Source organism: Zophobas morio, unplaced genomic scaffold (assembly GCF_036711695.1).
Source record: "Zophobas morio isolate AGI-343-1 ecotype UQ-CSIRO unplaced genomic scaffold, CSIRO_AGI_Zmor_V1 ptg000078l, whole genome shotgun sequence".
Lineage (NCBI taxonomy): Eukaryota > Metazoa > Arthropoda > Insecta > Coleoptera > Tenebrionidae > Zophobas > Zophobas morio.
This window is the reverse complement of record NW_026972183.1, coordinates 485,041-629,219: the sequence shown is the minus strand read 5'-3', so window position 1 is coordinate 629,219 and position 144,179 is coordinate 485,041. Positions and strand designations below refer to the sequence as shown.

Here is a 144,179-nt window from a genome sequence, read left to right as displayed (position 1 = left end):
GTGTTTGGTGGCTCAGAACCATCAAAAAACGTTGAAATATAGTTCAAATTCAATAAAAAACGACAAAAATACAGTTTCTAGCTAAAATTTGATGGTTTCGTTGCACTTTCGGAGCCCGTAGGGTATCTGAGTGGCTTAAAAGTACAAGAAAACACTTCAAAAGTGACGTTTCTGAAGAATTTTAACAGTTTTCTTGTATCTACGAACGCCAGAATGCATAAAATTGACCTAAACGTCTCCTTTTCCTATTCTGAGTCGATTCTGCATGCTTTAAGTGTGTTTGGTGGCTCAGAACCATCAAAAAACGTTGAAATATAGTTCAAATTCAATAAAAATCGACAAAAATACAGTTTCTAGCTAAAATTTGATGGTTTCGTTGCACTTTCCGAGCCCGTAGGGTATCTGAGTGGCTCAAAAGTACAAGAAAACACTTCAAAAGTGACGTTTCTGAAGAATTTTAACAGTTTTCTTGTATCTACGAACGCCAGAATGCATAAAATTGACCTAAACGTCTCCTTTTCCTATTCTGAATCGATTCTGCATGCTTTAAGTGTGTTTGGTGGCTCAGAACCATCAAAAAACGTTGAAATATAGTTCAAATTCAATAAAAGCGACAAAAATACAGTTTCTAGCTAAAATTTGATGGTTTCGTTGCACTTTCCGAGCCCGTAGGGTATCTGAGTGGCTTAAAAGTACAAGAAAACACTTCAAAAGTGACGTTTCTGAAGAATTTTAACAGTTTTCTTGTATCTACGAACGCCAGAATGCATAAAATTGACCTAAACGTCTCCTTTTCCTATTCTGAGTCGATTCTGCATGCTTTAAGTGTGTTTGGTGGCTCAGAACCATCAAAAAACGTTGAAATATAGTTCAAATTCAATAAAAATCGACAAAAATACAGTTTCTAGCTCTAATTTGATGGTTTCGTTGCACTTTCCGAGCCCGTAGGGTATCTGAGTGGCTTAAAAGTACAAGAAAACACTTCAAAAGTGACGTTTCTGAAGAATTTTAACAGTTTTCTTGTATCTACGAACGCCAGAATGCATAAAATTGACCTAAACGTCTCCTTTTCCTATTCTGAGTCGATTCTGCATGCTTTAAGTGTGTTTGGTGGCTCAGAACCATCAAAAAACGTTGAAATATAGTTCAAATTCAATAAAAATCGACAAAAATACAGTTTCTAGCTAAAATTTGATGGTTTCGTTGCACTTTCCGAGCCTGTAGGGTATCTGAGTGGCTTAAAAGTACAAGAAAACACTTCAAAAGTGACGTTTCTGAAGAATTTTAACAGTTTTCTTGTATCTACGAACGCCAGAATGCATAAAATTGACCTAAACGTCTCCTTTTCCTATTCTGAGTCGATTCTGCATGCTTTAAGTGTGTTTGGTGGCTCAGAACCATCAAAAAACGTTGAAATATAGTTCAAATTCAATAAAAATCGACAAAAATACAGTTTCTAGCTAAAATTTGATGGTTTCGTTGCACTTTCCGAGCCCGTAGGGTATCTGAGTGGCTCAAAAGTACAAGAAAACACTTCAAAAGTGACGTTTCTGAAGAATTTTAACAGTTTTCTTGTATCTACGAACGCCAGAATGCATAAAATTGACCTAAACGTCTCCTTTTCCTATTCTGAATCGATTCTGCATGCTTTAAGTGTGTTTGGTGGCTCAGAACCATCAAAAAACGTTGAAATATAGTTCAAATTCAATAAAAATCGACAAAAATACAGTTTCTAGCTAAAATTTGATGGTTTCGTTGCACTTTCCGAGCCCGTAGGGTATCTGAGTGGCTTAAAAGTACAAGAAAACACTTCAAAAGTGACGTTTCTGAAGAATTTTAACAGTTTTCTTGTATCTACGAACGCCAGAATGCATAAAATTGACCTAAACGTCTCCTTTTCCTATTCTGAGTCGATTCTGCATGCTTTAAGTGTGTTTGGTGGCTCAGAACCATCAAAAAACGTTGAAATATAGTTCAAATTCAATAAAAATCGACAAAAATACAGTTTCTAGCTAAAATTTGATGGTTTCGTCGCACTTTCCGAGCCCGTAGGGTATCTGAGTGGCTTAAAAGTACAAGAAAACACTTCAAAAGTGACGTTTCTGAAGAATTTTAACAGTTTTCTTGTATCTACGAACGCCAGAATGCATAAAATTGACCTAAACGTCTCCTTTTCCTATTCTGAGTCGATTCTGCATGCTTTAAGTGTGTTTGGTGGCTCAGAACCATCAAAAAACGTTGAAATATAGTTCAAATTCAATAAAAATCGACAAAAATACAGTTTCTAGCTAAAATTTGATGGCTTCGTTGCACTTTCCGAGCCCGTAGGGTATCTGAGTGGCTTAAAAGTACAAGAAAACATTTCAAAAGTGACGTTTCTGAAGAATTTTAACAGTTTTCTTGTATCTACGAACGCCAGAATGCATAAAATTGACCTAAACGTCTCCTTTTCCTATTCTGAGTCGATTCTGCATGCTTTAAGTGTGTTTGGTGGCTCAGAACCATCAAAAAACGTTGAAATATAGTTCAAATTCAATAAAAATCAACAAAAATACAGTTTCTAGCTAAAATTTGATGGTTTCGTTGCACTTACCGAGCCCGTAGGGTATCTGAGTGGCTTAAAAGTACAAGAAAACACTTCAAAAGTGACGTTTCTGAAGAATCTTAACAGTTTTCTTGTATCTACGAACGCCAGAATGCATAAAATTGACCTAAACGTCTCCTTTTCCTATTCTGAGTCGATTCTGCATGCTTTAAGTGTGTTTGGTGGCTCAGAACCATCAAAAAACGTTGAAATATAGTTCAAATTCAATAAAAATCGACAAAAATACAGTTTCTAGCTAAAATTTGATGGTTTCGTTGCACTTTCCGAGCCCGTAGGGTATCTGAGTGGTTTAAAAGTACAAGAAAACACTTCAAAAGTGACGTTTCTGAAGAATTTTAACAGTTTTCTTGTATCTACGAACGCCAGAATGCATAAAATTGACCTAAACGTCTCCTTTTTCTATTCTGAGTCGATTCTGCATGCTTTAAGTGTGTTTGGTGGCTCAGAACCTTCAAAAAACGTTGAAATATAGTTCAAATTCAATAAAAATCGACAAAAATACAGTTTCTAGCTAAAATTTGATGGTTTCGTTGCACTTTCCGAGCCCGTAGGGTATCTGAGTGGCTTAAAAGTACAAGAAAACACTTCAAAAGTGACGTTTCTGAAGAATTTTAACAGTTTTCTTGTATCTACGAACGCCAGAATGCATAAAATTGACCTAAACGTCTCCTTTTCCTATTCTGAGTCGATTCTGCATGCTTTAAGTGTGTTTGGTGGCTCAGAACCATCAAAAAACGTTGAAATATAGTTCAAATTCAATAAAAATCGACAAAAATACAGTTTCTAGCTAAAATTTGATGGTTTCGTTGCACTTTCCGAGCCCGTAGGGTATCTGAGTGGTTTAAAAGTACAAGAAAACACTTCAAAAGTGACGTTTCTGAAGAATTTTAACAGTTTTCTTGTATCTACGAACGCCAGAATGCATAAAATTGACCTAAACGTCTCCTTTTTCTATTCTGAGTCGATTCTGCATGCTTTAAGTGTGTTTGGTGGCTCAGAACCATCAAAAAACGTTGAAATATGGTTCAAATTCAATAAAAATCGACAAAAATACAGTTTCTAGCTAAAATTTGATGGTTTCGTTGCACTTTCCGAGCCCGTAGGGTATCTGAGTGGCTTAAAAGTACAAGAAAACACTTCAAAAGTGACGTTTCTGAAGAATTTTAACAGTTTTCTTGTATCTACGAACGCCAGAATGCATAAAATTGACCTAAACGTCTCCTTTTCCTATTCAGAGTCGATTCTGCATGCTTTAAGTGTGTTTGGTGGCTCAGAACCATCAAAAAACGTTGAAATATAGTTCAAATTCAATAAAAATCGACAAAAATACAGTTTCTAGCTAAAATTTGATGGTTTCGTTGCACTTTCCGAGCCCGTAGGGTATCTGAGTGGCTTAAAAGTACAAGAAAACGCTTCAAAAGTGACGTTTCTGAAGAATTTTAACAGTTTTCTTGTATCTACGAACGCCAGAATGCATAAAATTGACCTAAACGTCTCCTTTTCCTATTCTGAGTCGATTCTGCATGCTTTAAGTGTGTTTGGTGGCTCAGAACCATCAAAAAACGTTGAAATATAGTTCAAATTCAATAAAAATCGACAAAAATACAGTTTCTAGCTAAAATTTGATGGTTTCGTTGCACTTTCCGAGCCCGTAGGGTATCTGAGTGGCTTAAAAGTACAAGAAAACACTTCAAAAGTGACGTTTCTGAAGAATTTTAACAGTTTTCTTGTATCTACGAACGCCAGAATGCATAAAATTGACCTAAACGTCTCCTTTTCCTATTCTGAGTCGATTCTGCATGCTTTAAGTGTGTTTGGTGGCTCAGAACCATCAAAAAACGTTGAAATATAGTTCAAATTCAATAAAAATCGACAAAAATACAGTTTCTAGCTAAAATTTGATGGTTTCGTTGCACTTTCCGAGCCCGTAGGGTATCTGAGTGGCTTAAAAGTACAAGAAAACATTTCAAAAGTGACGTTTCTGAAGAATTTTAACAGTTTTCTTGTATCTACGAAAGCCAGAATGCATAAAATTGACCTAAACGTCTCCTTTTCCTATTCTGAGTCGATTCTGCATGCTTTAAGTGTGTTTGGTGGCTCAGAACCATCAAAAAACGTTGAAATATAGTTCAAATTCAATAAAAATCGACAAAAATACAGTTTCTAGCTAAAATTTGATGGTTTCGTTGCACTTACCGAGCCCGTAGGGTATCTGAGTGGCTTAAAAGTACAAGAAAACACTTCAAAAGTGACGTTTCTGAAGAATTTTAACAGTTTTCTTGTATCTACGAACGCCAGAATGCATAAAATTGACCTAAACGTCTCCTTTTCCTATTCTGAGTCGATTCTGCATGCTTTAAGTGTGTTTGGTGGCTCAGAACCATCAAAAAACGTTGAAATATAGTTCAAATTCAATAAAAATCGACAAAAATACAGTTTCTAGCTAAAATTTGATGGTTTCGTTGCACTTTCCGAGCCCGTAGGGTATCTGAGTGGTTTAAAAGTACAAGAAAACACTTCAAAAGTGACGTTTCTGAAGAATTTTAACAGTTTTCTTGTATCTACGAACGCCAGAATGCATAAAATTGACCTAAACGTCTCCTTTTTCTATTCTGAGTCGATTCTGCATGCTTTAAGTGTGTTTGGTGGCTCAGAACCATCAAAAAACGTTGAAATATAGTTCAAATTCAATAAAAATCGACAAAAATACAGTTTCTAGCTAAAATTTGATGGTTTCGTTGCACTTTCCGAGCCCGTAGGGTATCTGAGTGGCTTAAAAGTACAAGAAAACACTTCAAAAGTGACGTTTCTGAAGAATTTTAACAGTTTTCTTGTATCTACGAACGCCAGAATGCATAAAATTGACCTAAACATCTGCTTTTCCTATTCTGAGTCGATTCTGCATGCTTTAAGTGTGTTTGGTGGCTCAGAACCATCAAAAAACGTTGAAATATAGTTCAAATTCAATAAAAATCGACAAAAATACAGTTTCTAGCTAAAATTTGATGGTTTCGTTGCACTTTCCGAGCCCGTAGGGTATCTGAGTGGTTTAAAAGTACAAGAAAACACTTCAAAAGTGACGTTTCTGAAGAATTTTAACAGTTTTCTTGTATCTACGAACGCCAGAATGCATAAAATTGACCTAAACGTCTCCTTTTTCTATTCTGAGTCGATTCTGCATGCTTTAAGTGTGTTTGGTGGCTCAGAACCATCAAAAAACGTTGAAATATAGTTCAAATTCAATAAAAATCGACAAAAATACAGTTTCTAGCTAAAATTTGATGGTTTCGTTGCACTTTCCGAGCCCGTAGGGTATCTGAGTGGCTTAAAAGTACAAGAAAACACTTCAAAAGTGACGTTTCTGAAGAATTTTAACAGTTTTCTTGTATCTACGAACGCCAGAATGCATAAAATTGACCTAAACGTCTCCTTTTCCTATTCTGAGTCGATTCTGCATGCTTTAAGTGTGTTTGGTGGCTCAGAACCATCAAAAAACGTTGAAATATAGTTCAAATTCAATAAAAATCGACAAAAATACAGTTTCTAGCTAAAATTTGATGGTTTCGTTGCACTTTCCGAGCCCGTAGGGTATCTGAGTGGCTTAAAAGTACAAGAAAACGCTTCAAAAGTGACGTTTCTGAAGAATTTTAACAGTTTTCTTGTATCTACGAACGCCAGAATGCATAAAATTGACCTAAACGTCTCCTTTTCCTATTCTGAGTCGATTCTGCATGCTTTAAGTGTGTTTGGTGGCTCAGAACCATCAAAAAACGTTGAAATATAGTTCAAATTCAATAAAAATCGACAAAAATACAGTTTCTAGCTAAAATTTGATGGTTTCGTTGCACTTTCCGAGCCCGTAGGGTATCTGAGTGGCTTAAAAGTACAAGAAAACACTTCAAAAGTGACGTTTCTGAAGAATTTTAACAGTTTTCTTGTATCTACGAACGCCAGAATGCATAAAATTGACCTAAACGTCTCCTTTTCCTATTCTGAGTCGATTCTGCATGCTTTAAGTGTGTTTGGTGGCTCAGAACCATCAAAAAACGTTGAAATATAGTTCAAATTCAATAAAAATCGACAAAAATACAGTTTCTAGCTAAAATTTGATGGTTTCGTTGCACTTTCCGAGCCCGTAGGGTATCTGAGTGGCTTAAAAGTACAAGAAAACACTTCAAAAGTGACGTTTCTGAAGAATTTTAACAGTTTTCTTGTATCTACGAACGCCAGAATGCATAAAATTGACCTAAACGTCTCCTTTTCCTATTCTGAGTCGATTCTGCATGCTTTAAGTGTGTTTGGTGGCTCAGAACCATCAAAAAACGTTGAAATATAGTTCAAATTCAATAAAAATCGACAAAAATACAGTTTCTAGCTAAAATTTGATGGTTTCGTTGCACTTTCCGAGCCCGTAGGGTATCTGAGTGGCTTAAAAGTACAAGAAAACACTTCAAAAGTGACGTTTCTGAAGAATTTTAACAGTTTTCTTGTATCTACGAACGCCAGAATGCATAAAATTGACCGAAACGTCTCCTTTTCCTATTCTGAGTCGATTCTGCATGCTTTAAGTGTGTTTGGTGGCTCAGAACCATCAAAAAACGTTGAAATATAGTTCAAATTCAATAAAAATGGACAAAAATACAGTTTCTAGCTAAAATTTGATGGTTTCGTTGCACTTTCCGAGCCCGTAGGGTATCTGAGTGGCTTAAAAGTACAAGAAAACACTTCAAAAGTGACGTTTCTGAAGAATTTTAACAGTTTTCTTGTATCTACGAACGCCAGAATGCATAAAATTGACCTAAACGTCTCCTTTTCCTATTCTGAGTCGATTCTGCATGCTTTAAGTGTGTTTGGTGGCTCAGAACCATCAAAAAACGTTGAAATATAGTTCAAATTCAATAAAAATCGACAAAAATACAGTTTCTAGCTAAAATTTGATGGTTTCGTTGCACTTTCCGAGCCCGTAGGGTATCTGAGTGGCTTAAAAGTACAAGAAAACACTTCAAAAGTGACGTTTCTGAAGAATTTTAACAGTTTTCTTGTATCTACGAACGCCAGAATGCATAAAATTGACCTAAACGTCTCCTTTTCCTATTCTGAGTCGATTCTGCATGCTTTAAGTGTGTTTGGTGGCTCAGAACCATCAAAAAACGTTGAAATATGGTTCAAATTCAATAAAAATCGACAAAAATACAGTTTCTAGCTAAAATTTGATGGTTTCGTCGCACTTTCCGAGCCCGTAGGGTATCTGAGTGGCTTAAAAGTACAAGAAAACACTTCAAAAGTGACGTTTCTGAAGAATTTTAACAGTTTTCTTGTATCTACGAACGCCAGAATGCATAAAATTGACCTAAACGTCTCCTTTTCCTATTCTGAGTCGATTCTGCATGCTTTAAGTGTGTTTGGTGGCTCAGAACCATCAAAAAACGTTGAAATATAGTTCAAATTCAATAAAAATCGACAAAAATACAGTTTCTAGCTAAAATTTGATGGTTTCGTTGCACTTTCCGAGCCCGTAGGGTATCTGAGTGGCTTAAAAGTACAAGAAAACACTTCAAAAGTGACGTTTCTGAAGAATTTTAAGAGTTTTCTTGTATCTACGAACGCCAGAATGCATAAAATTGACCTAAACGTCTCCTTTTCCTATTCTGAGTCGATTCTGCATGCTTTAAGTGTGTTTGGTGGCTCAGAACCATCAAAAAACGTTGAAATATAGTTCAAATTCAATAAAAATCGACAAAAATACAGTTTCTAGCTAAAATTTGATGGTTTCGTTGCACTTTCCGAGCCCGTTGGGTATCTGAGTGGCTTAAAAGTACAAGAAAACACTTCAAAAGTGACGTTTCTGAAGAATTTTAACAGTTTTCTTGTATCTGCGAACGCCAGAATGCATAAAATTGACCTAAACGTCTCCTTTTCCTATTCTGAGTCGATTCTGCATGCTTTAAGTGTGTTTGGTGGCTCAGAACCATCAAAAAACGTTGAAATATAGTTCAAATTCAATAAAAATCGACAAAAATACAGTTTCTAGCTAAAATTTGATGGTTTCGTTGCACTTTCCGAGCCCGTAGGGTATCTGAGTGGCTTAAAAGTACAAGAAAACACTTCAAAAGTGACGTTTCTGAAGAATTTTAACAGTTTTCTTGTATCTACGAACGCCAGAATGCATAAAATTGACCTAAACGTCTCCTTTTTCTATTCTGAGTCGATTCTGCATGCTTTAAGTGTGTTTGGTGGTTCAGAACCATCAAAAAACGTTGAAATATAGTTCAAATTCAATAAAAATCGACAAAAATACAGTTTCTAGCTAAAATTTGATGGTTTCGTTGCACTTTCCGAGCCCGTAGGGTATCTGAGTGGCTTAAAAGTACAAGAAAACACTTCAAAAGTGACGTTTCTGAAGAATTTTAACAGTTTTCTTGTATCTACGAACGCCAGAATGCATAAAATTGACCTAAACGTCTCCTTTTCCTATTCTGAGTCGATTCTGCATGCTTTAAGTGTGTTTGGTGGCTCAGAACCATCAAAAAACGTTGAAATATAGTTCAAATTCAATAAAAATCGACAAAAATACAGTTTCTAGCTAAAATTTGATGGTTTCGTTGCACTTTCCGAGCCCGTAGGGTATCTGAGTGGCTTAAAAGTACAAGAAAACACTTCAAAAGTGACGTTTCTGAAGAATTTTAACAGTTTTCTTGTATCTACGAACGCCAGAATGCATAAAATTGACCTAAACGTCTCCTTTTCCTATTCTGAGTCGATTCTGCATGCTTTAAGTGTGTTTGGTGGCTCAGAACCATCAAAAAACGTTGAAATATAGTTCAAATTCAATAAAAATCGACAAAAATACAGTTTCTAGCTAAAATTTGATGGTTTCGTTGCACTTTCCGAGCCCGTAGGGTATCTGAGTGGCTTAAAAGTACAAGAAAACACTTCAAAAGTGACGTTTCTGAAGAATTTTAACAGTTTTCTTGTATCTACGAACGCCAGAATGCATAAAATTGACCTAAACGTCTCCTTTTCCTATTCTGAGTCGATTCTGCATGCTTTAAGTGTGTTTGGTGGCTCAGAACCATCAAAAAACGTTGAAATATACTTCAAATTCAATAAAAATCGACAAAAATACAGTTTCTAGCTAAAATTTGATGGTTTCGTTGCACTTTCCGAGCCCGTAGGGTATCTGAGTGGCTTAAAAGTACAAGAAAACACTTCAAAAGTGACGTTTCTGAAGAATTTTAACAGTTTTCTTGTATCTACGAACGCCAGAATGCATAAAATTGACGTAAACGTCTCCTTTTCCTATTCTGAGTCGATTCTGCATGCTTTAAGTGTGTTTAGTGGCTCAGAACCATCAAAAAACGTTGAAATATAGTTCAAATTCAATAAAAATCGACAAAAATACAGTTTCTAGCTAAAATTTGATGGTTTCGTTGCACTTTCCGAGCCCGTAGGGTATCTGAGTGGCTTAAAAGTACAAGAAAACACTTCAAAAGTGACGTTTCTGAAGAATTTTAACAGTTTTCTTGTATCTACGAACGCCAGAATGCATAAAATTGACCTAAACGTCTCCTTTTCCTATTCTGAGTCGATTCTGCATGCTTTAAGTGTGTTTGGTGGCTCAGAACCATCAAAAAACGTTGAAATATAGTTCAAATTCAATAAAAATCGACAAAAATACAGTTTCTAGCTAAAATTTGATGGTTTCGTTGCACTTTCCGAGCCCGTAGGGTTTCTGAGTGGCTTAAAAGTACAAGAAAACACTTTAAAAGTGACGTTTCTGAAGAATTTTAACAGTTTTCTTGTATCTACGAACGCCAGAATGCATAAAATTTACCTAAACGTCTCCTTTTCCTATTCTGAGTCGATTCTGCATGCTTTAAGTGTGTTTGGTGGCTCAGAACCATCAAAAAACGTTGAAATATAGTTCAAATTCAATAAAAATCGACAAAAATACAGTTTCTAGCTAAAATTTGATGGTTTCGTTGCACTTTCCGAGCCCGTAGGGTATCTGAGTGGCTTAAAAGTACAAGAAAACACTTCAAAAGTGACGTTTCTGAAGAATTTTAACAGTTTTCTTGTATCTACGAACGCCAGAATGCATAAAATTGACCTAAACGTCTCCTTTTCCTATTCTGAGTCGATTCTGCATGCTTTAAGTGTGTTTGGTGGCTCAGAACCATCAAAAAACGTTGACATATAGTTCAAATTCAATAAAAATCGACAAAAACACAGTTTCTAGCTAAAATTTGATGGTTTCGTTGCACTTTCCGAGCCCGTAGGGTATCTGAGTGGCTTAAAAGTACAAGAAAACACTTCAAAAGTGACGTTTCTGAAGAATTTTAACAGTTTTCTTGTATCTACGAACGCCAGAATGCATAAAATTGACCTAAACGTCTCCTTTTCCTATTCTGAGTCGATTCTGCATGCTTTAAGTGTGTTTGGTGGCTCAGAACCATCAAAAAACGTTGAAATATAGTTCAAATTCAATAACAATCGACAAAAATACAGTTTCTAGCTAAAATTTGATGGTTTCGTTGCACTTTCCGAGCCCGTAGGGTATCTGAGTGGCTTAAAATTACAAGAAAACACTTCAAAAGTGACGTTTCTGAAGAATTTTAACAGTTTTCTTGTATCTACGAACGCCAGAATGCATAAAATTGACCTAAACGTCTCCTTTTCCTATTCTGAGTCGATTCTGCATGCTTTAAGTGTGTTTGGTGGCTCAGAACCATCAAAAAACGTTGAAATATGGTTCAAATTCAATAAAAATCGACAAAAATACAGTTTCTAGCAAAAATTTGATGGTTTCGTTGCACTTTCCGAGCCCGTTGGGTATCTGAGTGGCTTAAAAGTACAAGAAAACACTTCAGAAGTGACGTTTCTGAAGAATTTTAACAGTTTTCTTGTATCTACGAACGCCAGAATGCATAAAATTGACCTGAACGTCTTCTTTTCCTATTCTGAGTCGATTCTGCATGCTTTAAGTGTGTTTGGTGGCTCAGAACCATCAAAAAACGTTGAAATATAGTTCAAATTCAATAAAAATCGACAAAAATACAGTTTCTAGCTAAAATTTGATGGTTTCGTTGCACTTTCCGAGCCCGTAGGGTATCTGAGTGGCTTAAAAGTACAAGAAAACGCTTCAAAAGTGACGTTTCTGAAGAATTTTGATAGTTTTCTTGTATCTACGAACGCCAGAATGCATAAAATTGACCTAAACGTCTCCTTTTCCTATTCTGAGTCGATTCTGCATGCTTTAAGTGTGTTTGGTGGCTCAGAACCATCAAAAAACGTTGAAATATAGTTCAAATTCAATAAAAATCGACAAAAATACAGTTTCTAGCTAAAATTTGATGGTTTCGTTGCACTTTCCGAGCCCGTTGGGTATCTGAGTGGCTTAAAAGTACAAGAAAACACTTCAAAAGTGACGTTTCTGAAGAATTTTAATAGTTTTCTTGTATCTACGAACGCCAGAATGCATAAAATTGACCTAAACGTCTCCTTTTCCTATTCTGAGTCGATTCTGCATTCTTTAAGTGTGTTTGGTGGCTCAGAACCATCAAAAAACGTTGAAATATAGTTCAAATTCAATAAAAATCGACAAAAATACAGTTTCTAGCTAAAATTTGATGGTTTCGTTGCACTTTCCGAGCCCGTAGGGTATCTGAGTGGCTTAAAAGTACAAGAAAACACTTCAAAAGTGACGTTTCTGAAGAATTTTAACAGTTTTCTTGTATCTACGAACGCCAGAATGCATAAAATTGACCTAAACGTCTCCTTTTCCTATTCTGAGTCGATTCTGCATGCTTTAAGTGTGTTTGGTGGCGCAGAACCATCAAAAAACGTTGAAATATGGTTCAAATTCAATAAAAATCGACAAAAATACAGTTTCTAGCTAAAATTTTATGGTTTCGTTGCACTTTCCGAGCCCGTCGGGTATCTGAGTGGCTTAAAAGTACAAGAAAACACTTCAAAAGTGACGTTTCTGAAGAATTTTAACAGTTTTCTTGTATCTACGAACGCCAGAATGCATAAAATTGACCTAAACGTCTCCTTTTCCTATTCTGAGTCGATTCTGCATGCTTTAAGTGTGTTTGGTGGCTCAGAACCATCAAAAAACGTTGAAATATAGTTCAAATTCAATAAAAATCGACAAAAATACAGTTTCTAGCTAAAATTTGATGGTTTCGTTGCACTTTCCGAGCCCGTAGGGTATCTGAGTGGCTTAAAAGTACAAGAAAACACTTCAAAAGTGACGTTTCTGAAGAATTTTAACAGTTTTCTTGTATCTACGAACGCCAGAATGCATAAAATTGACCTAAACGTCTCCTTTTCCTATTCTGAGTCGATTCTGCATGCTTTAAGTGTGTTTGGTGGCTCAGAACCATCAAAAAACGTTGAAATATAGTTCAAATTCAATAAAAATCGACAAAAATACAGTTTCTAGCTAAAATTTGATGGTTTCGTTGCACTTTCCGAGCCCGTAGGGTATCTGAGTGGCTTAAAAGTACAAGAAAACACTTCAGAAGTGACGTTTCTGAAGAATTTTAACAGTTTTCTTGTATCTACGAACGCCAGAATGCATAAAATTGACCTGAACGTCTTCTTTTCCTATTCTGAGTCGATTCTGCATGCTTTAAGTGTGTTTGGTGGCTCAGAACCATCAAAAAACGTTGAAATATAGTTCAAATTCAATAAAAATCGATAAAAATACAGTTTCTAGCTAAAATTTGATGGTTTCGTTGCACTTTCCGAGCCCGTAGGGTATCTGAGTGGCTTAAAAGTACAAGAAAACACTTCAAAAGTGACGTTTCTGAAGAATTTTAACAGTTTTCTTGTATCTACGAACGCCAGAATGCATAAAATTGACCTAAACGTCTCCTTTTCCTATTCTGAGTCGATTCTGCATGCTTTAAGTGTGTTTGGTGGCTCAGAACCATCAAAAAACGTTGAAATATAGTTCAAATTCAATAACAATCGACAAAAATACAGTTTCTAGCTAAAATTTGATGGTTTCGTTGCACTTTCCGAGCCCGTTGGGTATCTGAGTGGCCTAAAATTACAAGAAAACACTTCAAAAGTGACGTTTCTGAAGAATTTTAACAGTTTTCTTGTATCTACGAACGCCAGAATGCATAAAATTGACCTAAACGTCTCCTTTTCCTATTCTGAGTCGATTCTGCATGCTTTAAGTGTGTTTGGTGGCTCAGAACCATCAAAAAACGTTGAAATATGGTTCAAATTCAATAAAAATCGACAAAAATACAGTTTCTAGCTAAAATTTGATGGTTTCGTTGCACTTTCCGAGCCCGTTGGGTATCTGAGTGGCTTAAAAGTACAAGAAAACACTTCAAAAGTGACGTTTCTGAAGAATTTTAACAGTTTTCTTGTATCTACGAACGCCAGAATGCATAAAATTGACCTAAACGTCTCCTTTTCCTATTCTGAGTCGATTCTGCATGCTTTAAGTGTGTTTGGTGGCTCAGAACCATCAAAAAACGTTGAAATATAGTTCAAATTCAATAAAAATCGACAAAAATACAGTTTCTAGCTAAAATTTGATGGTTTCGTTGCACTTTCCGAGCCCGTAGGGTATCTGAGTGGCTTAAAAGTACAAGAAAACACTTCAAAAGTGACGTTTCTGAAGAATTTTAACAGTTTTCTTGTATCTACGAACGCCAGGATGCATAAAATTGACCTAAACGTCTCCTTTTCCTATTCTGAGTCGATTCTGCATGCTTTAAGTGTGTTTGGTGGCTCAGAACCATCAAAAAACGTTGAAATATAGTTCAAATTCAATAAAAATCGACAAAAATACAGTTTCTAGCTAAAATTTGATGGTTTCGTTGCACTTTCCGAGCCCGTAGGGTATCTGAGTGGCTTAAAAGTACAAGAAAACGCTTCAAAAGTGACGTTTCTGAAGAATTTTGATAGTTTTCTTGTATCTACGAACGCCAGAATGCATAAAATTGACCTAAACGTCTCCTTTTCCTATTCTGAGTCGATTCTGCATGCTTTAAGTGTGTTTGGTGGCTCAGAACCATCAAAAAACGTTGAAATATAGTTCAAATTCAATAAAAATCGACAAAAATACAGTTTCTGGCTAAAATTTGATGGTTTCGTTGCACTTTCCGAGCCCGTAGGGTATCTGAGTGGCTTAAAAGTACAAGAAAACACTTCAAAAGTGACGTTTCTGAAGAATTTTAATAGTTTTCTTGTATCTACGAACGCCAGAATGCATAAAATTGACCTAAACGTCTCCTTTTCCTATTCTGAGTCGATTCTGCATTCTTTAAGTGTGTTTGGTGGCTCAGAACCATCAAAAAACGTTGAAATATAGTTCAAATTCAATAAAAATCGACAAAAATACAGTTTCTAGCTAAAATTTGATGGTTTCGTTGCACTTTCCGAGCCCGTAGGGTATCTGAGTGGCTTAAAAGTACAAGAAAACACTTCAAAAGTGACGTTTCTGAAGAATTTTAACAGTTTTCTTGTATCTACGAACGCCAGAATGCATAAAATTGACCCAAACGTCTCCTTTTCCTATTCTGAGTCGATTCTGCATGCTTTAAGTGTGTTTGGTGGCGCAGAACCATCAAAAAACGTTGAAATATGGTTCAAATTCAATAAAAATCGACAAAAATACAGTTTCTAGCTAAAATTTGATGGTTTCGTTGCACTTTCCGAGCCCGTAGGGTATCTGAGTGGCTTAAAAGTACAAGAAAACACTTCAAAAGTGACGTTTCTGAAGAATTTTAACAGTTTTCTTGTATCTACGAACGCCAGAATGCATAAAATTGACCTAAACGTCTCCTTTTCCTATTCTGAGTCGATTCTGCATGCTTTAAGTGTGTTTGGTGGCTCAGAACCATCAAAAAACGTTGAAATATAGTTCAAATTCAATAAAAATCGACAAAAATACAGTTTCTAGCTAAAATTTGATGGTTTCGTTGCACTTTCCGAGCCCGTTAGGTATCTGAGTGGCTTAAAAGTACAAGAAAACACTTCAAAAGTGACGTTTCTGAAGAATTTTAACAGTTTTCTTGTATCTACGAACGCCAGAATGCATAAAATTGACCTAAACGTCTCCTTTTCCTATTCTGAGTCGATTCTGCATGCTTTAAGTGTGTTTGGTGGCTCAGAACCATCAAAAAACGTTGAAATATAGTTCAAATTCAATAAAAATCGACAAAAATACAGTTTCTAGCGAAAATTTGATGGTTTCGTTGCACTTTCCGAGCCCGTAGGGTATCTGAGTGGCTTAAAAGTACAAGAAAACACTTCAAAAGTGACGTTTCTGAAGAATTTTAACAGTTTTCTTGTATCTACGAACGCCAGAATGCATAAAATTGACCTAAACGTCTCCTTTTCCTATTCTGAGTCGATTCTGCATGCTTTAAGTGTGTTTGGTGGCTCAGAACCATCAAAAAACGTTGAAATATAGTTCAAATTCAATAAAAATCGACAAAAATACAGTTTCTAGCTAAAATTTGATGGTTTCGTTGCACTTTCCGAGCCCGTAGGTTATCTGAGTGGCTTAAAAGTACAAGAAAACACTTCAAAAGTGACGTTTCTGAAGAATTTTAAACAGTTTTCTTGTATCTACGAACGCCAGAATGCATAAAATTGAGCTAAACGTCTCCTTTTCCTATTCTGAGTCGATTCTGCATGCTTTAAGTGTGTTTGGTGGCTCAGAACCATCAAAAAACGTTGAAATATAGTTCAAATTCAATAAAAATCGACAAAAATACAGTTTCTAGCTAAAATTTGATGGTTTCGTTGCACTTTCCGAGCCCGTAGGGTATCTGAGTGGCTTAAAAGTACAAGAAAACACTTGAAGAGTGACGTTTCTGAAGAATTTTAACAGTTTTCTTGTATCTACGAACGCCAGAATGCATAAAGTTGACCTAAACGTCTCCTTTTCCTATTCTGAGTCGATTCTGCGTGCTTTAAGTGTGTTTGGTGGCTCAGAACCATCAAAAATCGTTGAAATATAGTTCAAATTCAATAAAAATCGACAAAAATACAGTTTCTAGCTAAAATTTGATGGTTTCGTTGCACTTTCCGAGCCCGTAGGCTATCTGAGTGGCTTAAAAGTACAAGAAAACACTTCAAAAGTGACGTTTCTGAAGAACTTTAACAGTTTTCTTGTATCTACGAACGCCAGAATGCATAAAATTGACCTAAACGTCTCCTTTTCCTATTCTGAGTCGATTCTGCATGCTTTAAGTGTGTTTGGTGGCTCAGAACCATCAAAAGTCGTTGAAATATAGTTCAAATTCAATAAAAATCGACAAAAATACAGTTTCTAGCTAAAATTTGATGGTTTCGTTGCACTTTCCGAGCCCGTAGCGTATCTGAGTGGCTTAAAAGTACAAGAAAACACTTCAAAAGTGACGTTTCTGAAGAATTTTAACAGTTTTTTTGTATCTACGAACGCCAGAATGCATAAAATTGACCTAAACGTCTCCTTTTCCTATTCTGAGTCGATTCTGCATGCTTTAAGTGTGTTTGGTGGTTCAGAACCATCAAAAATCGTTGAAATATAGTTCAAATTCAATAAAAATCGACAAAAATACAGTTTCTAGCTAAAATTTGATGGTTTCGTTGCACTTTCCGAGCCCGTAGGGTATCTGAGTGGCTTAAAAGTACAAGAAAACACTTCAAAAGTGACGTTTCTGAAGAATTTTAACAGTTTTCTTGTATCTACGAACACCAGAATGCATAAAATTGACCTAAACGTCTCCTTTTCCTATTCTGAGTCGATTCTGCATGCTTTAAGTGTGTTTGGTGCCTCAGAACCATCAAAAATCGTTGAAATATAGTTCAAATTCAATAAAAATCGACAAAAATACAGTTTCTAGCTAAAATTTGATGGTTTCGTTGCACTTTCCGAGCCCGTAGGGTATCTGAGTGGCTTAAAAGTACAAGAAAACATTTCAAAAGTGACGTTTCTGAAGAATTTTAACAGTTTTCTTGTATCTACGAACGCCAGAATGCATAAAATTGACCTAAACGTCTCCTTTTCCTATTCTGAGTCGATTCTGCATGCTTTAAGTGTGTTTGGTGGCTCAGAACCATCAAAAATCGTTGAAATATAGTTCAAATTCAATAAAAATCGACAAAAAAACAGTTTCTAGCTAAAATTTGATGGTTTCGTTGCACTTTCCGAGCCCGTAGGGTATCTGAGTGGCTTAAAAGTACAAGAAAACACTTCAAAAGTGACGTTTCTCAAGAATTTTAACAGTTTTCTTGTATCTACGAACGCCAGAATGCATAAAATTGACCTAAACGTCTCCTTTTCCTATTCTGAGACGATTCTGCATGCTTTAAGTGTGTTTGGTGGCTCAGAACCATCAAAAATCGTTGAAATATAGTTCAAATTCAATAAAAATCGACAAAAATACAGTTTCTAGCTAAAATTTGATGGTTTCGTTGCACTTTCCGAGCCCGTAGGGTATCTGAGTGGCTTAAAAGTACAAGAAAACACTCCAAAAGTGACGTTTCTGAAGAATTTTAACAGTTTTCTTGTATCTACGAACGCCAGAATCCATAAAATTGACCTAAACGTCTCCTTTTCCTATTCTGAGTCGATTCTGCATGCTTTAAGTGTGTTTGGTGGCTCAGAACCATCAAAAATCGTTGAAATATAGTTCAAATTCAATAAAAATCGACAAAAATACAGTTTCCAGCTAAAATTTGATGGTTTCGTTGCACTTTCCGAGCCCGTTGGGTATCTGAGTGATTTAAAAGTACAAGAAAACACTTCAAAAGTGACGTTTCTGAAGAATTTTAACAGTTTTCTTGTATCTACGAACGATAGAATGCATAAAATTGACCTAAACGTCTCCTTTTCCTATTCTGAGTTGATTCTGCATGCTTTAAGTGTGTTTGGTGGCTCAGAACCATCAAAAATCGTTGAAATATAGTTCAAATTCAATAAAAATCGACAAAAATACAGTTTCTAGCTAAAATTTGATGGTTTCGTTGCACTTTCCGAGCCCGTAGGTTATCTGAGTGGCTTAAAAGTACAAGAAAACACTTCAAAAGTGACGATTTTTGATGGTTCTGAGCCACCAAACACACTTAAAGCATGCAGAATCGACTCAGAATAGGAAAAGGAGACGTTTAGATCAATTTTATGCATTCTGGCGTTCGTAGATACAAGAAAACTGTTAAAATTCTTCATAAACGTCACTTTTGAAGTGTTTTCTTGTACTTTTAAGCCACTCAGATACCCTACGGGCTCGGAAAGTGCAACGAAACCATCAAATTTTAGCTAGAAACTGTATTTTTGTCGATTTTTATTGAATTTGAACTATATTTCAATGATTTTTGATGGTTCTGAGCCACCAAACACACTTAAAGCATGCAGAATCGACTCAGAATAGGAAAAGGAGACGTTTAGGTCAATTTTATGCATTCTGGCGTTCGTAGATACAAGAAAACTGTTAAAATTCTTCAGAAACGTCACTTTTGAAGTGTTTTCTTTTACTTTTAAGCCACTCAGATACCCTACGAACGCCAGAATGCATAAAATTGACCTAAACGTCTCCTTTTCCTATTCTGAGTCGATTCTGCAAGCTTTAAGTGTGTTTGGTGGCTCAGAACCATCAAAAATCGTTGAAATATAGTTCAAATTCAATAAAAATCGACAAAAATACAGTTTCTAGCTAAAATTTGATGGTTTCGTTGCACTTTCCGAGCCCGTAGGGTAACTGAGTGGATTAAAAGTACAAGAAAACACTTCAAAAGTGACGTTTCTGAAGAATTTTAACAGTTTTCTTGTATCTACGAACGCCAGAATGCATAAAATTGACCTAAACGTCTCCTTTTCCTATTCTGAGTCGATTCTGCATGCTTTAAGTGTGTTTGGTGGCTCAGAACCATCAAAAATCGTTGAAATATAGTTCAAATTCAATAAAAATCGACAAAAATACAGTTTCTAGCTAAAATTTGATGGTTTCGTTGCACTTTCCGAGCCCGTAGGGTATCTGAGTGGCTTAAAAGTACAAGAAAACACTTCAAAAGTGACGTTTCTGAAGAATTTTAACAGTTTTCTTGTATCTACGAACGCCAGAATGCATAAAATTGACCTAAACGTCTCCTTTTCCTATTCTGAGTCGATTCTGCATGCTTTAAGTGTGTTTGGTGGCTCAGAACCATCAAAAATCGTTGAAATATAGTTCAAATTCAATAAAGTAGTTATATAGTGGGGGTTCTAGACCAGGTCAAATGAGGTCAAACTGGTCCAGCTCCCCCATTACTTTTCATCGAGCGGTCATTTACCTTTCATTTGTTGTCGAGCTTGTCGGTGCACGTGGCTGACCTTGCCAGCTGGTCCAGCTCCCCCATTACTTTTCATCGGGCGATCATTGACCTAGTCGTTGCTCGACCTTTGTCGTTTATTGCCCTCGTTCATCTCGAGATCTATCCCCTCTTTTCGTTTAGGTCGGGGAGGGATCTCGGACGCAATCTCGCATCCCCACTTCCGTTTTATACTTGTATAAAAGTCGATGGATTCGTCTGTAGGAATTAATTATTTTTTTGAATTCAATTATTTAACACTTTGTAAAGTTGAAATGTCATCTTTCATTTCTACCTTGAATAAAGAGTCTCACTTGCAAGCTTTTGTGAGTGCGAAAACTTTAGAACAAAATAAAAAATTCTTAACAAAAAATTTTAGTAAACTCTCTACAAAGTACGGTGACAAGATATTTGTGGAACTTGAAGAATCTAGAACGATACTTCCACAGAGATTTACCGAAAAATTCACCGACTCAGTGATCAGCGATCTGAACCAGAAGATCGTGAACGGCTTAAAATTGTACTTGGTAAATAGAGGTCCGATCGGTCGAACCATCAATATCGAATTTATCGAAGAATGAAGAAGGCATTGGTTCATGTGGAAAACAAATCAAGTGCAGTTAGACTGCTTCGTCGTAGATTAGAATTACATTTAAAACGAATTAGTTATTTAAAAGAAGCAATTAAAATGTATGAAATAAGAACTAAATTGAATAATCTTAAGCTGTAATAGAAATTATAATAAATATTATTTAATTCGTTCGGTGTATTATTTTCCCCAGTCTCATGTAAAAAATATTTGATTGCAAACTGTCATGAATAACAGACGTGTTTGTTTCGACAAAGTTCCGGTTATTTTCTTAATAAATGATAAAGAATTAATACTTGGTTATACGATGTTAAAAGATTTCAAATGAATGTGGAACGTTTCGAATTGCAAATAAAGCCCTTAATCGAAAAAATGATGGAGAAGAAGCGAAAATTTAGAGAAACAATCGAAAAATTGGATTCAGAATTGATAATTATTCAGCAAAGAAAATCAGTTAAATAACTGTGCACATTGCGGTTAAACCACTGCGTCGTAAATTAGATTTAAATTTAAAACTTATTAGTTTCTTAAAATGTATAAAATACGAACTAGTTTGTATAATCTTAAGCTGTAATTGAAATTATAATAAATATTGTTTATTTCGTTTAGTGTATTATTTTCCCCAGTCTCATATAAAATTATTTAATTGCGAATAACAGCAACGAATAAAAGCCGTGTTTGCTCCGACAAAACTCCTGTTATTTTCTTAATAAATAAATGTTCATCAGCAACTTTCTGCCGATGTAAGCTTATTTGTCCGTAATTATTAGAATAAAATCTCAAATGTCAGAAGGCGAGTGTGTTGTTAAAAATTAAAAAAATTGTTACTTACGACATTGAAAACAGGCAATAAAATTATCCGTTCTCCCTCGAAAACATTCATATACACACACGCACACTTCACAGAAGCCACCATTTAGTTCAACAAAACCACCATTTTCCCAAATCTTTTCACAGTAAAATTCATAAACCGTAACACGCCGCCCGTCATTATTACAACAAAGAATTAAATAACGCGATGCTGTTTCAGCAAATTCTTACGGAACTGGACGCTTTTATCTAAATAGACAGGGACGTATTCGGAAATATTACAAAAAAAAAGAATAATCGCTTGAGGAATAAAAATTGTTTATTTCGTTTGGTGTATTATTTTACGGTTGGTTTTTGATGGTTTTTTGGTGCCTTTTGATGTTTTTTTTTTGGTGTCTTTTGATGTTTTTTTTTTGTTGGTTTTTTATGGCTTTTTGGTGTATTTTGATGGTTTTTGTTGGTTTTCGATGGTTTTTTGGTGTCTTTTGAGGGTTTTTTGTTGGTTTTTGATGGTTTTTTGGTGTCTTTTGATGTTTTTTTGTTGGTTTTTTATGGCTTTTTTGTTCAGCATCGCGAGACGTGTTTGTTTCGGTTATTTTGTTAATAAATGATAAAAAAAGCCGAAATCATACTTGGTTATACGATGTTAAGAGATTTCAAATGAACGTTTCGAAATACAAATAAAGCCCTTAATCGAAAAAATGATGGAGAAGATGCGAAAAGTTTGAGAAGCAATCGAGAAATTAGATTCAGAGAAAATCAACTGTTTCGAAATATGCATTGGGATATTGCGGTTAAACTACTGCGTAGTAAAAAAATATGTGTGTAGTCAACTTTTTTTTTTACTTGATTCTATTTCTTGCAAGTCATCATTTCCGTTCTGAAGAATTGATGACTTGTAAGGATAAGTTTGCTTAGAAGTAGTTATATAGTGGGGGTTCTAGACCAGGTCAAATGAGGTCAAACTGGTCCAGCTCCCCCATTACTTTTCATCGAGCGGTCATTGACCTTTCATTTGTTGTCGAGCTTGTCGGTGCACGTGGCTGACCTTGCCAGCTGGTCCAGCTCCCCCATTACTTTTCATCGGGCGATCATTGACCTAGTCGTTGCTCGACCTTGGTCGTTTATTGCCCTCGTTCATCTCGAGATCTATCCCCTCTTTTCGTTTAGGTCGGGGAGGGATCTCGGACGCAATCTCGCATCCCCACTTCCGTTTTATACTTGTATAAAAGTCGATGGATTCGTGTGTAAGAATTAATTAGTTTTTTGAATTCAATTATTTAACACTTAGAAATGTCATCTTTCATTTCTACCTTGAATAAAGAGTCTCACTTGCAAGCTTTTGTGAGTGCGAAAACTTTAGAAGAAAATAAAAAATTTTTAACAAAAAATTTTAGTAAACTGTCTACAAAGTACGGTGACAAGATATTTGTGCAACTTGAAGAGTCTAGAACGATTCTTCCACAGAGATTTACCGAAAAATTCACCGACTCAGTGATCAGCGATCTGAACCAGAAGATCGTGAACGGCTTGAAATTGTACTTGGTAAATAGAGGTCCGATCGGTCGAACCATCAATATCGAATTTATCGAAGAATGAAGAAGGCATTGGTTCATGTGGAAAACAAATCAAGTGCAGTTAGACTGCTTCGTTGTAGATTAGAATTACATTTAAAACGAATTAGTTATTTAAAAGAAGCAATTAAAATGTATGAAATAAGAACTAAATTGAATAATCTTAAGCTGTAATAGAAATTATAATAAATATTATTTAATTCGTTCGGTGTATTATTTTCCCCAGTCTCATGTAAAAAATATTTGATTGCAAACTGTCATGAATAACAGACGTGTTTGTTTCGACAAAGTTCCGGTTATTTTCTTAATAAATGATAAAGAAAGCCGAATTAATACTTGGTTATACGATGTTAAAAGATTTCAAATGAATGTGGAACGTTTCGAATTGCAAATAAAGCCCTTAATCGAAAAAATGATGGAGAAGAAGCGAAAATTTAGAGAAACAATCGAAAAATTGGATTCAGAATTGAAAATTATTCAGCAAAGAAAATCAGTTAAATAACTGTGCACATTGCGGTTAAACCACTGCGTCGTAAATTAGATTTAAATTTAAAACTTATTAGTTTCTTAAAATGTATAAAATACGAACTAGTTTGTATAATCTTAAGCTGTAATTGAAATTATAATAAATATTGTTTATTTCGTTTGGTGTATTATTTTCCCCAGTCTCATCTAAAATTATTTAATTGGGAATAACAGCAACGAATAAAAGCCGTGTTTGCTCCGACAAAACTCCTGTTATTTTCTTAATAAATAAATGTTCATCAGCAACTTTCTGCCGATTTAAGCTTATTTGTCAGTGATTATTAGAATAAAATCTCAAATGTCAGAAGGCGAGTGTGTTGTTAAAAATTAAAAAAATTGTTACTTACGACATTGAAAACAGGCAATAAAATCATCCGTTCTCCCTCGAAAACATTCAAATACACGCACACTTCACAGAAGCCACCATTTAGTTCAACAAAACCACCTTTTTCCCAAATCTTTTCACGGTAAAATTCATAAACCGAAACACGCCGCCCGTCATTATTACAACACAGAATGAAATAACGCGATGCTGTTTCAGCAAATTCTTACGGAACTGGACGCTCTTATCTTCAATAGACAGGGACGTATTCGGAAATATTAAAAAAAAAGAATTATCGCTTGAGGGTGCCAAAGGGCAGAAAGTTTGTTAAAAAAATAAAAATGCATCCCTATAAACTAATGACACATTTGTGTAAAAATAAATGTGGGTTGGAGGTGCAATAATTGTTTAAATATAAAAAAAAAATGTTTTACTCGAAGACGGTAAGAGATACGAGGTTCGTGCAAAGAACAAAAAAGTTCCTAAAATACGAAACACATGCACCTGTGTCGACGGTTTTTAGTTTGAGTTTAGCATTTCGGAGAAAAGGGCAAAAGTTTGTGGTGACCAAACGGAATTAGTTAAAAATTTGTTTTTTGTGTCAAAATATTTTTGGATGAATAATCAATAGGTCCATGTAATTAAATATGTGAAAATTTGAGTTTGGGGCGCAACAATTTTTGTCAAAAAAGGTTGTCAAAATTCGAAAAAAAGTTTTCCTTGAGCAGTAGGAAAGTAAATTAGAAGTTTTGGTGAAAAAAAAAATTTAAAAAATTCAAAGAATCCAAAGAAAAATTAAAACAAAAAAAATCTCAAAAAAAAAATCCAAATTTTGAAAAGTTTGTTTTTCCACAAAATCAAATGCATATTCATGAAGTACTATCTAATCGTGTGTAAAAATGATTATGACTCATAGGTGTATCTACCGTTTAAATAGAAAAAATTTTTGTTACTCGAAAATGGTAAGAGATAGGAGGTTCGTGTATAGAGCAAAAAAGATTGACAAAAACAAATAATATCGACAGCCGTCGACGGTTTTTCGCTAACTTTTGACATGACTGTGAAAAGGGCAAAAGTTTGTGGCGCCCAAACGGTAAAACTTAAAAAATATATTTTTGTACCAAAATATTTCTGAGTGAACAGTCTATAGGTCCACTTAGCAAAATAAATATTTTTTGCTACCGTTTAGTAGTAATAACGAAAAAACGTCATAGTTCGTAAGCGGTAAGAGGTAGCATGTCGGCTCAGGGGAACGGGGAAATGCTAAAAAAATTAAGGCATATGTTGAACAAAAAAAATTTTGAAAAAAGTTGAAAATAAGGGAGAAAAGGGCAAAAGTTTCTAGTGTCCAAATGGTAAGAAATAGAATATCGGTTGCATACAGCAAAACCTTCTTCTGGAACGAACGCATAAGTTTGTTCAAAAAAATCGATTCTGTCCACGTCAACCTTGATACAGGAGCCATTTTTAGTTTTTTCGAGGTCGCTACGTAAAACTTTTTTCAGGTCGAAAAAAAGACCATCGAAAAAGGATTCGAATAAGCCCAACATGCAACACTTAAAAAAAAAAAAAAAAAAAAAAAAAAAGCGAAATAGGTTATTCTTTATATTTATTGTTATATGACTACTACCATCACAACTAAATATACTAAGACAGTAAAAAAAAAAATTCCAGTTAACCGAAAACCGCTTTTTGTTGAATTTTATATGAAAACAACAAAAGATCATTAAAAAAAAAAAAACGAAAACCTATAAACAGCCATCAAAAATCAATAAAAAAAAGAAAAACATCAAAAACAAATAAAAAACCAAAAAACTATCAAAAACCAACAAAAAACCATCAAAAAGCACTATTAAAAAAAAGATATATATATATATATATATTGATACTTCTACTACTTCTAAATTTGTATATGTTAGCCTATGCTGTGGTGGTGGATCATGATGAGTCATATCGTGCTGCTGGACAAATAATTTAAAACGTATTAAATAACTTGTTGTTGTATTAAATCGTAGTTGCTAAATCTTTCTGAATTAGTGAAACTCTTGCATTTTCGATAAGAGAAAAACAACTGAATCGTCAACTTGAAATAAAAATTAGAGAGGGAAAAAGAGTAAAAGAAGGGATTAATTTCGTATATAAATTCAAGACTATATGAAAGATGTGATTATAACTGATTAACTAGTATCAAGAGAATTAACCAATAGATATCTAGGGACATGGGTAAGGTTATATTTTTATTACAGTATGTAAATTTCATATATTTTTTTTTGTTTTGTTTAGAGGATTTTATAGTTTGCCCATACGATAGGAGCCATCGAATGCTAGAGGGGAGACTCCAGAGGCATATATTTAGGTGTCATAGGGAGGCTTGGGAAAGGGAGCGACAGCTCCGCGAAGCTGCACTTCCCAAAGCATCACCACCGATACCATCTCAACCATCAAAATGGTTCAATTCTGAACCCCCAAAAGTAACATCACTCGAAAATTGGGACGACGACGCCAGTGGGACGTACGTTCCATCGTTGAAGGATGACTTGATGCTCGACAAGACATCAATAAATTTTTATAACGCTGTGTTCGGCAAAAATAAACAAAAATAATTTTTTGTTTTTGTCTGTCTCTACTCGTTAATTTGTACCACCCTACCAGAACTTACCATCTCTACAAGCTACCTCTCTAAATACTAACAGCGATACCATTCCCAAGGAGAACATGGACTTTTGTTTAAGAAATGCTCGTGTATGGTTTGTCACAATATTCCTGATATTATCGATACATCGATCCCACTACAGTATAAACAAGAATTTGTCTTAAGAAACAAAAGCCGCTGCAAGTCACCTAATTACACCATTATTGACGATTATAGTGGTTCCAAAAATTTTAGCGAAAATGCTACAGGATATTGTTTGGCAAAACCATTGATTTGGATATATACTGCCCAACATGCAACACTTAAAAAAAAAAAAAAACAAGCGAAATAAAATACTTATATTATTTATTGATATATAAATATTACTATTACAATACAAGCACCACTATCACTACTAATTCTACTACTAAAACATTTCAACACTTTTAACGCTACTAACACTACTACTGACACTATGAGATTATATACATTTTATTTTTACATATAGTTTCTTTAATTTGTCGGATTTTTGAATACTTTTTTTCATTTCGTTTTCTGCACCCCGCAATTCACTTTGTTCTTCCACTAACTGTCTTTGGAGAGTTGCAATTTGATTTGCTAATTTTTTAATGTTTTTTTTGCACTTTTTTTGTTTTTGCACTAGTTCCCTTTGTCGCGTATTATGTCTGTCCTGCGCTGCCCTACACTTCCACTTAAAATTATACAATAATGTAGATGCATTGTCTTCGTCTTCGAATTCATCACCCGAATCATCAGGTGCAGCAGGATGAGGTGTATCAGGGGCAGGTGTTGGTTGAGACGTCGGTGGTGATGGTGATTTGCGGACCGGTTGTTGCTGCTCCTCCTGCTGCTGTTGCTGCTGCTCCTGCTCCTGCTCCTGCTGCTCTTGCTGCTCTCTCTGCCTCTGTTCGTCTTCCTCCGTAACTCCGTAAACATTACGAAGGAAAGACAAGCTTTTTCCGTGCGCCTCTAACCCCTCAAACAGTGAGGGCGTCATAGAGACGCACGGCTCCTCCAGCCCTGATATATCTAGCTGGGAAGGTGTCTGGGAGTCTTCCACAGCGGAAGTGGAGGCGTCCTCACTTTTTGTTTTTAGTTTTTCAATTTCTTCCTCAGGTAGATCTGCAAGTCTACGCAGTTTGGGCAAAGGCGGCTGAAAATAAAATAAATACTTATAAACATTTCTACATTTTATGAATATAAAAACATTTTTTTTTTTAAATTAATCAAAAATAAAAAACCTACCTGTATCACTACATCCTGGAGGATGTTAATTTTTGGTTTCTTGAGACTCAAGGAATACTTCATTTTTTTTTTTTTTTTTCAACAATTAGCACTTAACACTAACAGACACAGAATTAAGACAAACAATTACGAGTTCCTATGCAAAATATATAGGAAAAATAATGCAGAATATGCAGAAAATAAATGGCGAAGAAGGGTGAAATGTCAAATCAGCAGTTTTACATGTCCATATATGGTCATTTAAAGATTGATTGCAATGAAGTAGGAGGGTGAAATGTCAAATCAGCAGTTTTTTCATGTCCATATATGGTCATTTAATAATTTATTGCAATTCAGCAATTCTTCAAACTATTTCCGTGTGAATTGCAATTCAGCAATTTTTTGATATTTGGTATATAAAAGTAACTTTTGTAAGCATGTGAGTACAGTTCACACATCAGATATGTTCTCATTAAAAAACACAAGTTTCATTTCTCGCAATCTTGATATATCTTCACTGAATGAAGAAAAACGTCGTATCATTCAAACAGTTGAAAGTTTGTTACATCAAAAATTTCGGTCGTCCAGAACTTTCATGGCTGGGGGATGTGCAGCGTTTCTCTTAGGTCGGACGTCTTCTTATACAGACATCGATATTTACGTCGAAGCAGATGAAAATACACAAAAATGGGCTAAGGATAACTGCGCAGACAATCACATGTCTAAATATGACTATCTTTATCAGTCCAAGTGGCCCTGCTGCTATTTGAAGTTTGATGGATTTATATTTAATATTATTTTTGTTGAACCTCGTCTTCAATTTTCGTTGGAAGCCAGAATTCTATGTATCCTTAAATCGTTCGACTTAACCGCGTGCAAAGTGGCAATACACTTTTCAAGTGGAATAAATCCTGTTCTTGTAGAATGGAAATTAACTGACCTGAACTTCGATAATGTCAAGAAAAAGGATCGCATCATTAAGTATAAGAAAAGAATTGAGAAAAATGAAAAGGAACAACGATTCGATCCCAACAGTTTGTCTATGTTGGCCTATACCGTCGTGGTAGATCATGATGACTCATATCGTGCTGCTGGACAAATACTTTGAAAGATATTTATATAACTTAATATTGTTATGCTGAATCATTGTAGTGTTGATTCCGTTAGATAAATATGTAAGAGGATATTAAATAAAACTCACAAACGTAACTAATTGTTTTATTGAACCAATATGTTTATACATTTTCAAACATTTATTGAACTATTGCATTTGCTACAGTGAGTGAAACAAATTAGTACTAAATAAAGAAACACACACACGCACAATTATTTTTGTGTGTCTTGACATGTTTCCGTTTGCCGCCTTCGAAACGATGATATATTTTTTTTAATATTTTCTGAATACGTCTCTGGCAGCGTGCGAGATCCAATGCATCGCAAGCTTTTTCGCTCTCCGTCATCTAACACCTTATTGTAATAATTTCGAAGGAATGCGGACATGTTTACGTTATTGTGGATTAATTCTGGGCGTAATTCAACGATTTCGAAACGAAATTGATATATGGCAACGATTTCATTATTTTGTACATTAATTACTGCATGTTTTTTTTTATATATATATATATATAAAATCTGGTGTGGATACAAAAGTTGAATATCCGAATTTAATTGGGTCGTATTTATTTATGTTAATTTTCAATCCCAAAATTTCATACAACGCCCAACCGGAATCCTTTTCTGCAAATTTCTCTAATTTTTTCATGATTTTATCAATGACGTTTTCTTCGTACCATTCTTTTAAATTTGTGTTTTGATCAATGTGTTATTTTTTGTTGAAAATGTTTTAATGTCTGTTTCACTAGAGTGCGGTTGAATAAAATTTGCCGAAAAAATTACATTTACCTTAAGCATTGAGTTTTTCACTTCTTTTTTAATTCTAAACATAAAGCATTTAAAAGATTGTTGAAAAAAAAACTGAAGAGGATCTTTAACATGGTGGTTACTTATAAATCCTGTACGAATTCGTTGTTGAAAGCAGGATTCGACATCTTGCCATGTTACATTAGTCACCGATTTAAATTTGTTGGTTTTAATATAGCCTTCACCAGTTTTTATAGATAATAATTGTTTTTTCTTATTTAAAAGCTTTAGGTGATAAAATTTCAAATACGTCAAGCTTGTTCCTAAGGAATTTGCGTTTTCCAATATATTTTCTCAGGGGATTTTACATTTGAGTGCTTTTCTAATTATTATTATACTGTTATAACTAAAAAAATGTTTAGTTTCTTTGATTGTTTTGATTTTACTTAAGTATTCATGAATTAGCTTAAGAGAGTTTTTACATATAACCCTCACTGATTCTTGTGATTTCATTTTTTGTCGTGAAACTTGCTCACCACAGCAGAAAAAAAAAAAAAAGAACACTACTATGACCCGTGGAGTATATTGTATTGAATTGTAGCGTTGATGCTCTTAGATTAACATGTTGAAGTAAGTATATTAAATAAAACAATCTAGTAGCTAGTTGTTTTATCGAATCATACATTTGTTGTAGATTAACATGGTGAAGGATATTAAATAAAACAATCAAAAGTAGCTAATTGTTTTATTGAATCATACATTTGTTGGAGTATTTTATTTGCTAAAATAACTGAAACAAATTAATCCTAAATAAAGGAACACACAAAATACGATTACAAAAATAATTGCTCCTATCGAAGTAAATATCCATAGGGGAAGTTCAGCCTCCCAGAGTTTTCGCTCCCTCTCCCAGGCATCCCGATGACAGTTGAAAATATGTTTTCTCAACCTCTTCTCTAACAGCCTGTGGCTAGGATCATAAGGACAAATGATAAATTTTTCTACACAGAAAAAAAAAAAGTTTTTAAAACTTTACATACTACAACAAAAATGTATAAGCTTACCCATTTCTGCTGTTAAGTATTAACTTATGTACTTGCAAGAAACTTATTAATTCGTTCTTGTGTGTGTGTGATCTTTAATTTATACACCATATTAATCCCCACCCTTGCTTTTTTCCTTCCATTTTTGTTAAGGCTTTCTTAAAAAAATCACAGTACATAATTTTTGCATTACAACAGGGAAGAAAAAATCAATTGAAGAAAAACTACAGTCAATATGATCATTGTAATCTGAGAGATGTAAAATTGTACCTTAATGATACCATGTATCCCTACAAAAACATGAATGTTGATTTCACAAATAATCGGTATGCAATTGTCTATGATATGTTTAAAGAATTCCAGACATCGTTCTTATCCAAACAAACCAGCGAACTTCGATAAGGATGAAATGAAAAATACATCCCTGCACAAGATGTCGTCAGAGTGATGTAAATAATTTCATCTGTTATTGTATTATGTTTGGGGGTAAATAAAACTACATATAACCCATTTTTGTGTATTTTATTCATGGTTACCAGAAATTACATGTAAAGTTTTCTTATAATCATCTAACTTAATCGAGGGCCATTTTGTTGAATCCGGTCCCTCTGTCCATCCTAATGGTATTTCAGGATTGGCTTCTCCTTTGACAATGTTCTTTTTGATCCAGTTGAAAATTCTTCGGTGCTCCTGATTTTGAGAAGGTTGAAATGCGAAAGAATCGTAATTTATTATTTCTAAAGACTCATAGAAAGTACTGAGCGCTTTATGGTTTGCCAAATACGCAGCCCGACACATAAATTCATCCACGCACTGGTCGATCCTTCGATAATTTTTCCGGATATTCTCAACAGGATAGAATATATCTCCAAGATTCTGCCAGCGATTATCACTCAATAATTTATAAATAAAACATTTATACGTTAGAGTATTGTCCAAATAGTTGGTGGTCATCAAAAACTCCAAAGCAGCATAATTTAAATTTTCAATTTGGTCTCTTTCGCATACACGTAGAAATGCATCAATGTAACCATCGACACATTGCTTTCTTTGTAGCAGAATACAAATGTCAAGTGTATAAAAGTCACTTTCACTTTCGGCAATCCATTTAAACACTTCGTCCGGTACAATAAAATCTTTTTTATCGATGAGATGAAGGAATAAATTTAATTTCGTTCGATCACTCGCAGCGGCTTTAAGATATGTTTTGTACACGCTTTCGGATGCACAAAATGCTTGTAAATCAACAAATTGTCTCAAGTCAGACATTGTTGTAATCATAAAATAACCAACATCAGTGAAATTTAATTGCTTATATATGACAATTCCCACTTTTTTTAAATTACGTGCGAAATATGATATCCCCAAGGTTTCGTATCCGTTGCGAATCTTATGACAATTCTTTTGTCATCATTGGGGCTGAGAACTACTTTTTCTTGTTTTACTGTGTAAACAGTATGATGTTTGGACTTGATGAGTCTTTGGGATTTTTCGTAACTTCGATTATTAAATAAACAATCTTTGTAATTTTCAAACGTTATTGTTTTAAGTGATGCTTTTGTACTACCTTTGGATTTCTTAACTAATTTTTTATTGAAATCATAACTTGCAGTTCTAGATGCGTACATTTTAGATCTGAGACCCACAAATTCTAGCATAATCTTACCGTTATTTTCATCTTTCTTATTTTTAAGTTCTATATCATAAATATTATATAAATCATAGTCAGAAGTATCAAATCTATGTGAATCATTCATTAATTCACATATAAACAAAAAACTAGTCAACGGGTCATAGTAGTGTTCTTTTTTTTTTTTTCTGCTGTGGTGAGCAAGTTTCACGACAAAAAATGAAATCACAAGAATCAGTGAGGGTTATATGTAAAAACTCTCTTAAGCTAATTCATGAATACTTAAGTAAAATCAAAACAATCAAAGAAACTAAACATTTTTTTAGTTATAACAGTATAATAATAATTAGAAAAGCACTCAAATGTAAAATCCCCTGAGAAAATATATTGGAAAACGCAAATTCCTTAGGAACAAGCTTGACGTATTTGAAATTTTATCACCTAAAGCTTTTAAATAAGAAAAAACAATTATTATCTATAAAAACTGGTGAAGGCTATATTAAAACCAACAAATTTAAATCGGTGACTAATGTAACATGGCAAGATGTCGAATCCTGCTTTCAACAACGAATTCGTACAGGATTTATAAGTAACCACCATGTTAAAGATCCTCTTCAGTTTTTTTTTCAACAATCTTTTAAATGCTTTATGTTTAGAATTAAAAAAGAAGTGAAAAACTCAATGCTTAAGGTAAATGTAATTTTTTCGGCAAATTTTATTCAACCGCACTCTAGTGAAACAGACATTAAAACATTTTCAACAAAAAATAACACATTGATCAAAACACAAATTTAAAAGAATGGTACGAAGAAAACGTCATTGATAAAATCATGAAAAAATTAGAGAAATTTGCAGAAAAGGATTCCGGTTGGGCGTTGTATGAAATTTTGGGATTGAAAATTAACATAAATAAATACGACCCAATTAAATTCGGATATTCAACTTTTGTATCCACACCAGATTTTATATATATATATATAAAAAAAAAACATGCAGTAATTAATGTACAAAATAATGAAATCGTTGCCATATATCAATTTCGTTTCGAAATCGTTGAATTACGCCCAGAATTAATCCACAATAACGTAAACATGTCCGCATTCCTTCGAAATTATTACAATAAGGTGTTAGATGACGGAGAGCGAAAAAGCTTGCGATGCATTGGATCTCGCACGCTGCCAGAGACGTATTCAGAAAATATTAAAAAAAATATATCATCGTTTCGAAGGCGGCAAACGGAAACATGTCAAGACACACAAAAATAATTGTGCGTGTGTGTGTTTCTTTATTTAGTACTAATTTGTTTCACTCACTGTAGCAAATGCAATAGTTCAATAAATGTTTGAAAATGTATAAACATATTGGTTCAATAAAACAATTAGTTACGTTTGTGAGTTTTATTTAATATCCTCTTACATATTTATCTAACGGAATCAACACTACAATGATTCAGCATAACAATATTAAGTTATATAAATATCTTTCAAAGTATTTGTCCAGCAGCACGATATGAGTCATCATGATCTACCACGACGGTATAGGCCAACATAGACAAACTGTTGGGATCGAATCGTTGTTCCTTTTCATTTTTCTCAATTCTTTTCTTATACTTAATGATGCGATCCTTTTTCTTGACATTATCGAAGTTCAGGTCAGTTAATTTCCATTCTACAAGAACAGGATTTATTCCACTTGAAAAGTGTATTGCCACTTTGCACGCGGTTAAGTCGAACGATTTAAGGATACATAGAATTCTGGCTTCCAACGAAAATTGAAGACGAGGTTCAACAAAAATAATATTAAATATAAATCCATCAAACTTCAAATAGCAGCAGGGCCACTTGGACTGATAAAGATAGTCATATTTAGACATGTGATTGTCTGCGCAGTTATCCTTAGCCCATTTTTGTGTATTTTCATCTGCTTCGACGTAAATATCGATGTCTGTATAAGAAGACGTCCGACCTAAGAGAAACGCTGCACATCCCCCAGCCATGAAAGTTCTGGACGACCGAAATTTTTGATGTAACAAACTTTCAACTGTTTGAATGATACGACGTTTTTCTTCATTCAGTGAAGATATATCAAGATTGCGAGAAATGAAACTTGTGTTTTTTAATGAGAACATATCTGATGTGTGAACTGTACTCACATGCTTACAAAAGTTACTTTTATATACCAAATATCAAAAAATTGCTGAATTGCAATTCACACGGAAATAGTTTGAAGAATTGCTGAATTGCAATAAATTATTAAATGACCATATATGGACATGAAAAAACTGCTGATTTGACATTTCACCCTCCTACTTCATTGCAATCAATCTTTAAATGACCATATATGGACATGTAAAACTGCTGATTTGACATTTCACCCTTCTTCGCCATTTATTTTCTGCATATTCTGCATTATTTTTCCTATATATTTTGCATAGGAACTCGTAATTGTTTGTCTTAATTCTGTGTCTGTTAGTGTTAAGTGCTAATTGTTGAAAAAAAAAAAAAAAAATGAAGTATTCCTTGAGTCTCAAGAAACCAAAAATTAACATCCTCCAGGATGTAGTGATACAGGTAGGTTTTTTATTTTTGATTAATTTAAAAAAAAAAATGTTTTTATATTCATAAAATGTAGAAATGTTTATAAGTATTTATTTTATTTTCAGCCGCCTTTGCCCAAACTGCGTAGACTTGCAGATCTACCTGAGGAAGAAATTGAAAAACTAAAAACAAAAAGTGAGGACGCCTCCACTTCCGCTGTGGAAGACTCCCAGACACCTTCCCAGCTAGATATATCAGGGCTGGAGGAGCCGTGCGTCTCTATGACGCCCTCACTGTTTGAGGGGTTAGAGGCGCACGGAAAAAGCTTGTCTTTCCTTCGTAATGTTTACGGAGTTACGGAGGAAGACGAACAGAGGCAGAGAGAGCAGCAAGAGCAGCAGGAGCAGGAGCAGGAGCAGCAGCAACAGCAGCAGGAGGAGCAGCAACAACCGGTCCGCAAATCACCATCACCACCGACGTCTCAACCAACACCTGCCCCTGATACACCTCATCCTGCTGCACCTGATGATTCGGGTGATGAATTCGAAGACGAAGACAATGCATCTACATTATTGTATAATTTTAAGTGGAAGTGTAGGGCAGCGCAGGACAGACATAATACGCGACAAAGGGAACTAGTGCAAAAACAAAAAAAGTGCAAAAAAAACATTAAAAAATTAGCAAATCAAATTGCAACTCTCCAAAGACAGTTAGTGGAAGAACAAAGTGAATTGCGGGGTGCAGAAAACGAAATGAAAAAAAGTATTCAAAAATCCGACAAATTAAAGAAACTATATGTAAAAATAAAATGTATATAATCTCATAGTGTCAGTAGTAGTGTTAGTAGCGTTAAAAGTGTTGAAATGTTTTAGTAGTAGAATTAGTAGTGATAGTGGTGCTTGTATTGTAATAGTAATATTTATATATCAATAAATAATATAAGTATTTTATTTCGCTTGTTTTTTTTTTTTTTTAAGTGTTGCATGTTGGGCAGTATATATCCAAATCAATGGTTTTGCCAAACAATATCCTGTAGCATTTTCGCTAAAATTTTTGGAACCACTATAATCGTCAATAATGGTGTAATTAGGTGACTTGCAGCGGCTTTTGTTTCTTAAGACAAATTCTTGTTTATACTGTAGTGGGATCGATGTATCGATAATATCAGGAATATTGTGACAAACCATACACGAGCATTTCTTAAACAAAAGTCCATGTTCTCCTTGGGAATGGTATCGCTGTTAGTATTTAGAGAGGTAGCTTGTAGAGATGGTAAGTTCTGGTAGGGTGGTACAAATTAACGAGTAGAGACAGACAAAAACAAAAAATTATTTTTGTTTATTTTTGCCGAACACAGCGTTATAAAAATTTATTGATGTCTTGTCGAGCATCAAGTCATCCTTCAACGATGGAACGTACGTCCCACTGGCGTCGTCGTCCCAATTTTCGAGTGATGTTACTTTTGGGGGTTCAGAATTGAACCATTTTGATGGTTGAGATGGTATCGGTGGTGATGCTTTGGGAAGTGCAGCTTCGCGGAGCTGTCGCTCCCTTTCCCAAGCCTCCCTATGACACCTAAATATATGCCTCTGGAGTCTCCCCTCTAGCATTCGATGGCTCCTATCGTATGGGCAAACTATAAAATCCTCTAAACAAAACAAAAAAAAATATATGAAATTTACATACTGTAATAAAAATATAACCTTACCCATGTCCCTAGATATCTATTGGTTAATTCTCTTGATACTAGTTAATCAGTTATAATCACATCTTTCATATAGTCTTGAATTTATATACGAAATTAATCCCTTCTTTTACTCTTTTTCCCTCTCTAATTTTTATTTCAAGTTGACGATTCAGTTGTTTTTCTCTTATCGAAAATGCAAGAGTTTCACTAATTCAGAAAGATTTAGCAACTACGATTTAATACAACAACAAGTTATTTAATACGTTTTAAATTATTTGTCCAGCAGCACGATATGACTCATCATGATCCACCACCACAGCATAGGCTAACATATACAAATTTAGAAGTAGTAGAAGTATCAATATATATATATATATATATCTTTTTTTTAATAGTGCTTTTTGATGGTTTTTTGTTGGTTTTTGATAGTTTTTTGGTTTTTTATTTGTTTTTGATGTTTTTCTTTTTTTTATTGATTTTTGATGGCTGTTTATAGGTTTTCGTTTTTTTTTTTTTAATGATCTTTTGTTGTTTTCATATAAAATTCAACAAAAAGCGGTTTTCGGTTAACTGGAATTTTTTTTTTTACTGTCTTAGTATATTTAGTTGTGATGGTAGTAGTCATATAACAATAAATATAAAGAATAACCTATTTCGCTTTTTTTTTTTTTTTTTTTTTTTTTTTAAGTGTTGCATGTTGGGCTTATTCGAATCCTTTTTCGATGGTCTTTTTTTCGACCTGAAAAAAGTTTTACGTAGCGACCTCGAAAAAACTAAAAATGGCTCCTGTATCAAGGTTGACGTGGACAGAATCGATTTTTTTGAACAAACTTATGCGTTCGTTCCAGAAGAAGGTTTTGCTGTATGCAACCGATATTCTATTTCTTACCATTTGGACACTAGAAACTTTTGCCCTTTTCTCCCTTATTTTCAACTTTTTTCAAAATTTTTTTTGTTCAACATATGCCTTAATTTTTTTAGCATTTCCCCGTTCCCCTGAGCCGACATGCTACCTCTTACCGCTTACGAACTATGACGTTTTTTCGTTATTACTACTAAACGGTAGCAAAAAATATTTATTTTGCTAAGTGGACCTATAGACTGTTCACTCAGAAATATTTTGGTACAAAAATATATTTTTTAAGTTTTACCGTTTGGGCGCCACAAACTTTTGCCCTTTTCACAGTCATGTCAAAAGTTAGCGAAAAACCGTCGACGGCTGTCGATATTATTTGTTTTTGTCAATCTTTTTTGCTCTATACACGAACCTCCTATCTCTTACCATTTTCGAGTAACAAAAATTTTTTCTATTTAAACGGTAGATACACCTATGAGTCATAATCATTTTTACACACGATTAGATAGTACTTCATGAATATGCATTTGATTTTGTGGAAAAACAAACTTTTCAAAATTTGGATTTTTTTTTGAGATTTTTTTTGTTTTAATTTTTCTTTGGATTCTTTGAATTTTTTAAATTTTTTTTTTTCACCAAAACTTCTAATTTACTTTCCTACTGCTCAAGGAAAACTTTTTTTCGAATTTTGACAACCTTTTTTGACAAAAATTGTTGCGCCCCAAACTCAAATTTTCACATATTTAATTACATGGACCTATTGATTATTCATCCAAAAATATTTTGACACAAAAAACAAATTTTTAACTAATTCCGTTTGGTCACCACAAACTTTTGCCCTTTTCTCCGAAATGCTAAACTCAAACTAAAAACCGTCGACACAGGTGCATGTGTTTCGTATTTTAGGAACTTTTTTGTTCTTTGCACGAACCTCGTATCTCTTACCGTCTTCGAGTAAAACATTTTTTTTTTATATTTAAACAATTATTGCACCTCCAACCCACATTTATTTTTACACAAATGTGTCATTAGTTTATAGGGATGCATTTTTATTTTTTTAACAAACTTTCTGCCCTTTGGCACCCTCAAGCGATAATTCTTTTTTTTTAATATTTCCGAATACGTCCCTGTCTATTGAAGATAAGAGCGTCCAGTTCCGTAAGAATTTGCTGAAACAGCATCGCGTTATTTCATTCTGTGTTGTAATAATGACGGGCGGCGTGTTTCGGTTTATGAATTTTACCGTGAAAAGATTTGGGAAAAAGGTGGTTTTGTTGAACTAAATGGTGGCTTCTGTGAAGTGTGCGTGTATTTGAATGTTTTCGAGGGAGAACGGATGATTTTATTGCCTGTTTTCAATGTCGTAAGTAACAATTTTTTTAATTTTTAACAACACACTCGCCTTCTGACATTTGAGATTTTATTCTAATAATCACTGACAAATAAGCTTAAATCGGCAGAAAGTTGCTGATGAACATTTATTTATTAAGAAAATAACAGGAGTTTTGTCGGAGCAAACACGGCTTTTATTCGTTGCTGTTATTCCCAATTAAATAATTTTAGATGAGACTGGGGAAAATAATACACCAAACGAAATAAACAATATTTATTATAATTTCAATTACAGCTTAAGATTATACAAACTAGTTCGTATTTTATACATTTTAAGAAACTAATAAGTTTTAAATTTAAATCTAATTTACGACGCAGTGGTTTAACCGCAATGTGCACAGTTATTTAACTGATTTTCTTTGCTGAATAATTTTCAATTCTGAATCCAATTTTTCGATTGTTTCTCTAAATTTTCGCTTCTTCTCCATCATTTTTTCGATTAAGGGCTTTATTTGCAATTCGAAACGTTCCACATTCATTTGAAATCTTTTAACATCGTATAACCAAGTATTAATTCGGCTTTCTTTATCATTTATTAAGAAAATAACCGGAACTTTGTCGAAACAAACACGTCTGTTATTCATGACAGTTTGCAATCAAATATTTTTTACATGAGACTGGGGAAAATAATACACCGAACGAATTAAATAATATTTATTATAATTTCTATTACAGCTTAAGATTATTCAATTTAGTTCTTATTTCATACATTTTAATTGCTTCTTTTAAATAACTAATTCGTTTTAAATGTAATTCTAATCTACAACGAAGCAGTCTAACTGCACTTGATTTGTTTTCCACATGAACCAATGCCTTCTTCATTCTTCGATAAATTCGATATTGATGGTTCGACCGATCGGACCTCTATTTACCAAGTACAATTTCAAGCCGTTCACGATCTTCTGGTTCAGATCGCTGATCACTGAGTCGGTGAATTTTTCGGTAAATCTCTGTGGAAGAATCGTTCTAGACTCTTCAAGTTGCACAAATATCTTGTCACCGTACTTTGTAGACAGTTTACTAAAATTTTTTGTTAAAAATTTTTTATTTTCTTCTAAAGTTTTCGCACTCACAAAAGCTTGCAAGTGAGACTCTTTATTCAAGGTAGAAATGAAAGATGACATTTCTAAGTGTTAAATAATTGAATTCAAAAAACTAATTAATTCTTACACACGAATCCATCGACTTTTATACAAGTATAAAACGGAAGTGGGGATGCGAGATTGCGTCCGAGATCCCTCCCCGACCTAAACGAAAAGAGGGGATAGATCTCGAGATGAACGAGGGCAATAAACGACCAAGGTCGAGCAACGACTAGGTCAATGATCGCCCGATGAAAAGTAATGGGGGAGCTGGACCAGCTGGCAAGGTCAGCCACGTGCACCGACAAGCTCGACAACAAATGAAAGGTCAATGACCGCTCGATGAAAAGTAATGGGGGAGCTGGACCAGTTTGACCTCATTTGACCTGGTCTAGAACCCCCACTATATAACTACTGCACATGAGTCCGAAAGTTATTCGTCATGTAATTATGAGGCCAAAAGTTTCTATGGATGAAAGCCATTATTTGATTTAAAGTAACTTTTGGCATCACAATCTTTAGATTTTTTTAATAGTTACTTCATAATTAATAACACAATTATGACTTTTTCTTGTAGGTTTATTTCTCTTATTTGTTATTAAAATAACTGCTATTAAGTTAATTTTAGCTTGGGTTGTATGTTTGAAAGTTGTTCTCTACGATTCTGTGAGGCCAAAGTCTACAAAATATGAAAATAATTTTAGGTTAGATAGTTCAACATTCAGCCAATTATTTATTTTTATTTATAATATTTTCGTGTGGTATAGCAAGAATAATGGTCAAAAATCAAGTATTTTAGGATCAAAAAACGGCACATCAATTTCCAGATAATATTAACACTAATAAGTCTAAAAATCTAACCAAATATTGACTTTTTTAAAGTGTTATAAGTTTACTGACGAGGTGGCTGAGAAAGGGGATGAACCCTGAAACTGGTATCACCAAAATAGTATAAATAAAAATAAATAATTGGTTGATTGCAGAACTACCTAACCCAACTTTATACCCGCGCTAATATGGAAACAAACATATCAAAATAATTGGCTCATTAATAGCAACTTTGGACCTGTCGTCCTTTATATTTGGCTAAGTAGCAAGTATTTAAAAAATGTAAATTATCACTTTAACTTTGAATAAAAAATATTTTTATGAATGCGTCTACAGATACTTCTACCATCCACAGTCTAATTTTGTTTTAACTCCATACAAAATGTTTCGTATTATGGAAAAAATCTGAATCTTTACACTTGGGGGTGTGCCTGAATATATAGCACCGAGTATTGATTCACATGAATTTTACTGCCTCAATTTCACCAAATTTTGGGTTTCCGATTTTAGATTTATTCATGTACCTTGTACTTTAATGTATGTTAGCACATGAGTCCGAAAGTTATTCGTCATGTAATTATGAGGCCAAAAGTTTCTATGGATGAAAGCCATTATTTGATTTAAAGTAACTTTTGGCATCACAATCTTTAGATTTTTTTAATAGTTACTTCATAATTAATAACACAATTATGACTTTTTCTTGTAGGTTTATTTCTCTTATTTGTTATTAAAATAACTGCTATTAAGTTAATTTTAGCTTGGGTTGTATGTTTGAAAGTTGTTCTCTACGATTCTGTGAGGCCAAAGTCTACAAAAGATGAAAATAATTTTAGGTTAGATAGTTCAACATTCAGCCAATTATTTATTTTTATTTATAATATTTTCGTGTGGTATAGCAAGAATAATGGTCAAAAATCAATTATTTTAGGATCAAAAAACGGCACATCAATTTCCAGATAATATTAACACTAATAAGTCTAAAAATCTAACCAAATATTGACTTTTTTAAAGTGTTATAAGTTTACTGACGAGGTGGCTGAGAAAGGGGATGAACCCTGAAACTGGTATCACCAAAATAGTATAAATAAAAATAAATAATTGGTTGATTGCAGAACTACCTAACCCAACTTTACACCCGCGCTAATATGGAAACAAACATATCAAAATAATTGGCTCATTAATAGCAACTTTGGACCTGTCGTCCTTTATATTTGGCTAAGTAGCAAGTATTTAAAAAATGTAAATTATCACTTTAACTTTGAATAAAAAATATTTTTATGAATGCGTCTACAGATACTTCTACCATCCACAGTCTAATTTTGTTTTAACTCCATACAAAATGTTTCGTATTATGGAAAAAATCTGAATCTTTACACTTGGGGGTGTGCCTGAATATATAGCACCGAATATTGATTCACATGAATTTTACTGCCTCGATTTGACCAAATTTTGGGTTTCCGATTTTAGATTTATTCATGTACCTTGTACTTTAATGTATGTTAGCACATGAGTCCGAAAGTTATTCGTCATGTAATTATGAGGCCAAAAGTTTCTATGGATGAAAGCCATTATTTGATTTAAAGTAACTTTTGGCATCACAATCTTTAGATTTTTTTAATAGTTACTTCATAATTAATAACACAATTATGACTTTTTCTTGTAGGTTTATTTCTCTTATTTGTTATTAAAATAACTGCTATTAAGTTAATTTTAGCTTGGGTTGTATGTTTGAAAGTTGTTCTCTACGATTCTGTGAGGCCAAAGTCTACAAAAGATGAAAATAATTTTAGGTTAGATAGTTCAACATTCAGCCAATTATTTATTTTTATTTATACTATTTTCGTGTGGTATAGCAAGAATAATGGTCAAAAATCAAGTATTTTAGGATCAAAAAACGGCACATCAATTTCCAGAAAATATTAACACTAATAAGTCTAAAAATCTAACCAAATATTGACTTTTTTAAAGTGTCATAGGTTTACTGACGAGGTGGCTGAGAAAGGGGATGAACCCTGAAACTGGTATCACCAAAATAGTATAAATAAAAATAAATAATTGGTTGATTGCAGTACTACCTAACCCAAATTTATACCCACGCTAATATGGAAACAAACATATCAAAATAATTAGCTCATTTATAGCAACTTTGGACCTATCTTCCTTTATATTTGGCTAAGTAGCAAGTATTTAAAAAATTTAAATTATCACTTTAACTTTGAATAAAAAATATTTTTATGAATGCGTCTACAGATACTTCTACCATCCACAGTCTAATTTTGTTTTAACTTCATACAAAATGTTTCGTATTATGGAAATAATCTGAATCTTTACACTTGGGGGTGTGCCTGAATATATAGCACCGAATATTGATTCACATGAATTTTTCTGCCTCGATTTGACCAAATTTTGGGTTTCCGATTTTAGATTTATTCATGTACCTTATACTTTAATGTATGTTAGCACATGAGTCCGAAAGTCATTCGTCATGTAATTATGAGGCCAAAAGTTTCTATGGATGAAAGCCATTATTTGATTTAAAGTAACTTTTGGCATCACAATCTTTAGATTTTTTTAATAGTCACTTCACAATTAATAATACAATTATGACTTTTTCTTGTAGGTTTATTTCTCTTATTTGTTATTAAAATAACTGCTGTTAAGTTAATTTTAGCTTGGGTTGTAAGTTTGAAAGTTGTTTTCTACGATTCTGTGAGGCCAAAGTCTACAAAAGATGAAAATAATTTTAGGTTAGATAGTTCAACACTCTGCCAATTATTTATTTTTATTTATACTATTTTCGTGTGGTTTAGCAAGAATAATGGTCAACAATCAAGTATTTTAGGCTCAAAAAACGGCAGATCAAATTCCTGATAAAATTAACACTAATAAGTCTAAAAATTTAACCAAATATTGACTTTTTTAAAGTGTCATAGGTTTACTGACGAGGTGGCTGAGGAAGGGGATGAACCCTGAAACTGGTATCACCAAAATAGTATAAATAAAAATAAATAATTGGTTGATTGCAGAACTACCTAACCCAAATTTATACCCACGCTAATATGGAAACAAACATTTCAAAATAATTAGCTCATTTATAGCAACTTTGGACCTGTCGTCCTTTATATTTGGCTAAGTAGCAAGTATTTAAAAAATTTTAATTATCACTTTAACTTTGAATAAAAAATATTTTTATGTATGCGTCTACAGATTCTTCTACCATCCACAGTCTAATTTTGTTTTAACTTCATACAAAATGTTTCGTATTATGGAAAAAATCTGAATCTTTACACTTGGGGGTGTGCCTGAATATATAGCACCGAATATTGATTCACATGAATTTTACTGCCTCGATTTGACCAAATTTTGGGTTTCCGATTTTAGATTTATTCATGTACCTTGTACTTTAATGTATGTTAGCACATGAGTCCGAAAGTTATTCGTCATGTAATTATGAGGCCAAAAGTTTCTGTGGATGAAAGCCATTATTTGATTTAAAGTAACTTTTGGCATCACAATCTTTAGATTTTTTTAATAGTTACTTCATAATTAATAACACAATTATGACTTTTTCTTGTAGGTTTATTTCTCTTATTTGTTATTAAAATAACTGCTATTAAGTTAATTTTAGCTTGGGTTGTAAGTTTGAAAGTTGTTCTCTACGATTCTGTGAGGCCAAAGTCTACAAAAGATGAAAATAATTTTAGGTTAGATAGTTCAACATTCAGCCAATTATTTATTTTTATTTATAATATTTTCGTGTGGTATAGCAAGAATAATGGTCAAAAATCAAGTATTTTAGGATCAAAAGACGGCACATCAATTTCCAGATAATATTAACACTAATAAGTCTAAAAATCTAACCAAATATTGACTTTTTTAAAGTGTTATAAGTTTACTGACGAGGTGGCTGAGAAAGGGGATGAACCCTGAAACTGGTATCACCAAAATAGTATAAATAAAAATAAATAATTGGTTGATTGCAGAACTACCTAACCCAACTTTATACCCGCGCTAATATGGAAACACACATATCAAAATAATTAGCCCATTTATAGCAACTTTCGAACTCTCGTATTTTATATTTGTCTAAGTAGGAAGTACTTAAAAAATTTAAATAATCACTTTAACTTTGAATAAAAAAATATTTTTATGAATGCGTCTACAGATACTTCTACCATCCACAGTCTAATTTGGTTTTAACTTCATACAAAATGTTTCGTATTATGGAAATAATCTGAATCTTTACACTTGGGGGTGTGCCTGAATATATAGCACCGAATATTGATTCACATGAATTTTTCTGCCTCGATTTGACCAAATTTTGGGTTTCCGATTTTAGATTTATTCATGTACCTTATACTTTAATGTATGTTAGCACATGAGTCCGAAAGTCATTCGTCATGTAATTATGAGGCCAAAAGTTTCTATGGATGAAAGCCATTATTTGATTTAAAGTAACTTTTGGCATCACAATCTTTAGATTTTTTTAATAGTCACTTCACAATTAATAATACAATTATGACTTTTTCTTGTAAGTTTATTTCTCTTATTTGTTATTAAAATAACTGCTGTTAAGTTAATTTTAGCTTGGGTTGTAAGTTTGAAAGTTGTTTTCTACGATTCTGTGAGGCCAAAGTCTACAAAAGATGAAAATAATTTTAGGTTAGATAGTTCAACACTCTGCCAATTATTTATTTTTATTTATAATATTTTCGTGTGGTTTAACAAGAATAATGGTCAACAATCAAGTATTTTAGGATCAAAAAACGGCAGATCAAATTCCTGATAATATTAACACTAATAAGTCTAAAAATTTAACCAAATATTGACTTTTTAAAGTGTTATAGGTTTACTGACGAGGTGGCTGAGGAAGGGGATGAACCCTGAAACTGGTATCACCAAAATAGTATAAATAAAAATAAATAATTGGTTGATTGCAGAACTACATAACCCAACTTTATACCCACGCTAATATGGAAACACACATATCAAAATAATTAGCTCATTTATAGCAACTTTCGAACTCTCGTATTTTATATTTGTCTAAGTAGCAAGTACTTAAAAAATGTAAATTATCACTTTAACTTTGAATAAAAAATATTTTTATGAATGCGTCTACAGATACTTCTACCATTCACAGTCTAATTTTGTTTTAACTTCATACAAAATGTTTCGAATAATGGAAAAAATCTGAATCTTTACACTTGGGGGTGTGCCTGAATATATAGCACCGAATATTGATTCACATGAATTTTACTGCCTCGATTTGACCAAATTTTGGGTTTCCGATTTTAGATTTATTCATGTACCTTGTACTTTAATGTATGTTAGCACATGAGTCCGAAAGTTATTCGTCATGTAATTATGAGGCCAAAAGTTTCTATGGATGAAAGCCATTATTTGATTTAAAGTAACTTTTGGCATCACAATCTTTAGATTTTTTTAATAGTTACTTCATAATTAATAACACAATTATGACTTTTTCTTGTAGGTTTATTTCTCTTATTTGTTATTAAAATAACTGCTATTAAGTTAATTTTAGCTTGGGTTGTATGTTTGAAAGTTGTTCTCTACGATTCTGTGAGGCCAAAGTCTACAAAATATGAAAATAATTTTAGGTTAGATAGTTCAACATTCAGCCAATTATTTATTTTTATTTATAATATTTTCGTGTGGTATAGCAAGAATAATGGTCAAAAATCAAGTATTTTAGGATCAAAAAACGGCACATCAATTTCCAGAAAATATTAACACTAATAAGTCTAAAAATCTAACCAAATATTGACTTTTTTAAAGTGTCATAGGTTTACTGACGAGGTGGCTGAGAAAGGGGATGAACCCTGAAACTGGTATCACCAAAATAGTATAAATAAAAATAAATAATTGGTTGATTGCAGTACTACCTAACCCAAATTTATACCCACGCTAATATGGAAACAAACATATCAAAATAATTAGCTCATTTATAGCAACTTTGGACCTATCTTCCTTTATATTTGGCTAAGTAGCAAGTATTTAAAAAATTTAAATTATCACTTTAACTTTGAATAAAAAATATTTTTATGAATGCGTCTACAGATACTTCTACCATCCACAGTCTAATTTTGTTTTAACTTCATAAAAAATGTTTCGTATTATGGAAATAATCTGAATCTTTACACTTGGGGGTGTGCCTGAATATATAGCACCGAATATTGATTCACATGAATTTTTCTGCCTCGATTTGACCAAATTTTGGGTTTCCGATTTTAGATTTATTCATGTACCTTATACTTTAATGTATGTTAGCACATGAGTCCGAAAGTCATTCGTCATGTAATTATGAGGCCAAAAGTTTCTATGGATGAAAGCCATTATTTGATTTAAGGTAACTTTTGGCATCACAATCTTTAGATTTTTTTAATAGTCACTTCACAATTAATAATACAATTATGACTTTTTCTTGTAGGTTTATTTCTCTTATTTGTTATTAAAATAACTGCTGTTAAGTTAATTTTAGCTTGGGTTGTAAGTTTGAAAGTTGTTTTCTACGATTCTGTGAGGCCAAAGTCTACAAAAGATGAAAATAATTTTAGGTTAGATAGTTCAACACTCTGCCAATTATTTATTTTTATTTAAACTATTTTCGTGTGGTTTAGCAAGAATAATGGTCAACAATCAAGTATTTTAGGCTCAAAAAACGGCAGATCAAATTCCTGATAATATTAACACTAATAAGTCTAAAAATTTAACCAAATATTGACTTTTTAAAGTGTTATAGGTTTACTGACGAGGTGGCTGAGGAAGGGGATGAACCCTGAAACTGGTATCACCAAAATAGTATAAATAAAAATAAATAATTGGTTGATTGCAGAACTACATAACCCAACTTTATACCCACGCTAATATGGAAACACAAATATCAAAATAATTAGCTCATTTATAGCAACTTTCGAACTCTCGTATTTTATATTTGTCTAAGTAGCAAGTACTTAAAAAATGTAAATTATCACTTTAACTTTGAATAAAAAATATTTTTATGAATGCGTCTACAGATATTTCTACCATTCACAGTCTAATTTTGTTTTAACTTCATACAAAATGTTTCGTATAATGGAAAAAATCTGAATCTTTACACTTGGGGGTGTGCCTGAATATATAGCACCGAATATTGATTCACATGAATTTTACTGCCTCGATTTGACCAAATTTTGGGTTTCCGATTTTAGATTTATTCATGTACCTTGTACTTTAATGTATGTTAGCACATGAGTCCGAAAGTTATTCGTCATGTAATTATGAGGCCAAAAATTTCTATGGATGAAAGCCATTATTTGATTTAAAGTAACTTTTGGCATCACAATCTTTAGATTTTTTTAATAGTTACTTCATAATTAATAACACAATTATGACTTTTTCTTGTAGGTTTATTTCTCTTATTTGTTATTAAAATAACTGCTATTAAGTTAATTTTAGCTTGGGTTGTATGTTTGAAAGTTGTTCTCTACGATTCTGTGAGGCCAAAGTCTACAAAATATGAAAATAATTTTAGGTTAGATAGTTCAACATTCAGCCAATTATTTATTTTTATTTATAATATTTTCGTGTGGTATAGCAAGAATAATGGTCAAAAATCAAGTATTTTAGGATCAAAAAACGGCACATCAATTTCCAGATAATATTAACACTAATAAGTCCAAAAATCTAACCAAATATTGACTTTTTTAAAGTGTCATAGGTTTACTGACGAGGTGGCTGAGAAAGGGGATGAACCCTGAAACTGGTATCACCAAAATAGTATAAATAAAAATAAATAATTGGTTGGTTGCAGAACTACCTAACCCAAATTTATACCCACGCTAATATGGAAACAAACATATCAAAATAATTAGCTCATTTATAGCAACTTTGGACCTATCTTCCTTTATATTTGGTTAAGTAGCAAGTATTTAAAAAATTTAAATTATCACTTTAACTTTGAATAAAAAATATTTTTATGAATGCGTCTACAGATACTTCTACCATCCACAGTCTAATTTTGTTTTAACTTCATACAAAATGTTTCGTATTATGGAAATAATCTGAATCTTTACACTTGGGGGTGTGCCTGAATATATAGCACCGAATATTGATTCACATGAATTTTTCTGCCTCGATTTGACCAAATTTTGGGTTTCCGATTTTAGATTTATTCATGTACCTTATACTTTAATGTATGTTAGCACATGAGTCCGAAAGTCATTCGTCATGTAATTATGAGGCCAAAAGTTTCTATGGATGAAAGCCATTATTTGATTTAAAGTAACTTTTGGCATCACAATCTTTAGATTTTTTTAATAGTTACTTCATAATTAATAACACAATTATGACTTTTTCTTGTAGGTTTATTTCTCTTATTTGTTATTAAAATAACTGCTGTTAAGTTAATTTTAGCTTGGGTTGTAAGTTTGAAAGTTGTTTTCTACGATTCTGTGAGGCCGAATTGTACAAAAGATGAAAATAATTTTAGGCTAGATAGTTCACCACTCTGCCAATTATTTATTTTTATTTATACTATTTTGGTGTGGTATAGCAATAATAATGGTCAACAATCAAGGATTTTACAATTTACTTCCTTTATCGCATCCCCTTTGCTCCAGCCTTACTCCGCTCTTTTCCACTCCTTTCATCCACCCAGCTTCTCTTCCATCTTCATTCAATATTTCTGTTATACTTTCCTTTTTTCTTTAATTTCGCCCTAGTCTTGTAGCATGTATTCTAAAGTCTCTTGCACTTCTCCACACATCCTATATATTCTTCTGCTTTCGCTTAAGCAAAAGTTATTGTTTCTTTCTTCATGTCCACCCCTCTGTCTAGCAATTACTTTTTCTCCTTCGTTCTTTCTCTCTCTAGGTACCTTGGCGTTGTTTCTGATATTATCTTTAGACGAGTATAACCCCCATTGTACCTAGGTTCCTTTATACTCGCCATTGGACGTATTTGTCCTTGTCGCCACTTTCGAGGAGACCTTTACTTTTCCACATCTCATTCATTATTTCACACAGTCTTTCAATCAAATCATCCGTTCTAAACGTCCATACATCATTTACCAATCCATTCCTCCCTGGTCTTTTCCCTCTTTTCGACCCTCCAACTTGTTTCCATATTTTTTCCACTGTAATGTTCGGCCATTCTTTCTCTCTCAGCATTCTCGGTTTAACTCTTTTGCGCTACAATACTCTCATTTCCACTCATTAGTTTCATGAAATGGTACTTCCATTGTATTATTAGCATTTCTTCACTGATCATGTTTTTGTTTTTCCTTATTTTGGTTCTTGCTCTGATTTTATGGCTTTTATTTTATTTCTTCTTTCGGAATCTCTTCTTTTTTTTCTTCACACCGACCTGTTATTATTTCTTGCTGGACAGTACTCTGCTTTTTTATCTTTCCCTTTTTACACCTTCGTAAACATTTTCTTTCTTATGTTTTTAAATCTCTGCATCTATTAACCCGCCATTTGTTTCTCTTTTCTGATTTCTTCGTTATAAATCCTTTTCTTATTGCTGCTTTTTCAGTTGTTGTTTTTAATTCTTCTATTTTATTTTAGCTTACTTCTTTTGAATTCAATTTCCAACATCTTTTATAATGCTCAGTTCCCTTCTCCTTTTTATCTACTTCCTTACTTCTATCCCTCAATTTTACTTCTTATAGCATGTGGTCGGAATCAATTCTTTCTCCTAATTTAAATGTTTCGGCTTCTTCAATTAATTTCCATAGAAATTTTCTGTCTTTATTTAAAATTTTATCTTTAGATTTTTCTGTGCGTTCTCCGCTATATTCCCTGCTTTTGTTGCCTATTTTGGCGTTAAAACCATCTCCTATCAGAAGAAATTCTTCGTTAGACTCTTCAATTTTTTCTTAAATTTTTTTCTTCAAATTTTTTTTTAATTGCAATGCAATACAATATGCAAATTCTTTTTTTCTTTTATCTTTCTTTCCACTATGCGTTCCACTTCTATTACCCGCTCTTCGATTTGTTTTATATCTTTTGTCACCCCTGTTATGGATCCCCCACTTGCTTCACCCTCAACTTTTCCTTTTTCCTTGTTCAATTTATTCCCCTTACTCTTTAGTATCCATGTTTCTGTTAATCACACAAAATCAAAATTTTATGTACTCATTAAATAAATTCTGTTTATTTTTCTTAATAATGCAATATTTCAAACAAGCAATTTTAAACCCCATTTGTCCTCCCCGCTTTTCTTTTCCATTCCCTCTCTATTTTTTTTTTATAATTATTACCCCTTCTCTTTATGCTTCCTTGCTCAGTTAATTCCAACTCTCTTTGTAAAATTTTTCATCCAAATTTCCCTGTCTTCATTCCATGTCCTCAACTTTCCGTTTCTTACATTCTATAGCTGTTGTGTATCTTTTTTTTTCTTTCTTACTCTCTAACTTCTTTCTGAATTTTTGGCTCTTCTACTGTCCAATTGTTTTCAGTTGCTTTATATTTTCTTTAATTTTAGATAAATTTCCAACATTCTTCTGGAAATTACTACCTTCAAACAACTTCTCGTATTTATATAAAACCTAGTCATAATATTAGCTTTGTTAAGTAAATCATCTATGCAACCAACTTTTATACTTAACAATCTTTTCTCAAACCAAAATTGTTAAAATTACTGTTAAAAGATGTCACTGGATGTGCGTGAGTCCAAATGTTACGTTGAATGTGTGAGTCACTTCGGCCTCAAAAGCTACGGCGAGGCCGAAACTTCCAATTTGAGCCCAAAAGTATATATACGTGAGAGAATTTGAGGTCGAAAGTTATCATTAACATATATAATACTTTATATTTGGGGGCAAAAAACGAAAATAAAAAAAAACATGGAAAAAAAACATTAATACGCAACCAAAATATCACCGTTTAAAAAACGTAGAGGCGAACTTATTCGTTGGTAATATTTCTAGGAGATTCGTAGACCTGGTAGCAGTCTACGACCAGCTTCCTTAGGCATGTTAATCCCCTCGTGGGGGCTGTTACTTCCACGGATTTCAGTTTGCGCGCAAAGGCTGTCCCAAGATCTTCTAGCGCTCTTCGATCGTTTCTTAACAGAGCCATCTCTACTAAATCAAAGGATTCGCTGAATTCTCTGCTATCGCTTTCTTCGTCTTCTTCGGGCCAGTTTTCACTACAAGCTCGGCACGTGCAAGTAAAGTAAAATTGTTCCTGGAGTTCGATTTGACGTCTTCGTTTGGAGGTTGTGCTGAAGGTACATCTAGAACAAATTCTGGAAGGTAATTATCTGAATGAAGTATACGAGTATATAAGATGTATAATGTGCTAGAAAAATCAGGCTGTAATTTAAAAGGGTAGTACTGAATATATTACAATTTCGGTCAGTATGAAAATGCAAATTGTATGTTCAATAACATATTGGGCGATAAAATATGAGTAATAAATAAAACGGGTCCAGGGAGTAACATATCTTGAAATGAGCAGCTTAATAAATAGGTACTTGAATTTGTGAAAAACCAATTGGATAGTAAAAGAATAAAAGAAGTGATGGAGATACAAGTGTAATTAGTCGTCTCATTATCTCTATATTTTATTACTTCCCGAGCGTAAGCAAAGGAAGTATTGTAATCGAGTACGTCGGCCGACTCTGTACTTTTACGTATTCACGATCTTCCATGACCCCTAGAGGACGAAGAAATAGGTCTCCCGTTTCCGTCTGTCTGTCGGTCTGTCCGTCTGCCTGCCGTCCCGGATTTTTATTAGACAGATAATCTCCGAAAGTACTGGACCAAGTGTTGTGAAATTTTGTACTTATATTAGGAATACCATGTAGATGGTAAAACGCTGACAAAAATTTGTCTAATCATCTCCACCACTAATGCGATGACGTCACTTCAAAATTGTACATAGTAAATGGGTTTTAAATTGTATAAAATAACATAGTCCTACACATGTAGTTTATGACTCCGAATTGAGTTTTTACCCGAAACGTCCAGATTTTTGGAAAAAAAATCAAAATTAGGTAACAACATTTTGACATTTAATTTGGAATCGACAAAACCGAGTGCTTTGAAATCTTGCAGATGGTTTATAGTTATGATAAGCATGATAAAATTTTAATCAAAATATATTTACTTATCCCCTCCAAAAAATTGATGACGTCAGCTCAAAAGTTTCCCGAATAAATCCTACCTAAAATGTACAAAATATGATGAGTCTGTACTTGTTATTAATCTTTCAATTCATATTTTTTGGATTAGCATATCCAGGGTGACTCAAAAAAATTAATGAATGCATCAATGTATTTTATTGATTAAATCAGAAACTACAAAACTAAATGCTTTCAAATCTTGGAAATATTTTAAAGTTATCATAAGCATGGTAAATTTTTGATCAAAATGTATTTGCTCATCCCCCCTAAAAAATTGATGACGTCACCCCAAAATTTTGCTGAGTAAATCCTATCTAAAATGTACAAAATTTGATGAGTCTGTACTTGTGATTTATCATTCCATTCATATTTTTTGAATTCACATATACAGGGTGACTCAACAAAATTAATGAATGCGTGAATTTATTTTATTGATTTAATTAGGAACTACAAAACCAAATGCTTTGAAATCTTGGAGATGTTTTAAAGTTATCATAGGCATATTAAATTTTTAGTCAAAATGTAATTGCTCATCCTCCCTAAAAAATTGATGACGTCACCTCAAAATTTTGCCGAATAAATCCTATCTAAAATGTACAAAATATGATGAGTTTGTACTTGTGATTTATCATTCCAATCATATTTTTTGGATTTGCAGATACAGGGTGACTCAAAAACAATAATGAATGCGTGAATGTATTTTATTGATTTAATCAAGAACTACAAAACTGAATGCCTTGAAATCTTGGAGATATTTTAAAGTTATCATAGGCATGGTAAATTTTTAGTCAAAATGTATTTGCTCCTCCCCCCTAAAAAATTGATGATGTCGCCTCAAAATTTTGGTGAATAAATGCTATCTTAAATGTGCAAAATATGATGAGTCTGTAGTTGTGATTTATCATTCCATTCATATTTTTTTGATTTGCATATACAGGTGACTCAAAAACAATAATGAATGCGTAAATTTATTCTATTGATTTAATCAGGAACTAGTAAACCGAATGCATTGAAATCTTGGAAATGTTTTAAATTTATAAGCATGGTAAAATTTTGATCAAAATGTATTTGCTTATCCCCCCTAAAAATTTGATGACGCCGCAACAAAATTTTGCTGAAAAAATGCTATCTTAAATGTGTAAAGAATGATGAGTCTATACTGGTGATTTATCACTGCATTAATATTTTTTAGATGTGCTTATACGGGGTGTCTGAAAAAAGAATTACTTAATCAATTATTTTATTGATTAAATCAAGAATTGCAAAACTGGATACTTTGAAATTTTGCAGACGTATTTGTCTTAAATTACAAGTACTATAACTGTGTGCCTGTTATCTGTTCACGCCTGACAATGTTTGCATAGGCTACATATTATACACTTCGACCAATTTAATAAGCAATCATAGCAATCGCAAAAAAAATTACAAAGATGTCAACGCCAAATAATGACAAAATCGAAAAAATTAATACTCAATTTATTTTAAAATGCCCCACTACAAAAATGTAATGCTAAAAAAAAACAAAATAATCATGCAGTCGTCACGTTTCCGACTAGAGGGAAGTACTGTCTGAACCCTTTAGACCAATTTTTTTAAGTTAAATGGGTAATTTTATTGTACCATTATTGTTAGATTAAATTTGCACGGATATGTTAGCGCCGCTTGTGATGGATGTCGCGACTCAAAGCTGAGCTTGAGTTGAGCATCGTGTGGTTGGAAGCGGGGCGAGGTCAGGAGGCGTGCAAGGAAACTAGCATTGACTGGTGGATGCGTCATTCAATATCTGAGATTGTACGGGATACGTTGTAAAAAAGGAGCGGCGATTTAATAATTTGTTGTGACGCTGTGTTTTAGAGAAACATAAGGTAATATCAGAAGTGGAATAAAGACCTGACAAAAGATTATAAGTTAGTGCTTAGAGAATTTAACCCATGTTGTCATAATATCGAAGAGTGGCTAGACTCTGTCGATGAATTTGCTCACATCAGGTTTCAGAGCAGTTGTGAATGTCAAAAGTAGCTAAAATAGCTATTTCTTAGCGCTAAAAGGTAAAGAAAAGGGACGACTTTTCGTGCAATTTTAATTATTAAATATGTATAAAAATATAATAAAATAAACATTAAACTCTGGAAAGTGAGAACATATTATAAATTATTGTAAATATTAATTCTAATCAAGTTTTCTTCTTTTGTTTAAAAAACTAATTAAATCACTCTTTCTTTTTTTAGATGGACTTTTCTATTTTACAACATTCATTTTTAAGACTTTCCCCTTTTAGACGGTATTCGCTTGTGCTCTGTAAAATCGTTGGTCCTACAGCCGCACTAGTTAGGTCTTTTGCTTTCAAGGCATCAGCCAGTAGTTTATTGTCTTCAGCACACAGTTTTTTGTTTCGCTTTTATTTGATTTTTTTTTGGTTCCAATTCCCTCGGTTCAAACTTCAATTTTTGTTGTTCTTCGTCATCTCTTCTTTTCTTCTCTTCAACTTTTCGGCTTTCTTCTAAATAAGTTATGTATGAACGATATGCATTACATGCCATTGATATAAGTCTTTTATCTATAGGAAACAAATAAGGTTTATTTGAGTAAGCCACCATGCCACTTTTTATATTTAATCGGGCATTTAACATTTTTTCAGACATACGACATTTATCATCTGTTAATACTAATGCTGATTGAGAAAAACCTCTTTCTATATCAGCGCTGCCATGGGGAATTGACAAGACAGCATTAACAAACTTTTTCAGTTCTGGATACTTTGGTAATGTTAATAATGATTTTTTTAAATCAAAAACTTTAAACCAAACGTGATCAACACGTTGCGGTTTTTGGTTTAAAACTTCTCGAAAACATGTTTTTGACTGTAACAACTTGTATTCGGTAATTAGCATATCAGTATCAATTTTTGCAATATTTATAAATTTTGTCAACTTGGACAAGTTATAGACTTCCCTATGATGAGTAATATTGGCAACATTTAAACAACTAAAATATTTTAACTCTTGTATCTGAATTAGAGATTTTTGGATCAAATATTTGCTGGAATTTATATAGAATTTCTAAATCTGTTTTAAAAGCAAGAGACGATATTTCTCGGATAACTTAGAAATTTCATCTTGAGCATCAGATCCACAAATAATCTCTGTGAAAGGTAAATAGGTTTGGCGTACAAAAAATTCGTTGATATCAAAATTATTGAAAGTAACGGTAACATCTTGCTTGCAAAAGTTCATTAAAAGTGATACTATTAGATTTTTAATTTCATCCCGCAAGACGTGGACCGATGGCTGTTGCTTTTTAAATACTAGAGCAGTGGTTCGCAAACTTTTATTATTGATGACACCCTAAAATTTTAAACAAAATTTGGCGGCACCCCACCAAGAACAGTTTTAATTGTAACTAATTTATTATCAAAAACACTTTATCACATGTTTGTATAATATGTAATTGATGTTAAGATTGTTTTATAAATATTTGTTAGCCATCTTACTTCAGTATGAAGAAAATTAACATGTTCAGAACACATTTTCCATTACTGAACAGTTGTACCATATTAATAAAATCAGATCATCAATTATTATTTTTTAAAGTTGGTTCTGTGCTTATATTTATAAACATCATTATAAAATTTTCGCGGCACCCTCTTGGGGGATCCGCGGCACCCTAGTGTGCCGCGGCACCCAGTTTGCGAACCACTGCACTAGAGTAAAACTGGTGAAATATTTGCAAACAAACAACTGTGTAAATTGCAATTCTGCTTTCATAGTGGGTTGTTTTAATAACTTTACGATATCTCTGTAACTCGTACTATCTGTTGTGCTTTGATGCTTTTTTGGAATATATCGAAAAAAATATTCTTCTAGGACATTCCACATTTCAAGTATTCGAGATATTGCTGGACCAATAATTAGCCATCTGTTTTTTATATGTTTAAGAAATCTTTTAGGGGATATTTTAAATTTCTTTTGTATATTTTCAAAATCCTCTAATCTTGTAGGCCAGCCTAGAAATCATCTTCTTACTCAATATTTTCTACAAAATATTTAACTTTACTTACCATGAAAATAATAATACAACTTGATGACAATTTCATTAACATTTTCAAACTCTGCTAACCCCTTGCAGAAACTATTATGAATTGTATGTATTGCACAAGTTCCAATATACACCAATTGACGAGAATTAACTCTTCATTAAAAAGTTTAAATATCTTTTTATTTGTATTGGGACCGTCGCTTCTAAGAGATATACATTTTTTTTGTGGCAGGCCAGCATTATTAATTGCTGTTAGAATATTATTAAAAAGAACCTCAGCAGTACCATGACCCATAAAAAACGTTTCTAGAGAGAAATCGAACAGCAACTTGCAGTTTTGTTTATGAACTATTAATTCCAAAGAACTTTTTTACTAAACCGAAAACTAAATTTTGATATAAATTTTTCTTACTTTCTGCATTGGTGGTTTCATCATATTGAATACAATAATAGTTATGTATTATACAAGTGACAAAAATAAGCCAGTATAAGTGAGTGAGTATGTATGACACGAGCATGATAGTGCGAGTGTTATACTGACTCACGAGCCTATACTGGCATTTTTGTCACGTGTATAATATTAAATTTTCTCTTATACCTCCTTACATTCTTTAATTTCCTTCATAAAATGTAAATATATTCGAAATAAAAATATGTAGTTTGCGGCAGTTACTATGACAGAACTGTAAATAAACAATTGTGGAATTAAAAAAATTGGTCTAAAGAGTTTAGACTGTACTTCCCTCGCTGTCGGAAACTTGACGACTGCATGCCTATTGTATTTTTTTCTCATTACATTTTTGAAGTGGGAATTTAAAAAAAATGCGATGACGTCATCAACATTTTTGCAAGGACACTATATCAGTTGGGATAGATGTAGTGTAATACTAAGAATAAAATTATTGTATTCCCAAATTTTCGGGAAAATGAATTGGGTCGTTTTGAATATTGATTTGTTATAATCAATAAAATAACGAAACAATTTACTCACGTATACGGCGCCGGTGTGTAATATGTAGAGAGCGGATTTCTGTCGGGCTAGGCAAGGCCAAACTCGGTACGGCTCGTACGGGATGCGAATTCATTGCGGTTACGGACTGCACTTCGTTTATTTGAGATTAGAATAACGCTGTTTCGTTGCACTCTGCTGTTAATTCCCGTTCTCATTTACTTAGCCGTTTGATTAATAAAGCGTTAATTATATTTATGGAATTAGTACCGATTAAATTCAGTGATTATCTATCACCCGCTATTGAGTCCCCGCGATCCAGCGCGTCCCCACCTATAATCGTGACGTAGCCCGACAGAAATCCGCTGTCTAGTAATATGAGAGGCAACTGAAAATCGTTTATGTATAAACATTCTTAATTTAAGATGACAAGCGTAACAGCATACGTGAGAGTCAAACAGAGAAACTGTAAACAAAACGACCATCGGTTTTATTGCTTCGACTTCCGCTTATTATATAAAACATTGAGTTTTATTTTAATTTTTGACAGTGGAATTCACAATTGGTTGATTATAAACATGTCTATTCCACATTCGCGGAACCTAGACAGCGCACACGTCTGTAATGTTAAAGTCGATGTAAATAAGCGTGCTACTCTTATGTTTCAACCGAGTTTTTACTTTAAAAAATTTTGTGTCTACCAAATTGGGTTGGTCCAATGTAATACTAATAATAAGTGTTGCCTTTAATTTAATCAATAAAATAAATTGACTTCATTAATTTTTTTGAGCCACCTCTTAAGAAAATCTAAAAAATATGAATGAAGTGATAAATCACAAGTACAGACTCATCATATTTTTACGCTTTAGATAGGATTTATTCGGTAAACTTTCGAGCTGACGTCTTCAAATTTTTCGAGGGGGGATTAGCAAATACATTTTGATAAAAAAGGTAATGTGCTTATGATAACTTTAATACATCTCCTATGTTACAAAGCATTCGGTTTTGTAGTTCCTGATTAACTCAATAAAATAAATTCACGCATTCTTTAATTTTTTGAGTCACTCTGTATATGCAAATCGAAAAAATTTGAATGGAATGATAAATCACAAGTACAGACTCATCATATTTTGTACATTTTAGATAGGATTTATTCAGCAAAATTTTGGGGTGACGTCATCAATTTTTTAGGGGAGATGAGCAAATACATTTTGATAAAAAATTTACCATGCTTATGATAACTTTAAAACATCTCCATGATTTCAAAGCATCCGGTTCTGTAATTCCTGATTAAATCAATAAAATGAATTGACGCATTCATTAATTTTTTTCGGTCACCCTGTATATGCAAATCGAAAAAATTTGAATGGAATGATAAATCACAAGAAGAGACTCACCATATTTTGTACATTTTAGATAGGATTTATTCAGCAAAATTTTGGGGTGACGTCATCAATTTTTTAGGGGGGATGAGCAAATACATTTTGATAAAAAATTTACCATGCTTATGATAACTTTAAAACATCTCCAAGATTTCAAAGCATTCGGTTCCGTAATTCCTGATTAAATCAATAAAATAAATTGACGCATTCATTAATTTTTCTGAGTCACCCTGTATATGCAAATCGAAAAAATTTGAATGGAATGATAAATCACAACAAGAGACTCGCCATATTTTGTACATTTTAGATAGGATTTATTCAGCAAAATTTTGTGGTGACGTCATAAATTTTTTAGGAGGGGACGACCAAATACATTTTTATCAAAAATTTACCATGCTTATGATAACTTTAAAACATCTTCAAAATTTCAAAGCATTCGGTTTTGTAGTTCCTGAGTAAATCAGTAAAATAAATTTTGCGCATTCATTAATTTTTTTGAGTCACCCTGTATATGCAAATCCAAAAAATATGAATGGAGTGATATATCACAAGTACAGACGCATCATATTTTGTACATTTTAGATAGGATTTATTCGGCAAACTTTTGAGCTGAAGTCATCAAGTTTTTGGAGGGGATAACCAAATATATTTTGACTAAAGATTTATGATTCTCTTTAGAGCCTTAAAACATCTGCAACATTTTAAAACATTCTGGTTAGCAGATTCAAAATTAAATTGCAAAATGTTGTTTTATGATTTTGATTTTTTTTCCAAAAATCTGGACGTTTCGGGTAAAAACTGAATTCGGAGTCGTAAATTACATGTGTAGGACTATGTTATTTTATACAATTTAAGACCCATTCTTTTATCCTTTCCTCAAATTTTCTCCCTGTTTGTCCGATGTATACTAAGGGGCAGTCACTACAACTTAACATGTAAACTCCAGAATTCGATTTCTTAGGTGACTTGTCTTTACTATTGTTTATCAATTTATGTAAAGAATTGTTGGTACGGAAGGAAATTTTATAGCCTGCATTTTGCAGTATTTTTGCAGTTTTAATAGAAAGTTTTCCAAAATGAGTTATAATGTTATACTGATTGGTTTCTTTAATTAAAGGATATATTAATGTTGATGTGACTTTTTTAATTTTCTTTTTTAACATATTATCTATGATCTCGTCGGACGAGAAGAGAGCAAAATTTGAATTTTTTCGTCACAAACGCCCCGCAACATTCGCAAACTAACATAACTATACTTGTTCTTAATATAGTGTCAATTCGTTCGAAATTATCAGAATTTGAAGTTCTTTTGGCGGAAGAAAACTGCTCACTAGTTGGAGTATCAGAACATTTGTTGTATGACCAAGAACCGGAAACTCTGACTATACAGAACTTCTCTACAAAATCGTACTATTCCAGAAAACCCTCGAAGCACGGAGGCTCTCTAATACTTTCCAGAAATGACGTAAACTGTAAGAGTATTGAACAACTAACTCAACTCTCCGTAGAGAATCACTGTGAAGTGTCAGCAGTAAGTGTTAGTATCATTGGAGTAGTGTTTATAAACTTGTACAGGCCACCATCTGGTGATTTTGACTTATTTTTGAATGTTTTGTCCAAATTATTCGGCATAAGTAACTCACTTGAATTAAATGTTGTATTAGCAGGTGACTACAACGTCAGGTTCGACTACGACAATCAGCAACAAAATTTGTTGTGCGACTTTATGCGCTGTCACGGGTTAGAATATATTGTAAACTTTCCAACTCGGAAAGACTCGTGTTTAGACAATATTTTTACCAATATAGATTCATCACACTACAAGATAAGTCCAGTCAAAGTACAAATATCTGATCATCAATCAGCAATAAAACTAAATTTGAAGCTTTCTACATCTTCAAATAGAAAATTGTTAACACAAAAAACCATAAGACCGATTACTGAACTTGGTAAAAATAACTTACATAATTCACTAACAACCGTTGACTGGAGTTTTGTCGATGACACTAGCTTAGATATTAACATTAAATTTTCTAGGTTTACTGAAATCGTTACGTATTACGCAAATCTTGCTTTTCCAGAAGTTCACAAAAAAATTAATAACAGCAAAAGCTTTAATAAAATAAATTGGTTTGATAAAGAATTATTTGAAATGAGAAACACGTTGAATTCTTTAAACACAATGGATTCTGTTTCAAAAACCGAACAAACTAGAAAAGCAAGAAACGAGTTTCGTACTCTATACAAAAGTAAGCTAAAGTCCAAGAAAACTTACTATAATAAAAAAGCTATCGAAAACTCTAATAATAAGAACAAGGCAATGTGGAAAACGTAGTAAATACTCACAAGCAATAAACAATCTAGATTGCTCAATTACTAGCAATGAATTTAATAATTACTTTACAAATCTGGCACCCCAACCTCCTGCAACAATATCAAAAATAGATGCTTTAAACTTACTAGCACAAAAAGTCCCACTATCCAATTCAGAAACTTTTAGTTTTAGTGAAATTTCTTGCATAACAACCAGAGATGTCATAAATAGTTTAAAGAAAAACAATTCGAATGATTTCTATAACCTTAATACTAACCTGTTGAGTACAGTTAAAAACGTACTAATTTCCCCCCTAACAAAGTTAATAAATATCTGCATTTGGGAATCTATTTTTCCTGATTGTTTAAAAATGGCGGTTGTAGTTCCGATATATAAAAAAGGTGACTTGAATAACCCAAGTAATTTCCGCCCAATTGCACTACTGCCAATTTTTTCGAAGGTAATAGAAAAGGTACTATTTCTTCAATTGAGCCGCTATTTCGAAAGTAAAAATCTATTCACGGGAAATCAATCGTCACCTTAGAACTGGTTTGCCGCATATCCAGATCGCGTCCGAGGGATTTTCGCCTCTACTGTTTGGTGCAGATTTGCCGCATGTCGCACTTGGGCGAAGCGAAACATAGTTTAGATTCAGTGCTAATTTGCCCCATGTCCAAGCAGAAATCGATACAGTACCGTTATCCGTTTTTACGTACTTCCTTGCTGTTTTGCTTTTCAGCGTTAGGTTTGGGGTTGGGAAAGAAATCGTATTCAACTTCACGCGCAGAACAATAAGAATAATATGAAATAAATAAAAAAGAGACTTAACAATTTTGATGAATGTGAAATTAAAAAAAAGCAACTGTAATTTGTGCAACTCTTTTTCTGTTATAGATGTTACAAATATTTTCAAATTATTAGATTCGAAATTTTACAAATTTAAATTTCAAATAGATTTGTTGTTCGATAAACAAATAATTTAATTTTTTACTAAACAGTAACATTTTTCTTTAATTTTTTCTCGGGAATAATGATTGAACTTATTTTCTCTAAAGTTTTAGTGAACAAGATTTATAACGCTGCATACCAGTAAAAGAGTTCACAATTTTTTGTAGTATTCTTATTTGTAGAAACGATATTTCTACATCAATAATCGCAAATAATAGATACATTTTTAATTTTTTAAATTAAAATGTTGTAAAAGTAATATGAAAATTTAAATTTCGAAGCAAAATCTGTTCAGGTGGATTTTGCTTTGGTATTTATTACTGGAACGTTTACAAAAATCAGTTTTTGACATAAAATGCTTGCAAATTTGAAACAGAATTGGAATGTTTCTTGACAATCATGCCTAATACATTTTTGACTTGTATCTTTTAAAAAGAATTATTTCCGAATTTATAGCTATTTACAATTTACGACTTACTTCAAGAATAAATTCCGTATTAGAATTGTACCTATAATAACTAAATAGATGTATGTTGTTAACTCATATAAGGTACCTTACATCGAAACCAGTAATTTGTTTTTTAATATGACATTGCCTTTCTTTATCATTCTATTTGTCTAACAATTATTGTTGTGCAATTATACGCGTGTAAATAAAAATAACTTTACAATAACTTATTTATGGGTACATTTTTTTACCAATTAATTTAAGTGAATGGTTATATGTAATGGTAATAATAGCCGCATAAAATTCACTCACTGTTTAGGTATACCAGATATCAAAAGCTATTAAATCCAAATGTTATTGTTTATTTTTTTTATGTCTCGAGCGTAAGCTAAGGAAGTATTGTAATCAAGTTCATCGGGCGACTGGCTACTTTTATGGCTTCTCAACGTTTCATGACTCCTATAATACGAAAACATAGGTCTCTCGTTTCCGGTTGATAAAACGCTGACCAACATTTGTAATCATCCTCCCCATCATATAACGTCATCTCCAACTTTTACAGCAATAAATGTTACATAAATTTAAAAAAATAACATACTTTTTCATTTGTTGTTTATTGAGTTTTTACCCTAAGAACCAGTAGCGGCTCGTGGTCTTTTCGTTAGGGGAGGCAACATTTTCGTTTCAAAATTAGCAGGTATTAATTAACATGTTCGCAATTACTTTTGTTAAAATACAGATTATTTATCCATTTTTATGAAAAGAATACAAATAACTCTGAGTCTCTACACTTTTCGAATAAAAAATATTTAATTGCTTCCCACAAACCAACGAAAAGGTGCAAAAACCACAGAATTTGCTTTATTAGCATAAATTTTAATTCATATGATCTAGAGCTGATTTAAATATACCTATTAATCAATTAATTAATAAAGTTCTGCTCAAATCTGGGATGAGAGATTCCTAAATCTTTAACATACAACTGTTCGTCGTAAGAAAACCGTGCTTAAATATTTAAACTTTATAAGAAATTCTACAATGTCGTTAGAGAATTAGAGATTCTTATGTTCCTATCAGCATTGCAAAACTGACATTTTCATTGTCCTAATGTTTTCAAGTTAACTTAAAAGTTTTAATACATAACCTTGGCAATGCAGATGCAGTGAACACCTTTTCTCGCGTCTAATTAATGCACACTAAATGCATTCAGGATCCCTGTTCAGCATTGTGCAGTTTCACCGTGAGATTAAAAAATTCGATCTGATTGGTTTAAGGACGGTAGGCGTTGGTGCCTCCGCTGGCGCTTTGATAAAGCACTGTTGACTATTGTCTTTCTCAAAAACATATTATCACCACTGACTAATTATACTGAAGACATCCGTCTATCTGAGGCATGCCTCTGTCTGAAGCTGGCCTACACGGTGATGATCAGCGCTTATTCCTGTCGAAAGCGCGCACTTCAAAATATGTTACCAAGACGCGTTTTAAAAAATCACAGTGTTCTATAAATAAAAATTATTTGCCATATCGTTAAAATATATTTGAAGTTGACAGATATTAAAACAAAAACTAATAGTCAATTTTTCCAAGGGAGGCACTGCCTCCCCTGCCTCCCCTGACGAGCCGCCACTGCTAAGCACCCAGATTTAATTGAATTACCATAACCCTAATTTCTTGAGATTTTTAAAACAGGAGATACTACATACTACATAAAGAAAGTTAAAAGAATTTGAAGTAATGTAATGATACTCTTTTTACATCAACATACTATTATTTATCAATTAATTGGGCATCGTCCAAAATACTGTTCATAAATTATAAGTGCAGGAAGTTTATGCAAAAGCATGCAAATACATTTTTTGCGTATAATAATATGTATTGCTTTATTATTAAATATCTACTCATTTACAAGAATTATTAAAATTAGTAAAAAAAGTATTCAAGTCTCTGTCTAGTTTAATACCTTACCTTATTAAAATAATAAGTTTAATCAATTATGTAGTTAGCAAACAATGACGTTTAATTTATACTTAGTAGGGTTCACGGCATTAACTTTTCACATTGCATGTTTAATTCGGAGTTATAATTTGAGAATATAATTTACCCGTTTATTTTTGTAGTTTAGTAGTACTTCAGCAAATTTAGAAAACTGTATGTTATTTAAAAATACGTGACAAATCACGAGGCCAGGCAATCTAGAGATCTGACTGCTGGTTTGCGCGGGAAATACTGCATACTTTTTAGATAAAAGGAGTCTATGATAAGCGCACGTAGGAGATGATAGACAGAGAGCTAATATATAGAGCTAATGTATTGGAAAGAAATAGGACAAGTTTACGTGCGCACATCACAGCCTCCCTTTCTTCTCTAAACAGTTTGGGATCATACCATAGTATCATAAATAATAATTGACAAATAGTTCGCAAAGGAATCCAACGGAAATATTTATACAATTGTTTACAACTACCAGTACAAATAATTCTTTCATTTTCAACTGAAAAGCGTATAACTATATTAAGTACTAGATATTATGGAGTTAGGGGTAATCAAATAGATTTGGGTTGCAGTCAACATAATTGTCACTGATACATAAGACATGGAAACGAATGATATCAGTGCTAATTTTCTCTGGTTGCCCGACAATAGCTACTTGTAGTCAATATCCACGTAATGTAATAAAATACTGGAATCTAATTGTTTGAGACAACAACCTATTTTTACCCGAGTGTTCTTTATCAGTTTGAATATTTTATATAAAAAATTACATATTAAGCTACAATTTTCGTAGGACTACAGCGAGTCAACGAGCCGCCATTACTCCGCCAATGCAAAGAAAATATCATTTTATTATCCTTTGTAAAAATAATTCCTTTCTGTAAAACACATTTAAATTTGGTACTCCGTATTTCGTTCACAATTCACCATTTAACAATGGAAATTAACAATGCAATATTTGGATTCTACAATTTTTAGGTAAAATGAATGACTGCAATGAGTTTTATCAAATGTAGATTTTATATAAAAATAAAGAAAAATAAGTCTCTTTATTTTAAAAATATTTAGAAAAAATCGAATCAAAACTTCAATAACTTAACATTCATTGTTCGTTATACTTAGTTAACTACTTCACCACGCGATTTCTAATATCGTTTCAATTTTTCATTTATTTCACATTATTAGTCCTTGCCGTAGTACTTGTTCTGCGCGTGAAATTGTTTAAGAAATCTTAATGTCAATTATCTCTGAAAAATGTATCTATTATTATCTGTAATTATTGATGAATTTTGTTGACTAAAATTTTAGAGAAAATAAGTTCAATCATTTCCGAGAAATCATTAAATAAAAATGTTACTGTTAAGTAAAAAATTAAATTATTTGTTTAACGAGCAACAAATCTATTTGAAATTTAAATTTGTAAAATTTCGAATCTAATAATTTGAAACTCAATCTTTCTTAAAATTTGTAATATCTATAACAACAGAAAAAGAGTTGCACAAATTACAGTTGCTTTTTTTTAATTTCAGATTCATCAAAATTGTTAAGTCTCTTTTTTATTTATTTCACATTATTCTTATTGTTCTGCGCGTGAAGTTGAATACGATTTCTTTCCCAACCCCAAACCTAACGCTGAAAAGCAAAACAGCAAGGAAGTACGTAAAAACGGATAACGGTACTATATCTATTTCTGCTTGGACATGGGGCAAATCAGCACTGAATCTAAACTATGTTTCGCTTCGCCCAAGTGCGACATGCGGCAAATCTGCACCAAACAGTAGAGGCGAAAATCCCTCGGACGCGATCTGGATATGCGGCAAACCAGTTCTAAGGTGACGCAATTCGGATATCGAAAAAGCTTGTCCACGGTAGACGCTGTTCTTAAGTTACAAAAGTATATAACATCCTGCTTCGAAACAGAAGAAACAGCAGTCGTGACATTTCTTGATCTGTCGAAGGCTTTCGATTGCGTGTCACATAACATCCTTCTGGAAAAATTATCTGCGTATAAGATTGATGAAGAAAGTTGCAAATTACTAAAATCATATCTAGGGAATCGTCAACAGTTAGTTAAATTTAACAAAACATTTTCGGAACATCTGCCGATTTATCAAGAAGTACCCCAAGGTTCCATTTTAGGACCTCTCCTATTTTTAATTTTTGTGAACGATCTTCCAACTAACATAAACTCGGATTCAGTATTATACGCAGACGATACAACATTGTTGAACAAATTAATATCGGACGTAGCACCAGAAACGGTCAGTGCTGAAGCGCAGTCGGAAGCCTTTGATTGGTTCACAGCGAACAATCTTGTTCTGAATGTTGACAAATCAACTACGATGATTTTTTTTTACTTTGAAGAAAGTAGATATCCCTCGCAGCTTTCAATCGAACACTAACTTTCTGGGCTTTAGTTTGGACTCTAAACTCTCATGGATTAGTCATGGAGAAAATACTGCAAAGAAAGTCAGCAAAAATATCTTCCTATTGCGACATTTGAAAGAAAATTTACCCAGAGAATATTTACGCAACATTTACTTCCCTTTATGTGAGTCACACTTGCTATATGGAATATTATTATGGGGACATACTAGTATACGTCATAGACTCTTTCAATTGCAAAGAATAGCAATTCGAATTGTTTCAAACTCAAAGTACAGAGAAGATTGCCGAGAACCATTTAGGAAGCTAAATATAATGACGCTACCTTCTTTGTACATTTTTACTTGCCTAAACTACTATAAAAAACATGAAAATGAATTTTCTGCCCATAGTGACTTTCATGAATACAACACAAGACATAAAAACAATTTGTGCCCGAAAGAAATAAGACTAAGGAAGTCCCAGAATGCGGTTAATTATTTCATTATAAAGTTTTATAATAAGATTCCACATTACCTTAAAAAATATAACTCAAAGAATTTTAATAAAGCAATAAAAAAATTGTTAATAAGCAGTGCCTACTACAGTTACGACGAATTTCTGGAAGACAAATCTATTGTGTAGTAAAATGTTTTGTTTTTATGTTGTTGGTATTTATTCACGTTGTATTTATCGTATTTTATAAATTTTACATTATATTTAATTATATAATATACTTTTCCCGACATGTACAAATATCCCGTCTGGGATGTAATGTATGAATAAAATTATTATTATTATTATTATACACTTTACACATATAGTAGCAAAACGATTAAGACATGTCCTGCGAATTGGTGGGAATGAATACAACATGTAATGAATATTGGTGTTACGGTTACTTTTCGCAAGCATGGACAATATTACAGTTACTGTGAGCGAACAATGATTATAATATTGTTACTTTTAACGAGCATTCACTTAAAACATTCTGTTTCATACCAAGGTTCCTTAATAGTGACTAGGTTAGTGCATACAGCGAGTTTGTGGACAGACCTGTTACAGAGGGAAGGGGGGCCACCACTCGTATAGCCGTGGTTACGTCCTGGCTACAAACGTTTTGTAAACACAATGCCAGTTTCAACAAAATCGCTCGTGGAAAAAGTGACTAGATTTAAAATTAACCGCGTAGGAGGGACTTTCTACGTCATCAACATGTCTCTTCAAGGTCATGATACACCCTAACCTAATCACTATAAAGGGACCTTGGTTTCATACTAAACTGTCAATTAAGGGAAAACTATGAGTTCGGTTTCTATACCGTAAAATTTTATTCTAAGATTTTGATTCATAACAGATTTGCCCTTTAGTTAAATTTTACAAATAAAATGGAATACAAATTTCAAACACATGTGACTTCGACACATTATAGACTTGCAGCCTCTTTCGCTAACAGTGCTTGAATGTCTCTGATGTGAATCTAGAGTGAGTAACAAAAGCTGCCCACTCCACAAAGAAGGCAAATCTACGTTACAAAACTGTCATTCTTTCTGGCGCTAAATTTAAATTGAACCGGGACACTACACATTTAAATTAGATGTCATTTTCATTCCCCCAGCTAGTAGATCATGTCTTAACAAAATGTTTCATTAATCGGCGCTCTCGTAAAGTAACTGTTTAATGACGAACTGAAGGTTATAAATTAAAAGTTTTACAGCATCTGCTCTGAGGTATCGTCATAAAACTATCAATGAGGATGATTACAAAAAGTTTTGTTAGCTTTTTACCATCTACGTGATATACATTATACATATATACAATTTGAGAACAATCGGTCCAGTAGTTTCGGAGATTATCTGTCTAACAAAAATTGATACAGACGGTGGACAGATAGACAGGTAGATAGACAGACAGTTAGACGGACAGACAGACGGAAACGGGAAACCTATTTTTTCGTACTCGTAAATATGAAAGTAGTCAGTCGCCCGATAGATTCGTTTACAATACTTTCTCAGCTTACGCTCGGGTAATAGAAATATAGAGATAATAAAATACTAGTCACAGCCCAACACATTGAGAAAAAAATAAACGGCTACGTTTAGCATTGAACAGATAAGTGCAGGGTCGCTTGCTCGTCTGAAGCTCACTCAGCCACAAAACTTGATATTTAACTTTACTCGTACGAGATTACTACACCTTGTAATTTTTTTTTGTAAAAATTTGTAGAACCTATTCTCCATTTTGTAAAACCCTTACGGGAAAAACTCAAAGCGGATTCGTACATCACAAGTATAGGAGTGAATATATTATTGTACAACAATTAAATCATTTTGAAGTAGAATTTTTTGAGATAATGTCATCAAATTGTTGATAGGAATGATTAGCCAAATTTTGATTAGCGATTTAACGTCTACATGATATTTCTGATATACAAAATTTTTCAACAATCTGTTCAGGATTTTCGGAAATTATTGATCAAATAAAAATGGGTCCAGACAGATAGACAGACAAATGAAAACGGGAGACCACTTTTTCATACTCTAGCGGTCATGAAAATTCGAGAAAACATGTAAGTTTAATTACTCATACAAAACTGAACTCACCCATAAGAAATACAACATTGCTCTTCCTTTTTTATGGTTCCCAGTGCCCTCACGACAAGTCTCGGTCCTTCTTGATAGAAAAAAGCGTTCGGGTAACAAGAATGATTAAATCCACTGAACAAAAAGTATAATCCGCGTGCGTAAGTAATCATTTCGTATCCCTCCAGTGTAGGCTCTAGTCGATTTATTACAACCCCATTAACATGAACAACTTGTATGATCAAGGGCAACAAACCCTTAAACATCTCCTCCATGCCCTCCAAATCATTAAACAAATCCGTGTGTTTTTTCAGTAGAACATAAATTATACTAGAAACCCATGCAATAGTAAAGTGCATCCTCACTGACAGCGAATTAGTGTGGGCCTCCATTTTTATAATTTCTTCAAGGTCATGTGACTTGTTCTGACGGAACTGGATTAATACTAATAAAGTTATTTTAAGGCCCAAGGCGAGGCCGTCTTTGATGGATTCTAGGCGATCAAGTACGTCAGACAGGCAACATTCATATTTGTGCGTTTTACTAGCTACAAATTTGCAGTATATGCTACAGTAGAGAGCTTTAGCACATGCGTCGCACGATATTAAGTTATAGCATACTTTTAAACATTCTGAGCAGTAAATGTAGTTGTCTTGTAGCAGTACTGCAGTGTACGGTTTATCGACGAGTACGACTTCGCCGATTTCAATATCTCGTGTGGTCGTTACGTGTCTACCAAACTTGTTGTCAGTGTGGATTTTGAAGGAAGTATTATCACATGCAGTTGCCTGTACATGATAGTTTGGGTATGCAAGTACTTGCGTTTTACGGTTGGAGTTTTGTTTTTTGATGACTTGTGAGCGTCGAAGTGCCAGTTGGTGGGTAAATTCCTGCGAATAGTCGTTATAAAACGCTCTTTCAAGGTCCTAGAATATTTGGATGAAGTGTGAAAACAGAACAATTACTAGGTACTCACAACTAAACTTTCTTGATACAAGCCAACTTTTGCCAATACTGCGGATCGACCAGAATAAGCTAAGGCTGTGATTCTTTTGCTTTTGGCCGAGGCTATGGCTGCGGTATAGCTCTCAAGCGCTTCTACATACCTATTCTGTTTGAAATGAACGTTGCCACGTTTTCGTATTTCTGTCGAATTTGAATCGTTTTTGTTGCTTGTCAGCACTGCCTCTTCGTACATTTCCCACTGGATATTCTGGTTGAGCAATAAGTTTACCCTTTGGAGGTTACATGTACACTTTTCGAAACTATATTTTACTTGTTGGAAGATAGTTTCCATCTCATCCATTTTGGGGGTAATGATAAATTCAACTATGGTTAATTATGGTCGTTTTGATCATGTGATGGAAAATTTACATAACAACGTGTTTTTTTTATAATGGTTTGAAATATTCCACAACTATGGCTGTTAATTCTGATTATTTTCCAAAAGCAGGATCGCCAACAGTTGTCAACGTCAGACGTTAAAAACAGGAGTAACAAAAAGGAAATTTTTGCGTGAAACCAGCATAAATGGGTAAGGTTAGACCGAGTTAGATACGGTTACGTAACATTGAGCTGTAATAGTATAACTGGAGAGGGAGAGGGAATAGCAAAGTCCCTACTCCCTTTAAACATAAGACGAAATGGCAGCCATATATACTAATATATACTAATGCACATAATTACCATTTCATTGAAAGTTCAACTTACTACTTGGTAAAAAAAATTGGTCTAAAGAGTTTAGACAGTACTTCCCTCGCTTTTAGAACCGAGTCTTTATGTCTGTCATAGATTCTTCTCATTAGAGTTCTGTAATGAGATATTTCAATAAATTCGCTTTCACACTGGAAGTCACGGCTCGTTCGTAATTTGATCAATAATAACTTGACTGATTGATTATTTTTTTTTGAGTCACCCTGTATAAGCAGATCTAAAAAAAATGAATGCAATGACAAATTACAAGTATAGTCTGATCATCTTTTGCACATTTTGAAAGAATTTATTCAGCAAAATTCTGAGGTGACGTAACCAACTTTTTGGTGTTGATAAACAGATACATTTTGATTAAAAAGTTAAGATTCTTACAATAATTTCAAAACGTCTGCAAGATTTCAAGTATTCAGTTTTGCAACTCTTGATTTAATCAATAAAATAAATTGACTCAGACATAATGACCAGAGACATTTATTCCTAATATAAGTACACAATTTCACAACAATCGGTCCAGTACTCTCGGAGATTATCTGTCTAATAAAAATCCGGGACGGCAGACAGACGGACAGACAGACGTCTTCTAGGGGTCATGACAGATCGAGAAAACGTAAAAGTAGAGAGTCGGTCGACGGACTCGATTACAATACTTCCTTTGCTTACGCTCGGGAAGTAAAAATGGTAGTAATCGACTATTTAATTACTATTTTGGTAACAATTTATTTTTAAATATTGTTCGAAATATACTAACAAAAATTTTTTCGGGTGATTCTAAAGTATTATTTGTTAATAGAAAAACTGCGTACTACGTCCACAGATGTAAAAATACTTAGCAGTTTAGAGCAGGCGCGAAAAAACACAGTTCCTTCTTGAGGAATAAGTTCAGGAAAAGGTTTAATCCATAAATTAATTTGAGTTATCTTCGACATTTTGACAGACCTGGATCGCTTTAAATGCTTTCAATGCAAACTTACGATGAAAAATAATAGGATAACGGCCCTTCGACCACGATAAAATATACCATTAATATACTTAAGTAACGAACAAAAATATTGGGAATGAACGGTATTTCCAAGAGTAATTAAGGACCGATTTTATCTCCAAACTATCATAAAACCCAAACCTTTACTAGTTATTTGAAGCTCAGGACAATATTTGCAATAGCAACATTAATCAAATTTTGTCATTCTAGACAAATGCCGATAGATGACAATAATTTTTTTTCAAATTAGCAAAAAAATTGATAAAAATGCAAAATATGCACCTGTTACGTGAAATATGCAACAGAAGGCAAATATATGCAAATATGCAATTTTTTTATAGCTGTATTCTTTTTTAATCAGCATGATTCGTTCACATATTAAATATCAAGACTTAAATGGAAAAAATAACGGATACGCAAATTTCATAAAATCCGCTCTCTAATTATTATTATTATTTATATATACATGAGGGAGAGAGTTGCTCTTTCACATGCATCAACTAACGGCAAATGACAATTAACAAGTTGTGAAAACGATTTTATTTTATTTATTTAAAATACTTGATCTCTCTCTCTCTCTCTCTCTCTCTCTCTCTCTCTCTCTCTCTCTCTCTCTCTCTCTCTCTCTCTCTCTCTCTCTCTCTCTCTTGGATATGTACGTATATAGATATATAAAAATTGGTCTAAAGAGTTTAGACAGTACTTCCCTCGCTCCTGACCAGGTACGACCATCAGATTTTACAAAAGAGATAAAAAATACGAAATTTAAAGAAGCTCTCATTGATTTCTTTATTAAACATTGGTGTAGTGATGAACTCGTATGTATCATTTGTCGGTAATCAACTGATACATTTGAACTTTCGAAACTGTCATTCTTATCGAACTGTTAATGATATTATACAATCAAATATCAATTTTTAAAAACAACAATAAATTTAATTTCAAGCAGATGAAATAAATGTAAGATATAATGCGTCATTTTTATATATCTGCTCGGGTAGTAGTTAAGATTTTGTTATCTGCTGAAGTGTATAGGTACTCAATAAAAACGTCTGCCGTGATAAATATAATATTTTAAGACTACAATCAACAAAATATATTAATGGCAGACTTGGTCAAAATTAGTTTGAAAATTTTATATTTTTTGGCACTTTCAAAATTGTCTGCCACGATGTTAGACGCGTGATAATGGTCTGCCATGGTTATTTTTTAACAAAAATAAACATATATTTTAAAATTTCCAAATGGCAGACATGGTCAAATGCATTTAAAATTAGTCATTTTTTGATACCTGGCGTACCATTTTTCATTTAACATATCTCATTTTCACTTCCTGTCATTTCTCAGTGCTCATTTCACATTTCACATTTCTCGTTTGATATTTCACATTTATCATTTCTCACTTCGTGTCATTTCTCATTTCATAATTTACATTTCTCATTTTTCATTTTTTCTCATTATTCATTTCTCATTTCTCATTTAACATATCTCATTTTCACTTCGTGTCATATTTCATATTTCTCATTTCTTACAATGTGTCATTTCCCATTTCATAATTCATATTTCTCATTTTTCATTTATTATTCATTTCTCAGTTCTCATTTCACATTTCTCATTTTTCATTCCCCCTCATTGTATCTTTCTCATTTCTCATATTTCTCATTTCATATTTCTCATTTTTCATTTATTATTCATTTCCCAGTTCTCATTTCTCATTTTTCACTTCGTGTTATTTCTCATTTCATAATTTACATTTCGCATTTTTCATTTTTTCTCATTATTTATTTCCCATTTCTCATTTCTCATTTAACATATCTCATTTTCACTTCGTGTTATATTTCACATCTCTCATTTTTCACAACGTGTCATTTCTCATTTGATAACTCATATTTCTCATTTTTCAGTTATTATTCATTTCTCAGTTCTCATTTCACATTTCCCATTATTCATTTCTCATTTAACATATCTCATTTTCACTTCCTGTCATATTTCACATTTCTCATTTCTCACATCGTGTCATTTCTCATTTCATAATTCATATTTCTCATTTTTCATTCCTTCTCATTGTATCTTTCTCGTTTCTTATGTTTCTCATTTCATATTTCTCATTTTTCATTTATTATTCATTTCCCAGTTCTCATTTCTCATTTCATATTTCACATTACTCATTCGATATTTCACATTTCTCATTTTTCATTTTTTCTCATTATTCATTTCCCATTTCTCATTTCTCATTTAACATATCTCATTTTCAATTCGTGTCATATTTCACATTTCTCATTTCTCACATAGTGTCATTTCTCATTTCACAATTCATATTTCTCATTTTTCATTTATTATTCATTTCTCAGTTCTCATATCACATTTCCCGTTTCTCATTTAACATATCTCATTTTCACTTCGTGTCATATTTCACATTTCTCATTTCTCACAATGTGTCATTTCCCATTTCATAATTCATATTTCTCATTTTTCATTTATTATTCATTTCTCAGTTCTCATTTCACATTTCTCATTTTTCATTCCCCCTCATTGTATCTTTCTTATTTCTCATATTTCTCATTTTTCATTTATTATTCATTTTCCAGCTCTGATTTCATATTTCACATTTCTCATTTCTCACTTCGTGTCATTTCTCATTTCATAATTCATATTTCTCATTTTACATTTATTATTCATTTCTCAGTTCTCATGTCTCACATTTATCGTTTCTAGCATTTCTCATCATCCTAACATCTCGTTTTTCTCATTTTTCGTTTATTATTCATTTCTCAGTTCTTATTTCTCACTTCGTGTTATTTCTCATTTCATAATTCATATTTCTCATTTTTCATTTCTTCTCATTTCATCTTTCTCATATTTCTTATTTCTCGTTTATTATTCATTTCGCAGTTCTCATTTCTCATTTCATAGTTCACATTTCTCACTTCGTGTCGTGTCTCATTTTTCATTTCTTCTCATTCTTCAGTTCCCATTTCACATATCTCATTCCTCATTTCGTGTCATTTTTCATTTCTTCTCATTTCACCTTTCTCATTTCTCACATTCATCGTTTCTCACATTTCCCACCATCCTAATTTCTCATATTTCTCATTTATCATTTCCCATTTCTCATTGTCCATATTTTTCATTTCTCATTTCACATATCGCATTTCTCACTTCGTGTTACTTCTCATTTCATCTCTCTCATTTCTCAGATTTGTTGTTTCCCATATTTTTTATTTCTTCTGATTCCTCACTTTTCTCGTTTCATGACTCATATTTCTCATTCCACATTCCTCATTCATCATTTCTTATTTCATAATTCTCACATTTTGCATTACAATTTCCTATTTTATATTTCTCATTTCATAATCCATATTTCTCAATCCAAACATTTCTCACATTTTTCATTTATCATTTCCTCTTTCTTCTCATTTCTTATTTCACATCTGAATTTCTCATTTAGCATTTCCCATTTCGCTTCACATTCTACATTTCCCATTTCCAGTTTCGCAGCTGGCACTTCGCATTTCTCATTTTACATTTCGGATTTCGGATTTCTTTTTCGAATCCCTCATTTCACATTTTGCTTTACCTTTCACATTCTCGATTTCTCATTTCTCATTTTGCATTCCGCATTTCCCATTTCGCAGTTCGAATTTCTCATTACGCATTTTTTATTTCCTATTTCGCTTCGCATTCCACATTTCACTTTTCGCATTTCTCGTTTCTCATAAATCATTTCTTATTTCGCATTGATCATTTCTCATTACTCATTTTACGTTTCTCATTGCCCATTTTGCTACGCATTCCGTATTTCTCATTTCACACTTGCATTACTAGCAAATTTAACGTTTATAAGTCAATAATTTCTGACATCTGTCATTTTTGATGATATGTACCATAGAAATAATATTATATGGAAGTAACTTAGAGAAAGACGCGCGTTGCCAACACAGTGGGACAGAGATAGGGCTCTCTGGGTGGCAAAACATTGACGCGAAGCTGCAGAGCACTGTGTTTCTGGCGGTTTCTTTCGTGCTGTCGCATGGTGTTTAAAGGTGTATTTTTGCAAATTTACGCTTTTTAGGCTCAAGTTACCGTATTTAAATGACTACAGTCTTCTTAAGTTGTATTTTATCGAACTATTTGTTAAACATCGTGAAATCGTGTTGTGCGTATAATTGCAAAGAACGTGCAAAGAAAGCAATCCTGTTTCATTTCATAGGCAATAATCACATATAGAGACGAAGGATTTCGTAATTATAATTTAAAAATTTTGTTAGATTTCCTAAACATTCCGAATTACGAAAAAAATGGATTGTTGCTACAAAAAGAGGGAATTTTATATCTATTGATTATTGTTTTAGTTATTTGTACGTGGGTTTAGAAAATAGATTTTGCTAGAAAATTCCACCCTCTTTAATATGTTCAATTTAATTAGGCACCCTGTCACTTTTATCGAAAGTTTAATTAATTTTATCCTAAAAATTTCAGATTTACCAATGAACATACACTACAAAATTAGTTAACTTGTAGAAGATTATTGTATTAACTGAATTCGTAATATATTGTAGATTGTGTATACATTTTATTTTATTAAAAGACCATCTCCACCACTTAACATGATTTTTGTTGTTTAATATTTCACATAATTTTAATGTAAACTGTAAAAATATAGTTTTCATTAACAAACGTTTGTTATAATTGATTGTTTGAACAAATTCGTAAGAAAACGTATTAATTCCCGTTCAAATGAAGCGTTTTTTGCCACCCAGCACGTGCTAGTGGTCAGCCGTCCTTTTCCCACTGATGCCATAACAACTCTTGCTATTTCTTTCTTGTGTTGATTACACTCGCTCGCGTATGGAAACGTATACAAGGCTCCATCCACTCCTTTATTAGATCAATGATATGTACACAATATACCCTCATTCTCTGCTCTCGTAGGGATATAACCCAAACTGTATTATTGGTTGCCTAAAGCAAATTTTTAGCTACCTTTACGAATTGTATTACAGGCTTGCCAACTTTAAGGTAACTTCAACAACAACTCCTACGGATATTTAGACAACGCTGTGATAATGTATTATAGATATGATAACATGTCTTCTTCCAAAGAACCGCATGGTAAACTAATGCGAGCAGAAAGTGTAGAAGTTAAGCCAACAACAATATTAACCCTTATACAGGGTCATTATAAAATATTGTAGTCGAAGAAGGCCATGATTTTGGTGACATTTTGTGCCGCCTTTTTCAGTTTTGTGGAAAGGATTACACTAATATTGGAATTTTTATTTTTAGCGCCACATTAGTTGACATTAGCACCAGTGTTGCCACTTCTACCGAATTTTCGGTAGATCTACCGATTTTGGGCTCTGTCTATCGATCTACCGATTGAAACACAAAATCTACCGAAAAGTCTACGATAATTCAAGAATTTATTTTTAATGTATTTATAAATTTTCAATAATTTTTTTTATATAATTTTATTTCTTAATATTTTTTTCAGTATAGATTTAGTTCTGCGGATTTGTTTAGTTCCCTCTATTACGCACCAGCGTAACCACTATACATTTTTACAGATAGCGCCAAATATCTATTCTTTTTAAGCGCGTTATAATTAAAAGGGGATTTTTTTTTAATTAGTTAGACAAAATTCAGTATATCCCCGAAACAGTTCAGCACCTGAGGCAATAATTAAGGGGAATATTATAGTTTCATTGTGTTTTTATTTTTAACAAAATGTTCCTACTACCTTTAGCATGTTTACTCATAGATATATTTTTTTAAATGATCTATGTTAATATTTGTTTTTTATTTGTTTCTTTTTAATAACAAAATATTTCTATCTTCTTCATATATGATAAAAAAAAAACGTACCTATTATTTATGTGTAATACCTTTTCTATCACAAAAAACCGATCTACCGAAAAAATGCCGAAATTTACCGAAAATTATCCAAGAAATCTACCGATAGTAAGTAAAACGGCGTGGCAACGCTGATTAGTACAGACATTATTAATTCTGTCAGATGTCAATAATTTTTTCGTTTGTACTGGTACGTTTTCCCTCACTTTGTGCGTTAATTGACTTGTCTTGTTTTCATTTTTGCTGTCTTCCCCATTGTTAGAACTTTAATAAGTGTCTCAAAAAACAGTCTGGCATCTTGCATACGGCATCTTGCATGCAATGGCATGCAGAACGGCATCTTCAGGGTCCATTATCTGATTCTTAGTAACAGCAACAAAAAAAATTGACGGAAGAAATGTGACTTTCGGAACATTGACAAACAAGGTGTGTTGATTTTTTGTTTTTATAATGGTGTCGTTGCTTTGGTAACGGGTGCCATTGTAACTATGATTATTTTTCAATCAAGGATTAACTTGAAAAGTAACTAAATTCCAGGTTATGTTTGTTTTTTGTGCATTAAGTTTTCGAAACTTAAGGTGTTGCGTTTATTGAATGTCTATACTGCTAGGAAACAATCAGTTGAAGGAAAAAATAACAAATTGGAAAATTTATTTCTGATTTATACAGGGTCATTATAAAATACTGTAGTCAACTCACCTATGAAAAACAATTGAAATTTTTCTCGTGCCGCTAATCACCAAAATGATTTCAACTCTTTTGAAATGTCACGAACGTCGAAACAAATCTATCAAATGTGTCAAAAATTGACATGCCAGGTTTGCGATTTAATTTCATTTTAAATAGACACGAAAAGACGCCAGGCCAGAGCATTAAGGGTTGCAGTGTTATCGAGCATTTGTGAACGCCACTGCAATACATTTCAGTTTCAAAAATTGTAAATTGTCAGAAAAACGTTTAAGGGCTTTGTCATGAATTACACCTTGGAAAGTCGATTGGAGTTGAACAGAATAAATCATCTGGTCTGTTTTGCAAAGAAGCAATAATTTTTCAAATAATGAAATCCAAAAAGTGAGGTTAAGTTTGTCGAAACCAATGAACACGGTAATTATTTAAAAAATTACATTTTTATAGGTACCCTGAAGGTAAAAATTGTGAAAAATCACGTAATGGACAATGGCAGAGCAAGTCTTATCACAGTTAACGAACACTATGAGTACCTAATGAGTTTTTGCAGTAAATAATTTTGCCAAAGTTGTGATCCCGCGAAAGTTCTGTTTGTAAATTGTAAGGAATCGTCAAAATATTGGTGCAGACATGGTTTGTGACCGGTGCTTTTCTCTTGAAAAAACACAACTGAAAGCCTTGATCTTCATCCCTACAATAGGTGAAAACTGCTATGTCCAAACATTACCTTCAGCTTTGCAGTTTCTAGATATCTGAAACATGCCAGATCTGCATAACAGGAATGTCAAAGAGGTTCTACCCAAAACGCGCCCACATGGCCATCCTCATATCAAGATTTTTCAAAATTTCAATAACAAAAAAGATGAAAAAACCAATAAAATTTCAGGAGCATAGTGTTAAGAGTTCTGTAGATGATTATGAGATCTCTTGAAACAACAGAATGTTTAATAAAGATTTTTAACTTTCCTAATAGTAAAATTACAATTATTACTAAACAGTAAGTTGAAGTAAGTTTTAAATTAAGAAAATGCAACTAACACCGAAAGAAAAATGAAAGTTACTGAAAATAAAAAACTTTATTGCAGTACCTACATACACTTTCTACATCTAATTTTGTTTATTGATCACATTCATTTACTTGAAAAAGTATCAGGCCTATGAATCGTCGTCTGGAAACAGCTAACCACACACCAACCTTCATTGCGTGTGATGGTGTTTCTTCAAAAGCGTGAGTATTTTCTATACACCAAATTCTGAAGTTCTGTCAGTTGACATAATAGCCTGACAGATGAAACCAGGCTTCATCAGAAAAGAACGACAAATCGAGAATCCCGTTATCGTCCATATCAGCTTGAAACCAACTACAATACCCAACGCGGCAAGGAAAATCAGCTGGTTGCAGCTCCTGAACCAACAAAATCTTGTATGGATGCATATGTAACTTCTCTTTTACGATTTTCTGACATGGGCTGTATGGTACTCCGGACAGTAAAGATTTTTGACAAAGCTTTATTCGGACTTTGTTCCATTCTCATCCTTAAATCTTCAACGTCTTCACTAACTTGAGGTCTCCCCGTCGGTTTTCACTTAGAAATGCTACCAGTGTCGTTAAATCTGGCCATAATTCGCCATATAGCGTCTTCAAAGATTCTTCATCAATGACAACAGAACATTTCACTAGATACTCGTTTTTAGACGCCTCCACAGAGTACACTCCATCCCCATCCTCATTTAACACCCCATTACGGTAATAGGCATGATGATTGCGCCAAAGAACTAAAAAAATCATTTGTAACACTAACCATAGTTATTCCTCTCTGTTCATTACCTGAGATTATTCCACAATGATCTGTAGTTTTGATAAAAACTGTTTTTTGAGACACTTATTAAAGTTCTAACAATGGGGAAGACAGCAAAAATGAAAACAAGACAAGTCAATTAACGCACAAAGTGAGGGAAAACGTACCAGTACAAACGAAAAAATTATTGACATCTGACAGAATTAATAATGTCTGTGCTAATCAGCGTTGCCACGCCGTTTTACTTACTATCGGTAGATTTCTTGGATAATTTTCGGTAAATTTCGGCATTTTTTCGGTAGATCGGTTTTTTGTGATAGAAAAGGTATTACACATAAATAATAGGTACGTTTATTTTTTCTCATTTATGAAGAAGGTAGAAATATTTTGTTATTAAAAAGAAACAAATAAAAAACAAATATTAACATAGATCATTTAAAAAAATATATCTATGAGTAAACATGCTAAAGGTAGTAGGAACATTTTGTTAAAAATAAAAACACAATGAAACTATAATATTCCCCTTAATTATTGCCTCAGGTGCTGAACTGTTTCGGGGATATACTGAATTTTGTCTAACTAATTAAAAAAAAATCCCCTGTTTCGGCTCGAAGACCAATGTTTCGGCTGGAAGACCAATGTTGCGGTTGAAGTGCCAATGTTTCGTACAACCCGAATCGTAGTACCAACGTTTTTTGTAATTGTTGATACGACCATGTATGGTCTTCCGAATTGTACCTTGATATTGCTCGAAGGACCTTTGTTTGCTATAATTGAAATAATGGACAGCGTTCGGTTTTCATGTTTTATGTAGGACGGTTACAGAAGTACTAAAATTACAAAAAACGTTGGTACTACGATTCGGGTTGTACGAAACATTGGCACTTCAACCGCAACATTGGTCTTCGAGCCGAAACATTGGTCTTCGAGCCGAAACATTGGTCCATATCGAGCCGGGTTGGATCAAATCGCGCAGAAATACATTTCGCTAATCGACATCATTATCATCAACTGGAAGCGACGGCAGCAGTGGGCAGCATTCCTACAAAAGGATCACCACCACGTTGCACCGAGTTGGAATCAACTTGAAATTTGGACAGCATCTTCGGCGGAGAGTCACCACCGCAATCAATCCCGCAGGACGGCAGGAGGAACACCATCTCCAGAACCAGAGTCAAGGTTAGTGGACTCCATTATTTCACTTCCTATCCAATCCATAATTCGAGAATTCGATAAGTGTCGATTTCGATTTCGCGATCAATAATACTGCATTTCGTTATTCGCTAATATGCCTCCCAAAATGATAGAAAAGTTACAGCACAGTAAGAATCAACAAAAAATAATCATTAACCAGCTCAATAGGTACGATAATTTCTTAGACAATGTTAACTCTGAACATGATGTTGTAGAACTTAAATACAGACTAACACGCATTAAGCCTTTATTAGACGAGTTAGATAAATTGCAAATAATTATCGAGTCATTAGAAAATTCCCCTACTGGCCAAACTGATGAAGAGAGCACTTCGTCAGAACCTCTTAGTGATCCCCGTGAACAATACGAATCCTTATATTATAGAGTAACCAACAACCCGTCAACGAGCACGCGTCGCAAAAATACATAATGTTTCATTATCAAGTATATATATTGACATGTACATAATAATCAATAAATCGTTGTTAAAAGTACACGTCTTTCCACAAATAATAATCACTACAGTTTCCACATTGGTCCTACGAACCGGAACCAGAACATCCCCTTTTAATTATAACGCGCTTAAAAAGAATAGATATTTGGCGCTATCTGTAAAAATGTATAGTGGTTACGCTGGTGCGTAATAGAGGGAACTAAACAAATCCGCAGAACTAAATCTATACTGAAAAAAATATTAAGAAATAAAATTATATAAAAAAAATTATTGAAAATTTATAAATACATTAAAAATAAATTCTTGAATTATCGTAGACTTTTCGGTAGATTTTGTGTTTCAATCGGTAGATCGGTAGACAGAGCCCAAAATCGGTAGATCTACCGAAAATTCGGTAGAAGTGGCAACACTGGTGCTAATGTCAACTAATGTGGCGCTAAAAATAAAAATTCCAATATTAGTGTAATCCTTTCCACAAAACTGAAAAAGGCGGCACAAAATGTCACCAAAATCATGGCCTTCTTCGACTACAATATTTTATAATGACCCTGTATAAGGGTTAATATTGTTGTTGGCTTAATTTCTACACTTTCTGCTCGCATTAGTTTACCATGCGGTTCTTTGGAAGAAGACATGTTATCATATCTATAATACATTATCACAGCGTTGTCTAAATATCCGTAGGAGTTGTTGTTGAAGTTACCTTAAAGTTGGCAAGCCTGTAATACAATTCGTAAAGGTAGCTAAAAATTTGCTTTAGGCAACCAATAATACAGTTTGGGTTATATCCCTACGAGAGCAGAGAATGAGGGTATATTGTGTACATATCATTGATCTAATAAAGGAGTGGATGGAGCCTTGTATACGTTTCCATACGCGAGCAAGTGTAATCAACACAAGAAAGAAATAGCAAGAGTTGTTATGGCATCAGTGGGAAAAGGACGGCTGACCACTAGCACGTGCTGGGTGGCAAAAAACGCTTCATTTGAACGGGAATTAATACGTTTTCTTACGAATTTGTTCAAACAATCAATTATAACAAACGTTTGTTAATGAAAACTATATTTTTACAGTTTACATTAAAATTATGTGAAATATTAAACAACAAAAATCATGTTAAGTGGTGGAGATAGTCTTTTAATAAAATAAAATGTATACACAATCTACAATATATTACGAATTCAGTTAATACAATAATCTTCTACAAGTTAACTAATTTTGTAGTGTATGTTCATTGGTAAATCTGAAATTTTTAGGATAAAATTAATTAAACTTTCGATAAAAGTGACAGGGTGCCTAATTAAATTGAACATATTAAAGAGGGTGGAATTTTCTAGCAAAATCTATTTTCTAAATCCACGTACAAATAACTAAAACAATAATCAATAGATATAAAATTCCCTCTTTTTGTAGCAACAATTCATTTTTTTCGTAATTCGGAATGTTTAGGAAATCTAACAAAATTTTTAAATTATAATTACGAAATCCTTCGTCTCTATATGTGATTATTGCCTATGAAATGAAACAGGATTGCTTTCTTTGCACGTTCTTTGCAATTATACGCACAACACGATTTCACGATGTTTAACAAATAGTTCGATAAAATACAACTTAAGAAGACTGTAGTCATTTAAATACGGTAACTTGAGCCTAAAAAGCGTAAATTTGCAAAAATACACCTTTAAACACCATGCGACAGCACGAAAGAAACCGCCAGAAACACAGTGCTCTGCAGCTTCGCGTCAATGTTTTGCCACCCAGAGAGCCCTATCTCTGTCCCACTGTGTTGGCAACGCGCGTCTCTCTCTAAGTTACTTCCATATAATATTATTTCTATGGTACATATCATCAAAAATGACAGATGTCAGAAATTATTGACTTATAAACGTTAAATTTGCTAGTAATGCAAGTGTGAAATGAGAAATACGGAATGCGTAGCAAAATGGGCAATGAGAAATGTAAAATGAGTAATGAGAAATGATCAATGCGAAATAAGAAATGATTTATGAGAAACGAGAAATGCGAAAAGTGAAATGTGGAATGCGAAGCGAAATAGGAAATAAAAAATGCGTAATGAGAAATTCGAACTGCGATATGGGAAATGCGGAATGCAAAATGAGAAATGAGAAATCGAGAATGTGAAAGGTAAAGCAAAATGTGAAATGAGGGATTCGAAAAAGAAATCCGAAATCCGAAATGTAAAATGAGAAATGCGAAGTGCCAGCTGCGAAACTGGAAATGGGAAATGTAGAATGTGAAGCGAAATGGGAAATGCTAAATGAGAAATTCAGATGTGAAATAAGAAATGAGAAGAAAGAGGAAATGATAAATGAAAAATGTGAGAAATGTTTGGATTGAGAAATATGGATTATGTAATGAGAAATATAAAATAGGAAATTGTAATGCAAAATGTGAGAATTATGAAATAAGAAATGAGGAATGTGGAATGAGAAATATGAGTCATGAAACGAGAAAAGTGAGGAATCAGAAGAAATAAAAAATATGGGAAACAACAAATCTGAGAAATGAGAGAGATGAAATGAGAAGTAACACGAAGTGAGAAATGCGATATGTGAAATGAGAAATGAAAAATATGGACAATGAGAAATGGGAAATGATAAATGAGAAATATGAGAAATTAGGATGGTGAGAAATGTGAGAAACGATGAATGTGAGAAATGAGAAAGGTGAAATGAGAAGAAATGAAAAATGAGACACGACACGAAGTGAGAAATGTGAACTATGAAATGAGAAATGAGAACTGCGAAATGAATAATAAACGAGAAATAAGAAATATGAGAAAGATGAAATGAGAAGAAATGAAAAATGAGAAATATGAATTATGAAATGAGAAATAACACGAAGTGAGAAATAAGAACTGAGAAATGAATAATAAACGAAAAATGAGAAATACGAGATGTTAGGATGATGAGAAATGCTAGAAACGATAAATGTGAGAAATGAGAACTGAGAAATGAATAATAAATGAAAAATGAGAAATATGAATTATGAAATAAGAAATGACACGAAGTGAGAAATAAGAAATGTGAAATATGAAATATAAAATGAGAAATAATAATAATAACAATAATAACTTTATTCAGCCGTTACATAGAAACACTACATTTGGCATCGTTCCACACAAAAACATGTATACAATATTCTACAGAAATAACAAGTAGGTATATCACAATTAGACACATGTAGACAACAAATACAAACAGATAAATCGAACTTAGAATACATGGTCGCGAAACTCTTTGACACTGTAGAAAGCATTTGACAGGAGAAACTGCTTCATATAATTTTTAAAGTAGTTAGTATTCGAATAGATATGTTAAATGATAAATGAGAAATGGGAAATGAATAATGAGAAAAAATGAAAAATGAGAAATGTGAAATATCGAATGAGTAGTGTGAAATAAGAACTGAGAAATGAATAATAAACGAAATATGAGAAATACGAGATGTTAGGATGATGAGAAATGTTAGAAACGACAAATGTGAGAAATGAGGACTGAGAAATGAATAATAAATGAAAAATGAGAAATATGAATTATGAAATGAGAAATGACACGAAGTGAGAAATGAGAAATGTGAAATATGAAATCAGAGCTGGAAAATGAATAATAAATGAAAAATGAGAAATATGAGAAATAAGAAAGATACAATGAGGGGGAATGAAAAATGAGAAATGTGAAATGAGAACTGAGAAATGAATAATAAATGAAAAATGAGAAATATGAATTATGAAATGGGAAATGACACATTGTGAGAAATGAGAAATGTGAAATATGACACGAAGTGAAAATGAGATATGTTAAATGAGAAACGGGAAATGTGATATGAGAACTGAGAAATGAATAATAAATGAAAAATGAGAAATATGAATTGTGAAATGAGAAATGACACTATGTGAGAAATGAGAAATGTGAAATATGACACGAAGTGAAAGTGAGATATGTTAAATGATAAATGAGAAATGGGAAATGAATAATGAGAAAAAATGAAAAATGAGAAATGTGAAATATCGAATGAGTAGTGTGAAATATGAAATGAGAAATGAGAACTGGGAAATGAATAATAAATGAAAAATGAGAAATATGAAATGAGAAACATGAGAAACGAGAAAGATACAATGAGAAGGAATGAAAAATGAGAAATATGAATTATGAAATGAGAAATGACACGATGTGAGAAATGAGAAATGTGAAATATGACACGAAGTGAAAATGAGATATGTTAAATGAGAAATGAAAAATGGGAAATGTGAAATGAGAACTGAGAAATGAATAATAACTGAAAAATGAGAAATATGAGTTATCAAATGAGAAATGACACGTTGTGAAAAATGAGAGATGTGAAATATAACACGAAATGAAAATGAGATATGTTAAATGAGAAATGAGAAATGGGAAATAAATAATGAGAAAAAATGAAAAATGAGAAATGTAAATTATGAAATGAGAAATAACACGAAGTGAGAAATGAGAAATGAGAACTGGGAAATGAATAATAAATGAAAAATGAGAAATGTGAGAAATGAGAAAGATACAGTGAGAAGGAATGAAAAATGGAAATATGAATTATGAAATGAGAAATGACACGATGTGAGAAATGACAAATGTGAAATGAGAACTGAGAAATGAATAAAAAATGAAAAATGAGAAATATGAATTATGAAATGGGAAATGATACATTGTGAGAAATGAGAAATGTGAAATATGACACGAAGTGAAAATGAGATATGTTAATTGAGAAATGGGAAATGTGAAATGAGAACTGAGAAATGAATTATAAATGAAAAATAAGAAATATGAATTATGAAATGAGAAATGACGGTATGTGAGAAATGAGAAATATGAAATATGACACGAAGTGAAAATGAGATATGTTAAATGAAAAATGAGAAATGGGAAATAAATAATGAGAAAAAATGAAAAATGAGAAATGTAAATTATGAAATGAGAAATAACACGAAGTGAGAAATGATGAATGTGAAATATCAAATGAGTAATGTGAAATATGAAATGAGAAATGAGAACTGGGAAATGAATAATAAATGAAAAATGAGAAATATGAAATGAGAAATATGAGAAATGAGAAAGATACAATGAGGGGGAATGAAAAATGAGAAATGAAAAATGAGAAATGTGAAGTGAGAACTGAGAAATGAATAATAAATGAAAAATGAGAAATATGAATTTTGAAATGGGAAATGACACATTGTAAGAAATGAGAAATATGAAATATGACACGAAGTGAAAATGAGATATGTTAAATGAGAAATGAGAAATGGGAAATGAATAATGAGAAAAAATGAAAAATGTAAATTATGAAATGAGAAATGACGCATTATATCTTACATTTATTTCATCTGCTTGAAATTAAATTTATTGTTGTTTTTAAAAATTGATATTTGATTGTATAATATCATTAACAGTTCGATAAGAATGACAGTTTCGAAAGTTCAAATGTATCAGTTGATTACCGACAAATGATACATACCAGTTCATCACTACACCAATGTTTAATAAAGAAATCAATGAGAGCTTCTTTAAATTTCGTATTTTTTATCTCTTTTGTAAAATCTGATGGTCGTACCTGGTCAGGAGCGAGGGAAGTACTGTCTAAACTCTTTAGACCAATTTTTATATATCTATATACGTACATATCCAAGAGAGAGAGAGAGAGAGAGAGAGAGAGAGAGAGAGAGAGAGAGAGAGAGAGAGATCAAGTATTTTAAATAAATAAAATAAAATCGTTTTCACAACTTGTTAATTGTCATTTGCCGTTAGTTGATGCATGTGAAAGAGCAACTCTCTCCCTCATGTATATATAAATAATAATAATAATTAGAGAGCGGATTTTATGAAATTTGCGTATCCGTTATTTTTTCCATATAAGTCTTGATATTTAATATGTGAACGAATCATGCTGATTAAAAAAGAATACAGCTATAAAAAAATTGCATATTTGCATATATTTGCCTTCTGTTGCATATTTCACGTAACAGGTGCATATTTTGCATTTTTATCAATTTTTTTGCTAATTTGAAAAAAAATTATTGTCATCTATCGGCATTTGTCTAGAATGACGAAATTTGATTAATGTTGCTATTGCAAATATTGTCCTGAGCTTCAAATAACTAGTAAAGGTTTGGGTTTTATGATAGTTTGGAGGTAAAATCGGTCCTTAATTACTCTTGGAAATACCGTTCATTCCCAATATTTTTGTTCGTTACTTAAGTATATTAATGGTATATTTTATGGTGGTCTAAGGGCCGTTATCCTATTATTTTTCATCGTAAGTTTGCATTGAAAGCATTTAAAGCGATCCAGGTCTGTCAAAATGTCGAAGATAACTCAAATTAATTTATGGATTAAACCTTTTCCTGAACTTATTCCTCAAGAAGGAACTGTGTTTTTTCGCGCCTGCTCTAAACTGCTAAGTATTTTTACATCTGTGGACGTAGTACGCAGTTTTTCTATTAACAAATAATACTTTAGAATCACCCGAAAAAATTTTTGTTAGTATATTTCGAACAATATTTAAAAATAAATTGTTACCAAAATAGTAATTAAATAGTCGATTACTACCATTTTTACTTCCCGAGCGTAAGCAAAGGAAGTATTGTAATCGAGTCCGTCGACCGACTCTCTACTTTTACGTTTTCTCGATCTGTCATGACCCCTAGAAGACGAAGAAATAGGTCTCCCATTTCCGTCTGTCTGTCCGTCTGTCTGCCGTCCCGGATTTTTATTAGACAGATAATCTCCGAGAGTACTGGACCGATTGTTGTGAAATTGTGTACTTATATTAGGAATAAATGTCTCTGGTCATTATGTCTGAGTCAATTTATTTTATTGATTAAATCAAGAGTTGCAAAACTGAATACTTGAAATCTTGCAGACGTTTTGAAATTATTGTAAGAATCTTAACTTTTTAATCAAAATGTATCTGTTTATCAACCCCAAAAAGTTGGTTACGTCACCTCAGAATTTTGCTGAATAAATTCTTTCAAAATGTGAAAAAGATGATCAGACTATACTTGTAATTTGTCATTGCATTCATTTTTTTTAGATCTGCTTATACAGGGTGACTCAAAAAAAAAAATAAATCAGTCAAGTTATTATTGATCAAATTACGAACGAGCCGTGACTTCCAGTGTGAAAGCGAATTTATTGAAATATCTCATTACAGAACTCTAATGAGAAGAATCTATGACAGACATAAAGACTCGGTTCTAAAAGCGAGGGAAGTACTGTCTAAACTCTTTAGACCAATTTTTTTTACCAAGTAGTAAGTTGAACTTTCAATGAAATGGTAATTATGTGCATTAGTATATATTAGTATATATGGCTGCCATTTCGTCTTATGTTTAAAGGGAGTAGGGACTTTGCTATTCCCTCTCCCTCTCCAGTTATACTATTACAGCTCAATGTTACGTAACCGTATCTAACTCGGTCTAACCTTACCCATTTATGCTGGTTTCACGCAAAAATTTCCTTTTTGTTACTCCTGTTTTTAACGTCTGACGTTGACAACTGTTGGCGATCCTGCTTTTGGAAAATAATCAGAATTAACAGCCACAGTTGTGGAATATTTCAAACCATTATAAAAAAAACGCGTTGTTATGTAAATTTTCCATCACATGATCAAAACGACCATAATTAACCATAGTTGAATTTATCATTACCCCCAAAATGGATGAGATGGAAACTATCTTCCAACAAGTAAAATATAGTTTCGAAAAGTGTACATGTAACCTCCAAAGGGTAAACTTATTGCTCAACCAGAATATCCAGTGGGAAGTGTACGAAGAGGCAGTGCTGACAAGCAACAAAAACGATTCAAATTCGACAGAAATACGAAAACGTGGCAACGTTCATTTCAAACAGAATAGGTATGTAGAAGCGCTTGAGAGCTATACCGCAGCCATAGCCTCGGCCAAAAGCAAAAGAATCACAGCCTTAGCTTATTCTGGTCGATCCGCAGTATTGGCAAAAGTTGGCTTGTATCAAGAAAGTTTAGTTGTGAGTACCCAGTAATTGTTCTGTTTTCACACTTCATCCAAATATTCTAGGACCTTGAAAGAGCGTTTTATAACGACTATTCGCAGGAATTTACCCACCAACTGGCACTTCGACGCTCACAAGTCATCAAAAAACAAAACTCCAACAGTAAAACGCAAGTACTTGCATACCCAAACTATCATGTACAGGCAACTGCATGTGATAATACTTCCTTCAAAATCCACACTGACAACAAGTTTGGTAGACACGTAACGACCACACGAGATATTGAAATCGGCGAAGTCGTACTCGTCGATAAACCGTACACTGCAGTACTGCTACAAGACAACTACATTTACTGCTCAGAATGTTTAAAAGTATGCTATAACTTAATATCGTGCGACGCATGTGCTAAAGCTCTCTACTGTAGCACATACTGCAAATTTTTAGCTAGTAAAACGCACAAATATGAATGTTGCCTGTCTGACGTACTTGATCGCCTAGAATCCATCAAAGACGGCCTCGCCTTGGGCCTTAAAATAACTTTATTAGTATTAATCCAGTTCCGTCAGAACAAGTCACATGACCTTGAAGAAATTATAAAAATGGAGGCCCACACTAATTCGCTGTCATTGAGGATGCACTTTACTATTGCATGGGTTTCTAGTATAATTTATGTTCTACTGAAAAAACACACGGATTTGTTTAATGATTTGGAGGGCATGGAGGAGATGTTTAAGGGTTTGTTGCCCTTGATCATACAAGTTGTTCATATTAATGGGGTTGTAATAAATCGACTAGAGCCTACAGTGGAGGGATACGAAATGATTACTTACGCACGCGGATTATACTTTTTGTTCGGTGGATTTAATCATTCTTGTTACCCTAACGCTTTTTTCTATCAAGAAGGACCGAGACTTGTCGTGAGGGCACTGGGAACCATAAAAAAGGAAGAGCAATGTTGTATTTCTTATGGGTGAGTTCAGTTTTGTATGAGTAATTAAACTTACATGTTTTCTCGAATTTTCATGACCGCTAGAGTATGAAAAAGTGGTCTCCCGTTTTCATTTGTCTGTCTATCTGTCTGGGCCCATTTTTATTTGATCAATAATTTCCGAAAATCCTGAACAGATTGTTGAAAAATTTTGTATGTATATCAGAAATATCATGTAGACGTTAAATCGCTAATCAAAATTTGGCTAATCATTCCTATCAACAATTTGATGACATTATCTCAAAAAATTCTACTTCAAAATGATTTAATTGTTGTACAATAATATATTCACTCCTATACTTGTGATGTACGAATCCGCTTTGAGTTTTTCCCGTAAGGGTTTTACAAAATGGAGAATAGGTTCTACAAATTTTTACAAAAAAAAATTACAAGGTGTAGTAATCTCGTACGAGTAAAGTTAAATATCAAGTTTTGTGGCTGAGTGAGCTTCAGACGAGCAAGCGACCCTGGACTTATCTGTTCAATGCCAAACGTAGCCGTTTATTTTTTTCTCAATGTGTTGGGCTGTGACTAGTATTTTATTATCTCTATATTTCTATTACCCGAGCGTAAGCTGAGAAAGTATTGTAAACGAATCTATCGGGCGACTGACTACTTTCATATTTACGAGTACGAAAAAATTGGTTTCCCGTTTCCGTCTGTCTGTCCGTCTAACTGTCTGTCTATCTACCTGTCTATCTGTCCACCGTCTGTATCAATTTTTGTTAGACAGATAATCTCCGAAACTACTGGACCGATTGTTCTCAAATTGTATATATGTATAATGTATATCACGTAGATGGTAAAAAGCTAACGAAACTTTTTGTAATCATCCTCATTGACAGTTTTATGACGATACCTCAGAGCAGATGCTGTAAAACTTTTAATTTATAACCTTCAGTTCGTCATTAAACAGTTACTTTACGAGAGCGCCGATTAATGAAACATTTTGTTAAGACATGATCTACTAGCTGGGGGAATGAAAATGACATCTAATTTAAATGTGTAGTGTCCCGGTTCAATTTAAATTTAGCGCCAGAAAGAATGACAGTTTTGTAACGTAGATTTGCCTTCTTTGTGGAGTGGGCAGCTTTTGTTACTCACTCTAGATTCACATCAGAGACATTCAAGCACTGTTAGCGAAAGAGGCTGCAAGTCTACAATGTGTCGAAGTCACATGTGTTTGAAATTTGTATTCCATTTTATTTGTAAAATTTAACTAAAGGGCAAATCTGTTATAAATCAAAATCTTAGAATAAAATTTTACGGTATAGAAACCGAACTCATAGTTTTCCCTTAATTGACAGTTTAGTATGAAACCAAGGTCCCTTTATAGTGATTAGGTTAGGGTGTATCATGACCTTGAAGAGACATGTTGATGACGTAGAAAGTCCCTCCTACGCGGTTAATTTTAAATCTAGTCACTTTTTCCACGAGCGATTTTGTTGAAACTGGCATTGTGTTGACAAAACGTTTGTAGCCAGGACGTAACCACGGCTATACGAGTGGTGGCCCCCCTTCCCTCTGTAACAAGTCTGTCCACAAACTCGCTGTATGCACTAACCTAGTCACTATTAAGGAACCTTGGTATGAAACAGAATGTTTTAAGTGAATGCTCGTTAAAAGTAACAATATTATAATCATTGTTCGCTCACAGTAACTGTAATATTGTCCATGCTTGCGAAAAGTAACCGTAACACCAATATTCATTACATGTTGTATTCATTCCCACCAATTCGCAGGACATGTCTTAATCGTTTTGCTACTATATGTGTAAAGTGTATAATAATAATAATAATAATTTTATTCATACATTACATCCCAGACGGGATATTTGTACATGTCGGGAAAAGTATATTATATAATTAAATATAATGTAAAATTTATAACATACGATAAATACAACGTGAATAAATACCAACAACATAAAAACAAAACATTTTACTACACAATAGATTTGTCTTCCAGAAATTCGTCGTAACTGTAGTAGGCACTGCTTATTAACAATTTTTTTATTGCTTTATTAAAATTCTTATTATAAAACTTTATAATGAAATAATTAACCGCATTCTGGGACTTCCTTAGTCTTATTTCTTTCGGGCACAAATTGTTTTTATGTCTTGTGTTGTATTCATGAAAGTCACTATGGGCAGAAAATTCATTTTCATGTTTTTTATAGTAGTTTAGGCAAGTAAAAATGTACAAAGAAGGTAGCGTCATTATATTTAGCTTCCTAAATTGTTCTCGGCAATCTTCTCTGTACTTTGAGTTTGAAACAATTGGAATTGCTATTCTTTGCAATTGAAATAGTCTATGACGTATACTAGCATGTCCCCATAATAATATTCCATATAGCAAGTGTGACTCACATAAAGGGAAGTAAATGTTGCGTAAATATTCTCTGGGTAAATTTTCTTTCAAATGTCGCAATAGGAAGATATTTTTGCTGACTTTCTTTGCAGTATTTTCTCCATGACTAACCCATGAGAGTTTAGAGTCCAAACTAAAGCCCAGAAAGTTAGTGTTCGATTGAAAGCTGCGAGGGATATCTACTTTCTTCAAAGTAAAAAAAAATCATCGTAGTTGATTTGTCAACATTCAGAACAAGATTGTTCGCTGTGAACCAATCAAAGGCTTCCGACTGCGCTTCAGCACTGACCGTTTCTGGTGCTACGTCCGATATTAATTTGTTCAACAATGTTGTATCGTCTGCGTATAATACTGAATCCGAGTTTATGTTAGTTGGAAGATCGTTCACAAAAATTAAAAATAGGAGAGGTCCTAAAATGGAACCTTGGGGTACTTCTTGATTAATCGGCAGATGTTCCGAAAATGTTTTGTTAAATTTAACTAACTGTTGACGATTCCCTAGATATGATTTTAGTAATTTGCAACTTTCTTCATCAATCTTATACGCAGATAATTTTTCCAGAAGGATGTTATGTGACACGCAATCGAAAGCCTTCGACAGATCAAGAAATGTCACGACTGCTGTTTCTTCTGTTTCGAAGCAGGATGTTATATACTTTTGTAACTTAAGAACAGCGTCTACCGTGGACAAGCTTTTTCGATATCCGAATTGCGTCACCTTAGAACTGGTTTGCCGCATATCCAGATCGCGTCCGAGGGATTTTCGCCTCTACTGTTTGGTGCAGATTTGCCGCATGTCGCACTTGGGCGAAGCGAAACATAGTTTAGATTCAGTGCTGATTTGCCCCATGTCCAAGCAGAAATCGATATAGTACCGTTATCCGTTTTTACGTACTTCCTTGCTGTTTTGCTTTTCAGCGTTAGGTTTGGGGTTGGGAAAGAAATCGTATTCAACTTCACAATTTTGATGAATCTGAAATTAAAAAAAACCGACTGTAATTTGTGCAACTCTTTTTCTGTTGTTATAGATATTACAAATTTTAAGAAAGATTGAGTTTCAAATTATTAGATTCGAAATTTTACAAATTTAAATTTCAAATAGATTTGTTGCTCGTTAAACAAATAATTTAATTTTTTACTTAACAGTAACATTTTTATTTAATGATTTCTTGGAAATGATTGAACTTATTTTCTCTAAAATTTTAGTCAACAAAATTCATCAATAATTACAGATAATAATAGATACATTTTTCAGAGATAATTGACATTAAGATTTCTTAAACAACTTCACGCGCAGAACAAGTACTACGGCAAGGACTAATAATGTGAAATAAATGAAAAATTGAAACGATATTAGAAATCGCGTGGTGAAGTAGTTAACTAAGTATAACGAACAATGAATGTTAAGTTATTGAAGTTTTGATTCGATTTTTTCTAAATATTTTTAAAATAAAGAGACTTATTTTTCTTTATTTTTATATAAAATCTACATTTGATAAAACTCATTGCAGTCATTCATTTTACCTAAAAATTGTAGAATCCAAATATTGCATTGTTAATTTCCATTGTTAAATGGTGAATTGTGAACGAAATACGGAGTACCAAATTTAAATGTGTTTTACAGAAAGGAATTATTTTTACAAAGGATAATAAAATGATATTTTCTTTGCATTGGCGGAGTAATGGCGGCTCGTTGACTCGCTGCAGTCCTACGAAAATTGCAGCTTAATATGTAATTTTTTATATAAAATATTCAAACTGATAAAGAACACTCGGGTAAAAATAGGTTGTTGTCTCAAACAATTAGATTCCAGTATTTTATTACATTACGTGGATATTGACTACAAGTAGCTATTGTCGGGCAACCAGAGAAAATTAGCACTGATATCATTCGTTTCCATGTCTTATGTATCAGTGACAATTATGTTGACTGCAACCCAAATCTATTTGATTACCCCTAACTCCATAATATCTAGTACTTAATATAGTTATACGCTTTTCAGTTGAAAATGAAAGAATTATTTGTACTGGTAGTTGTAAACAATTGTATAAATATTTCCGTTGGATTCCTTTGCGAACTATTTGTCAATTATTATTTATGATACTATGGTATGATCCCAAACTGTTTAGAGAAGAAAGGGAGGCTGTGATGTGCGCACGTAAACTTGTTATATTTCTTTCCAATACATTAGCTCTATATATTAGCTCTCTGTCTATCATCTCCTACGTGCGCTTATCATAGACTCCTTTTATCTAAAAAGTATGCAGTATTTCCCGCGCAAACCAGCAGTCAGATCTCTAGATTGCCTGGCCTCGTGATTTGTCACGTATTTTTAAATAACATACAGTTTTCTAAATTTGCTGAAGTACTACTAAACTACAAAAATAAACGGGTAAATTATATTCTCAAATTATAACTCCGAATTAAACATGCAATGTGAAAAGTTAATGCCGTGAACCCTACTAAGTATAAATTAAACGTCATTGTTTGCTAACTACATAATTGATTAAACTTATTATTTTAATAAGGTAAGGTATTAAACTAGACAGAGACTTGAATACTTTTTTTACTAATTTTAATAATTCTTGTAAATGAGTAGATATTTAATAATAAAGCAATACATATTATTATACGCAAAAAATGTATTTGCATGCTTTTGCATAAACTTCCTGCACTTATAATTTATGAACAGTATTTTGGACGATGCCCAATTAATTGATAAATAATAGTATGTTGATGTAAAAAGAGTATCATTACATTACTTCAAATTCTTTTAACTTTCTTTATGTAGTATGTAGTATCTCCTGTTTTAAAAATCTCAAGAAATTAGGGTTATGGTAATTCAATTAAATCTGGGTGCTTAGCAGTGGCGGCTCGTCAGGGGAGGCAGGGGAGGCAGTGCCTCCCTTGGAAAAATTGACTATTAGTTTTTGTTTTAATATCTGTCAACTTCAAATTTATTTTAACGATATGGCAAATAATTTTTATTTATAGAACACTGTGATTTTTTAAAACGCGTCTTGGTAACATATTTTGAAGTGCGCGCTTTCGACAGGAATAAGCGCTGATCATCACCGTGTAGGCCAGCTTCAGACAGAGGCATGCCTCAGATAGACGGATGTCTTCAGTATAATTAGTCAGTGGTGATAATATTTTTTTGAGAAAGACAATAGTCAACAGTGCTTTATCAAAGCGCCAGCGGAGGCACCAACGCCTACCGTCCTTAAACCAATCAGATCGAATTTTTTAATCTCACGGTGAAACTGCACAATGCTGAACAGGGATCCTGAATGCATTTAGTGTGCATTAATTAGACGCGAGAAAAGGTGTTCACTGCATCTGCATTGCCAAGGTTATGTATTAAAACTTTTAAGTTAACTTGAAAACATTAGGACAATGAAAATGTCAGTTTTGCAATGCTGATAGGAACATAAGAATCTCTAATTCTCTAACGACATTGTAGAATTTCTTATAAAGTTTAAATATTTAAGCACGGTTTTCTTACGACGAACAGTTGTATGTTAAAGATTTAGGAATCTCTCATCCCAGATTTGAGCAGAACTTTATTAATTAATTGATTAATAGGTATATTTAAATCAGCTCTAGATCATATGAATTAAAATTTATGCTAATAAAGCAAATTCTGTGGTTTTTGCACCTTTTCGTTGGTTTGTGGGAAGCAATTAAATATTTTTTATTCGAAAAGTGTAGAGACTCAGAGTTATTTGTATTCTTTTCATAAAAATGGATAAATAATCTGTATTTTAACAAAAGTAATTGCGAACATGTTAATTAATACCTGCTAATTTTGAAACGAAAATGTTGCCTCCCCTAACGAAAAGACCACGAGCCGCTACTGGTTCTTAGGGTAAAAACTCAATAAACAACAAATGAAAAAGTATGTTATTTTTTTAAATTTATGTAACATTTATTGCTGTAAAAGTTGGAGATGACGTTATATGATGGGGAGGATGATTACAAATGTTGGTCAGCGTTTTATCAACCGGAAACGAGACACCTATGTTTTCGTATTATAGGAGTCATGAAACGTTGAGAAGCCATAAAAGTAGCCAGTCGCCCGATGAACTTGATTACAATACTTCCTTAGCTTACGCTCGAGACATAAAAAAAATAAACAATAACATTTGGATTTAATAGCTTTTGATATCTGGTATACCTAAACAGTGAGTGAATTTTATGCGGCTATTATTACCATTACATATAACCATTCACTTAAATTAATTGGTAAAAAAATGTACCCATAAATAAGTTATTGTAAAGTTATTTTTATTTACACGCGTATAATTGCACAACAATAATTGTTAGACAAATAGAATGATAAAGAAAGGCAATGTCATATTAAAAAACAAATTACTGGTTTCGATGTAAGGTACCTTATATAAGTTAACAACATACATCTATTTAGTTATTATAGGTACAATTCTAATACGGAATTTATTCTTGAAGTAAGTCGTAAATTGTAAATAGCTATAAATTCGGAAATAATTCTTTTTAAAAGATACAAGTCAAAAATGTATTAGGCATGATTGTCAAGAAACATTCCAATTCTGTTTCAAATTTGCAAGCATTTTATGTCAAAAACTGATTTTTGTAAACGTTCCAGTAATAAATACCAAAGCAAAATCCACCTGAACAGATTTTGCTTCGAAATTTAAATTTTCATATTACTTTTACAACATTTTAATTTAAAAAATTAAAAATGTATCTATTATTTGCGATTATTGATGTAGAAATATCGTTTCTACAAATAAGAATACTACAAAAAATTGTGAACTCTTTTACTGGTATGCAGCGTTATAAATCTTGTTCACTAAAACTTTAGAGAAAATAAGTTCAATCATTATTCCCGAGAAAAAATTAAAGAAAAATGTTACTGTTTAGTAAAAAATTAAATTATTTGTTTATCGAACAACAAATCTATTTGAAATTTAAATTTGTAAAATTTCGAATCTAATAATTTGAAAATATTTGTAACATCTATAACAGAAAAAGAGTTGCACAAATTACAGTTGCTTTTTTTTAATTTCACATTCATCAAAATTGTTAAGTCTCTTTTTTATTTATTTCATATTATTCTTATTGTTCTGCGCGTGAAGTTGAATACGATTTCTTTCCCAACCCCAAACCTAACGCTGAAAAGCAAAACAGCAAGGAAGTACGTAAAAACGGATAACGGTACTGTATCGATTTCTGCTTGGACATGGGGCAAATTAGCACTGAATCTAAACTATGTTTCGCTTCGCCCAAGTGCGACATGCGGCAAATCTGCACCAAACAGTAGAGGCGAAAATCCCTCGGACGCGATCTGGATATGCGGCAAACCAGTTCTAAGGTGACGATTGATTTCCCGTGAATAGATTTTTACTTTCGAAATAGCGGCTCAATTGAAGAAATAGTACCTTTTCTATTACCTTCGAAAAAATTGGCAGTAGTGCAATTGGGCGGAAATTACTTGGGTTATTCAAGTCACCTTTTTTATATATCGGAACTACAACCGCCATTTTTAAACAATCAGGAAAAATAGATTCCCAAATGCAGATATTTATTAACTTTGTTAGGGGGGAAATTAGTACGTTTTTAACTGTACTCAACAGGTTAGTATTAAGGTTATAGAAATCATTCGAATTGTTTTTCTTTAAACTATTTATGACATCTCTGGTTGTTATGCAAGAAATTTCACTAAAACTAAAAGTTTCTGAATTGGATAGTGGGACTTTTTGTGCTAGTAAGTTTAAAGCATCTATTTTTGATATTGTTGCAGGAGGTTGGGGTGCCAGATTTGTAAAGTAATTATTAAATTCATTACTAGTAATTGAGCAATCTAGATTGTTTATTGCTTGTGAGTATTTACTACGTTTTCCACATTGCCTTGTTCTTATTATTAGAGTTTTCGATAGCTTTTTTATTATAGTAAGTTTTCTTGGACTTTAGCTTACTTTTGTATAGAGTACGAAACTCGTTTCTTGCTTTTCTAGTTTGTTCGGTTTTTAAAACAGAATCCATTGTGTTTAAAGAATTCAACGTGTTTCTCATTTCAAATAATTCTTTATCAAACCAATTTATTTTATTAAAGCTTTTGCTGTTATTAATTTTTTTGTGAACTTCTGGAAAAGCAAGATTTGCGTAATACGTAACGATTTCAGTAAATCTAGAAAATTTAATGTTAATATCTAAGCTAGTGTCATCGACAAAACTCCAGTCAACGGTTGTTAGTGAATTATGTAAGTTATTTTTACCAAGTTCAGTAATCGGTCTTATGGTTTTTTGTGTTAACAATTTTCTATTTGAAGATGTAGAAAGCTTCAAATTTAGTTTTATTGCTGATTGATGATCAGATATTTGTACTTTGACTGGACTTATCTTGTAGTGTGATGAATCTATATTGGTAAAAATATTGTCTAAACACGAGTCTTTCCGAGTTGGAAAGTTTACAATATATTCTAACCCGTGACAGCGCATAAAGTCGCACAACAAATTTTTTTGCTGATTGTCGTAGTCGAACCTGACGTTGTAGTCACCTGCTAATACAACATTTAATTCAAGTGAGTTACTTATGCCGAATAATTTGGACAAAACATTCAAAAATAAGTCAAAATCACCAGATGGTGGCCTGTACAAGTTTATAAACACTACTCCAATGATACTAACACTTACTGCTGACACTTCACAGTGATTCTCTACGGAGAGTTGAGTTAGTTGTTTAATACTCTTACAGTTTACGTCATTTCTGGAAAGTATTAGAGAGCCTCCGTGCTTCGAGGGTTTTCTGGAATAGTACGATTTTGTAGAGAAGTTCTGTATAGTCAGAGTTTCCGGTTCTTGGTCATACAACAAATGTTCTGATACTGCAACTAGTGAGCAGTTTTCTTCCGCCAAAAGAACTTCAAATTCTGATAATTTCGAACGAATTGACACTATATTAAGAACAAGTATAGTTATGTTAGTTTGCGAATGTTGCGGGGCGTTTGTGACGAAAAAATCATCACATCAACATTAATATATCCTTTAATTAAAGAAACCAATCAGTATAACATTATAACTCATTTTGGAAAACTTTCTATTAAAACTGCAAAAATACTGCAAAATGCAGGCTATAAAATTTCCTTCCGTACCAACAATTCTTTACATAAATTGATAAACAATAGTAAAGACAAGTCACCTAAGAAATCGAATTCTGGAGTTTACATGTTAAGTTGTAGTGACTGCCCCTTAGTATACATCGGACAAACAGGGAGAAAATTTGAGGAAAGGATAAAAGAATGGGTCTTAAATTGTATAAAATAACATAGTCCTACACATGTAGTTTACGACTCCGAATTCAGTTTTTACCCGAAACGTCCAGATTTTTGGAAAAAAAATCAAAATCATAAAACAACATTTTGCAATTTAATTTTGAATCTGCTAACCAGAATGTTTTAAAATGTTGCAGATGTTTTAAGGCTCTAAAGAGAATCATAAATCTTTAGTCAAAATATATTTGGTTATCCCCTCCAAAAACTTGATGACTTCAGCTCAAAAGTTTGCCGAATAAATCCTATCTAAAATGTACAAAATATGATGCGTCTGTACTTGTGATATATCACTCCATTCATATTTTTTGGATTTGCATATACAGGGTGACTCAAAAAAAAAAATGAATGCGCAAAATTTATTTTACTGATTTACTCAGGAACTACAAAACCGAATGCTTTGAAATTTTGAAGATGTTTTAAAATTATCATAAGCATGGTAAATTTTTGATCAAAATGTATTTGGTCGTCCCCTCCTAAAAAATTTATGACGTCACCACAAAATTTTGCTGAATAAATCCTATCTAAAATGTACAAAATATGGCGAGTCTCTTGTTGTGATTTATCATTCCATTCAAATTTTTTCGATTTGCATATACAGGGTGACTCAGAAAAATTAATGAATGCGTCAATTTATTTTATTGATTTAATCAGGAATTACAGAACCGAATGCTTTGAAATCTTGGAGATGTTTTAAAGTTATCATAAGCATGGTAAATTTTTTATCAAAATGTATTTGCTCATCCCCCCTAAAAAATTGATGACGTCACCCCAAAATTTTGCTGAATAAATCCTATCTAAAATGTACAAAATATGGTGAGTCTCTTCTTGTGATTTATCATTCCATTCAAATTTTTTCGATTTGCATATACAGGGTGACCGAAAAAAATTAATGAATGCGTCAATTTATTTTATTGATTTAATCAGGAATTACAGAACCGGATGCTTTGAAATCTTGGAGATGTTTTAAAGTTATCATAAGCATGGTAAATTTTTTATCAAACTGTATTTGCTCATCTCCCCTAAAAAATTGATGACGTCACCCCAAAATTTTGCTGAATAAATCCTATCTAAAATGTACAAAATATGATGAGTCTGTACTTGTGATTTATCATTCCATTCAAATTTTTTCGATTTGCATATACAGAGTGACTCAAAAAATTAAAGAATGCGTGAATTTATTTTATTGAGTTAATCAGGAACTACAAAACCGAATGCTTTGTAACATAGGAGATGTATTAAAGTTATCATAAGCACATTACCTTTTTTATCAAAATGTATTTGCTAATCCCCCCTCGAAAAATTTGAAGACGTCAGCTCGAAAGTTTACCGAATAAATCCTATCTAAAGCGTAAAAATATGATGAGTCTGTACTTGTGATTTATCACTTCATTCATATTTTTTAGATTTTCTTAAGAGGTGGCTCAAAAAAATTAATGAAGTCAATTTATTTTATTGATTAAATTAAAGGCAACACTTATTATTAGTATTACATTGGACCAACCCAATTTGGTAGACACAAAATTTTTTAAAGTAAAAACTCGGTTGAAACATAAGAGTAGCACGCTTATTTACATCGACTTTAACATTACAGACGTGTGCGCTGTCTAGGTTCCGCGAATGTGGAATAGACATGTTTATAATCAACCAATTGTGAATTCCACTGTCAAAAATTAAAATAAAACTCAATGTTTTATATAATAAGCGGAAGTCGAAGCAATAAAACCGATGGTCGTTTTGTTTACAGTTTCTCTGTTTGACTCTCACGTATGCTGTTACGCTTGTCATCTTAAATTAAGAATGTTTATACATAAACGATTTTCAGTTGCCTCTCATATTACTAGACAGCGGATTTCTGTCGGGCTACGTCACGATTATAGGTGGGGACGCGCTGGATCGCGGGGACTCAATAGCGGGTGATAGATAATCACTGAATTTAATCGGTACTAATTCCATAAATATAATTAACGATTTATTAATCAAACGGCTAAGTAAATGAGAACGGGAATTAACAGCAGAGTGCAACGAAACAGCGTTATTCTAATCTCAAATAAACGAAGTGCAGTCCGTAACCGCAATGAATTCGCATCCCGTACGAGCCGTACCGAGTTTGGCCTTGCCTAGCCCGACAGAAATCCGCTCTCTACATATTACACACCGGCGCCGTATACGTGAGTAAATTGTTTCGTTATTTTATTGATTATAACAAATCAATATTCAAAACGACCCAATTCATTTTCCCGAAAATTTGGGAATACAATAATTTTATTCTTAGTATTACACTACATCTATCCCAACTGATATACGTGTCCTTGCAAAAATGTTGATGACGTCATCGCATTTTTTTTTTAAATTCCCACTTCAAAAATGTAATGAGAAAAAAATACAATAGGCATGCAGTCGTCAAGTTTCCGACAGCGAGGGAAGTACAGTCTAAACTCTTTAGACCAATTTTTTTAATTCCACAATTGTTTATTTACAGTTCTGTCATAGTAACTGCCGCAAACTACATATTTTTATTTCGAATATATTTACATTTTATGAAGGAAATTAAAGAATGTAAGGAGGTATAAGAGAAAATTTAATATTATACACGTGACAAAAATGCCAGTATAGGCTCGTGAGTCAGTATAACACTCGCACTATCATGCTCGTGTCATACATACTCACTCACTTATACTGGCTTATTTTTGTCACTTGTATAATACATAACTATTATTGTATTCAATATGATGAAACCACCAATGCAGAAAGTAAGAAAAATTTATATCAAAATTTAGTTTTCGGTTTAGTAAAAAAGTTCTTTGGAATTAATAGTTCATAAACAAAACTGCAAGTTGCTGTTCGATTTCTCTCTAGAAACGTTTTTTATGGGTCATGGTACTGCTGAGGTTCTTTTTAATAATATTCTAACAGCAATTAATAATGCTGGCCTGCCACAAAAAAAATGTATATCTCTTAGAAGCGACGGTCCCAATACAAATAAAAAGATATTTAAACTTTTTAACGAAGAGTTAATTCTCGTCAATTGGTGTATATTGGAACTTGTGCAATACATACAATTCATAATAGTTTCTGCAAGGGGTTAGCAGAGTTTGAAAATGTTAATGAAATTGTCATCAAGTTGTATTATTATTTTCATGGTAAGTAAAGTTAAATATTTTGTAGAAAATATTGAGTAAGAAGATGATTTCTAGGCTGGCCTACAAGATTAGAGGATTTTGAAAATATACAAAAGAAATTTAAAATATTCCCTAAAAGATTTCTTAAACATATAAAAAACAGATGGCTAATTATTGGTCCAGCAATATCTCGAATACTTGAAATGTGGAATGTCCTAGAAGAATATTTTTTTCGATATATTCCAAAAAAGCATCAAAGCACAACAGATAGTACGAGTTACAGAGATATCGTAAAGTTATTAAAACAACCCACTATGAAAGCAGAATTGCAATTTACACAGTTGTTTGTTTGCAAATATTTCACCAGTTTTACTCTAGTGCAGTGGTTCGCAAACTGGGTGCCGCGGCACACTAGGGTGCCGCGGATCCCCCAAGAGGGTGCCGCGAAAATTTTATAATGATGTTTATAAATATAAGCACAGAACCAACTTTAAAAAATAATAATTGATGATCTGATTTTATTAATATGGTACAACTGTTCAGTAATGGAAAATGTGTTCTGAACATGTTAATTTTCTTCATACTGAAGTAAGATGGCTAACAAATATTTATAAAATAATCTTAACATCAATTACATATTATACAAACATGTGATAAAGTGTTTTTGATAATAAATTAGTTACAATTAAAACTGTTCTTGGTGGGGTGCCGCCAAATTTTGTTTAAAATTTTAGGGTGTCATCAATAATAAAAGTTTGCAAACCACTGCTCTAGTATTTAAAAAGCAACAGCCATCGGTCCACGTCTTGCGGGATGAAATTAAAAATCTAATAGTATCACTTTTAATGAACTTTTGCAAGCAAGATGTTACCGTTACTTTCAATAATTTTGATATCAACGAATTTTTTGTACGCCAAACCTATTTACCTTTCACAGAGATTATTTGTGGATCTGATGCTCAAGATGAAATTTCTAAGTTATCCGAGAAATATCGTCTCTTGCTTTTAAAACAGATTTAGAAATTCTATATAAATTCCAGCAAATATTTGATCCAAAAATCTCTAATTCAGATACAAGAGTTAAAATATTTTAGTTGTTTAAATGTTGCCAATATTACTCATCATAGGGAAGTCTATAACTTGTCCAAGTTGACAAAATTTATAAATATTGCAAAAATTGATACTGATATGCTAATTACCGAATACAAGTTGTTACAGTCAAAAACATGTTTTCGAGAAGTTTTAAACCAAAAACCGCAACGTGTTGATCACGTTTGGTTTAAAGTTTTTGATTTAAAAAAATCATTATTAACATTACCAAAGTATCCAGAACTGAAAAAGTTTGTTAATGCTGTCTTGTCAATTCCCCATGGCAGCGCTGATATAGAAAGAGGTTTTTCTCAATCAGCATTAGTATTAACAGATGATAAATGTCGTATGTCTGAAAAAATGTAAATGCCCGATTAAATATAAAAAGTGGCATGGTGGCTTACTCAAATAAACCTTATTTGTTTCCTATAGATAAAAGACTTATATCAATGGCATGTAATGCATATCGTTCATACATAACTTATTTAGAAGAAAGCCGAAAAGTTGAAGAGAAGAAAAGAAGAGATGACGAAGAACAACAAAAATTGAAGTTTGAACCGAGGGAATTGGAACCAAAAAAAAATCAAATAAAAGCGAAACAAAAAACTGTGTGCTGAAGACAATAAACTACTGGCTGATGCCTTGAAAGCAAAAGACCTAACTAGTGCGGCTGTAGGACCAACGATTTTATAGAGCACAAGCGAATACCGTCTAAAAGAGGAAAGTCTTAAAAATGAATGTTGTAAAATAGAAAAGTCCATCTAAAAAAAGAAAGAGTGATTTAATTAGTTTTTTAAACAAAAGAAGAAAACTTGATTAGAATTAATATTTACAATAATTTATAATATGTTCTCACTTTCCAGAGTTTAATGTTTATTTTATTATATTTTTATACATATTTAATAATTAAAATTGCACGAAAAGTCGTCCCTTTTCTTTACCTTTTAGCGCTAAGAAATAGCTATTTTAGCTACTTTTGACATTCACAACTGCTCTGAAACCTGATGTGAGCAAATTCATCGACAGAGTCTAGCCACTCTTCGATATTATGACAACATGGGTTAAATTCTCTAAGCACTAACTTATAATCTTTTGTCAGGTCTTTATTCCACTTCTGATATTACCTTATGTTTCTCTAAAACACAGCGTCACAACAAATTATTAAATCCCCGCTCCTTTTTTACAACGTATCCCGTACAATCTCAGATATTGAATGACGCATCCACCAGTCAATGCTAGTTTCCTTGCACGCCTCCTGACCTCGCCCCGCTTCCAACCACACGATGCTCAACTCAAGCTCAGCTTTGAGTCGCGACATCCATCACAAGCGGCGCTAACATATCCGTGCAAATTTAATCTAACAATAATGGTACAATAAAATTACCCATTTAACTTAAAAAAATTGGTCTAAAGGGTTCAGACAGTACTTCCCTCTAGTCGGAAACGTGACGACTGCATGATTATTTTGTTTTTTTTTAGCATTACATTTTTGTAGTGGGGCATTTTAAAATAAATTGAGTATTAATTTTTTCGATTTTGTCATTATTTGGCGTTGACATCTTTGTAATTTTTTTTGCGATGATTGCTTATTAAATTGGTCGAAGTGTATAATATGTAGCCTATGCAAACATTGTCAGGCGTGAACAGATAACAGGCACACAGTTATAGTACTTGTAATTTAAGACAAATACGTCTGCAAAATTTCAAAGTATCCAGTTTTGCAATTCTTGATTTAATCAATAAAATAATTGATTAAGTAATTCTTTTTTCAGACACCCCGTATAAGCACATCTAAAAAATATTAATGCAGTGATAAATCACCAGTATAGACTCATCATTCTTTACACATTTAAGATAGCATTTTTAGGGGGGATAAGCAAATACATTTTGATCAAAATTTTACCATGCTTATAAATTTAAAACATTTCCAAGATTTCAATGCATTCGGTTTACTAGTTCCTGATTAAATCAATAGAATAAATTTACGCATTCATTATTGTTTTTGAGTCACCTGTATATGCAAATCAAAAAAATATGAATGGAATGATAAATCACAACTACAGACTCATCATATTTTGCACATTTAAGATAGCATTTATTCACCAAAATTTTGAGGCGACATCATCAATTTTTTAGGGGGGAGGAGCAAATACATTTTGACTAAAAATTTACCATGCCTATGATAACTTTAAAATATCTCCAAGATTTCAAGGCATTCAGTTTTGTAGTTCTTGATTAAATCAATAAAATACATTCACGCATTCATTATTGTTTTTGAGTCACCCTGTATCTGCAAATCCAAAAAATATGATTGGAATGATAAATCACAAGTACAAACTCATCATATTTTGTACATTTTAGATAGGATTTATTCGGCAAAATTTTGAGGTGACGTCATCAATTTTTTAGGGAGGATGAGCAATTACATTTTGACTAAAAATTTAATATGCCTATGATAACTTTAAAACATCTCCAAGATTTCAAAGCATTTGGTTTTGTAGTTCCTAATTAAATCAATAAAATAAATTCACGCATTCATTAATTTTGTTGAGTCACCCTGTATATGTGAATTCAAAAAATATGAATGGAATGATAAATCACAAGTACAGACTCATCAAATTTTGTACATTTTAGATAGGATTTACTCAGCAAAATTTTGGGGTGACGTCATCAATTTTTTAGGGGGGATGAGCAAATACATTTTGATCAAAAATTTACCATGCTTATGATAACTTTAAAATATTTCCAAGATTTGAAAGCATTTAGTTTTGTAGTTTCTGATTTAATCAATAAAATACATTGATGCATTCATTAATTTTTTTGAGTCACCCTGGATATGCTAATCCAAAAAATATGAATTGAAAGATTAATAACAAGTACAGACTCATCATATTTTGTACATTTTAGGTAGGATTTATTCGGGAAACTTTTGAGCTGACGTCATCAATTTTTTGGAGGGGATAAGTAAATATATTTTGATTAAAATTTTATCATGCTTATCATAACTATAAACCATCTGCAAGATTTCAAAGCACTCGGTTTTGTCGATTCCAAATTAAATGTCAAAATGTTGTTACCTAATTTTGATTTTTTTTCCAAAAATCTGGACGTTTCGGGTAAAAACTCAATTCGGAGTCATAAACTACATGTGTAGGACTATGTTATTTTATACAATTTAAAACCCATTTACTATGTACAATTTTGAAGTGACGTCATCGCATTAGTGGTGGAGATGATTAGACAAATTTTTGTTAGCGTTTTACCATCTACATGGTATTCCTAATATAAGTACAAAATTTCACAACACTTGGTCCAGTACTTTCGGAGATTATCTGTCTAATAAAAATCCGGGACGGCAGGCAGACGGACAGACCGACAGACAGACGGAAACGGGAGACCTATTTCTTCGTCCTCTAGGGGTCATGGAAGATCGTGAATACGTAAAAGTACAGAGTCGGCCGACGTACTCGATTACAATACTTCCTTTGCTTACGCTCGGGAAGTAATAAAATATAGAGATAATGAGACGACTAATTACACTTGTATCTCCATCACTTCTTTTATTCTTTTACTATCCAATTGGTTTTTCACAAATTCAAGTACCTATTTATTAAGCTGCTCATTTCAAGATATGTTACTCCCTGGACCCGTTTTATTTATTACTCATATTTTATCGCCCAATATGTTATTGAACATACAATTTGCATTTTCATACTGACCGAAATTGTAATATATTCAGTACTACCCTTTTAAATTACAGCCTGATTTTTCTAGCACATTATACATCTTATATACTCGTATACTTCATTCAGATAATTACCTTCCAGAATTTGTTCTAGATGTACCTTCAGCACAACCTCCAAACGAAGACGTCAAATCGAACTCCAGGAACAATTTTACTTTACTTGCACGTGCCGAGCTTGTAGTGAAAACTGGCCCGAAGAAGACGAAGAAAGCGATAGCAGAGAATTCAGCGAATCCTTTGATTTAGTAGAGATGGCTCTGTTAAGAAACGATCGAAGAGCGCTAGAAGATCTTGGGACAGCCTTTGCGCGCAAACTGAAATCCGTGGAAGTAACAGCCCCCACGAGGGGATTAACATGCCTAAGGAAGCTGGTCGTAGACTGCTACCAGGTCTACGAATCTCCTAGAAATATTACCAACGAATAAGTTCGCCTCTACGTTTTTTAAACGGTGATATTTTGGTTGCGTATTAATGTTTTTTTTCCATGTTTTTTTTTATTTTCGTTTTTTGCCCCCAAATATAAAGTATTATATATAAAATATATATATATATATATATATAGTATACTGTTTGTTTTCATGGATAATCTCTTATCCATCCAATTCCGGGAACACAACTACCATGGCCGCATATCTTGAAAACGGCTAGAAATTTTGAAATTCCATAAATGCCAATCGTATTTAGAATGGAATAGAATATGTTTATTGGTACTTTACATGAAAGGAAATGTTTGTACAAGTTAAAAGATAATACAACAACAATTTAACAATATTCGTACATTACATGAATAAAAATGTTTGTACAGGTGGTATGATAACAACTTAACAATAAACAATAAAGATAGTATAACCGAAACAGTGCAATGAAAGTTAACAATTTAAAACTTGAACGCAAAGACTTTTTTGGATTTGCATATACAGGGTGACTCAAAAAAATTAATGAATGCATAAATTTATTTTATTGATTTACTCAGGAACTACAAAACCGAATGCTTTGAAATCTTGCAGATGTTTTAAGGTTATAAAGAGCATAATAAATGTTTAGTCAAAATATATTTGCTTATCCCCTCCAAAAAATTGATGACGTCAGCTCGAAAGTTTGCCGAATAAATCCTATCTAAACTGTAAAAATATGATGAGTCTGTACTTGTAATTTATCACTCCATTCATATTCTTTGGATTTGCATATACAGGGCGACTCAAAAAAATTAATGAATGCGTAAATATATTTTATTGATTTAATTAGGAACTACAAAACCGAATGCTCTGAAATCTTGCAGATGTTTTAAGGTCATAAAGAGCATAATAAATGTTTAGTCAAAATATATTTGCTTATCCCCTCCAAAAACTTGATGACGTCAGCTCGAAAGTTTGCCGAATAAATCATATCTAAAATGTACAAAATATGATGAGTCTGTACTTGTCATTTATCACTCCATTCATAATAAATTTTTAGTCAAAATATATTTGGTTATCTTCTACAAAAAACTGATGACGTCAGCTCAAAAGTTTGCCGAATAAATCGTATCTAAAATGTACAAAATATGATGAGTCTGTACTTGTGATTTATCATTCCATTCATATTTTTGGATTTGCATATGCAGGGTGACTCAAAAAAATTAATGAAGGCGTGAATTTATTTTATCGATTTAATCAGGAATTACAAAACCGAATGCTTTGAAATCTTGGGAATATTTTAAAGTTATTATAAGCATGGTAAACTTTTGTTCAAAATGTATTTGTTCATCCCTCCTAAAAAAATTGATGACGTCACCCTTAAATTTTGCTGAATAAATCCTATCTCAAATGCAAAAAATATGATGAGTTTGTACTTGTGATTTATCATTCCATTCATATTTTTTAGATTTTCTTAAGAGGTGGTTCAAAAAAATTAATGAAGTCAATTTATTTTATTGATTAAATTAAAGGCAACACTTATTATTAGTATTACACCCCAACCAACCCAATTTGGTAGACACAAAATTTGTTAAAGGAAAAACTCGGTTGAAACATAAGGGTAGCACGCTTATTTACATCGACTTTAACATTACAGAGCTGCATTTGTTTTATGCGCTCACTTGGTTCCGCGAATGTGGAATAGATATGTTTATAATCAACCAATTGTGAATTTCACCGTCAAGAATTAAAATAAAACCCAATGTTTTATATAATAAGCGGAAGTCGAAGTAATAAAACCGATGGTCGTTTTGTTTACAGTTTCTCTGTTTGACTCTTACGTATGCTGTTACGCTTGTCATCTTAAATTAAGAATGTTTATACATAAACGATTTTCAGTTGCCTTTCATATTACTAGACAGCGGATTTTTGTCGGGCTACGTCACGATTATAGGTGGGGACGCGCTGGATCGCCGGGACTCAGTAGCGGGTGATAGCTAATCACTGAATTTAATCGGTACTAATTCCATAAATATAATTAACGATTTATTAATCAAACGGCTAAGTAAATGAGAACGGGAATTAACAGCAGAGTGCAACGAAACAGCGTTATTCTAATCTCAAATAAACGAAGTGCAGTCCGCAACCGCAATGAATTCGCATCCCGTACATACGAGCCGTACCGAGTTTGGCCTTGCCTAGCCCGACAGAAATCCGCTCTCTAGATATTACACACCGGCGCCGTATACGTGAGTAAATTGTTTCGTTATTTTATTGATTATAAGAAATCAATATTCAAAACGACCCAATTCATTTTCCCGAAAATTTGGGAATACAATAATTTTATTCTTAGTATTACACTACATCTATCCCAACTGATATACGTGTCCTTGCAAAAATGTTGATGACGTCATCACAATTTTTTTTTAAATTCCCACTACAAAAATGTAATGAGAAAAAAAAACACAATAGGCATGCAGTCGTCAAGTTTCTGACAGCGAGGGAAGTACTGTCTAAACTCTTTAGACCAATTTTTTATTCTTCCGCCAACTCTGATAATGTTATTTTGATCTAGAAATGGACTTAAACTTAACAGTTTACTTTTTTTACTAACCTCACCACCTTCTTTCAAGTCGCTAAATTCGTTACTAAAAGCTTGTTTTTGAACAAATCTGACGATTTTGATGCGCGCCTCATCGAAGTCTTGTGGATGTAATGATCTTTTGTTAAAATTATTTTTTGACGGCGAGGTAATGAATTCAATAAACCGAAAAAAATACGCTACACACTTAATGAGTCTATTGTAATTAGAGAAAGATTCAATTAACGTGAACGATCAATTATTATTTGTTATCGTTGTTGTTACTCTTTTACGTGTTTCGGGAACATCTTGTAGCATAACATCGAGTTGAAATTTACCTGGCCAATTGTTTGAGTTTTTTGTTAACCAATGTGGCCCGTGCCACCATAGAGTACATTTTGACAATTGTTCTGGGGACATGCCTCGTGAAACTATATCGGCGGGATTATCGACACCGTTAACAAGACGCCACTGGTCAATGTTGCAATTAGATTGTATTTGCGCTACTCGATTACCTACAAAAATTTGCCAGTGTGTAGCCGGTTTAGACAACCAATGTAAAACTATGGTCGAGTCCGTCCAAAAGAATTTAGCTGATATAGTGATGTCTAATATTTGAGAAATGCGAGTTGTTAAATCGGATAAAAGTACTGTCGCCATTAGCTCCAATCTTGGAATTGTCACTCTTTTGATTGGCGCGACGCGCGATTTTGAGGTCAATAATTGAATTTGAACATTTCCGTCAATGCCGACAGTTCGTAAATAGATAGCTGCACCGTAAGCCTTTTCGGAAGTGTCCGAAAATCCATGTAACTCTATATTAGTGACGTTTGGAGGTATTGTTTTGCGACTGATACGAATTTTATCCAGATGTGTTAAATCGTGAATGAGATTTAGCCATTCACCATGAATGTTTTGGGCAACCCTCTGATCCAGGCTTAAATTTGCCGACCAACATTGTTGTAATAGCAATTTTGCCTTTACTACAATGGGACTTATTAGACCCAAGGGGTCAAACACCTTTGAGATGGTTGACAAAATGTGTTTTTTGTTATGTTTGTAGAAGATGTGTTGGTGTTAATATTGAATTTATACCCTAATGTATCTTGACTAAAATTCCAATATAAACCTAGTGTTTTATTTGTGTCATGCTTGTCGAAATTAAAATTGTCGGTAAAGGTGCGATCAACTTCAGGTATTAAATTTATGTCATTAAATGCCCATTTTGTTAAATGAAAACCTCCTGAGCGTAAAATGTTGTCAATTTGTGATTGTAATTCCATGGCTTGTGGCAGGGAATCAGCACCTGATAGTAAGTCACCAACACAAAAATCTCGAATGATTTTGGCACTTGCATTTGGAAATGACTCCCGGTTTTCGTGTGCTAATTGTTGAAGTGATCGTATTGCTAAAAATGGGGCACTGGTGGTCCCATATGTGACTGTTGTCAAACGGTAGACTTGCATGGGATCTTCCCTGTTTTCACGCCAAAATATTCGGTGGTAATCGCGATCGGGTGTATTTAAATAAATTTGCCGATACATTTTAGCAATGTCAGCGTTGATAACGTATTGAAATGTTCTGAACCTAAGTGTTATGTCGAAAATGTCCTGCTGAATAACTGAACCCGCAAGTAAATTTTGATTTAAGGCCAAACCGTTGTCGGACTTCATGCTACCATCAAAAACTACCCGAATTTTTGTTCCCTTGAAGACCGAATGATGTGGTATGTAATATGTATTTGGATTATGTAATTGATCATTTGGAACCTTTTCCATGTGACCAAGTTCCTCGTATTCACGCATGAACTCAACGTATTTTCATTTTAAATTTGGATCCTTATTTAGTTTCTTTTCTAAACTGAGAAATCGTTTGCGAGCCATTTCGGAGGAAGACCCTAATTGCATGCAATTGTCTTTTATGGGCAGGGAAACCCAAAAACGACCGTTGGCGTCCCTTTTTGTGTTTGCCTTGAAATGTGATTCACAAATAATATCTTGCTGGACGGGTACTGGTTTATTAGTGTGATAATCCTCTGTTTCCCAAAATTTTGCTACCTGTTTAGATAAATTTTCGAGATCAGAATTTATGGTCACTGTATTGTTATTGCAGGAAGTATTATTAGAAGCTGGGAATTCCTTAGAAAATCCTACACTCAAAGGCCCCGACAAAATCCATCCGAGGGTGGTATTATGCAGATAAAGTAACGGTTTTAATAGGATTTTACCGGATGTTAATATATCCAAGAATAATTCCGAACCAATGAGTAAATCGATAGGACCGCTAATGTTAAATGTGGGGTCGGCTAGATTCAAGGTATTTGGAATACTTAATTGTTGAGCGGAGAATCAATTTAGGGGTAGTGGTTCTGTTATTGTTTCTAGAATTAAACAATTAATGTTGGCTGTATAGTCACTCAACCTTGTTTTTAAACTTACGCTTGTCATTTCTGTAACCTTGGATTCAGACTGATTGACAAAAGTTAGTTTGTGATTAGTGAAGCCTGTTTTTAGTCCTAGTTTCTTGGAAAATGCTCTAGTTATTAGATTATATTGCGAACCACTGTCTAATAGTATTCTGCATTTGTGAAAATAACCAAGGTTGTCCATAATAAATACCACTGCCGTGGACAGCAAATTTTCAATATTGTTAATAAATGATGACACATGATTACTAGTTGATTGAACTATCACTTGATCTTGATGGAGTAAGGTATTATGACGTGAATTACATGTGCGACAATTATGTGATGATCTACAGTCTGAGATATTGTGTTTTCCAGTGGCGGCTCCTCAGAGGAGGCAGGGGAGGCTGAGCCTCCTCTATTTTTTGGAGCTGAGCTTCCTCTAATTTTTTTCGATGAAAGAATTTATATTTTTGTAGACATTTGTTATTTTTCAGAATATTTTCTTGGATTTCATTTACTTTCATCATATATCAGGTTAAAATGTCGGAAAAATTTATATTTGCGCCCTCACAATCATAATTCACATTCACACCACTCCGCGTTTGGTTTCAGCGGCAGAGGCTTGCTAGCCGCTAGCCTCCGAACGACGATGCATCTGAATAATGAGACCGTAACCTTGACGCACCGTCAGTGGGTATTGCATTGGCTAAAACGTTGCTGGGACTGCCGCGCCAAGCCGCTAGCCTCCGGCTGTTCATCTCTTTTCAGATCAAGTCGTACAGATAACTTTATCTCTTTCTTATTAGTTGGAGCAATCGGGTGTAAGTAGGAAAAACATTGAGGTGGTTTCGCGAGCTCCCTGTTCAGTGGTGGTGGTGTTTAGGCTTTACGTAGGTAAGGGTATAAAAGGGAAGACCAACACCATCACTCCCATTAATGGTATTGACAGTTACAATTAGAAACAAAACAGAGCATTTCATGAAAATAATTATAATAAAACTAAATAGTTAACGTCTTCGGTTTTAAGAAACAAATTATACTGCTGGAATTGTGTATTATTTATAAGTGATAAATTGATAAATCTTCCCCTTGGGGTAAAACAGGCTATAATAATTTACAAAATTTGTCACGAGCTATAGAAAGGCATGAAAAATCACAGGAACACATATTTTCTTCGATTAAATTAGAAATACAATGCAAAATATTGCCAATAATTTAGATTCGGCTCATAAAAGGGAGAACTATTACGAGAAAGTTGGTGAAAATTGGGCAATTTTGAAAAGACTAATCAATGCAATATAATTTATCTGTCAACGCAAGAGTGTTCTTTTCGTAGGCATGACGAAAAAAATTATTCAGATAATAAAAGATATAAAAAGTAGTGCTTTTCAAATTTGAGCCTCCTCTGAAGAAAACTTCACGAGCCGCCACTGGTGTTTTCTGAGACAATTAGAACAAAGTTTCAACTGTTTTGTTTTTTCAATGCGATTGTTAATATTCATCTGCAGAAATTCATTACACTGATGCATAAAATGATTCCCCTTGCAAACAAAACATGAATTGTTTTTTACGGTAACATGTACTGAAGAATGTGTCTGATTTGTATGTTTAATATTGAATTTGTTTGATTTGAACATAACTGGAATATTTGGACGTGCTTTGCTATTAACAGATTCAAGATAACGACAACGAGTCTCCAAAAATTCTATTAATTCGTCAAATGTGGGAAGGTTAGTTGTTAATTTACCTTGCCAATCTCGATTCGATTGAAAATCTAATTTATCACCCAAGCATGTTACTAAAATTGCATCCCATTCATGAGTAGGAAGTTGTAAAACCTTAAGAGCTTCCAAGTTAATTTTTACGTCGTCAATTAATTTACGTAAAGAGTCATAAAAACCTTTTGTTATTGTGGGAGCATTTAAAATATTTCGTATATGTGCCTCTATCAACAGATGATGATTTTCAAAGCGTTTTGTTATAAGATCCCAAGCCGAATCGTAATTAGCACTTGATATTGTAAGCGCCTCGATAGCAGGGAGCGCTTCGCCTTTTAATGTTGAGCGTAAATAGTGCATTTTTTCAAGATTGCTGAGATTTTCATTATTATGAACGAGAGATTCGAAAACATCTCGGAAGGACAACCAGTCTGCGTAATTACCGTTGAACTCAGGTAATTCAATTGTGGGTAGGTTGATTTTTAATTTTGGATTCGTTTGTCGTTCCGATTTGCTTCCAGAACTGACCCTTGCATTTTTGGCCTCATTAAGTTGTTCAATTAATAATTCCATTTTGGCGATAGTTGAAAAGTAAGTATCTTCAAATTTAACTCTTTCCAAATTCTGTGCAGCAAAACTGTCCAATGGTACTAGTTCTTCAATGTTGTCCTGAAGAACATTAAATTCTTTGAATGTATCTAGAGGTATTTGATACCTAGCCTTAATTAAACTAATGTCATTACTTGTAGAAACAAATGAAGCGATTCGCTCGAGACGATTGATAATTAGTGCCCGTTTGTTTATATATGATTCTGACATGATTACGATTTGAAGAGATTATGAATGCGTTTGTTGACACCAAAAGAAAGGTACACCGTGTAAAATAAGGATGATGAAAAAAGAATCTGACCTGTGTTGTTTCTGTTGACCTGATGCTGGCCTCGTGGAACTGTTGTTGATATTGCGGTAACGCGAACTTGCTTTTGCAGATGTTGGGGTAACGCGAACTTGCTGTTGCTGATGTTGCGGTAACGCGAACTTGCTGTTGCTGATGTCGTGGTTACGCGCACTTGAATTTTGCAGAATTGATTAATTACACTAACACGTGAAACTTGCACGTTCGGCTTGCATATCCGGCTCGAAGGACCAAAATGATGTTAGCGCAATAATCACGAAAACGATGGAATGTGCTTTTATATGTTTATTTACAACATCAACAACTATTTGCTATATACAAGTGCACTCGTCGTACTGTTCTCGTCGGTTGTTCGGAGACGACTCTGGTCACACCCTGGTCACTTCCCCGAAGCATTGATTAAATACATATAGATAGACCCATGCTATTATTTGGAGCGAACAGGCCAACGGCCGGCGAACAAGAGATGGCGCACCAACAGTCAGCCGTCAAACGCCGGCGAAAAGCTTGGACACCAATCGCGCGCGTAGATAACCCAAATCACAGCAACAATACATTTAATAAAGCTACCACTCGACAGAGGGCGACGAAAACAATGTGTAAAAATCTCATAGTAAGCATTTATATAATTTGCAACGTTGCCAGATGAGCCTAGCACAACTTTGCCGTTATTTCTATTCGATTAGATTTTATTTCGTTTAAAAGTTTCTGGTGAATAAATGGAATTATTATAATGAATAAACAATACAAACAAATTATTACTTGTTATTTTAAATACTTGTTAGTGTTGATGAAAACATAAATGGTAATTAAAGTTATTCTAAATACGGTCCGGTCCGGTAGCTCAAATTTTACAGTACGAGTGATATGCTTCAGGACGAGTAGGTAGCCGAGTCTTTAATTTCGAAACGAGTACTGCGAAAAGAGTTACCGGACGTATGTTGTTATGTATTTTATTTCATACTGTCAACATACTTTTTTATTCGATAATATTATTATTATTTTGAGAAAAAATCCAAATCGAGTCACTTTTTCTGACATCGTTAGCAACCGCTCTTTGGTAAATGTTTTAATTTGTTTATTCGTGCAAATCAGCATCATATGTTTAAACACATAGTACTTATAACACTTTACAGGACTTATTGTTTTGTATAATCCGACTCGATGGACGAATGTTTTGTGCAATCCGTCTCGAAGGACCAATGTTTGTGCAACTCGGCTCGTCCTACCAGTATTTTTTGTAATCTGGTTGATACGACAATGTGATACCGAATTGTACTTTGATATTGCTCCAAGGACCTTTGTTTTCTTGCGTGCGAGATAATAGACAGCGTTTGGTTTCGATGTTTAATACAGGACGGTTACAGAAATACTAAATTTACATTTGTATTTACAATAACAGGTAAAGCAAAAGAGACCCAAAAGGGTCAGTGGCCGCTTCCGGAAATGGAACACTTGTCCTTTTTGGCTCAATTTTATGGGACTTGTCCGTTTTTTTGATTTTACCGGAATCGTTCGATCCAGTAAAACGTCAAACTTGACATAGTATAAAGTAAAATAAATAAATTTTATTCAATTTTGACATGTAAACAAACGTTTATTTTGCCGTCAGTAGGCCACTAAAGCTTTGGTTTATCCGGTAGCACCATAAAATTTTTAAACCGCTAGCGAAATAAAATTTTTATTTTACTGTTTTAAAACCATGGTTACCATTTCTGTAATTTCTCTAATGCCTTGCTGCTCTTTCCATCTAAGGAACTTTTGATACACTTTCTGATTTGCTCTTTTTTGGTAGCAAGTTTAGTTTTGCCGTTGGAATCTTGCATGATTTTGCAATTTTTCGATAATTTTAGTTTGTTTAAAATAAACAAACACCGTCGCCAGAGTCACATACTACACACACACACCTGATATTGTAACCTAAATTCTACGCATATAAAACTTTTATTTGGTCGCTGTCAATTCTGACTTTTCTCGAATGTGAACTTTGAATCACCAATTTTTTCACAATTTGGGACTTGGGGTTGTCAAAATTGAATAAAAATTACACTCGCGGTTAAAATGAATGTGTAATTCGTGGTCTTAAGGCGCTCGCGGCATACGGCGCTCTCGCCTTAAACTGGCCGCTCATTAAACATTCACTTTAACCGCTTGTATAATAAATAACTATTATGATGTAAATACAATTAAGTATATCGATAATTCGCTACTGAAAATTTATTGAAATATAATTTGTGTTAAAAAAATATTTTTGTGGTTTTATGGTTTATTGACATAATTTACTTATTTGAAATTAAATATTTTTAATACATACCACAAGTTCTTGATATTCTTTATTTTTATTCCAAGTAATAATTGTGTTTCCTTTAGTTTTAATCAAGAAAATTTTTCGGTTATTATCTAACATATTTTTGTACATTAAGAAACTCCATTCCACGTCACAGGACGTTACAGGACAATATTTAAATAAATAAAGAAGTCGTTTTATGTGTTTTAAAATTCACTCTGATTTCCGGACTTTAGACTTTTTGGTGTTTCACTTCGGCACAAGAACTAGTCGTATCTCAAAGAAAACAAACAGTGGAATATACCGTATTGTACCTATATTTCATAGTAAAAATGTCTAAATTTTTTTATGAAGAGACAGACTGTTCTAGGAAACTTTACTAAATCTTTTCATTTACGAGCCATTGAAAGTCCGCCGGTCTCACTGATACTTCTTACTTGGCTCCTACGAATGAAGCGAAAAATGCACAGATTGAAAATATAGTAAATGGGGTAGTATGTATGCGTGATATGTCGTTAGACATTAGGTATTTTGCAAATAAAATTTATTTCATTGAAAACAGAAACAATAAAAAACATATCTGTACAAGTTTGGAATCGATATGGCCAGTTGTTTAGAATATGCAAATATGCTTTTGTTCGTATTTACAATTATTACGAAACAGGTTATCAAATAATCTATTTTCACATGGCGAGACTTTCAAGCGGCCGAAGAATTAAAAACCATAAATTTTCATTGAAGAAACAAACTCTTCCAAGAAAATTACCAAATCTTTTAGTTTACGCACTATTGGACGAGCACTCCTTAAAACGGTCAGTATACCTAATCGCATTATTCCATTGATACCTACCTACCGAAAACGTTGCCAGATGAGCCTAACACAAATTTGCGGATATTTCTCGTCAACCAGATATTATTTCATTTAGAAGTTTGTGGTAAATAAATGAGATTATTGTAATGAACACATAAAACAAATAAATTGTGATTATTATTTGTTGTTTTAACCCATTAGACGCTTATAGGCTTATAAGCATACTTTTCTTGAAAAATCGGTAATAAATTCAGTGAAACATCTTTGTGCCTTAATTCCTATTGGTAAACTGGGATTTTGAATAGAGGTCGCAGGAAAATTTTGTATGGTTTTATGGTTTATTTACATAATTTTCTTATTTACAATGAATGTTTTTGATATATAATACAAGTTCTTGATATTATTTATTTTAATTACATTTAATAAACCATAAAACCACAAAAATCTTTTTTTAACACAAATTATATTTCAATAAATTTTCAGTAGCGAATTATCGATACACTTAATTGTATTTACATCATAAAATTTATTTATTTTACTTCATACTATGTCAAGTTTGACGTTTTACTGGATCGAACTATTCCGGTAAAATAAAAAAAACGGACAAGTCCGATAAAATTGAGCCAAAAACACGGAGGTAGAAGAGACACTCTTCTAAAGTCGTCCAGGTCGTACTCCGTTTTTATGGCACTGCAATAACAATTACCGCAAGCATTTGGTGGTCTATTGAAAGTGTGAACAGCCGTCTCATAAATCGTCTTAAAGGTTTTCGAGAGCTACCTATGCAGGACCGGATCCGCTTTCATTCACAGAAGTGTGGGATGTGGACAAAAATCAGCGTAATGGTGAAATAAATATATTTATTCAGTTTTTCATATAATATAAACAAAATATTTTAAACAAAAGAGAACAAATTAACAATATTAATAAGTAAATAAATAATTTACATACTATTTTCAGATCCACATATAGTGTTATTTTATAACAAAAAATGTAGTTGCAAATCAGTCGTTATCACTATCAAAAAAATAGTCTACTAAATCGTCGTCATTGTCTTCGTCCTCTAAATGGACAACAAACTCTTGAAAATTAGGTGAAACATAGCTGTTTTCAATGTCTATTACATGCTTTACACAATTTTTCCACAAATCTATTGTTATGTTATTAACCTCTTGTCTAATCAGATCCACCACTTGAGCGCTTAAATTAGGGGTTGTGTTATTTCGTCGAATTGATCTTTTCAGACTACTCTATATTAATTCAATGGGATTCATAACACAGTAATGCGGCGGAAGTCTCAACACAATGTGTCCATGTTCTTTGGCTATTTGATCGATTCGATATTGTTTTGGCATATTCAGTTGTTTTATACAATTTAAAAGATCTTTTTTTGTTGCTTTACCTGCCGGGATGTCTATGTCATTGTGCCTCATAAAATGTATAATATCATCTTTTTTTGTGGACGTTGTTGGTATTTTGTTTAATAGTTTTGAATGATAGCTGGCATTGTCCATAACTATCACCGTTCCTGCAGGAAGATTGGGAATTAATTGTTGTCTAACTCAAGATTCGTACAACGTCGCATCCATATCACAATGATAGTCAGCTGAACAATTCTATAAGTAATAATAGTAAGATAAGGTACATATTTTAACAACATGCTGGGGGAAAGTACGGCCCTGTGTAGTGTAGACAGTTGGTCTGTTGATGGTTTATGAGCGCTGGATCACTTGCGGCACGGACCCATTGTGAAGGGATTTAACTCCTACACAATAGGGTGCAGTCATAAAAACGAAGTACGATCTGGACGACTATACCTCCGTGGCCAAAAAGGACAAGTCTTCCATTTCCGGAAGCGGCCACTGACCCTTTTGGGTCTCTTTTGCTTTACCTGTTATTGTAAATACAAATGTAAATTTAGTACTTCTGTAACCGTCCTGTATTAAACATCGAAACCGAACGCTGTCTATTATCTCGCACGCAAGAAAACAAAGGTCCTTGGAGCAATATCAAAGTACAATTCGGTATCACATTGTCGTATCAACCAGATTACAAAAAATACTGGTAGGACGAGCCGAGTTGCACAAACATTGGTCCTTCGAGACGGATTGCACAAAACATTCGTCCATCGAGTCGGATTATACAAAACAATAAGTCCTGTAAAGTGTTATAAGTACTATGTGTTTAAACATATGATGCTGATTTGCACGAATAAACAAATTAAAACATTTACCAAAGAGCGGTTGCTAACGATGTCAGAAAAAGTGACTCGATTTGGATTTTTTCTCAAAATAATAATTTTATCGAATAAAAAAGTATGTTGACAGTATGAAATAAAATACATAACAACATACGTCCGGTAACTCTTTTCGCAGTACTCGTTTCGAAATTAAAGACTCGGCTACCTACTCGTCCTGAAACATATCACTCGTACTGTAAAATTTGAGCTACCGGACCGGACCGTATTTAGAATAACTTTAATTACCATTTATGTTTTCATCAACACTAACAAGTATTTAAAATAACAAGTAATAATTTGTTTGTATTGTTTATTCATTTTAATAATTCCATTTATTCACCAGAAACTTTCAAACGAAATAAAATCTAATCGATTAGAAATAACGGCAAAGTTGTGCTAGGCTCATCTGGCAACGTTGCAAATTATATAAATGCTTACTAGAGATTTTTACACATTGTTTTCGTCGCCCTCTGTCGAGTGGTAGCTTTATTAAATGTATTGTTGCTGCGATTTGGGTTATCTACGCGCGCGATTGGTGTCCAAGCTTTTCGCCGGCGTTTGACGGCCGACTGTTGGTGCGCCATCTCTTGTTCGCCGGGCGTTGGCCTGTTCGCTCCAAACAATAGCATGGGTCTATCTATATGTATTTAATCAATGCCCGAAGGAAGGGGTAGGTTAGCGGGCGATTACCTGGTTGGTCGTAAAAGCGGTACCAGATGGTAAATTTTTTATCAAAATGTATTTGCTCTTCCCCCCTAAAAAATGATGACGTCACTCCAAAATTTTGCTGAATAAATACTATCTAAAATGTACAAAATATGATGGGTCTGTACTGTGATCTATCACTCCATTCATATTGTTTGGATTTGCATGTACAGGGTGACTCAAAAAAATTCATGAATGCGAAAATTTATATTTATTTTATTTATACAAAACCGAATTCTTTGAAATCCACTGCGAAAAAAATTGGTCTAAAGAGTTTAGACAGTACTTCCCTCGCTGCAGGAAACGTGACGACTGCATGTCTATTATGTTTTTTTTCGCAATAGATTTCATTATTTTTTTGAGTCACCCTGTATATGCAAATCCAAAAAATATTAATGGAGTGATATATCACAAGCACAGACTCATCATATTTTGTACATGTTACATAGGATTTATTTGGCAAACTTTTTGAGCTGACGTTATCAAGTTTTTGGAGGGGATAACCAAATATATTTTGAGTAAAGATTTATGATGCTCTTTATAGCCTTAAAACATCTGCAACATTTCAAAACATTCGGATTAGCAGATTCAAAATTAAATTGCATAATGTTGTTTTATAATTTTGATTTTTTTTCCAAAAATCTGGACGTTTCGGGTAAAAACTCAATTCGGAGTCGTAAACTACATGTTTAGGACTATATTATTTTGTACAATTTAAAACCCATTTACTATGTACAATTTTGAAGTGACGTCATCACATTAGTGGTGGGGATGATTAGACAAATTTTGGTTAGCGTTTAACCATCTAAATACATGATATTCCTAATATAACTAGAAAATTTCACAACAATCGGTCCAGTACTTTCGGAGATTATCTGTCTAATAAAAATCCGGGACGGCAGACAGACGGACAGACGGACGGACAGACGGGCAGACAGACGGAAATGGGAGACCTATTTCCTCGTCTTCTAGGGGTCATGAAAGATCGAGAAAACGTAAAAGTAGAGAGTCGGCCGACGGAATCGATTACAATACTTCCTTTGCTTACGCTCGGGAAGTAATAAAACCCATTGTCTTATATGATAAGCGGAAGTCGAAACAATAAAAATCTCTAGACGACTATCGGTTTTGTTTACAGTTTCTCTGTTTGACTCTCACGTATACAGTCTCAGCAAGAGTTACGCTTGTCGTCTTAAATTAAGAATGCTTATACATAAACGATTTTCAGTTGCCTCTCCTAGTACACGCCGTATACGTGAGTAAATTACACTACATCTATCCCAACTGATATACGTGTCCTTGCAAAAATGGGAAGTAAAAAAAACACAATAGGCATGCAGTTGACAAGTTTCCGACAGCGAGGGAAGTACTGTCTAAATTCTTTAGACCAATTTTTTGGTATAAGAATATTACCATTGAAAATGTGATTTTTGTGTTAGTGAGATGTAAAAAAACACTTTATAATGCGAATTATGTATCTTTCATGACCCCTAGAAGGCGAAAAAATATCTCTCCCATTTCCGTCTGTCTGTACGTCTTACCGTCAGTCCGCCTGTCTGCCGTCCCGGAGTTTTATTAGACAGAGAATCTCCGAAAGTACTAGACCGATTGTTGTCAAATTTTGTACTTATATTACGAATATCATCTTGATGGTAAAACGCTAACGAAAATGTCTCTGGTCATTATCTCTGAGTCAATTTATTTTATTGATTAAATCAAGAATTGCAAAACTGAATACTTGAAATCTTGCAGACGTTTTGAAATTATTGCAAGAATCTTAACTTTTTAATCAAAATGTATCTATTTATCAACCCCAAAAAGTTGGTTACGTCATCTCAGAATTTTTCTGAATAAATTCTTTCGAAAATGTGCAAAAGATGATCAGACTATACTTGTAATTTATCATTGCATTAATTTTTTTTAGGTCTACTTATACAGGGTGACTCAAAAAAATTAATGAATCAGTCAAGTTATTATTATTGATCAAATTACGAACGAGCCGTGACTTTCAGTGTGAAAGCGAATTTATTGAAATATCCCATCACAGAACTCTAATGAGAAGAATCTATGACAGACATAAAGATTCGGTTCTGAAAGCGAGGGAAGAACTGTCTAAACTGTTTAGACCAATTTTTTTTACCAAGTAGTAAGCTGAACTTTCAATGAAATGGTAATTATGTGCATTAGTATATATTAGTATATATGGCTGCCATTTCGTCTTATGTTTAAAGGGAGTAGGGACTTTGCTATTCACTCTCCCTCTCCAGTTATACTATTACAGCTCAATGTTACGTAACCGTATCTAACTCGGTTTTACCCATTTATGCTGGTTTCACGCAAAAATTTCCTTTTTGTTACTCCTTTTTTTAACGTTTGACGTTGACAAATGTTGGCGACCCTGCTTTTGGGAAATAATCAGAATTTACAGCAACAGTTGTGGAATATTTCAAACCTTTATAAAAAAAAACGGGTTTTTATGTAAATTTTCCATCACATGATCAAAACGACCATAATTAACCATAGTTGAATTTATCAATACCCCCAAAATGGATGAGATGGAAACTATCTTCCAACAAGTAAAATATAGTTTCGAAAAGTGTGCATGTAACCTCCAAAGGGTAAACTTATTGCTCAACCAGAATATCCAGTGGGAAATGTACGAAGAGACAATGCTGACGAGCAACAAAAACTATTCAAATTCGACAGAAATACGAAAATGTGGCAACGTTCATTTCAAACAGAATAGGTATGTAGAAGCGCTTGCGAGCTATACCACAGCCATGGCCTGGGCCAAAAGCAAAAGAATCACAGCCTTAGCTTATTCTGGTCGATCCGCAGTATTGGCAAAAGTTGGCTTGTATCAAGAAAGTTTAGTTGTGAGTACCTAGTAATTGTTCTGTTTTCACACTTCATCCAAATATTCTAGGACATTGAAAGAGCGTTTTATAACGACTATTCGCAGGAATTTACCCACAAACTGGCATTTCGACGCTCACAAGTCATCAAAAAACAAAACTCCAACCGTAAAACGCAAGTACTTGCATACCCAAACTATCATGAACAGGCAACTGCATGTGATAATACTTCCTTCAAAATCCACACTGACAACAAGTTTGGTAGACACGTAACGACCACACGAGATATTGAAATCAGCGAAGTAGTACTCGTCGATAAACCGTACACTGCAGTATTGACACAAGACAACTACATTTACTGCTCAGAATGTTTAAAAGTATGCTATAACTTAATATCGTGCGACGCATGTGCTAAAGCTCTCTACTGTAGCACATATTGCAAATTTGTAGCTAGTAAAACGCACAAATATGAATGTTGCCTGTCTGACGTACTTGATCGCCTAAAATCCATCAAAGACGGCCTCGCCTTGGGCCTTAAAATAACTTTATTAGTATTAATCCAGTTCCGTCAGAACAAATCACATGACCTTGAAGAAATGATAAAAATGGAGGCCTACACTAATTCGCTGTTATTGAGGATGCACTTTACTATTGCATGGGTTTCTAGTATAATTTATGTTCTACTGAAAAAACACACGGATTTGTTTAATGATTTGGAGGGCATGGAGGAGATGTTTAAGGGTTTGTTGCCCTTGATCATACAAGTTGTTCATATTAATGAGGTTGTAATAAATCGACTAGAGCCTACAGTGGAGGGATACGAAATGATTACGTACGCACGCGGATTATACTTTTTGTTCAGTGTATTTAATCATTCTTGTTACCCTAGCGCTTTTTTCTATCAAGAAGGACCGAGACTTGTCGTGAGGGCACTGGGAACCATAAAAAAGGAAGAGCAATGTTGTATTTCTTATGGGTGAGTTCAGTTTTGTATGAGTAATTAAACTTACATGTTTTCTCGAATTTTCATGACCGCTAGAGTATGAAAAAGTGGTCTCCCGTTTTCATTTGTCTGTCTGTCTGTGCTCATTTTTATTTGATCAATAATTTCCGAAAATCCTGAACAGATTGTTGAAAAATTTTGTATGTATATTAGAAAGATCATGTAGACGTTAAATCGCTAATCAAAATTTGGCTAATCATTCCTATCAACAATTTGATGACATTATCTCAAAAGATTCTACTTCAAAATGATTTAATTTTTGTACAATAATATATTCACTCCTATACTTGTGATGTACGAATCCGCTTTGAGTTTTTCCCGTAAGGGTTTTACAAAATGGAGAATAGGTTCTAGAAATTTTTACAAAAAAAATTTCACAGTGTAGTAATCTCGTAAGAGTAAAGGTGAATATCAAGTTTTGTGGCTGAGTGGGCTTCAGACGAGCACGCGGCCCTGCCCTTATCTGTTCAATGCCAAACGTAGCCGTTTATTTTTTTCTCAATGTGTTGGGCTGTGACTAGTATTTTATTATCTCTATATTTCTATTACCCGAGCGTAAGCTGAGGAAGTATTGTAATCGAATCTATCGGGCCACTGACTACTTTCATATTTACGAGTATGAAAAAATAGGTTTCCCGTTTCCGTCTGTCTGTCCGTCTAACTGTCTGTCTATCTGTCCACCGTCTGTATCAATTTTTGTTAGACAGATAATCGCCGAAACTACTGGATCGATTGTTGTCAAATTGTATATATGTGTAATGTATATCATGTAGATGGTAAAAAGCTAACGAAACTTTTTGTAATCATCCTCATTGACAGTTTAATGACGATACCTCAGAGCAAACTTTTAATTTATAACCTTCAGTTCGTCATTAAACAGTTACTTTACGAGAGCGCCGATTAATGAAACATTTTGTTAAGACAGGATCTACTAACTGGGGGAATGAAAATTACATCTAATTTAAATGTGTAGTGTCCCGGTTCAATTTAAATTTAGCGCCATGAAGAATGACAGTTTTGTAAGGTAGATTTGCCTTCTTTGTGGAGTGGGCAGCTTTTGTTACTCACTCTAGATTCACATCAGAGACATTCAAGCACTGTTAGCGAAAGAGGCTGCAAGTCTACAATGTGTCGAAGTCACATGTGTTTGAAATTTGTATTCCATTTTATTTGTAAAATTTAACCAAAGGGCAAATCTGTTATAAATCAAAATCTTAGAATAAAATTTTACGGTATAGAAACCGAACTCATAGTTTTCCCTTAATTGACAGTTTAGTATGAAATCAAGATCCCTTTATAGTGATTAGGTTAGGGTATATCATGACCCTGAAGAGACATCTTGATGACGTAGAAAGTCCCTCCTACGCGGTTAATTTTAAATCTAGTTACTTTTTCCAAGAGCGATTTTGTTGAAACTGGTATTGTGTTTACAAAACGTTTGTAGCCAGGACGTAATCACGGTCAGGGAAGTTCACAAAGATCCCAAAAATCCTAGCGAGGTACTTTCTACGTCACAACCGAGTGGTGGCCCCCCTTCCCCCTGTAACAGGTCTGTCCACAAACTCGCTGTATACACTAACATAGTCACTATTAAGGATCCTCGGTATGAAACAGGCTGTTTTAAGTGAATGCTCGTTCAAAGTAACAATATTATAATCAATGTTCGCACACAGTAACCGTAATATTGTCCATGCTTGCGTAAAGTAACCGTAAAATGGCCAGTCATACCAATATTCATTACATGTTATATTCATTCTAACCAATTTGCAGGACATGTCTTAATCAAAGGTTTTGCTATTATATGTGTAAAGTGTATAAAAATGGGCGAAACGCTCGAGAAACCTCTGTGCTGTTACTGCAGTAATCCTGCTGTAAAAAAATTGGTCTAAAGAGTTTAGACAGTACTTCCCTCGCTGTCGGAAATTTGACGACTGCATGCCTATTATATATCAACATTTTTGCAAGGACACGCATATCAGTTGGGATAGATGTAGTGTAATACTAAGAATAACGAAACAATTTACTCACGTATACGGCGCCGGTGTGTAATATGTAGAGAGCGGATTTCTGTCGGGCTAGGCAAGGCCAAACTCGGTACGGCTCGTACGGGATGCGAATTCATTGCGGTTACGGACTGCACTTCGTTTATTTGAAATTAGAATAACGCTGTTTCGTTGCACTCTGCTGTTAATTCCCGTTCTCATTAACTTAGCCGTTTGATTAATAAATCGTTAATTATATTTATGGAATTAGTATCGATTAAATTCAGTGATTATCTATCACCCGCTACTGAGTCTCGGCGATCCAGCGCGTCCCCACCTATAATCGTGACGTAGCCCGACAGAAATCCGCTGTCTAGTAATATGAGAGGCAACTGAAAATCGTTTATGTATAAACATTCTTAATTTAAGATGACAAGCGTAACAGCATACGTGGGAGTCAAACAGAGAAACTGTAAACAAAACGACCATCGGTTTTATTGCTTCGACTCCCGCTTATTATATAAAACATTGGGTTTTATTTTAATTTTTGACGGTGGAATTCACAATTGGTTGATTATAAACATGTCTATTCCACATTCGCGGAACCTAGTGAGCGCATAAAACAAATGCAGGTCTGTAATGTTAAAGTCGATGTAAATAAGCGTGCTACCTTAATGTTTCAACCGAGTTTTTACTTTAAAAAATTTTGTGTCTACCAAACTGGGTTGGTCCAATGTAATACTAATAATAAGTGTTGCCTTTAATTTAATCAATAAAATAAATTGACTTCATTAATTTTTTTGAGCAACCTCTTAAGAAAATCTAAAAAATATGAATGGAATGATAAATCACAAGTACAAACTCATATTTTTTGCATTTTAGATAGGATTTATTCAGCAAAATTTAAGGGTGACGTCATCAATTTTTTTAGGAGGGATGAACAAATATATTTTGAACAAAAGTTTACCATACTTATAATAACTTTAAAATATCTCCAAGATTTCAAAGCATTCGGTTTTGTAATTCCTGATTAAATCGATAAAATAAATTGAAGCATTCATTAATTTTTTTGAGTCACCCTGTATTTGAAAATCCAAAAATATGAATGGAATGATAAATCACAAGTACAGACTCATCATATTTTGTACATTTTAGATAGGATTTATTCAGCAAAATTTTGGGGTGACGTCATCAATTTTTTAGGGGGGATGAGCAAATACATTTTGATAAAAAATTTACCATGCTTATAATAACTTTAAAACATCTCCAAGATTTCAAAGCATTCGGTTCTGTAATTCCTGATTAAATCAATAAAATAAATTGACGCATTCATTAATTTTTTTGAGTCACCCTGTATATGCAAATCCAAGAAATATGATTGGAATGATAAATCACAAGTACAGACTCATCATATTTTTCACATTTTAGATAGGATTTATTCAGCAAAATTTTGGAGTGACGTCATCAATTTTTTAGAGGGGAAGAGCAAATACATTTTGATAAAAAAATTACCATGCTTATGATAACTTTAAAACATCTCCAAGATTTCAAAGCATTCGGTTCTGTAATTCCTGATTAAATGAATAAAATCAATTGACGCATTCATTAATTTTTTTCAGTCACCTGTATATGCATGGTTTTAGGAAAAATTTAGGTGTGGACACAGCCCTAAGTAAATTTATTGACACCATCCACTCGTCCATGGATAACAAATTGGTTACCCTAGGTCTATTCATTGACTACTCAAAGGCATTTGACACTATGTCGCATCAAATTTTACTCCAGAAACTGCAAAGGCTCGGTTTCCATGGCGTGGCCCTTCAATGGTTTACCTCTTACCTTTCTAATCGTACACACAAAGTATTATATGATAATTCATCTGTATCTGACTCAAGAACGGTCAATATCGGTGTCCCGCAAGGGTCCATTTTGGGACCTACTCTTTTTATTTTATTCACGAATGATCTGGCACGATATATAGAAACAGGCTGTAAAGCACTGCAGGTGTACTATGCGGATGATGCTAATTACTTAATAACCGAGTCGGATGTCGTCACAGTTATTAGTACGCTTCAAACTTTATATGAAAGAGTCCTTTTCTGGTCGGTAAAAAATAAGCTAATTGTAAACAACGATAAAACTGCATGTGTTTTGTTTGATAAGAGTAGCCATAGTAAAATATTGATCGATGATGCACTCAAATCTATTAATCATAATCTTCAAGCACAAGCTTCTACAAAAATACTTGGTGTTTACATTGATTACAAACTTTCCTGGGCACCTCATATTGATATCATCTGTGGAAAGCTTTCTCATGTTTGCTATATGTTAAAAAATGCATCGCTGCACTGCAGTAAAGAAATCTTAAAATCCTTGTACTTTGGTTGTTTTCAGAGTATCATTATGTATGGAGTAGAATACTGGTTTAGATCTTCAGAAGCCGAAACAGTCAGAGTATTTAAGCTTCAAAAATGGGCAATAAGAATTCTAGTTAATATAAGGAAACGAGACTCCTGCCGACATCATTTTAAAAATCAGAAAATTTTGACGCTTCCTAGTCTGTATATTTTCAAAGTGTTGTGCTTTGCTTTTAAAAATAAAAGCCTTTTTACTACGTGTGGGGATAACCACAATTACGAAACACGTAACAGAGATCGTTTATTACCAGAGAAACACTCTACTGCTTTGTATCAGAAAAGTTTGCATTATAATGCCTGTAAGTTCTTTAATGCATTGCCTCAGGTAATTAAGGATGTAAAAAATGTGCACACCTATAAGAGAAATGTAAAGCAATTACTCTTTGAAAAAAACTGCTACTGTTTATCTGACTACTTTTTGTAATGTATGTAACTATACGTAAATCGTCTTTCTTTTTTTCGTTATTCTGTATTGTATTGTTTTGACGCATATTAGCATATATATCTGTTGTATATGTTTTTTATTAAATATATTATTATTATTATTATTATTATGCAAATCGAAAAAATTTGAATGGAATGATAAATCACAAGAAGAGACTCACCATATTTTGTACATTTTAGATAGGATTTATTCAGCAAAATTTTGTGGTGACGTCATAAACTTTTTAGGGGGGACGACCAAATACATTATGGAAGTCACAAAGTAAAAAAATCGCTCAGAATGATTTTCAACACAATCGTTTTTTGTTTATGACTATGTATCTCAGAAGATACATTGCCCAGTTTAGGGGGTACTGGACTGTATCTGTGGAGATACATTGCCAGATTTTAAGGATACAGCATAAATTCATCGAAACCTGGCAGTGTGTACTGTGGGATACAACCACAATTTTAAGCAATCTTGGCGATGTATCTCCTAAGATACAACTAAATTTTTATGTTGCTGTGATCTAATTGTACTAAAATAGCAACAAAATCTGAGTAAATATAGATAAAAAATAATCAAACTAGATCCAGAACACCAAATTGAAACAACTCACGAATTTTTTACAAATATACTTATATTCATTATTTGACAGAATAAAAAAAAAAAACATAAATAACATATAACAGATAAAATATAACATAATTTAAATAATAATTCATTGTTTTTATTATTATTTGGCTTTATGATGAAAATCAAAAAAACAATTTCTTTTCTCAACAAAACAAAGTCTAACATTACACTTCACGCAGAGAACACTTGTTTGTCCCGTGGTGCAAAATCTGCAACGACCTTTGTTTCCAAAAACAGGGTAATGACTCATATCATCATGACGCACGTCGTTTAGTGGCTTAGGAACAACCGGATTTTTAATCATCCTGGGACTTCTTGACTCTTCAGATTCGGAGTGCGAGGGTCGTCCAGGTCTTCTTAGCTATATTTCAAAGAATATTAAGTAACATAATAAGAAAACATAAATTATCAGATTTTGCAGTCAATTATATAGACGACATACTGATTTTTTCAAAAACCTTCGAAGAACACATTAATCATTTGTCGCAATTACTAGAAGCAATAATGAATGAAGGTTTCCGATTAAAATTTTCTAAATGTACCTTTGCCTTGGATTCCGTGCAATATTTAGGACATGTAATAGGGTACAAATCAATTTCTCCCCTAAAGGATAATTTGATTTCAATACGAAATTTTCCGGTTCCAAGAAATCAGAAAAATGTTCGACAATTCTTGGGGAAGATAAATTTTTATAATGAATATGTACCGAAAATTTCTATTATTCTGGAACCTCTACATAATTTATTAAGAAAAGGTCAAAAATTCACCTGGTCTACAGAATGTCAAAAAGCCTTTGAATATATGAAAAATTTCCTCTGCCAGCAGCCGGTCTTAGCTATTTTTGATCCGGAATTACCAATACACATTTACACAGATGCAAGCTTACAAGGTATAGCAGCTGTGATGAAACAACCACAACTAAATAATAATTCGGAAATAGAAAAACCAGTAGCATACTTCTCCAAGAAACTTAATGAATCTCAGAAAAGAAAGAAAGCTATTTACCTAGAATGCCTAGCAATAAAGGAAGCAGTACAGTATTGGCAACACTTGCTCATAGGAAAACACTTGAAAATGTTTTCGGATCATAAGGCACTAGAAAAATTGAATATTAAAGCTAGAACGGACGAAGAATTAGGGGATCTCACTTTCTACTTAGAACAATATGACATGGAAATAATATACCGCCCAGGCAGAGATAACTTGGAAGCAGACTGCTTAAGCAGAAACCCAGTATTGGAGCCCCAAGAAGACGAAGAAGATCAATTAAAAATTGTCAATCTAATAAAAATAGAGGATATCATACAAGACCAAGAGGGTAACGAAAATTTAACAAATAATAAAAATAATCTAATATTTGAAGATAATATATATTATAGAAAAGAAAGGAAGGAGAAGAAAATTGTATTATCAGAAGAGTTTTGTAAAAAACTAAAAAAAAATATCCATAAGGAATTTTGCCACATAGGCATAAAACAAATGCAAAGCAAAATACTACCTTACTATACGGCAGAAGATATATCAAAAAATATCGAAAAAGCTTGCAAAAATTGCGAAATTTGCATACAAAATAAATCAAGAAGACATAGTAAAATTGGCCTAATGTCACATCTCGGTCCTGCAAAAAAGCCGTTTGGAGTGGTTTCCATAGATACAATCGGTGCATTCGGTGGTTCACGATCCACTAAAAAATACTTACACCTTCTAGTTGATCATTTTACTAGATTTGCATACATAGTAACATCAAAGACACAAAGCGCGAGGGATTTCATTAAACTGACAGAAAATGTGCTAAGAAACCATAACATCGAAATACTTTTAACTGACCAATACCCAGGCATAAATTCTAAAGATTTCAAAAATTTCCTAGAAGAAAAAAATATCACAATGATCTTTACAGCAGTTAACGCACCATTCTCGAATGGTTTGAATGAAAGACTCAATCAAACTTTAGTAAATAAAACTAGATGTGTACTAAATGAAAAAAAGAACAAATGTGCATGGACAAGCATAGCACATAACTGTGTAAATAAATACAATGAAACAGAGCATACAGTAACAGGGTTTAGTCCAAAATATTTATTACTAGGTAAAGATACATCAGTATTACCAGAGGAATTGAAAAAAAAAGAAAGATAGTAATGATCTAGAGAATGATAGAGCAATTGCCATTGAAAACAGTAAAAAAAATCACGACTACAATAAAAAACTGTATGACAAAAATAGGATAGATTATAATTTCAAGGTCGGAGAACTAGTATATGTTGAAAATGGTAACCGATTGAACCGAAAAAAATTAGATGTATTAAGAATTGGACCTTACAAAATCCTAAGGAAAATATCAAATTCTATATACGAAATAGATACCACACATAGAAAATCAGAATCAAATTTATTTCATATCTCCAAACTCATTCCGGCTCCAAGTACTTCAAAGGAAGAAACCACCACAGGCACTTAGCTATTAACTGCTTTTGCTTATGTATTATAATTTGTACCAAAACTTTTGTACCAAAATTTTTATCTAAGGGGGGGAGATGTAAGGATAAGGATTAATTATCCTCACTCTTATTGAATCTAACGCGCAATTAGGTCGGTAAGTTAGATCTCTGAATGCGATGATTAATTATGGCATGTCGCAATGAGTGACGAAGCAAGTTAGATTTCATGCAATAATATAAAAGATTGTGAATAATAACTTTGAATGTTGTTTCGTTGTTACAGGTAGGATTAGGAATTAGATTGAGTACATTAATAAAAACGTTGTTACAGTTACAGAGAAACAATTCAAGTTTTATTCCCTTCTAAAGAAAAGAAAGAAAAAACGGAAATAACCTCGCATTACATACATACATGTAATATAATAAGAAATATATATATATGTATGTACAACGAACAGTTTGACTTCAAAAAATAAGTCTAACATACAGTTTGGATTCATATTTTCAGTTCCACCTCATGAAGCTGAAGTGGAAACGTGTCTAACATACATTTTGGACTCATCAATTATTCCCTCCAAAATAATCCCTACTACCATTTCCGGTTTATTAAACTATGAGATTAAGAATATGAAATGTTGTTTGCCTATAATACAACGCAATGTTTTACACGAGCAGTGTGCTGATGACATGCATTAAAGGCGCTAACTTATTTAATTTTAATGATAAGTACTAGGGATACTTAGCGATGAGAAAAGGACTTTTATTAGACATAAATGTAGAATTGCATAATCATAAAACAGTAACAATAATAGTAAAATTTGATCAAATTTGACCCTTGACGCGAAATTGCACTATGCAGTTGACTACAATTTGGCATCATAAAATTCGAAAAGTGTTTTATTAACAAATTTATATTTCTTGGAGAGGGGGAGGGGAAGAGAGAGGAAGAGCAGAGAAAGTTACGGTTTATAAAAATCATAAACATTCTTAATTTGTGAATCTGAATTTCAAAACGAAGTATTTTCAGTGGGTAATAGAGTTGACGTTATGAATCGGAACAGAACACTTTTTGATAAATTCCGTCATATTTGTAATTCTTAAGTTCTGTGTATGTGATTTTGTCCATTTGAGTTCAAAATGTAAATTTTGATAAATATATTTTCGAAGTAGTAGATAGGTACAGTTTGGCGTCATGAATCGAAATTAACAAGTAACAAAATTTCATTCGTTTTTGTGTTTAAAGTTTATCTAAATATTTAACGATATTATCAAAGTTTTTATATTTAGAGGCTGCTATGATTCGTGCTATAATTCATATGAAATCAATTTGAAAGTACTTACTATGAAATTGATTTTTGTAAAGTGCTATATCTATACTAATGGTTTTAAAGGGCTGAAAAAATTAGACAAACCCGCGACAGTGATATACTCTTCATATGATTTTTAGCAATACACCACCCAAAACAATTTTTTAAATATTCTCAAAAAATTTAAATACAGTTTGGCGTCAGATATCAAATTAACAAACATGCAAATAATTTACGTTCTTTTTGTCCCTGGTATCTCAAATTTAGCAGAATCTTCCCTAAAAAATTGACATATACTATACACATTTTCTTTAGAAACCGCAATTGTTGCTTTCGTAACCTCACTTCCATCAAATGAATTTGGAACGACTGTCTAATAGAACGGTTCTCGTACGATGCAATATTTGCAGAAAAAGTGTTAGAATGTTGATAAATTTATAAAAATCCACGAGAGAGAATTTTGCACATGTGATTTCTGCTACCATAATATAAACAATTTGAATATTAAAAAAAAAAGTCAAAAATCTAAACACAGTTTGGCATCATCAATCGAAACTAACAAATAACCAAATTTACCCCTGCCGTTCCTTGTACTTGACATTTCGAATACTTTTGCTAATTTTGAGATATTTAACGATCTGGTGAACATTTTACTTCCTGAGAGTAAGGTAAGAAAGTATTGTAATCGAATCCATTCGACGCATTGCTAGTTTTATATCTTCTCGACGTTTCATGACACTTAAGAATACGAAAAAGTGGGTCTGCCGTTTCCATCTGACTGTTGTCTGGCGTTTGTTGTCTGTCGTCTGTTGTCTGTCGTCTGTTCTCTGTCGTCTGTTGTCTGTCGCCTGTTGTCTGCCGTCTGTTGTCTTGTTGTCTATCGTCTGTCGTCTGTCATCTGTCGTCTATCGTCTGTTGTCTGTCGTTTGTGTCAATTTTTATTAGACCCGTAGTCTCCGAAACTACTGGACCGATTGTTCTTAACAGTTTGGCATCATGAATCGAAATTAACAAATATAAAATTTGTTGAATTTATATTTTTCGAAGATGTAGGATTTGTTGAACTGTACTCCAGGGACGAGAAAAGTTTTGTCTGATTAATTTTAAACTTTTTATACTTATTGCAAATATAATACTTAACTTAAATAAAAAATTTGTGGTATCGATTTAGACTATTTATAATATTTTGAAATTATTGAAATTTTGTCAGTTCATCTACAGTAATTCACGAAATTCGCATTAGTAGGTTAAATCCTAATTTTTAAGGAAAAGATAGTTTAAGGCAATAAACGAAAGGAATTGAAATAAATATTCTTTTAAGTTTAAGCACAAAAAAAACAAATTATACCTACATCTGTTTGTAAATTTTCATAAATGATGCCCAACTTGGTAAGTAATACTTCGTATTTAAATCTTTAGTATTGCGTTGTCACCCTTTACTTTACTTCTGTGAAATTCTGTGAAATTTTGAACAAAAAAAGAAATGTAAATGAATTATATGGATATTAGTCACTTTCGATTCATGATGCCAAACTGTACCTAAATATTTGAAAAAAAATTGAAACTATCTAAATGTTTGGTATTGTGTTGTTAGGAAGAATATCTACAGTGTTTACTCCCGGGAATTAGATGGATTTATCAACATTTTTAAACAGAAAATAGCATTTTACAACAACCGATCTCCTAGTGAAGCCTTTTAAATTCATTTGGTGTGAATGAGTTCATACAAGTAAGAATTGCGGTTCTTAAAATAATATTCATAACGTAGTTCTACTTTAGCATTTATGGTGAATAATTTAGAAGTACTGTGTATTTGATTTTCGCCAATTGAAGTTCAAAATATAATTTTCACAAATACATTGTCAAATTTGTGGATACAATTTGACGTCATGAATCGAAAGTGACCAATTTTAAATGTATGCTGTTTGTATAGAAAAATTTGAAGGTACTATTGAATTTAGTCAAATTCAGAAGTACTGTATATGTGATTTCTTTCAACTAACAGCTCAAAATGTAAATTTGGCATGTATATTATAAAAATTGTGTATACACTTTGGTGTCATGAATCGAAATTGACAAATTTTCAATTTATGCTATTATTTAAGAAAAATCTAAAAGTATTGATAAATTTTGTAAAATTCGTGATTCAGGAGTGGCAGTCCAAAATGTAAATGTGACAAATGTATTCTCAAACTTGTACATGCACTTTGGTTACGATGCGAAAGTAGCTAGAATTTTTGAAAAAAATTAAAAATAAGTATTTAAATCTTTAGTATTGCGCTGGTATCCTCTCCTGTCCTTTTGTGAAATTTTGTGAAATTTTAAACAAAAGAAATATATAAATGAATTATATGGATATTAGTTAGTTTAGATTGAGATGCCAAACTGTATCTAAATTAAAAAAACAAAAATTAAACTATATACATTTTTGGTAGTGTGTTGGTAGGAAGTGCATCTGCAGTACTTACTCTCGTGCATTCCCAGTAAACCAGTTGTGATGTTGACGTGACAGGTACGTACTCACAAAAGAACAATAAGTACATCGCATGATTATGTCTTAACGATATACCTGGAACGTAAGCTATATAACATCACAATGGAGTACTCATGCTATGACAAACACGTAATGTTGACTACATTTACTACATATCTCATTATTATGTCGCAGCGATATAGCTTGCATATAAGCATTTAAACATCACACTGTGGTACCCCTGTTATGTAACTAACACATAATGTTAACTGCATTTACTAGATATCTCATTATTGTGTCGCAGCGATATAGTTGGTAGGTAAGCCTTGTAACATCACAATGGAGTACTACGGTTATGTAACCAATAAGTAATGTTAACTGTAGTTACCAGATATCTGATTAATATATATACATGCTTCGGAATATTTTATTTTTATTAGTTAATTATGCAAAGTGTTTTTCAGTTGATTTTACAAAATGGCATGTTAAATCGAAAATTAACGTTTGTGACAGGGCAACAGCAAAAAACATTTAAAAACATACATATCGAGTATTATATAGCTCTATTTTATATTTATTATTTATGTTTGTGTTGCAAGTAAATAGTATATTCATAAACAAAAGATGCTGAGTCTTAAAAAAAGAAATTTCTTCCCTGTCTTAAATCTTGCACAACCGAGATGACGCCAATAGTGAGTTGCTCTTAATTTTTTTTTTCATATTATATTTCCTGTAATTATATTTATTTATAATTTTATTTTTATATGTCCATAACGACCTGCGCTTTATAAAACAGAACAAAAGACTTAATGCACATAGTTTATGATCAGAATTAAAAAATGTTCGATCTAACAGGTAATACGAATTAAGACTAGTAATGAGACATTATTTTTTAACCTCTGCCTATGCGTCACTGCCAAAAAGGAACAATTATACATATACAGAATTTTGAAATGAGCTCGAAAAAAAAAATGATATATTTCATTATTTTATTAATTCTAATGCAAAATATGTTGATCGGCAACAAAAGCAACAAAAAGAAAAAAATCGAAATTAAAAAACTAATCTATTTCAAGGTCAGCGATATCGTTCTTAAATAAAAATGAATTAAATAATTTCTTCACTTTCATCGTAAGGAAAATAAATAATACTTTGAATACGAAACAATAATTGATCATCGAGTTTTGTGTATTGACTTTCGCACTCAGTTTAGATTTTTCCAATGTAATCTTGGGCTCTAAAATAAACTGGTAATGTATAATGTATAATTATACTTGAGTATTTTCGTGGTTGATCTTTAAATTATTATTTATTCAAAAAATTCACTTAATTTCATATCCAATATGTAGCTAACTGAAAACTGATAATAAAGCAGCAGATATGACGAAATAGTGTAGACTTTTTTTAATGTCGGTAATAGAGTGTATGTATAATAACTAGAGAGCGGAAAATATGCAGCAAAATTTTGGGAAATATGATCATATGACATGCACCAAATTTATGCAAATATGCAATAACTTTCTTAATATATGCAGAGATATGCAATTGCATATGCTCCAAAAATAAAAAAAAGCGTAATAACCGAACTAAATTTATTTACAAATTGCAAAAACACCTCACCTTTTATTACAAAAAATACATAAATCACATTGCAAAGTGTTTAATTAGATCTCACTGACAAATAAATGACATTTTTTAAGATAATATTCTTATACTCAAAAATAAATATTTGTAAACAGAACGAATTAAAAAATAGTAGTAATCGACTATTTAATTACTATTTTGGTAACAATTTATTTTTAAATATTTTTCGAAATATTCTAACAAAAATTTTTCCGGTGATTCTAAAGTATGTATTTGTAAATAGAAAAACTGCGTACTGCGTCCACAGATGTAAAAATACTTATCGGATTAGAGCAGTCACAACAAAACACAGTTCCTTCTTGAAGAATAAGTTCAGGAAAAGGTTTAATTCATAAATTAATTTGAGTTATCTACACATTGACACACATCTCTATCGCTTTAAATACTTAAATGCAAACTCACGATGAAAAATAATAGGATAACGTCCCTTCGACCATCATAAAACACCATTAATACAACGAACAAAAATATTGAAATGAACGGTATTTCCAAAAGTAATTAGGACCCGAATTTACCTGGAAGGATGGCTTAACACCCGGTGGTTCCTCGAAACTACTATAAAACCCAAACCTTTCCCAGTTATTTGAAGCTCAGGACAATATTTGCAATATTATTAATGAAATTTCGTTTTTATAGAAAAATGCCGATCGAATGGCATTTTTTTTTTCAAAGTAGCACAAAAATTGATAAAAATGCAAAATATGGACCCGTTACGTGAAATATGCAGCAGAAGGTAAATATATGCAAATATGCAATTTTTTTATAGCTGTTACTTAGTTTATATCGTGGATTTCAAGCCGATTGACTCAGTCCGATCCGATTGAAACTAATGGTATAAACGCCGCAGATCGAATGTTGAAGCGGATTGACTATCAAAATTCGATCCGACAAACTAGTCGGATCGAATCGAACCGATCGGATCTAAGACGGATTCAAATGCTTGAAGATGCGATGTAAACGGGCTTGAACTTTTATAGGTTTATTATTTATGTTGACCACTTCACAGATAAAAAAAAAAATAATGTTACACTATTATCTTTCTCCAAACGTCAAACTCAAACCAATTTCAAACTACAAATCAGTAGATCGAACGGACTGTTTTCCGTAATATAAACGCCCGTAGATTAAAGTGAGTTTGACAATTTCGATCGTCTCGAAATTCGATCGGATCGAAATCTACGATATAAACAAACTATGTATTCATTTTTAATTAGCATGATTCGTTCACATATTAAATATCAAGACTTATATGCACAAAATAACGGATATGCAAATTTCGTAAAATCCGCTCTCTAATAATAATCAATACATCGGGTATGTTTCTGTTGTTGTCTTCGTTGGACATCACTGTATTTACAGTATCTAAGCAGGTATACGTTTCCGCCCCTAAAATCCCACGTGCGGCATCCTTTGCCCACGTAAATACAGTACCTGGAATGAAAACAGAAACAGAAATAGTTTTACAACACCTTATCAAAATTTAAAAAAACCACTATGGTATTATTTGAAATTTATTGTTAAAGATTATATGGTCAATTAGATGTGGGTCGTCGTATTCTTTAAAAAGTGACCTTCGTCAGTGAGTTCGTAATGCTTAATTAATAATTATATTCAAAGCGAAAAATACAACGGCTTTATTAAAAATATACCAGAGACAAGTTTTTTTCATTGTAATAATTTCTAAGAATTATTTCTGTAAACTTGTTCACTTGAAATGTTATTTTGTAAGTACCTGCTTGGCAAATTATAAATAGAACATCTGTAAGGTGACCAGATTTCAAAAGTCCGAAATCGGAACATTAGTTTCCAGTTCCATCGTAATTTGATATATAACTGCTTTGAAAATTTTTAGTTGTAATATACTAACAGTACTGACATATGCTGACATTTAAAACAGTGCTGACAACCATACCGATACAAGTTTTGTTCCCAATTTTTCACAAAATAAAATTACTATTCATGAAAATTAGTGATTTATCCGAGGATTTATTTTTATTCTTATCAGATTTATATAGAAATCGGAACATTCACGGAACGAATGTTTTAATCGGAACATTTATTAGACGAAATTTGAAATAGGAATTATTAGAGTATTGAAATCGATACAGTTCCCATCACATCGGCAAGTCTGGTCACCTTAAACATCTGGGGTAATATAGGGAAGACCCAACGACACAAACAAAGCCATAAAAATTCTTTGCCCATTGTCCCTGAAACGAGACAAGGTTTTGAAGAGTTCATTCGTCGAATTTTGATTTTATAAAGACGTTTATAAAGCGATGATAGGTAGCAAAAAAACTAGAGAGTGGTTAATTTTGATTTTATTAAATTTATTTTATCTAATGAAAAAATAACGCTCAACTTCTGCATTTACTATCCACCAGATGTTTGGGGGGTGCAGTCGGACCTTTGTTGGTTTGGTTTGTCTATGAGTCGGACGATCTCTTTTTTCCGCATTTATGGTTATTGCACTTCACACTCACAGTGAAGCTGTCGAATTCCATTTAGCCATTTCGTTTACAACCACCGAACCTTTCTCGTGAATCCGTAACTCACTTAATTTTTAATGCAGTTTTGTGAAATTGTGCCATTCAGCGTGGGTTGAATTTACACTAGGTAAGTTAATATAATTCTAATGAAGTAATCATTTTAATTTTTACATGCTTCTGTTGTTTTTGATAACTGTACGTAAATAACAACAACAGTTTTTTCAGACAAACTGGAAATACCACCATTAATCACTGAAGATACTCCCGCTGATTTTGAAGAACTTACGGTGATTGTTTTTGAGAGTGAGGCGCTTTGCCATAACATGTTGCAAAGGTATGTTACTGCAATTTTTTATGAACTAGGTGCTAATGAACATAATTTTACTCTAGACTTGAAACAAATACAAAAAATATGTGCGAAATAAAAGAAATTCTAAAGGAAACGAGTGAACAAATCTCCAATATGAAAACGTCATCAAATGTGACAAATCAAAGTAATAGAAGATATGCCGCCAAGACCACAAGTAACCAAATTTTGAGGAATTAGAAGATTATCTCTGCCTACTACAACAAGCAGGTTTCTTTGTAAGTTAAAAAAATACAATTAGTCCAGTCAAATTAGCGATCAACCTCGGAATGAGAGATAATAAGCTGAATTTTCGTATATACCTTCATTTTAGCGTTCTAAAAGTTGTCTCAAAAGTCTCATAAAATCTCGTGTCTGCGTCGTAAATTATTCAAGGTCAAAGGTCAAGAAAAACATTATTTTGCGATTATCTCGGTTTCTATTGCTCTAATGATGTTAACACCTATTATCATAATTGTAGAGCACAAAATTTGGGACAAATTTTATTTGAAACATTTTTTGATACACTTAATTGTTTTTGAGATAGAGGGCAGTGGGCGCGCAGCGTTCATCAATACATACTGTAATGCAATCAACCGTGAATATCTGTGAATACTACCTTGAATTTTGAAAAATTTGTATTATTTATCAGTTAATACATTGCATTTAATAACATTTTGCATATTTTCAATACATTTATTTAATGATACTTACCTACTTTGTGTAATTAAAAACTCTTTAAATGACATTTATTGTAGGTATATCTTAGGTTAGATTATTGTATATCTTAAAGTTATATTAATTTTTTCAAAGTAAATTTTAAGGAAGTAAAACGAGTTAATATATTTTAATTTTATCTTTATTCAGCAGCTGTACATTTCTTACGATTGAAATTGAATTGCAGTGAAAATCTATAAATTTTTAATAATTTAAAGAACAAAAGTATCAATTTTCTTCTTCTTTACCGTCATCTTCTGGACGTTCGGGAATTTCTGTTTCATCTTCGTCATCTTCGGTGCCCTGAATTGTTGTTTCCAGACCTTCCAGTTATAATCATGATAGAAAAATAAGTATTTAAAAACTTACACATTTTAAAGATATAAATAAAT

At 33.0% G+C, this 144,179-nt stretch overlaps 5 protein-coding genes and 2 long non-coding RNA genes across 10 annotated transcripts; 3 read left to right on the top strand and 4 right to left on the bottom strand.

Annotated features, from left to right (window-relative positions):
- Positions 1 to 26,501: 26,501 nt before the first annotated feature.
- On the bottom strand, positions 26,502 to 27,693 carry LOC135143937 (ras guanine nucleotide exchange factor P-like). The gene is made up of 3 exons (XM_064075840.1): positions 27,631 to 27,693; positions 27,090 to 27,538; positions 26,502 to 26,562 (listed from the first exon to the last, which is right to left on the bottom strand). Exons 1-3 carry the CDS (start codon positions 27,691 to 27,693, stop codon positions 26,502 to 26,504), a joined length of 573 nt encoding a protein of 190 aa, XP_063931910.1.
- Positions 27,694 to 34,649: 6,956 nt separating this feature from the next.
- LOC135143936 (ras guanine nucleotide exchange factor P-like) lies at positions 34,650 to 35,841 on the top strand. The gene is made up of 3 exons (XM_064075838.1): positions 34,650 to 34,712; positions 34,805 to 35,253; positions 35,781 to 35,841. The coding sequence occupies exons 1-3, from the start codon at positions 34,650 to 34,652 to the stop codon at positions 35,839 to 35,841; spliced, it is 573 nt and encodes a 190-aa protein (XP_063931908.1).
- Positions 35,842 to 38,445: 2,604 nt separating this feature from the next.
- On the top strand, positions 38,446 to 109,497 carry LOC135143949 (uncharacterized). 3 transcript variants are annotated; one of them, XR_010282953.1, is made up of 2 exons: positions 38,446 to 38,585; positions 109,089 to 109,497. XR_010282953.1 is itself a non-coding variant. In XM_064075852.1 (2 exons), exons 1-2 carry the CDS (start codon positions 91,003 to 91,005, stop codon positions 109,417 to 109,419), a joined length of 669 nt encoding a protein of 222 aa, XP_063931922.1. In that variant the 5' UTR covers positions 90,987 to 91,002; the 3' UTR covers positions 109,420 to 109,497. The 3 variants fall into 3 exon arrangements, 2 of the variants coding, with proteins under 2 accessions (XP_063931922.1, XP_063931921.1); XM_064075852.1 differs by lacking the exon at positions 38,446 to 38,585 and adding an exon at positions 90,987 to 91,340; XM_064075851.1 differs by lacking the exon at positions 38,446 to 38,585 and adding an exon at positions 90,987 to 91,340 and having other exon boundaries at positions 109,077 to 109,497.
- On the bottom strand, positions 51,354 to 71,037 carry LOC135143952 (histone-lysine N-methyltransferase SMYD3-like). Of its 2 annotated transcripts, none has more exons than XM_064075853.1 (3): positions 70,647 to 71,037; positions 69,692 to 70,596; positions 51,354 to 51,774 (listed from the first exon to the last, which is right to left on the bottom strand). In XM_064075853.1, exons 1-3 carry the CDS (start codon positions 70,974 to 70,976, stop codon positions 51,432 to 51,434), a joined length of 1,578 nt encoding a protein of 525 aa, XP_063931923.1. In that variant the 5' UTR covers positions 70,977 to 71,037; the 3' UTR covers positions 51,354 to 51,431. The 2 variants fall into 2 exon arrangements, with proteins under 2 accessions (XP_063931923.1, XP_063931925.1); XM_064075855.1 differs by having other exon boundaries at positions 51,354 to 51,762.
- Positions 79,944 to 80,408, top strand: LOC135143942 (uncharacterized). The gene is made up of 2 exons (XR_010282952.1): positions 79,944 to 80,130; positions 80,191 to 80,408. It is a non-coding gene; the product is annotated as an uncharacterized LOC135143942 (long non-coding RNA).
- On the bottom strand, positions 80,358 to 80,880 carry LOC135143941 (uncharacterized). The gene is made up of 2 exons (XR_010282951.1): positions 80,731 to 80,880; positions 80,358 to 80,678 (listed from the first exon to the last, which is right to left on the bottom strand). It is a non-coding gene; the product is annotated as an uncharacterized LOC135143941 (long non-coding RNA).
- A 2,427-nt stretch (positions 109,498 to 111,924) lies between the features above and the next one.
- LOC135143935 (uncharacterized) lies at positions 111,925 to 113,775 on the bottom strand. The gene is made up of 4 exons (XM_064075837.1): positions 113,100 to 113,775; positions 112,309 to 112,953; positions 112,004 to 112,092; positions 111,925 to 111,960 (listed from the first exon to the last, which is right to left on the bottom strand). Exons 1-4 carry the CDS (start codon positions 113,773 to 113,775, stop codon positions 111,925 to 111,927), a joined length of 1,446 nt encoding a protein of 481 aa, XP_063931907.1.
- Between the last annotated feature and the right edge of the window lie 30,404 nt (positions 113,776 to 144,179).

Excerpts from the sequence above, each read along its gene's own strand:
- LOC135143935 (XM_064075837.1), bottom strand. The coding sequence starts at position 113,775 with ATGCGTGAATACGAGGAACTTGGTCACATGGAAAAGGTTCCAAATGAT. Across the intron at positions 112,954-113,099 it reads TGACACAAATAAAACACTAG|TAAAGGCAAAATTGCTATTA; the intron begins GTTTATATTGGA and ends GTCCCATTGTAG. Across the intron at positions 111,961-112,003 it reads ACTTGAAAGAAGGTGGTGAG|ATCAAAATAACATTATCAGA; the intron begins GTTAGTAAAAAA and ends GTCCATTTCTAG.
- LOC135143937 (XM_064075840.1), bottom strand. The coding sequence starts at position 27,693 with ATGAAGTATTCCTTGAGTCTCAAGAAACCAAAAATTAACATCCTCCAG. Across the intron at positions 27,539-27,630 it reads TCCAGGATGTAGTGATACAG|CCGCCTTTGCCCAAACTGCG; the intron begins GTAGGTTTTTTA and ends TTTTATTTTCAG. Across the intron at positions 26,563-27,089 it reads GACAATGCATCTACATTATT|CGGCTTTTGTTTCTTAAGAC; the intron begins GTATAATTTTAA and ends GGTGACTTGCAG.
- LOC135143936 (XM_064075838.1), top strand. The coding sequence starts at position 34,650 with ATGAAGTATTCCTTGAGTCTCAAGAAACCAAAAATTAACATCCTCCAG. Across the intron at positions 34,713-34,804 it reads TCCAGGATGTAGTGATACAG|CCGCCTTTGCCCAAACTGCG; the intron begins GTAGGTTTTTTA and ends TTTTATTTTCAG. Across the intron at positions 35,254-35,780 it reads GACAATGCATCTACATTATT|CGGCTTTTGTTTCTTAAGAC; the intron begins GTATAATTTTAA and ends GGTGACTTGCAG.
- LOC135143952 (XM_064075853.1), bottom strand. The coding sequence starts at position 70,976 with ATGGATGAGATGGAAACTATCTTCCAACAAGTAAAATATAGTTTCGAA. Across the intron at positions 70,597-70,646 it reads TGTATCAAGAAAGTTTAGTT|GACCTTGAAAGAGCGTTTTA; the intron begins GTGAGTACCTAG and ends CAAATATTCTAG. Across the intron at positions 51,775-69,691 it reads CAATGTTGTATTTCTTATGG|AATTTGTTCTAGATGTACCT; the intron begins GTGAGTTCAGTT and ends ATTACCTTCCAG.
- LOC135143949 (XM_064075851.1), top strand. The coding sequence starts at position 91,003 with ATGCACTTTACTATTGCATGGGTTTCTAGTATAATTTATGTTCTACTG. Across the intron at positions 91,341-109,076 it reads CAATGTTGTATTTCTTATGG|AATTTGTTCTAGATGTACCT; the intron begins GTGAGTTCAGTT and ends ATTACCTTCCAG.